At 42.8% G+C, this 144179-nt stretch overlaps 1 non-coding gene and 2 pseudogenes across 1 annotated transcript; all 3 read left to right on the top strand.

The window, feature by feature from the left end:
• Positions 1 to 44757: 44757 nt before the first annotated feature.
• On the top strand, positions 44758 to 45736 carry LOC128069671 (DNA repair protein RAD51 homolog 4-like; annotated as a pseudogene).
• A 14602-nt stretch (positions 45737 to 60338) lies between these two features.
• On the top strand, positions 60339 to 143898 carry LOC128069670 (aldose reductase-related protein 2-like; annotated as a pseudogene).
• Positions 92436 to 92543, top strand: LOC128070724 (U6 spliceosomal RNA). The gene has a single exon (XR_008201694.1). It is a non-coding gene; the product is annotated as a U6 spliceosomal RNA (small nuclear RNA).
• Positions 143899 to 144179: the final 281 nt, after the last annotated feature.

The following is a 144179-nucleotide window of genomic DNA, read 5'->3' as shown; positions in this document are numbered from 1 at the left end:
GAGACTGTGGCCCCTGAGCAGCCTGAGGGAGGTGAGGGAGTCAGGCACAATGACATCTGGGGAAGAGGGCTCCAGGTAGAGGGAAGAGGGGGTATGGAGGCCATCTTTGAAGTGTCTCAAAATCTGTCCTAGGATCACTGTGGCTGGGGTTGGGGGAGAGAGCCAAAGGCGGTGTGGTAGGAGGTGAGATGGGGGAGGGGAAGAGAGCTTCACCAAGAAGTGGAAGGACTTTGGCTCTTTCCCTGAATCTGAACGGGAGCCCTCCAAGGCTTTCAAAGGTAATAAGACCTACTAGCACCTTCCAGCCCAACCCATACATTTGCTGCAAATCCTGGTGCTTTTTCCCCCTATGTGTATTGATAGAAAGTCTTCAGTTCAATAAAATATTGTATTCGCCCATTTTACAAATAAACAGGTTAAGAGACCTGCTCAAGGTCACATAGTGAGAAGGGCTCGTGATGGAAACACAGGGACAAAATTCAAACCCAGGCCCTCTGATCCTACATCCAACATGTTTCACCTATACTATCTCATAATGTAATTACAACAAGATTAAACCTAGCACCTTATATATTTAGCATGATGTGGGTTAGGTTTAGTGAGAAGTACGTAAGGAAGAGACCGAAAAATGCCTAGTCTCTGGGTCCTGAGTCTGTGAGCTCACCCTCCACTGCATTACTCAGCACAGAGCTAGCTTTCTGTACGTTCAGTGATCATCCCTTTTCTGATCACAAAACTGAAGGGATTAGAAAGTTCGCAGGAGCCACACACTCGGTAGCTCTTTGGTTGTTAACTCTGAGCAGGGGTGCACTGCCCTTCTGTGGCTGCTCCCAGAATCCTCTGCCTTCTAGGGCAAGGAAACTGCTCTCCTTAGTAAACCATCCCACTCTGTATGTAATCAGTCCTCTGCAATGACTGAGAATTGAGTAGGGAAAATGAAATGAAAAAGGTGGAAAGAAAGTGAGGGATTTGGTTTTCAAATACATGATGGAAATTAGGCACATTCTGGAGACAGAGCACCTACAGGTTGAAAAAACTGTCATCTTTCAATTGTAAAGCTGTTTCAGCCACTTCTTACCGATAATGACCACCCCCCCCTCCTTTTTTTTTTTGCACCATCAGAAAATGCCAAAAAGGAAAAAGAGATTTTATTCAGTGGTAGGTTGAAGCTCAGTAAGGTGCTTATTACTACATAGGCCACCACCAAGAAAAGAGGAAATTAGTTTAACTAGATGAGGTATATACAAAAATAATTGCAACTCACAAATTTCAACTTTGCTTCCTGGGTAGCTCTTTGAAATCCTAATCTCTAACTTGGGGCTAACAACCAAAAAACACTTCTGGTCATCTAAGGAAGCAGGGTTTGGACTCCAGTTGCCTTGTATTCTAAAGCCAATATGAAATAGCAGAGCTGGTTTAAAACACACTCAGTCTTCCTTTCATCATGCCTTCTTTGATATGAGCTATTTTGTGGGTCGAGAAATGCAGCAAAATTCAGAAAAATTTTAGGTCTGTTGCTAAGGGAAAGGCAATTATCTAGACCCACTGGGAATTTGTTGATCTGGGAATCGTACTTTCTGTATGGTCACTTACATTGTGTCTAGGCTTGTGTGGTCACATAATACACTTGAAGCAAGAAAGAATGATTTTATCAACTTATCCAAATAATAAGGGGCCAAATACACCAGCGTTTGTTTGGAGCCAAGGTCCAATTTGTAGAACTTGGGAGACAGAGGGTGGCAGAGGGCAATGGAAGAACTGTCATTTATCTAACACTGAGCTCTAAGCCACATCATTTCATCAGCTCCCACAATAATCCCCCAAGTTAAACGCCATCATTCTTGTTTTACAGATGAGGATCTCCATCTGAAAAAGGTAACGTAATTTATCTAAGGCCATACTGATAATAAAAGGCAGGTCAGACTCAAAACCATTCTCTCATATGTAACTCATCATTTCTGTATCTCAGTTTTAAACATGTAAATACGTTTTTCAAAAATATCTACTCCTAATAATTTGGGGCCTGTATTTTATTACAATTCTGATTAATATCTCTAGTATCTCAGGAATTAGATTTCAGTGACATGAAAAATCCACCCAGGAGGTAATAGGGTCCGTTTTCTGCTATGGGGTCATATGACTATGGCGTTTTGCAGAACCTGCCCTGTTGGGGTTAACTGCACAAAGGCAGGCTTTGCCCATGGAGACCTGAATTTTCTTTTTTTCTTTTAGAAAGGTAGTACAGTGTATATCCTGTCTATTATTAAGTCCCTTCAGCAGTGTCAGGGGTTGTACCCTATAATCAAACACATTAACGTTTCTATAGTGAAACATAGGAATATTCACCCTCAAAGGAAAAAAAGAATATAATTAGTTCTCAGATAATTGAAGGCAAGTTTTGCTAATAAATCACTGATTTAAAAATTTTTTGAATTCTCTAAGTGTTTAGATCATGGAATTGTGCACAAGAAATTTGTAGATGTATATATTACCTACTTCTTTGCCATTTAGAAGGAGAATTCTGAGGAATCTCATCACTGGCTTCAGAAAATTCTCTCTTTCCCTGTAAATATTGATATATAGCACATTGGATTTCCACACCATGGGGCCCCTTCCCAGGTGTGTGTAATTCAGAAGGTGCTGCCCTCTGTAAGGTCACAAGAGCTTGAGATGGATGGACTGTGTGCAGTCTGCTTGTCATCTTTTTGAAGTCTGTCTCCCAGTGAAACCTGTTTTATATTTATATTGTTACCTTTTGGTACTAGTGGTGTGTGTGGCTGTGTCCTCTCCGCAAAAGACAATAGAACCACTCAATGAGGAGGAATCTTCAAGTTCATCTAGTCTCATTCCCTGTGATGGCAGCATCCAATGGTCCCTACCTTCTGGAATTAACACTAATTAGTCCCCTTCACAGAGAAGGCGATGGCAAGCCACTCCAGTACTCTTGCCTAGAAAATCCCATGGACGGAGGAGCCTGGTGGGCTGCAGTCCATGGGGTAGCTACGAGTTGGACATGACTGAGTGACTTCACTTTCACTTTTCACTTTCACCCATTGGAGAAGGCAATGGCAACCCACTCCAGTGTTGTTGCCTGGAGAATCCCAGGGACATGGGAGCCTGGTGGGCTGCCATCTCTGGGGTCGCACAGAGTCAGACACGACTGAAGCAACTTAGCAGCAGCAGCAACAGTCCCCTTCAGCACTGTATCAGTACAGGAAAAATCACTGTAATGTCACCTCAGAGGTTAGGTTATAAAAGATGCTATGGCTTTGCCCCCTTCCTCTACCTTTCCTTTCTCCCTCATCTCTGCTCTAGGGGGAGCCTAGTCACCATGACATGTCATGAGTTCTCATGGAAACAGCTATGTGGAGGTGCCATCTTGGAAGCATATCCTCCAGCCCCAGGCTAGCCTTCGGATGACTGGAGCCTTGGCTGGTGTCTTGACTGAACACTAATGAGAAACCCTAAGCCAGAACTGCTCAGTTCAGCTGCCCCCCAATTCCTAATCCACAGAAAATGTCAGATAATAAATGTTCATTGTTTTAAGTCACTAAATTCTGACAGCATTCCGTCCTACGACAATGCATAATGAATATAGTCCTCCATTTCCCAGGTGAGGAGATTGAGTGTGGAGACATGAGGAGATGCTCCAGGACCCGTCCAGTCCTTTGCCTCCAAGGGCCAGACCAGCTCATTCTGCTTATGTGGAATGAGCAGGATTGTCTTTAATTTTTTTTTATGATCTTAGGTGCCATTTCCCAGAATCTTAAACTAGAAGCCCCTGGAAAATCTGGCCAATAACTTAGCTGTCAAAAGAAAAGTTTGGCACAGATGTCCTGGTTCTAGAGAGAGTCTACCCACTTGGTAAATTTCTCAAAATAACCTTCTTTTGTGGGTTTGTTTTTCAGGAGATGATTTTTTTTTTCCTATAAGGTTGGAACTTTCTAGACTGCAGTTGTTAAGTCACAGAAAATTAAAAAACGCCTTTAGTGCCTTTCCTTTCCTTGGTGTTGTAGGGCATGTTCTTAGAAAACTGTCTACTCTCTCACAGGCTTTATCTCACTGTTGGCTCTGGCCTAGCCTATGAGGTTGCATCAGACAGTGAAGCTGCAGCTGTCATCCTGGTGATGTCACTGGATGAATGACTCCATTCCCTGCTCTAATGCTGAGTGCCTTCTCTCACCAGTTGCAGTTTACATACAAGATGCATTTCCTGTCTGAAGCCCCTGTCTACCTTTCATATCTCCCTCAGCCATATGCTTATGTGTTTTAAGTACAGATGGAGACATTAGTCATGTAACTCATCATAGGGGAAAATTCAGAGGCTGGCTTTTTTATTTCAATATAACTATTTGTTTCTAGCTTTGGTAATGGTAGAAAAATCCAATAGATATCCACAGGCATTGTAGGTAGAATATCTGCCCTGCTTAATTTTACTGCATTCTTCCTTTTAAGGTTAAAATGTGACATAGCACATCCAGAAATGTAGCAAGATACAGAAAGCTAGTGTGCTAGATTTATTGCAGTGCCTTGCTTTGGGCAATAGAATGTGGCAGACTGACTGTGAGGCAGTTCCTAGCCTTGGCCTCAAGAGATCTTGGAGCTTCTCTTCTGTCTCTCGGAACCTTACATCTACCATGAGAGGATGCTCAGGCTAACAAATGATCAACTAACAGCCAGCCAATCCCTAGACATAGAAAGCGCAGCCAAGATCAGCAGAGGTGCCAGCTTGACCTACATTTGACCATAAATGTGTGCTGAAACGCAGTAAAAAAATAGTCATCCTATAGCCTCGTGAGCCATAATAAATGGTTGGTTTTTAAGTTTGAGTTTTGGGATGTTTTGTTATGCAGTATTATTTGTGGCAGTAGATACACATAGGACAGTTGTTTGTTTGTTCATTATATTGTGTGGCATACTTAGACCCCAGACAGGGGCCACGCTATAAGAGGTTTTCAGAGAGAGAACTTTCCATGTCCTGCCTGGCACCTATAAGTCTGATTGACAGTCTGAGATCCCAGTATGAGGCAGGGATCTGCCTCTTTGGTGTTTCCCATCTGAGTGTAGACTGTGTTTCCAGAATAATACCCAGAGTCTAATCCCACTGATTCACCATTTCTGGAATAAAAGCCTTCTACCCTCTGCTGGGGGTCTGTTGCATCTTGTTGAGATATTTTTCACAATATCTTACATTTTGCTACACCAAAAAATAGTCATCCTATAGCCTCATGAGCCATAGTAAATGGTTGGTTTTTAAGTCTGAGTTTTGGAGTGTTATGCAGTATTATTTGTGGCAGCAGATACACGTGGGACAGTTGTTTGTTCATTGTATTGTGTGACATACTTAGTTCCATCTCCCAGTTCCAGACATACATGCTTCCACCATTCCTGAGCATTTGGTACGGTTCTGGTACTGACGAGTTGGTTTTCCACTTTCTCTCTTGCCAACTTGGAGGTCTCTGCTTAGAGGAGATAAAAGCGTGAAGACAGAGCAGACTCTTCGGCTTCCTCCCTGGAAAGGACTGGTCATGTGCATGAGACAGGGAAAGCCTGGGCTCTGGGGTTTCTCAAGGCCACTGGCAAGAATGATCCATGGGGCAAAAGAGGATTGACTAAAGCAATGTAAGGGGAAATACCCATGGAAGAGAGGTTTCTGGTTTTTACATTTAGCTTCTGCAGCATTTTCAGTAACTAATAGGGAAAAAATGCTGAATTGAAAGTTATAAACAAGGACCTGCTTTGATGAACTCTTTCAACCATTTACAACTCATATCTTCACAATTCCACCCCAGTGGCCTAAAGTTCACTTACACCCTAACACTATCCTTGTGTATTTTTGGTCCTGAGTTTTTCCAAAAGTCGATTTCTATCATTGGTCATAGTTAGATTTCGTGGGGAAATAGTACATGCTCAGTATTTTTATTAAGTATTATTCTTGCTTGTGCTTTTCTTCAACACTGTTTCCTGGGCGGTGTCCCCCAAAACAACCAAAGAAGCAAAAAATAAAGAGGAAATTGTTCATGGTCACTGCACAGTTCCGATAACTCCCTTCCCCTTCTCATTCTTCCCCCAGACTTCTTTCCCCACTGGATCTGGCTCCTCAAATATTCATTTAAAAATAAGTGATATGCAAAAATAAAAATAAGTGATATACAGAGAAGAAAACACATTCTAGACTACGATGATCAGGACCACCTCTTGCAAATCTCTACCAAGGGACAGACAAATTGTTTGAGATCAAGCACACAGTGCTTTTGCAGTAGATACACTGTCAAGGTCACCAGGTTTCTGTTTATTCATCCAGGGGCTGACACCAGGAGATCCATGCTGCAAAGTCTCATGGGACTTCTCTCCCAGCCGCTCCCTCTGTCTTTCATGCTCTGACCTCATCATGTTGTCTGTTTGCAGTATTTTCTTAAATAGTTAGAAATGTTGTTTTCCTGCTCATTTTGCTTTTTCACATTTGATAAGGGCCAGCTTGCCTTTCTCAGTGATCCTATATCTGGGTCTTCCATGAGCTTGTCACCAGAACCAACATTTTAATTGCTCTCTTGTAAACCCTAACCCATTTCAGACGAGACAGGGCACATTCAGGATAGTATGGCCATAGTCTAACTCCATTTCAGAATGTAAGCTGCTCCATAATTTATGTAGTACTTCTTTTTTTATTGAGGTATAACTGACTTACAACATTATATTAGTTTCAGGTGTACAACATTAATGACTTGTTGTTTGTATATATTGTAGAATGATCACCCCCAATAAGTCTGTTAATATCCATCACCAATACACAGTTAGAAAAGCTTTTTCTTGTGATGAGAACCTTTTTTTTCCTAATCAAACAAATTTAATATCTAGGGAAATGCAAATGTGTACATGTAAAAATTTATGGTTCAGAAATTTTTTTTCGGGGGGGGGTGTTGCTTAAAACAACAAATTTATTCTCATACTTCTGCAGGCTAGAATCTGAAATCCAGATGTCAGCAGGGCTGTGCTTGCTCTGAAACTTCTGGGAAGGGTGCTTCCTTGCCTCTTCCTAGCTCTGAGTAACTCTGCTTGCTCACTGGCTTGTTAGCATAACTCCAGTCTCTTGCCTTCGCACAGCTAATCACATGGTCATCTTCTCCCTGTATTTTGGTGTCTTTTTTTCACTGTAAAAAGATGATTTTATTTTATTGTTTTCTTTTTGTTTTAATTGAAGGATAACTGCTTTACAGTGTCATGTTGGTTTCTGCCATACAACAACAGGAATCAGCCATAAGTATACATATATCCCCTCTCTCTTGAACCGCTCTAGAACTGACTCAATTTTGTTCTTTTATATGGCCGAGTAATATTCCATTATATGTATATGTACCACAGCTTATTCATTCATCTGTCGATGGACATCTAGGTTGCCTCCATGTCCTAGCTATTGTAAATAGTGCTGCAATGAGCACTGAGATACATGTGTCTTTTTCAATTTTGGTTTTCTTCAGGTATATGCCCAGTAGTGGGGTGGCTGGATCATATGGTAAGTTTCTTCCTAGTTTTTAAAGAATCTCGTTATTGTTTTTCTTAGTGGCTGTGTGATGAGAACTTTTAAGATCTAGTCTCTTAGCAACTTTCAAGTACAATATTATTAACTATAGTCACCATGCTATACATCCCCAGAACTTATTTATTTTCTACCTTTTGACCCCCTTCACCCATTTTTCCCAATCACCAATTGGTTCTCTGTGTCTATGAGGCTATGAATTTTTTGTAGATTTCACATATAAGTAAGATCATACCATATTTGTCTTTTCTGACTTATTTCACTTAGTATAATGCCCTCGAGGTCCTTACATGTCAAAAATGGCAAGATTTAATTCTTTTCTATGATTAAGTAATATTCCATCGTGTGTGTGTGTATATACACACCACATTTTCCTATCCATTCCTCTGATAATGAACACTTAGGTTGTTTCCATATCTTGGTTACTGTAAGCAACACTGCAATGAACATGGGAGTGCATACATGATTTCAAGTTACTGTTTCTGTTTCCTTTGGATAGATACTCAGATACTTAGATAATCCCGAAGTGGGATTAGTGGATCATATGGTAGTTCTGTTTTTACTTTTTTAGGAACCTTCATATCCATACTGCTTTCCACGGTGGCTGCACCAATTTACATTCCCATCACCAGTGCACAAGGGTTCTCTTCTCTCCACATTCTCACCAACATTTATCTGTTTGATAATAGCCATTCAAATAGGTGTGAGGTGATATCTAATTATGGTTTTAATTTGCATTTCCTTGATTAATAATGTTGAGCATCTTTTCATGTACCTGTCATCTGTATGCCTTCTTTGGAAAAATGTCTACTGTTGACCCTTGGACAACATGGGAATTAAGGGCACTGATCACACAGGCATACTTTTGACTTCTCAAACTTAACCACTAATAGCCTACTGTTTACTGGAAGCCTTACTAATACAATCACCTACTTTGTATATTATGTATATTATGTACTATATTCTTAGAATGAAGTAAGCTAAAGAGAATGTTATTAAGAAAATCGTAAGGAAAAGAAAATACATTTTCAGTACTGTACTATGTTTATTGATACAATAAGTTTATCGTCTGTTTACAAGATGACTTGTCTGTCAGTACCTACATCATTATTATCTTATATGATACAAAAGACTGTTGATATTATACATATTACTAACACAAGACTTCAAAAATTAAAAGGTAATAGGAAATAGAAATTTTTATTTATTTACAGGTGTAATAATTCATGCATTGATAACAAAGAAACAGCAGTATGCTTGCTTTATGGTTGCCTCATTAATATATATAGTTGCTTCCTGGTAGCCTAACATATATTAATAAACGAGTCATATTCATAATACAATATTGGCAACATTTTTACTTTTTTAAAAAACAATGTGATACTAGGCTGATAAAATTTCTCCAATGGCAAGAGAGAGACATACTATATAGTAGTTAAGCCTTTGAAAGCAAAGTTATAAAACAGTAAGAAAAATAATACATTACTAATTTTATATTAAATATCTCTCACCTTATGCCTGTATAAGGATAGACTAGTAGCTGCATATATCTTAGGATTCATGACATAGCTAAATTTTGCTGAGTTTTTTTCCATATTTCTAGTCTATACAATTCATCTGCGAGTCTTCTTAAATTGTCACAAATCTTGACAATTTGAAAATCCAAAAAAATGTGCAATATGTTTATTGAAAAAAAAACCACAGATAAGTGGACCCATGTAGTTCAAACCCATGTTGTTCAAAGGTCACCTCTATTCAGATCTTCTGCCCATTTTTAATAGTGTTTTTGCTGTTGAGTTGTATATTTAGTACTTTTATTAAAGATGAGGGACAGATAGTTTGATACAGGTTTTCAGGATTAGGGATAATTATAATGCTTATGCTATATTTTATCTCTGTCTTGATATCTAAACGATGCCAGATGGCTCCCTAGACTTCCTAAGATGAAGTAGAGATAAAACTTGAAATGCAGGGCCTGTAAAAATGCAGATAGACAAAACCATGGGAGAGATAGGGAAGAAAAATTGTGCAAGCTCCTTTCCAAAGATGAGCCAAAAATTTGGCTCTAAGCTTTCTGATGGCCCACTCATAAAAGGAAAATATAGTCCAATGTGTGATTCATGTTGTCTAAGAAATAAAGCCTGCCAGTAATTCTAAGGAAGTCAAGATTCTCCTAGTACATAGAACTCAAAGAACATTCCCATGCCGGTCTTCACATGGGGTACATCATCTCTGTAATAAATGAGATTTCTGGTAAGCTAGAGGTGTTTATTATGAGATCTCTCTGTGTGAAGCTAGAAAGGGTGAACATCCCTGCATTTTCCAGCAAAAGCAACTGCTCCACAGTATGACTGAAGTGTTCAGCTCTCCAGTGGCCCACCAAGAATCAAACAGTCTCTAGAAATGAAAAGCAGGCTAATCCTTCAAATAAACTCCCATTTATATAATTTCTCTCAACAGAGTTTTGGCTTTTCCTCCTAGTGCTTTGAAGCAGGAAATCTCAGTAGACAGACCTGCAAAGACTAACTAAAATGAAATTAACTTAATTTGCAAGGTGAGATGTTCAGGTTTGTTAAAAAGAATGTCCTAACAGTAAGAACTAGCTTTTACAGCATATTCCTAGGAGGATAGATTCTTTTGAATATAGTTTTGTCTTGTTCGTCTTAAAAGCTGAAAAATTTACATGAGTCTTTTCCCAACCCTATGAGGTGGTGATGGTGACAATTTGTTGCCATCATTTTGGAAACATAAGACTGTTCCACTCCAATTCTTGACTCCAGAGCTGATCAAGAAGGGCAAGGAAAAAGAAACATTAGAAAAAGTGCCTCCTGGCCAACCTAGAGGTAAATTTCACTTGGGGTGTGGCTCAAGTTCCAGAAGCCCAGAATCAAACTTGCACCATCTGTGTGAGGTTTTGTGGGAACCCAGAATTCCAGGGAGATGAGAGATCATCCCAGGAAAAGACTCTTCACTGAATCTTGGTTCCAGTCCGTGATGGAGAACTCCCCGGGGCTTCCTTCCTTCATGATGTTAAGGCTGGGAGAGGCACTCAATAGGCACCTTTGGAGCTTAGACTTGGACTTCTCGTGGCCCTTTCCCACAGAAGAACTGACCCTGGGACCCAGATCTTCAGACATTCCATATGCGTCTCCTGAGACGAAATGACCCAAAACAGATGCAGTGGATCTCCCTAATGACTACATTGAATTCACTGTCTATTTCCAACCTCAAGAAAACCAGAATGCATAGCACACTTCTACCAGCAACTCTGACTCATTAAAAGGAGATCATCCATCAGCCAGTTTGTCTCACCTGGAATCAACCCAAATGAGATTGAATTGCCATGTAGTCAAGGAAAGCTTCAACATTTAAGGTGAAATATGACAACTGTGGACACAAGTCTCAAACCAATGTACATGAGTTGCCCAAATCTCAGTAGATATTCTTATTCACCCAGGTCCACATGTTCATCCACAAGAGGACTATCTTTGAAATGAACTTGCTCCCTTGGGTCACATTCCCCAGAAGCAGAGCCTCGAATGGGGGTCCTTGGGCATGGGACTTATCGGGGGCTGCTCACAGGAGAAATCTGCAATAGAATGAGAAAAACAGAACTGTGAAGAAAGCAAGATGTAATTTAAGGAGTAGCCTTTCCTTTCTCTTTGCTATTCTTTGGAACTCTGCATTCGAATGGGTATGTCTTTCCTTTTCTCCTTTGCCTTTAGCTTTTCTTCCTTTCTCAGCTGTTTGTAAGGCCTCCTCAGACAACCATTTTGCCTTTTTGCATTTCTTTTTCTTGGGGATGGTCTTGATCCCTGCCTCCTAAACAATGTCATGAACCTCTGTCCATAATTCTTCAGGCACTCTGTCTGTCAGATCTAATCCCTTGAATCTATTTCTCACTTCCACTGTATAATTGTAAGGGATTTGATTTAGATTATACCTGAATGATCTAGTGGTTTTCCCTACTTTCTTCAATTTCAGTCTGAATTTGGCAAAAACGAGTTCATGATCTGAGCCACAGTCAGCTCCTGGTCTGTATAGAAGCACTGTATAGAGCTTCTCCATCTTTAGGCTGCAAAGAATATAATCAATCTGATTTCACTATTGACCATCTGGTGAGGTCCATGTGTAGTCTCCTCTTGTGTTGTTGGAAGAGGGTGTTTGCTATGACTAGTGCATTCTCTTGGCAAAACTCTGTTAGCCTTTGCCCTGCTTCATTTTGTACTCCAAGGCCAAATTTGCCTGTTGCTCCAGGTATCTCTTGACTTCCTACTTTTGCACTCTAGTCCCTTATGATGAAAATGACATCTTTTTTGGGTGTTAGTTCTAGATGGTCTTGTAGGTCTTCATAGAACCATTCAACTTCAGCTTCTTCAGAATTACTGGTTGAGTCATAGACTTGGATTACTGTGATATTGAATGGTTTGCCTTGGCAACGAAAAGAGATTATTCTGTCATTTTTGAGATTGCATCCAAATACTGCATTTTGGACTGTTGTTGACTGTGATGGCTACTCCATTTCTTCTAAGGGATTCCTGCTCACAGTAGTAGACATAATGGTCATCTGAGTTAAATTCACCCATTCCATTCCATTTTAGCTCATTGATTCCTAAAATGTTGATGTTCACTCTTGTCATCTCCTGCAAAGATGCAGAGTTCCAAAGAACAGCAAGGAGAGATAAGAAAGACTTCCTCAGTGATCAGTGCAAAGAAATAGAGGAAAACAATAGAATGGGAAAGACTAGAGATCTCTTCAAAAAAAAAATAAGAGGTAGCAAGGGAACATTTCATGTAAAGATGGGCACAATAAAGGACAGAAATGGTACGGAGCTAACAGAAGCAGAAAATATTAAGAAGAGGTGGCAACAATACACAGAAGAGCTATATAAAAAAGATCTTCATGACCCAAATAACCACGATCACTCACCTAGAGCCAGATATACTGGAATGTGAAGTCAAATGGACCTTAGGAAGCATGACTACAAACAAAGCTAGTGGACGTGATGGAATTCCAGTTGAGCTATTTCAAATCCTGAAAGATGATGCTGTCAAAGTGCTGCACTCTGCCAGCAAATATGGAAAACTCAGCCACAGGACTGGAAAAGGTCAGTTTTCATTCCAATCCCAAAGAAAGGCAATGCCAAAGAATGCTCAAACTACCACACAATTGCACTCATCTCACAGGCTAGTAAAGTAATGCTCAAAATTCTCCAAGCCAGGCTTCAACAGTACATGAACTGTGAACTTCCAGATGTTCAAGTTGGATTTAGAAAAGGCAGAGGAACCAGAGATGAAATTGCCAACATCCGCTGGATCATCAAAAAAACAAGAGAGTTCCAGAAAAACATCTACTTCTGCTTTATTGACTATACCAAAGCCTTAGACTGTGTGGATCACAACAAACTGTGGAAAATTCTGAAAGAGATGGGAATACCAGACCACCTGACCTGACTCTTGAGAAACCTGTATGCAAGTCAAGAAGCAACAGTTAGAACTGGACATGGAACAACAGACTGGCTCCAAATAGGGAAAGGACTACATCAAGGCTGTATATTGTCACCCTACATATTAAACTTATATGCAGAGTACATCATGCGAAATGCTGGGTTGAATTAAGCACAACCTAGAATCAAGATTGCCAGGAAAAGTATCAATAAACTCAGATATGCAGATAAGACCACGCTTATGGCAGAAAGTGAAGAAGAACCAAAGAGCCTGTTTATGAAAGTGAAAAAGGAGACTGGAAAAAATGGCTTAAAACTCAACATTCAGAAAACTAAGATCATGGCATTCAGTCCCATCCCTTCATGGCAAATAGATGGGAAAACAATGGAAACAGTCAGAGACTTTATTTTGGGGGGCCCCAAAATCATTGCAGGTGGTGACTGCACCCATGAAATTAAAAGATGCTTGCTCCTTGGAAGAAAAGCTATGACCAACCTAGACAGAATATAAAAAGCAGAGACATGATTTGCTGAGAAAGGTTCATCTGGTCAAAGCTATGGTTTTTCCAGTCATCATGTATGAATGTAAGATTTGGACTGTAAGAAAAGCTGAGTGCTGAAGAATTGATGCTATTGAACTGTGGTGTTGGAGAAGACTCTTGAGAGTCCCTTGGACTGCAAGGAGATCCAACCAGTCCATCCTAAAGGAAATCATCCCTGAATATTCATTGTAAGGACTGATGCTGAAGATGAAACTCCAATTCTTTGGTCACCTGATGTGAAGAACTGACTCATTGGAAAGACCCTGATGCTGGGAAAGATCGAAGGCAGGAGGAGATGGGGACAACAGAGGATGAGGTGGTTGGATGGCATCACTGACTTGATGGACATGAGTTTGAATACGTTCCAGGAGTTGGTGATGGACAGGGAAGCCTAGCGTGCTGCAGTCCATGGGGTCACAAAGAGTCAGACATGACTGAGCGACTGAACTGAACTGAACTTCCCTCTCTCTGCTGAATCCCACGTGGAGTTCTGGGATGTAAACAACATAACGGAGTCTGTCCCATCTTAGGGCAAGGGGTCTTTGGTAACCTAGAGCAATCAGTCGTTGGCTACCCTGTGTGTGTGTCTGTGTGTGGTGTGCCTCTCTAGTGGAGGCAACACCAGTTGCCCAAGAGCATCCTTGGGAGAAGATGTCAGATGTGAGCCCTTAGCTGCAGCACTTAGTGAAATGGATCCCAAGGTATGAAGCAAGACTCCAATAGCAGCCGCTGAACCAGCACTTTTCCACCTTAAGCGTGCACCAGAATCTTCTGGAGCACAGCCCCAGAGTTTCAGATTCAGTAAGAGTTTCAGATTCAGTAAGTCTGGGATTTAGTAAGCATATTTCCCAGGTGCTCCTGCTGCCACTGGTTCAGAGACCATGCTTGAAAACCACTGTGCATCGCTAACATTTTACAAAAGCAATCGTTTACCTTTGGAAAACTAGGTTTAGGAAAGCCAGCTCCTTGGGCTGCAGGTCTTGGTGTCTCAGTCTGTGAAATGGGTATAGTGTACTCAGTTCTCTCCAGCACTTCCAGCTAGTTTCCTCTGAGCATTCTACCTGGAACATGTTGACGACCCCAAACACTACTGCCAGACTCTTTCTCCCCAACGGAAAAGGGTCAGAGAAAAGCTGTAAGACCTGAAAGTAGTCGTCTGAGTTTGCTTTGTGCTACCAAAAGAGGAAGCAAAAGGACTTGCTGTCTTGTTGGACGCTCTCTAACATTTGATAAGATCGCAGCTCCTGGAGTCTTGTGAATTGTGATCATTAATGTCCAAGCTAACTCAGGGGCCTGACAGATCACAAGGCTGGGTCGCTTCCCATAAGCTCTAAGACCTTGCTTTAATCCTCTGGGACTCTCCATGGAAATCCACATGGAGTCTTTGGAGTGGTGCAGCCTATTGTACGAATGTGTACTTGGGGATCCCCAGGGAGCAGATTAGGAGCACAATGGACCCCATCCCATGAATGGAGACACTCCTGCTTAAAAATTAATAAACTCGGTAACTCAGAGGAAGCACCACTGCAGTGTTGACCTTCAAGGTCCTTGTGAAGCAGAAACAACTATACCTTCAGTCCCCTTAGTTTTTATATTGATGCTGACAAGTCACACAAGTACATGGAATGCAAAATTTTTCTTCCTTCAGCTGTTCAGTTGGATCTCAATCTGTGCGTGTGTGTGTGTGTGTGTGTGTGTGTGTGTGTGTGTGTGTTAGAGGAAACAAATAATGGCAAACAATAAATATCTAGTACATGCTGTGTAAAAAGAGCTGTTTGTGAAGTGAGGCAAGGCCAAAGAAAGGAGAGTCGGTAGGTAGTGCTGGGCAGGCAGGGGAGCAGGCAGGAGGACTTGGGGGATGGGAAAAGTTACTCTCTCATTTAGGGGTGTCAAGCAGACTCTCAGATCCAGGGAACTTTGAGCATAGCCTCAAAGGCAGCGAGGGGTGAGCCCTCAGGCCATGTGGAGGGACAGTGCTCCAGGCAGAACAGAGCGGCACACAGCCAATGGAGGGCTCAGGAAACCACGCGAGGTCTGCGGGGCAAGAACAGGGCAAAATGGAAAAGGACCCGGAGCACAGGAACTAAGCGAGCTGACAAGAGTTCTTTTTGAAGGGATCCCTCTGGCTCTATGTGGAGACCACACTGAGGAGGGAACAGGGAGACGAATGAGGAGACTGTGGAGAACCTAGGCTAGTAAGGTGTAGCTTAGCTGGATGTTATGCCTGAAGGTGAGGTGTCCAACTCAAGATCGATCGATGCTTTGAATGAGCAGAATTTACTAATCATCTGATAGAGGCTGTAAGAGCAAGAGAATCAAGGATAAATCCAATATTTGTAGCATGAGCTGCTGGAAGAATGAAGCCACCATTTGCCAACATGTAGAAAACTGAGGGGACTAAGCATGGAAAGGGTGGGATAGAAAACAAGGGTTTGATCTGGAATATTCTAAATTTGCCTATTAGACACCCATGGAAAGATGTCATGTGGGCAGTTGTAGTCCATAAGGGAGGTCTGAGTGAAGACAGTACTGAAGTCTCCCAGTCGTGTCTGACTCTTTGCGACCCCATGGACCATAACCTACCAGGCTCCTCTGTCCATGGGATTTTCCAGACAAGACTACTGGAGTGGGTTGCCATTTCGTTCTCCAGGGGATCTTCCTGACCCAGTGATTGAACCTGGGTCTCCCACATTGCAGGCAGACGCTTTACCCTCTGAGCCAAAGACAGGGAAGCCCAAAGACAGTACTGGGTGGCGTCAACTCCATCTTTTCTTAAACAACCATGTATTCTATGCCCCAGTGGTAAATGACATATTCCAGTCCAGAAGCTCTAGATTTAAAATAGAGTTTCCTAACCTAAGATAGGTAAAACATAAAACCATGATGGTTTTAAAAAATTCATCTTCAAACAAAACCCATAGGTGCAGTTTTACAGATAGGACAAACATATTCCAACAGTATTCTGAGGGTCAAATAAGACAGCTAGTCAGCTAGACCCAGAAATAAGTAGCCCCTTTCCTCTATAGCTTCATGCCTTTGTGTAAGAAAAGACCAGTGAAATTAGACCTCATGAAAATTAAAAAACTTTTTTGCATCAAAGAACATAATCAAGAAATTGAAAAAAACACAGACAGTGATAAATTAGGAGTTTGGGATTAACATATACATATACTATGTATGAAATAGTTACATATACTATGGATGAAATAGGTGGCCAACAAGGACCTACTGTTTAGTACAGGGAATTATACTCAATATTTTGTAATACAAGGGAAAAGCATCTACAAAAGGAAAGAGACATAATAACTGAATCACTTTGTTGTACACCTGAAACCAGCACAACATTATGAGTCAACTGTATTTCAATTTTCAAAAAATGAAAGGACAACGTACAGAGAGGGATAAAATATTTGCAAATCACACATCTGATAAGGGGGCTAATGTCCAGAATGTATAAAGAACTCTTAAGATACAACAAAAAAGATAAGTCAGTTTTTAAATGGACAAAGGGCTTGAATAGACATTTTTCCTAAGAAGATATACAAATAGCCAGTAAATACCTAAAAAGATATTCAGCATCATTTGTCATTAGGGAAATGCAAATCAAAACCACAATGAGATGCCACTTCAAACATACAAGGATGGGTGTAATCAGAAGAGTGGCAGAGAACAAGTGGTGGTGAGGATATGAAGAAATTGGAACCATAGTGCATTACTGGCAGGAATATAAGATGGCACAGCCATTATGCAAAACAGCTTGGCAATTCCTGAAAAAGTGAAGCAAAGAATTACCATAAGACCCAGCAATTCTACTCCTAGGTAAATATTCAGGAAAATGGAAATGGAGACTTAAACAGATACTTGTACATCAGTGCTTACAGTGGGATTAGTCATAATATCCAAAAGGTAGAAACAACACAGATGTCCATCAACAGATGAATGGAGAAATAAAATATTGTGTATACATATGATAAATATTACTCAGTCATAAAAAGGAATGAAATACTGATATGTACCACAACATGGGTGAACCATTTCACTGAGTGAAGACAGACACACAAGATTATATAACATATGATTCTATTTATATGCAGTATCCAGAATAGGTAAATAGAGGACAAAAGCAGAATGGTGGTTGCTCAGGGCTGGGAGGAGAGAAAGGAATAGGGAATTAGAGCTTAATGGCCAAGAGTTTCTTTGTGGGTGGTGAAAGCATTTTGGAACTAGGCAGAGGTGGTGGTTGCCTGATATTGCAAACATACTATTATAATAAATTGTTCCCTTTATACTAAATTGTTCCCTTTATACCAAATTGTTCCCTTTAAAATGGTTGATTTCATGTTCTGTGAATTTCTTTTTTTTAAACTAAAAATCAGAAAGGATTGGCAACAGAAAAAGCCTTGAAAAGCAAATGTCAGGGGCAGACCGTGCCATTGAAGGAAGCTATTTTTCCATAAATCTTCAGAAATAAGCCCCAGTGTCTCCAATATCGTTTTTGCCTGAAGAGTCAACACTGTCTAAAAAAGCAAGCATCGCAAGTTGGTTGTTTCCCTAATTTACATCCATTGCATTTATATATTCCATTGCTTACCCTGGTCAGAGCATTTTGAAAATAACTTATAACACGTAAGCAGAATAGCCTGATTCCTTGTTTACCAAAAAGGAAAATAAAAGAAATGGAAAGGCAGGACTGAGAAAACAGTGCCTTTGAAAGCACAGACTGTTCGGGGAGGGACACGCTGCTATTTCCAGTCTTGTGTGGGTGTGAGGATAACAGGCCTCTGGAAACAGCTGTTGAACAGCAGAATGTGAGAAGTCTCCCAGGACTCAAAGACCCACCCTCCACAGGGAACCAAGGGAAAGTTCTGAGATCTGGGAGAGTTCAGTGCATTGAAACCATTTGAAATGGGGATTCAGCACCAGGGTTTGTTTGAGCTGTACTATTTAACTAGGCTTTGCTCCCTCTGCTCAAAAGAATGAGTCCAGGAAACTGAAAAGCCAAACCAGAAACAGACATGGTGTACTTTCCGGAAGAATAGCTATCCTCAAAGCCCCTCCTGCAGGGGTCCATCTCCCCTCCTGGGGTCTGACAGTCTGCCTGCTTCTGGAAGGAAACCAACTTGGGTGGGGGACAATTGACCCCTGCATAAACTTTTGTTTCGGGATCCAGCATTAAATACAAACTCTTTGTTATGATGAGGATAGAAGATGATTTGAAGACTAAACTTGCTTTCTTTTTTTGTTTTACTGAATCGTGATATCCTCTTTTCAAAGCTTGTCCCCATGCAAAAGTAAAACCAACTCATTTCCACCCAGCTACAGAGAACACTCTATAAATAGGACCCCCAAATGGTTGTTCCTTAAAAGATGGGGAACAAGTGGATCCATTTGTTTTTGTTTTTCCTTTAAAACCTTGAGAATGAGAATAATGAGAATGAGGAAGAAATCTTGTAACTTAAAATATAATTACTTTAGGATGGTATCTTTAGCCATACTCTGTCAACAGCTTTAGCTTTTATTCATTCTTTCACTCATTCATTCAGCAAGTATGTATTTATTGCTTATAGCAATAAATTGCTTATAGCGTGGAGATACAGTGATATAAGCAAAGCAGACATGGTCTCTGCCTCAGGGAGCAGGTGACAAAGAGGAATATAGAGAACTGCTTACCCAGATAGGGACTGAGACAGTTGGTGGGAGTATTTTCCATCACCCAAGTTCAAGGTCTCCTTCCCCAATCCTTATTTTCTGTTCTAAAATTAAACCCCACCCATGATGAAATACACTGCGACCATCCACTCCCTAGAAACGTGGGCCCTCAATATCATCAGAAGAAAATAGTCTAATTATAAATATCCCAAGTTGAGGGGCATTTAAGTCAGGATAGTGGTATCAAGTGGGGAGTGTGTGGGGTGCTTTCGTGTCCTCCACTAGAGCTGGTGTGTAAGGCAGTGATCCAAGCTGAGCTGGAACTCATGCCTGCAGGCTCTTCCCTCAGTTCTCAAGTTCTCAACCTTGGGTCTCCTATAAACAGCTACTAGACGGAGAACACACAAGACTCCTCCCAAACAAACACTAACTTACAGTTAAATTTACTGAGAAAACTCACAGCTCATTCCCCAGAAACTGTGAAGCCATCAGAGAACTAGCCTGGCTGAAAGATGCACACAGTTTATATAGCCAAAATGCATGCAGCGCACACAATCAAACAGGAGTCCTGGGATCTCCATGAAAATCTAGTTTCTGGATCATGTTCTAGCCTTCCCCGATAACAGTAGATGCCACTTGCTTAGAAGGCTCATGGTAATATTTAAAAGCAAAGGGACAATTTGTCTCAAGTGTAAGTCCACATGTCTACCTTTTAGGAAGCAAAAATCCAATCCCTAATGTTTAGTCATCTATTTTTCCAGAATCTGTTCTTCAAGTTTCTCCCAAAGCTGTAAATAAAATCCACTCCTAACCAGGATCACCGTGTTACACTGTTTTACAAAATTCGCACGTAGTACAATGCTGAGTATTGGCTGGGGGAAGGGCTGAAAGGCAGGGTTCATGTACCAATATTACCCAGATTACAAGTAACCTTGGACTAAGGTCCTCCATTTCAAGTAGAGAACATCAACCTCAAATGGATCAGATTGGGAGGCTGCCACTTAGACTTCAGGCTGAAATTGACCTGAAATTCTATATGATATAACAATTTAACAGGAGGACCACAACTTTGGGGATTACAAAATAAGAGTTTTCACCCTCTATTTAACCTTTCTCATATTGTTTCTTTAAATAATAGCGTAATGATCACCCCTTACTGCCCTTAACTTTTCTGAATTTAGTAATTTGGGGGTATTTTTACTCTCTTCAACACTTGGGAAATATGTTATCTCCTGTGCTGTAATACTAAATTATTTTGGTGAATATTTGAGTCATGTAGTATAAAGGCAGATGCCTTAATTTTAAATTATTTTAGTGAATATTTGAGTTGTAGTATAAGGGTTTACATTCAGAAAACTAAGATCATGGCATCTGGTCCCATCACTTCGTGGCAAATAGATGGGGAAACAGTGGATACAAGTGTCAGGGTTTATTTTGGGGGGCTCCAAAATCACTGCAGATGGTGATTGCAGCCATGAAATTAAAAGATGCTTACTCCTTGGAAGGAAAGTTATGACCAACCTAGATAGCTTATTCAAAAGCAGAGACATTACTTTGCCAACAAAGGTCTGTCTAGTCAAGGCTTTGGTTTTTCCAGTAGTCATGTAAGGATGTGAGAGTTGGACTGTGAAGAAAGCTGAGCACTGAAGAATTGATGCTTTTGAACTGTGGTATTGGAGAAGACTCTTGAGAGTCCCATGAACTGCAAAGAAATCCAATCAGTCCATTCTAAAGGAGATCAGTCCTAGGTGTTCATTGGAAGGACTGATGCTAAAGCTGAAACTCCAGTACTTTGGCCACCTGATGCGAAGAGCTGACTCATTGGAAAAGACCCTGATGCTGGGAGGGATTGGGGGCAGGAGGAGAAGGGGACGACAGAGGATGAGATGGCTGGAATGCATCACTGACTCGATGGACATGAATTTGAGTGAACTCTGGGAGTTGGTGATGGACAGGGAGGCCTGGTGTGCTGCAATTCAATTCATGGGGTCGCAAAGAGTCAGACATGACTGAGCGACTGAACTGAAAGGAACTGAACTGAACTGATAAGGGCTTAACCTTAAGTTTAGATGGTTCAAAGCCAACTGGGCAATAACTGAACAGTTTAACACAGTGAACAATTGGCCTTCCTAAATTTAGATGTCAGAATTGTTAGAGGCCCTAAAGGAAGTCAGGGACAGGGTTACATGGGCTACAGAGCTCTCCTTGAAAACAATTTGTGATGAAGGAAAGAAAAAAAGAAAGCAATTAGTATTAAAAAAAAAAAAAAAACAATATGGAGCAGGGGGCATATGGAAAATCCCTCTACCTTCCTTTTAATTTTGCCATGAAAGTAAAATTGCTCTAAAAAAAATTAAGCATTGGAAAAACAATCACTCCCATCAGTGGTCCACAGCCTGCAGGATGGCCTCCCTTGTGTAATCCCCTCTCCTTAATGGTGAGCTGGACATAAGGACTTCTAACTACATATCTTCTAGTGCAGAGGATACAGCAGAAATGAGGAAATGGCACTTGCAAGATTAGGTTGCAAATGAGACTGTGGCTTCCCGTCTTACTTCCCGCTCTTCCTCTTTCACTGGCTCACTGTTGGAAGCCAGTCACCATATTGTCAGCTGCTCTGTAGAGAGGATGACATGGCCAAGATCTAAAGGAGGACTCCAGCCAATAGCCAGTGAGGAACTGAGGCCCTCAGTCCAGCAACCTATGAGGAACTGAATCCCACCAGAGTCCCTTGAGTGAGCTTGGAAAAGAGTCAAAGAATTTGCTTATGTAAAGTTTCATTGGTAATTGATAAGACAGATCTAAAGCCAGAAATATACCCATATTCTCCTGTTCTTTGAAAAAGAACATGGACTATGCCAAGGTGCAGGCTTTTCTTCCTCCCTCTCATCTTCTTCCTTCTGATGAAATCGAGCCCAGAGAAAGAGCTCACATTTGTTGCAGAGTCAATGAGGGAATCTGAGAGTGGAGAACAGAATGGGACACTGGGGCATACCCAAGTGGACACCTCGCAGGAGAGCCAGACAGCCTGGAGCAATTCATCTTTTTAAGGCTGTACAGGAAGACAAGAATGATGACTGACCATTACACACTTGGCAGCCTTTCCATCTGAGTCAGCTGCTGGATTTATTCCCAGTTGTCAGAAACCCCATCTCCATCCAATTTGTTACGGACAACTGTTCAGATCACCCGGGCAGGCTTCTCAGTTTCTTCTTGGCTGGACACATGAGGAGGGTCAAAGCCTGAATGGATGTGCATGTGTCCTCTGTCCATCTGTCCATGATGTACATCTGCCATTGATAGCATGATCCTGAAAGTCAGGGTCAGGCCTTCAAGAGGTTGTAGGCCGCCTTAGGTAGATTCAGCTCTGGTGCCTAGACAACCCAAAGGTTCAGAGATGCTCAGTCAATTCATAGCACAAGGGCTAGTGCTATCAAACAAAAATGAGTGAAATGGCACTGCCACGTTAGCAGGAATGCAGTAGAATAGAGACAGGGAAACACACCCAGTTCTTAAAATTCTAGTGCCAGATCTGCGATGATCAGTTCTGTGCTTTTATTTCTTCACCAACTGTATAATCATAACATCTGTTTATTCCAAAGGAGCAATGTCAGGTTAACCTTGTAAACACATCTTATGTTAACACTTTTATGCTCATAACGACAAGATCTGTACTAGTCCAACCCAGGTCTGTTTAATTATTACACTATGAAACTGTCTTCTCCCTTATATGGCCTCCTGGACCTTAGACAACCTTATTACACTACCCATGATTTACTAAGCACTTTACTTTCAAAATAATTTTCATTTAATTTTCGCAAGAACCTTAAATGGAAGATCTTTCTATCACCAGTTGACAGATGAGGACACCAGGGTTTACACAAATAAGTAACATGTCCAGGCACGAGTAATAGAGCTGAGATCCAAACCCAACTAGACCCTAACGCTTCCAAGAAACCATAAAGTGAAAGTCACTCAGTCGTGTCTGATTCTTTATGACCCCATGGACTATACAGTCCATGGAATTCTCCAGTCCAGAATACTGGAGTGGGTAGCCATTCCCTTCTCCAGGGCATCTTCCCAACCCAGGGATCAAACCCAGGTCTTCTGCATTGCAGGAGGATTCTTTACCAGCTGAGCCACCAGGGAAGCCCAAGAAACCATAAGGCCCTTCCATTTTAATGGAGGGGGAGTCTCCTTACTACTCTTCCATGAATCAGGACCATAAATCAAAGGGACTCCATCACCCAGGAAAAGAGGTCATTAGTCCCCACAATGCTGAGTAAAGGAAAGATACTCAGACACTGTCTTCAGTATGCCTGTCATTCATTAGCAGCATCTGGGCACAGATATGGCCTGAGCCATCTACAGAATTGTTCCTTCACAGTCACTATCTCAATGTTACGGCCTGGGAAATTGCTGATTATCTCTTCTGGAAAAACCTGACTTTACAAGTTGGTATCTTAAAAGTTGCTTAGAAGGAATCAGAGTACTGCACAGAGCCTTCATCTCTTCCCCCCAGTGCTAAATCCCCTCAGGTCATGTCTCAGAAGGTTTGCTTTGAAGCCCTCAAATTTATTTTACACCGAGTCTTTTGGCTGCAAGAAACTTTTACATAGAGTCTTTTACATGATTCCTCAAATTCTTTTACATCGAGTCTTTTGGCTGCAAGAAGTTTTTTGCTCCTTCAGTCTACTAAAATAAGAGAGGTTGGATATGGGAACATACCTGGAACAGGTAGGGGAGATAGAGGGTCACAGATGCCAATACTTCTGTGTCTCAGAGCCTGTACATTGCTGTCCCAGCCCTGGGGTCTTCATTCAAGTCCTCCACCACTAACACAACCCAGCTAGTCTTCACAGATTGCCTCAGCTGTCTTTCTACACTTCAAACTAGCAGATTCTTGGGTTTTTTTTTCTTTTTTAATCTCTTCTTTTCTTTATGTAGTGTGTTGCATTGATTTGTGTATTGAACCATTCTTGTGAACTTGGGATGAATCGTACTTGGTTGTGGTATATGATCTTTTTAATGTATTGTTGGATTTCATTTGCTAATATTTTGTCAAGAATTTTTCATCTATTTTCCTCAAAGATATTGGCCTATAATTTTCTTTTTTGGTGGTTGTCTTTGTCTTGTTTGGGTACCAGGGTGAGGACAGGTTCTTTCTATATGACTGGTTCCAAATCTTGAAAAGTGAAATCTCAGTGGCTCAGTGCATCTGTTCCCAGCAGACCTATTCTAGACTTCTGGCCAGCCTCTGAATTGTCTCATTCCTAGGCCCATCTGTGAGCAGAGAATAGCCTAATTCAGCTTCCTGGATTGAAGAAGAGACATGAAAAGTGGTGCTTTCCAGGAGAAGAGGGCAGTGGGCATTGGCAGGTAACACATCTGGGGCAGATTTGTGACAGTGTAGAACCCAGAAATCAGAGGTCATTTTTGACTCACCTTATTTTTCCAAAAGAAGTCTTTCCTTTGGGATTTTTACTGGGTATAATGAACAGATTGTGATAGGATTGGGAGGAAGGGTAAGAGTGCTAGAAGAAGGGAAAGGGGGTACTATCGGCTCCTTAGGGCACCTGGGCAGGAGAAAAAACCCCAACATTTACTCAATTCCAGCTATGAACAGGCTCTGCATTAAGTATTGTGAGAACAAATAATAAGAGCAACTCTCATATAGAACATATTCTGTGTCAGGCAGTCTAGGACAGTGCTTGACATACAAGAACTCACCTCAGCATCTCAACACACCTATAAGGAAAATGCTATTACTATGGGCACTTCACAGAGAAGGGATGTGATGCAGAGAGGTTTAGCAACTTACCTTAAGTCACACAGCTTTCAAGTATCAAGGCTGGGATTTGAACTCCATCTGGCTCCCAAGTGTTTGCTTTAACTACTATGCTATGCTCCCTTTCCATTCTTTCAAACTATGTCATTTAATTCCCACAGACTCTGTCATGGATATAATTACTTAAATTTTGCATGTAAAGATGCCAAGGCTCAAAGAGGTCAAGTACTTTGCCCAAAGCCCACTAGCAGAAGCCATCCCTCTCACTTCATTTCCATCTGTCACACAAGTCAAAAAGCAGATTGTTACTGAATCAGGTCCAGCCACTCGCTACTCGGAAATTGATACTACAGGCAGAGAGACAAATGTTGGTAGGGAGGAAAGTTGCTTTTAAACAGAATGCCGGCAATCTGCAGAGATGGTAGACTCAGTATCCCCCCAAAACCACCCCCGAAGATTCTGCTTAGCCATGAAAGTTTTTAAAAGGAAAAAGAGACATCATCCCAGTTAATGATTGAGATGGGGAGTCAGAATCATCACCTCTCCCCACTGCATTCAGGCTCATTGACTTCTTGTGATTTTTCTCTAGAGGCTCTCTTGTTCATGCAGGTTGTTGTTCCCCCAGGTGACTGAAGGAAGGGAAGCTAAGAAAGAGATCTGGTCATTTGTTAATAACTTATCCTTCATTTCTGCTTCTTTGATCTAGAGAAAAGAACCAACTAGTTTGGCCAGGTGTTGGGTGATCAAGAGATTTGAAGGATGTGCTAGAGCGTGGAGGTGCCTGGTTTAAGGTTAGTGACAAGACAAAGGGCACTCCTGCAGAGAGCACTTTCCTGCAAAGAGCTTTTTCCTGCCGAAAGCTGCTTATAAATCCCCACTTGTGAGAACATCACTCCATTTCTGTATGATCATGGATGAAGATCTGTAACTTTGTGCTGACAGGGCCCTGACTTTACAGAGTGGAAGCTGTTGACGTTGGTCTATAGAATCTCTTTGCGGACAGTTGTACTTGCCCGTTTACAGAGATGGGCAAAACAAACTACAGTGATCTTGATACCCACAAAGATGTAATTGTTATAAGCAGTCATGTTAATCCCATTCTCTTTTAAGGCCAGTTCTTGGAAACTGCCATGAACTCAGTGCTGCTCTGGATGGAAGAGTTTATGGCGTGGCTGCAGTCTGCTCATCATGCAGTCAGCTTTCTCTCTCTGTTATGGTATCTGTAAGACAGTTTGGCAATGTGCATTGGACACCAGGTCTGTAACTCTGTTGTCCTAATTACCTGCTGGAGCCTGCTCCTCTGTGAGTCAGGGAAGCTGGGGAGACCTCAGCTTTTCTGCAAACAAGAGGCCGGAGACATAACGATCCCAGCTTCTCTCAACACTGTGCTTACAACCGTGGCTGAACTATATCACCTGAAATATATGAGTAAACAAAGGAAGTTGCAGCCATCAAGCCCTCAGCCACTGTAGCTGACCCCACGTGTCCACCGAGAAGGGATGCAGGGTGGAGAAAAACAGGATACTGGCCCTGAGGTGCACATCAAAGGAATGATTTCAGTGAGCCCAGACTCTTGCATCTTCCCAGACAGAAAAGCTGTAAATTCATTAACCTGAGATGTCTGGTTTTCTTTAATTAACAGTAATCTTTTAATATTCTGACTTGATCTTTGTAGCAAAATTCCTATGTATCCTGACTCCTCCCTTACCTCTTTTTCTTAAATATAAATATATTTATTTTAATGGAGGCTAATTACTTTACAATATTGTATTGGTTTTGCCATACATCAACATGAATCCACCACAGGTATACACGTGTTCCCCATCCTGAACCCCCCTCCCTCCTCCCTCCCCGTACCATCCCTCTTTAGAGCAGTCCCTCAGAGCTGGCTGAGACACTGTCTTCTGGGCTCTAGTCCTCAGTTTTGTTCACCAGATGAAGCATAACTCTCTACTTTTAAGTTGTGCATTGTTTTTTTAGTCGACAGAATAATATTTCAAACACAATGCCCAACACTGGGTATTGTAAGTCCTAACATTTTATGATTGGAAGCGTCACTGGAAAGTCACCAAGTCTCCTCATGTCAAAAGATTACTCAAGAGCCACCAACGTGCATCGTCACCTTCCATGTGGCAGGCACGGTGCCTGGCACTGGAGGTACAGTGGAAATTCAGAAAGAGATCATTCAAGTCACTCCTCAAGAGGAGGAGACAGAGAGGAAACATGAGGCCAACACAGTGTGTCCAAGAAGGCGCGGCAGCAGAGAGAAGGGGCCCTGAGCCTGATGAGAGGAAGAAAGGGTCTCAGGGAAGACTTCACAGTGGAGGGTATCCCTGTTTGGAAGAAAGACCTGTTGACCCCAAAAATAAGGAAGAAAAGAATTTCCAGCCAGAGGCAGCTAAAGCCAGACCCAGAGACATTTCAAACACTAACTGCACACATTTCAGAATAATGAGATGGAATGGGCGCTAGACCAGAGCTGATTTGGAAGGTGCATAGTAAATTTTGTTTTGACAAGTGGAGTTAGAGTGGCTTGCAAGACTTCATGGGGAGAGATCCAAAAATAACTTCAGCTCGTAACTGTAAGAATGTGGGAATACTCAGCATATTATAGATGAGGACCTGAGACTCACTGTAGTTATCAGCGCATGAGGCCTGGAGCCCAGGTCTCCTTCCAGCAGCCCAGGGACCCTGCCATTCCCTACAGGCTCCCACCAAGCCCGGCCTCCAGGCTGCAGAGCAGATGTGTCCTGTTCAAAGGCCTCACCACTTGCACCTCTCAGGTTCCTGACTGCCTTTCTGCAGAGCAGTGAGTTCCCCAGGATCATGAAGAAGCCAGTGCTGGACTACGGATTGGATTAAGATGCTATCATCACTAATGTGACTTCAAGATTCATTATAGTGGGTGACCACCCACACACTGATAGTTATCCAACCTGTTTAAAAATCTCACCCCACCCCACCCCCCACCAAGAGAACAGGCTCTGTTTCATTTTGAAGGATGTCAGATTTTAATGATATTGTAATTACATGAAAATATAATTACAAGTGGTAGGATAAATATAAGCATAGCACTGTTTATCTTCTCTAGTGCCTCTGACTTAGAATCTGCAAAGTGGCCCTTTTCATATAAGCCCTAATTTGTCATTGGCTTATGTGATGGACACCCAGATAACTGCCTTGTGAAAGCCTTGGGGGAGATGAGCACCATATTCCCTGGCAGACGAAGGTCAGATTACTGGTTGACATCCAATATCTGTTCTGCCTTTCTTCCGGAATAACAAAATGCCCAGTCTTTATTTGATTCATGGCTACCTAGAATAAAGACTAAAAATCCAGATTTCTTCAGAGCTAGATATGGCCAAGTGGCTAAATTCTGGCTAGTGGGATGAGAGAAGAAATGATGTACCTTAAAAGAGAAAGGCTGTACCCCACCCTTTCCCTTTTCCATGCAGGCACAGGTGACAAACTAATGTCACAGGGCCATGCGAGAAGGAGCCTGGATCCCTATGGTGCAGAGCTGCTGGGAGAGAGAGAAATCAAGCTTCTCAACCACTGCTAGACAAACCTAGACAGCATATTAAAAAGCAGAGACGTCACTTTGCCAACCGAGGTCCATCTACTCAAAGCTATGGTTTTTCCAATAGTCATGTACAGATGTGAGAGTTGGACCATAAAGAAGGCTGAGCACCAAAGAATTGATGCTTTTGACTTGTGGTGTTGGAGAAAACTCTTGAGAGTCCCTTGGACTGCAAGGAGTCCAACCAGTCCATCCTAAAGGAAATAAACCCTTAATACTCATTGGAAGAACTGATGCCGAAGCTCCAATCCTTTGACCATCTGATGTGAAGGGCCAGCTCATTGGAAAAGACCCTGATGCTGGGAAAGATTGAAGGCAGGAGGAGAAGGGGACAACAGAGGATGAGATGGTTGGATGGCATCACTGACTCAATGGAGATGAGTTTGAGCAAACTCTAGGAGATAGTGAAGGACAGGGAAGCCCGGCGTGCTGCAGTTTGTGGGGTCACAAAGAGTCTGACGCAACTGAGCAACTGGAGAACAACAACCACTGCAGTGTGGCTTCTTGTTACAAGCTGCTGAATCAATGCCTTATCTGTGGCAGGTACCAGTTTTTGTGTTTTTTTTGGGGGGTGGGGTGGGGGTTTCACCACACTGCACCTCTCATGGGATTTTAATTCCCATAGCAGGGATTGAGCCTAGGCCCTCATCAGTGAGAACATGGAGTCCTAACCACTGGATCTAGGAATTCCCAGACACCAGTTTAAGAAGAATTCACCAGATGATCTATGACACTGTGTCTATTAAAAAGAAAAGTTTTATCTCATTTCTTTAAAAAAAATGAAGTCATAACATTTACATAAATGCACAAAATCTTATGTGTACCATGGCTTGGTGGAATTTTTCTTAAGTATATGCAGTTGCCCCATGGTATCCCTAGGGGCCTGGTTCCAGGACCCCATGCTGATACAAAAGTCTGTGGTTGCTCAAGTCCTTTACATAAAATATTTGCACATAACTTCTGTACAGTCCCATATACTTTAAATCATCTCTAGAATACTTATACATAATACAATGTAAATGCTATGTAAATGATTATAAATACAAGGCAAATGTCATGTAAATGGTTGCCATCACTCAGCAAATTCAAGCTTTGCTTTTTGGAACTTTCTGGAACTTTCAAAAAATATTTTCATTTGGCAGTAGGTTGGATTCATGGATGTGGGCCCTGCAGATAGGAAGGACTGACTGCAATTATGAAACCATCATTCAGTTCAAGATGTATATAAGGGGTGGGCAACGTTAAGCAGACTAAATCCAGCCCACTACTTGTTTATGTAAGTAAAGTTTGATGGAACCTAGACATGCCGATTTGTTTATGTATTGTCTGTGTCTATGTTATATAGAGCTGAGTAGTTGGGAGGAAGACTGCATGCCCACAAAACCTCAAATACTTACTGAAAAAGTTTGCAACCCCTGTTCCAGAACTTTCGGAACAAACCAGAAGACTCCTTCATGGCCTAAAAATGGATCTTACCCATTAAATATTAGAATTGATGAGCAAGAAAATGATGATAGGAAGAGGAATATATGCCCAAAAGGTTGCTCTTGCCATGCAGGCTAGAAACTTCTGTCAGTTTTCTCCCCCTCATTGGAACAATCAGTGTCTAACAGTTTTAACTTGTCAACAAGTAGCCTGCCAGTGCCTTGCAGATCTCCTATTTTTAAAATTATCTCACAAGAGTGACTAAGAATTTTATTGAAATGAACAGGAGCAGGGAGGGAAACAGATTTCCTGGGCAGTTGGACTCCCTCATTTGGTCTGTAGCTCTGCGACTGAATTCAATTGCGGCGTGGTTTGTGCTTTCTTTTGTTGACATATTTGAACTTCCAGGACACTGCAAGTGAGAAGCAGGCTAAGCATTCATGAGTTTACTTTGGCCCCATTTCTTATATAATTGTCCTGTTCATTTGACTTTACAGCATCCGTCATGTAATTTGTGTGCTTTTTGTAGTTTCTTCACCTTCAGTCTGCCACTTGAAGTTAGTTCTCTACAGGGTCTACCCTCTTGGCAACACTAAGAAAGAGCCAAATAAATCAACCCAACAGTTCAGTCACACCTGTCCTTCTGCCTGGGCAAGAACACACACATCCACAGTACATCACCACTGCCCAGCAACAGCACGACCCAGGTTAATGAGAAACTTGGTCTTCTGTCCAGAACACCCCGAGAACATTAAACAGGTTGGGATGACAAGATCGCTCCCCTGAATCAGTGACAGGGAACAGGTGCTCTCCTCTGCCAGAAAATCTTGGAACCGATGCTTCAAATTCTAAAGCACCTTATTCTTCACTGCACCCCATTTATGCAAATGCAGACAACCAAAGGGCTACTGTAATAATAAAGAGGACATCCTGGACACATATATCCCAGAGCACAGGCCGAACCAAGGCCACAGCCAGCTCACAAAGAGACTGTGTTCCAAAACATTGTGTTAATATTTTAAGAATTCTAAAAGCACAGTTTCATCGGAACAGTGATTCATGGGTGATAGGCTCTGAGCCTACCTCTCCAATGTCTAGTCATCCTAGTGCCAAGCTCAGATGCTTAAGCTAAAAGAAAAGAATTCTTTTCCCAGTGTCTGGGAAACTTTAGGAAACAGCCTCCTTGGCTAGCCTGGGAAGCCCAAGACTATGTGCACTGTTGTTTCAACGGAACACTGGAGGATGGCAAGGTGGAGGCGCAGAACACAGACAGCTCCAGCTTCTTCTGGCCACAGCCTTAGGCTTGGGCTGAGAAGGTGGGGGAATGTGCAGGGTCCTGGTCACAGGGCTGAGGAAAACATAGGACGTGAAGCGTTTATATATATGTCACTTACTGCTTGCTTGCTAAGTTGCTCAGTTGTGTCCAACTCTATGGACTGTAACCCACCAGGCTCCTCTGTCCATTGGATTCTTCAGGCAAGAAGACTGGAGTGGGTTGCCATACCCTCCTTCAGGGGATCTTCCTGACCCAAGGATAGAACCCAGGTCTCTTATGTCTCCTGCATTGGCAGGTGGGTTCTTTACCACCAGCACCACCTGGGAAGCCCAGGAACACCTCAGTACCTAGGAAACAAAGCCGGTGATCACACCACTCCAAACAGCAATGCCATTTATCCTTCATTTTTACCTTTGGCTATACAAAGGCTTGGCTCAGGACTTGAATCACATACTTCTCTTTACTTGGGACTGGAACAAATTCTTAGGCAAGGCTCCCACCCCCTTCTAGTTTCTCTAAAGCAAAGGAAAAAATATAGAGATTCATTTTTCCCTTTGCCCAGAGCAAAGAGTAAGGAGTAGTTCTTCTAATTATGTTATTTCAACACTTGTCAATTGGGCACTCACAATCTATAGCTGCTGGACACTGAATGTAACCAAAGAAATATAAATCTGGTCTTCTCTTTAAACCAATTATAATCAGAAGGAAAAATTGCTGGAGAGAAAGAAGGCAAAAAGGATTGATGCCCTATGAGTAACTGGTCCTTGGAGCAAAGTTTAAAATAACGTTTTAGAAAGAGTTGAAGAAGTTTGGGTCATGCCTAGAATTCATTTAGCTGTTGTTTCCAAAAACCACCAAACATGTTACACGATTTTCCTTTATATGTTGCAGCAGTCTGCTTATACCTTATAAGATCTATAGTACATGCGTGCACCCTAGGTCAATTGTGAGTGAAAGTTGCTCAGTCATGTCCTACTCTTTGCAACCCCATGGACTATACAGTCCATGGAATTCTCCAGGCCAGAATACTGGAGTGGGAAGCCTTTCCCTTCTCCAGGGGATCTTCCCAACTCAGGGATCAAACCCAGGCCTCCTGCATTGCAGGCAGCTTCTTTACCAACTGAGCTACAAGGGAAACCCAGGTCAACTGTGCTGGCCCACTTCCACTGCCATCAGCATCTGAACAAGTTTAGGGCAAGAGTTTTAGGAAGGCCTAGTGTTTTTAGAAAGGGCTACTAGCATTTTTAGGAGAACATGTTGTAGTAGGAGATCACATAGATGATGACTCTCAGGACGTTTCCACTGCCCAGGCACATTCATCTTTGGTTAGCAGATGATGTCATGATAAGAAAGAGTACCAGGCAGTCCAATAGGAGAGAATGCTGACAGGAGACATTTCTCATGTGTTGTCTCCCCAGATTACAGGAAGCATGCTAAATGAATGGTGGTAAATACACACCCTGCTCTGATTGGCAACTTTCGCCGCTAAACCTGTAAGTTGAAAGACATGTAAGGTAAAATTCACCCTCCTCTCAACCTTGAGGGGATGAGTCACCGAAGCAGTCCTCACATTTCTGCATGCAGAAAGGCAGGAGGCCTTCCAAAAAAGGTTGTGGTTTTTCTGTTTCCCTGGTTCCCTGACACATAGCCCAGCCATGATCACATGCAGTGACAGGCAGGAACCTGTTGCCTTATTTGGGAATCCTATAGCCCTCTTTGTAGGGGGAAGAGGGCAGACTGAGAAGTCCAGATCAAATGACAATAACACAAAAATAAAAAGAATCCAATAAAGGAAGTGAGCATTTTATCTAGAATAAATATAGAAAGCTGCCTGACCCAAAGAACAAATATTTTCCTACCCATGTCTTTGCCTTGTGAAGGTCTGCTAGGAAAATATGTCAAATCTTCCATTTTCCATAGTGATTTCTCCCATTTTCCTTCTGGCCATAGTGCTCTCTGCATTTCCCAGCTGCTGCAGGGACAGCTTTTCTATTAGGGGAGAGTTTGTGAGGTACATGCACCCACGATTCTCAAGTTGCTTCTCAAGTGTCCCTTATGCTGACCCCGACATGTGCTGTGTGACATTTATTGTGGCATAGAGACAGCAGGAACAGATGGGGAGTGGAGGCTAAGGGCAGGAATGCTCCGGATTTTACAGCTTCCTGTCTGCGTTCCCTTAGGGTGATGGGGGGCACACCCAACACAGATCTCAACCACACAGTTTGGCCTCTGTAGAGAAGTAGGACTTCTAGCTCCTTCTGAGCACAGGAAGCTCTACAGAAAACATATCTTCCTCTGTTCAGGTATTCCTCCACCAAGGCTGCTGCCAGCCACCATGACTTTCTGATCTGTGTTTTTCCAAATATGAGATCATCCAGCTGAGAACAAAAGGGGCAGTAGAGAAAGGGAAGGAGACAACAAAACAGTAATGGGTGTGTTAGCTCAGGCTGGAATGTGTGCCCATTGTCAACCTCAGGAACCGAGAAAAACAAACACAAGTTCACAATTCCTTCCCAGAGGTGGTGAGTGGCATAATGTAGGAAAGAGTGCCCTCTGCTGTCACCTGTGATTTTTTTTTTCAAACTCCCTGTGAAACAGATTGAAGAAACAGTCTGCGTAGTAAAAAAGGAAGCCATCTTGGGGTTTCAGCTGTTTTAACCAGACTGTGTCCTGTGTTGGGCAAGACAGACTTGAGGGATAGCACAGGCAGCCATGAAAATTCCATGTCACCAGGTGCTGAGAGGAGATCATGCCTTGGGAGGAGGCCTGTGGGCTGTGTAGATGAAGGACAGATTGCCCGGAAGTAAAGCCACTTCTTGGAGCAGGGCTCTTCTTGGGTGGCAACACACTGGCCAGCATCTCTATTTTCCCATCCTTTCCCAGTAAACCAATTTAGACTTGTTGTTAGATTCCTCTGTTTGTTTCTCTAGGAAGGGGGCAAAAAATACCCACAGTTTTTACATAGGGAGATGAAACTCAATAGGTTGAAAAGTTACTCACTTGGTCATGTCTAACTCTTTTGTGACCACATGGACTGTGGCCTACCAGACTCTGTCCATGGGATTCTCCAGGCAATACTGGAGTAGGTTGCCATTTCCTTCTCCAGGGAATCTTCCCAACCTAGGGGTTGAAGCCAGGTCTCCTGTGTCTCCTGCACTGCAGGTGGATTCTTTACCATCTGAGCCCCCAGGGAAGCCAATGGCTTGCCTCACAAATATTGCATGAAGACAAGAATTTAAAATAATAAAATTGTCTAACTTAGATGAAAAATTAGTTATGTAACTCAATGTATTTCCTAGGAATAGTAACTGATATATAAAATAATTGACCCAGATATTCACCTTTGAATTAATTTATATGCAGTTTACAAGGGGAGCTTAATCATGGTTATAATTAATGTTTTACAGATGGAAATGTCTGCACATGAATGGCCATAAACAACATCAATGTTAACGCTTCAGTATTTGCTCTCTTCCTAGTTTTTACATTCGAAGTTGTTTTTTCCCCCTATATTTTAGAAGGCTTTGGGAAATGTAATATTTCCTGCCACGTGAATAAATAAACGATGTCACAGTCCTCAGTGTTTGTAGCTGTCACCTCCCTGGTGAGCTGCGGAGCCCTGAGGGAGCTCAGGAAAAAAAGAATACCTGCCATTCAGCATCCTTCAGACTGCAGCCACTCCCTATGGTGAGCCCTGAGGGAACTCAGGATATGAAAACACAAGATGCTGGCCAGATAGCTGAGATGCATATCAAAGGAAGGATTTCGGTGAGCCCAGACTCTTGCATCTTCCTATAAACAGAAAAGCACAAAATTCCTTGAGCTATCTGGTTTTCTTTAATTAGTTGCTGCTGCTAAGTCACTTCAGTCATGTCCGACTCTGTGTGACCCCATAGATGGCCTCCTACCAGGCTCCTCTGTCCCTGGGATTCTCCAGGCAAGAACACTGGAGTGGGTTGCCATATCCTTCTCCAATGCATGAAAGTGAAAAGTGAAAGGGAAGTTGCTCAGTCATGTCCAACTCCTAGCAACCCCATGGACTGCAGCCTACCAGGCTCCTCCGTCCATGGGATTTTCCAGGCAAGAGTACTGGAGTGGGGTGCCATTGCCTTCTTCGCTTTAATTAGCAATAACCTCTTAACATTCAGACTACCTGCCCTTTGTGGCAAAATTCCTGTATATCCTGACTCCTTCCTTCATCTCTTTGGAGTAGTTCTCTCAGGGTAACTTGAGATGCTGCCTCCCAAGCTTGAAGTCCTAAAAATTCCCACTGAATAAAACGTAACTCTCCACCTTTAGGTTGTGAAAATTTTTTAGTTGACAGCTTCAAGAAACTGTATATCACTATACAAGTTTCTTTCACTTCCTGGAGAAATGCAGTTCCACAAATGGTCTTCTAATGGGAGGGACAAAGGGAGAGAAAAGTGGGGAGTGGGTGGAGATCAGTCTTTCATCACCATCTTCCACAAATGTCACACCTTTCCTTGATAAGTTACCTTACTACACTAGCCTCTTTCTTAGCTGAATTAATCAACCTTTCAAAGGGTCATAGTTGGAGTGTCTACCTTAGATTTTTCTAAATATTTCTGATTGAAACATATGTATCTTTTGAACCCAAGAAATAGAATCCAACTTGGCAAAAGGAGAATTTATTGGCTCTTGTTAATCAGTGTTAAGATCTGAGGCATGGCTAGATCTCAGAGAGGACAGGAACCAAGGGTCTGAATTTCATAAAACTTTTCTCCCATCTTTTGTTGATATTGATTTCATTCTCTTTTTTCTTTAGAATGATTTTTTCCATGAGACAGAAGCCATGGTTTCTGGCCAGTCTTGGGTTCACACTTCCCCAGTCCCACCTTCCAAGGGAAAGAGATTGCCTTCTCTTAAGCCCTATTTGGAAAGCCCCATGGAAATTTTCTAATGGCCCTTTCCTTAGTTGAGTTCAACTATGAGGCCAGGGTGGATGGGGTATTAAGATTGTTGACTAAAAATATATTCACAACATAAATGTTTACAGTTTATGTTTTATTCAGTGGAAATTTTAGGACTTTAAGCCCAGGAGGCAGCATCTCATGTAACCTTGAGAGAACTGCTCCTCAAAGGTTGGGGGCAGGGGTGGAGCCAAGATATATATGAGTTTTGCAACAAATAGCAGATAGTTATGAACAAAATATTATTGTTAATAAAGGAAAACAAGATATTTCTTGTTAAGGAATGTAGTGCTTTTCTCTATATGGGAATATGTAAGAGTCTGGGTTTGCTGAAATCCTTCCTTTTATATGTACCTCACCTATATGGCTGTGTTTTCACAGCCTGAGTTCCCTCAGGGCTCACCATGAGGAGTGACTACAATCTGATGGCTGCTAGATAAGCAGGTGCTCTTTTCCTTCCTGAGTTCCTTCAGGGCTCGCCAGCTGAGGGTGGCTGGTGGCTGCATTCCCTGATGACTGTGACATCCTTTGTTTACTGATATGGCAGGTAGTATTCCATTTCTCAGTTCCTCCTTTTGGTCCCAAATTCAACCAATATTTGGGAGACATTTCATGATCAATTTTTGTCCCACAGCACTGGGAGGCTCATTCCAACTCATGTGAAAATTCTTATTGATAGGCCACTCCAATTGCTAATTTCTGGATTAGGCCCTGTTGATAATTAAGATTCTCTGGATCCTATGTCTTACTAGTCTATTATGATCCAGGAAATGTTTTCCCTTGTTGCTTCTTCACATACCTCAAATCATACTATTACAATTATTCTATAAAAGTCATACATGTGATTTATTTCCTCAAGATGTTTCAGTTCAGCTCAGTCACTCAGTTGTGTCCGACTCTTTGCGACCCCATGAATCGCAGCACGCCAGGCCTCCCTGTCCATCACAAACTCCTGGAGTTCACTCAGATTCATGTCCATCGAGTCCGTGATGCCATCCAGCCATCTCATCCTCTGTCGTCCCCTTCTCCTCCTGCCCCCAATCCCTCCCAGCATCAGGGTCTTTTCCAATGAGTCAACTCTTCACATGAGGTGGCCAAAGTACTGGAGTTTCAGCTTCAGCATCATTCCTTCCAAAGAAATCCCAGGGCTGATCTCCTTCAGAATGGACTGGTTGGATCTCCTTGCAGTCCAAGGGACTCTCAAGAGTCTTCTCCAACACCACAGTTCAAAAGCATCAATTCTTCGGCGCTCAGCCTTCTTCACAGTCCAACTCTCACATCCATACATGACTACTGGAAAAACCATAGCCTTGACTAGATGGACCTTTGTTGGCAAGATGTTTAGTCATCATCAATTTTCTTGGAGGCCTGGTTATACACTGGGTACTGTAAGAGACAAACAGTCTTATAATATAGGTTATAAGTAATGTAGCTAGTAATATTGACAGAGTCATAGTGTAGCAGGCAGATACAAATCAAACTATTTGGAAACAAAGAACAAATTAAAACTGATTAGTATAACTAGTTATGATCCAGTTATAATAAACCATCAAGTCCACAGGAGACCAACTGGAGAAGCCAAATTCTGGACAGATCAGATAGACAAAAAGATAAATGTTTCATCTTTATTTACAAAGGTATATTTTATCAACTTGTCATAGGTCATGGTATAAGAGGAAAGTTTTTCTGGAAAACAAAAATTAAAGCTACTATAATTTCCCCAAAATTCATAACATAAATCATATTCATCAGTTAATTTGGTCTCATGTAATTCCTGTTGATCTGGATTAAAAAACATATTTATTTTGTTTTTTTAAAAAAAGCCCATTTTATGAGTCTTCTTAAAAAAACATCAGTGCAAGAAAAAATGATTATTTTCTATAAAAGACAAAACTTAGCATGGTTGAAAATCTGAGTACAATGCAATTAGAAAGAAACTTGGGTATTTCTGTAATATAACATTTTAAGATAATAACTAGAATCATAACTGACAACATTAACTCAGGGCATATCAGATTTTAAGAATCCATATAAATTTTGGAATATCTGTGTTAATGATATTATCCATACACTATAACCTAAGATTCATCTCCAATCACTTGACAATATTTTTGAAGTAATTTAACATACCATGTAAACTTCGTTTAACATTCCTTGCTGAGATGTCTCAGAGACACTTCTTTGAAGCATCCTAGAGTCAGCTGGAGGCTAAGAGACTTTTAGTTAGATTTTAATATTTGGTAAGTTGGTTAAAAATATCAAAAAGGTTTCAAAACACAGCAGGATCATAGGTCACTGTGAAACAATACATATTCATTTAACTAAAATTAGAAAAAGATTTTTTTTAAAAAATACAGATTACTTAAGGACAAAAACACACAATCTGTTATCAAAAAGAAGCATTCTAAGAAACTTCATTCAGGGACTTTGCCAGTGGGCCAGTGGTTAAGAATTTGCCTGCCAATTCAGGGGACACAGGTTGCATTCCTGGTCCCGGGAGATCTCACATGCTTTGGAACAGATGGGCCTGCACGCCACAACTCCTGAACCCGTGCATCACAATTATTGAAGCCCACCGGCCCTAGAGCCCATGCTCCACAACAAGAAAAATCACTTCAATGAAGAGCCCGCACACTACAACTAGAGAGTAGTCCCCACTCATCACAACTAGAGCAAGTCTGCATGCAGCAACAAGAACCCAGCGCAGCCAAAAAGAAATAGATAAATAACTAAATAAAAAGATTAAGTTTCTGATATTCTAAGGAAAAAGAAATTTTGTTCAAATTTCAGTCTTGTACTCGCTCATGTAACAATGAATTTACTTAATTAACTTTAAACTTAATAAATACTGACCATGAATACATTTTTTTCTCAGTAAAATGTAATTTCATCCCTCATACCTTCTTTACTAGAAACACACATTCTACTTTCCTACTGTATACTGAGATGTTTCCATTTGCTCCTTTTAGCTTTAATTGCATGTTTAAATTAGAATACTCAACTCTTAAAAACACTAATTTCTAGTGAAAGCTAAGAAGTAAGCAATTAGGAACTGTTTTTTATATTAGCATTTTGTAGACTGGAGAACATAAACATCAGTGATAATTTCTAAAAACATTTGTTTTCTTATAGAGAACGTCTCAGGGTGGCACCTCTAGACATATTCATTAATAGTCCTAAATACCTTTAGTTTCTGTTTAGTAATTGCTCTATATCAGTATCTTTTTTTCTTAATGATCTAGCTATTCAGCAAATTTCCATAACTTAAATTAGCACAACTCTGGAAGTCTGAGTTACCGAATTATCTAGAGAGATCATTTCGGGTTCAGTTCAGTTCAGTCACTCAGTTGTGTCCGACTCTTTGCGACCCCATAAATCGCAGCACGCCAGGCCTCCCTGTCCATCACCAACTCCTGGAGTTTACCAAAACTCATGTCCATCAAGTCGGTGATGCCATCCAGCCATCTCATCCTCTGTAGTCCCCTTCTCCTCCTGCCCCCAATCCCTCCCAGCATCAGAGTCTTTTCCTATGAGTCAACTCTTTGCATGAGGGGGCCAAAGTACTGGAGTTTCAGCTTTAGCATCAGTCCTTCCAAAGAACACCCAGGACTGATCTCCTTTAGAAAGGACTGGTTGGATCTCCTTGCAGTCCAAGGGACTCTCAAGAGTCTTCTCCAACACCACAGTTCAAAAGCAGCAATTCTTCGGCACTCAGCTTTCTTCACAGTCCAACTCTCACATCCATACATGACCACTGGAAAAACCATAGCCTTAAATAGACGGGCCTTTGTTGGCAAAGTAATGTCTCTGCTTTTTAATATGTTATCTAGGATGGTCATAACTTTTCTTCCAAGGAGTAAGCATCTTTTAATCTCATGGCTGCAGTCATCATCTGCAGTGATTTTGGAGCCCAAAAAAATAAAGTCTGACACTGTTTCCACTGTTTCCCCATCTATTTCCCATGAAGTGATGGGACCAGATGCCATGATGTTAGTTTTCTGAATGTTGAGCTTTAAGCCAACTTTTTCAGTCTCCTCTTTCAGTTTCATCAAGAGGCTTTTTAGTTCCTCTTCACTTTCTGCCATACGGGTGGTGTCGTCTGCATATCTCAGGTTATTGATATTTCTCCCAGCAATCTTGATTCCAGCTTGTGTTTCTTCCAGTCCAGCGTTTCTCATGATGTACTCTGCATATAAGTTAAATAAGCAGGGTGACAATATACAGCCTTGACATACTCCTTTTCCTATATGGAACCAGTCTATTGTTCCATGTCCAGTTCTAACTGTTGCTTCCTGACCTGCATACAGATTTCTCAAGAGGCAGGTCAGGTGGTCTGGTATTCCCATCTCTTTCAGGATTTTCCACAGTTTCTTGTGATCCACACAGTCAAAGGCTTTGGTATAGTCAATAAAGCAGAAATAGATGTTTTTCTGGAACTCTCTTGCTTTTTCCATGATCCAGCGGATGTTGGCAATTTGATCTCTGGTTCCTCTGCTTTTTCTAAAACCAGCTTGAACATCTGGAAGTTCATGGTTCATGTATTGCTGAAGCTTGGCTTGGAGAATTTTGAGCATTACTTTACTAGCATGTGAGATGAGTGCAATGGTGCGGTAGTTTGAGCATTCTTTGGCATTGCCTTTCTTTGGGTAGACATTTCTAAAACATAGTTAATTTTAAAGAGTTTACCCAAAAACTCTTTTTTTTCCTTTGGTTTTGGACAAATTTTTAAAAGTCTTTATGGCATTTGTTACATATTTCTACAGTCTTATGTTTTGATTTTTTTTTTTAACCACAAGGCGTGTGGGATCTTAGCTTACTGAACAGGGATTGAACCTGCTCCCCCTGCATTACAAGGCAAAGTATCAGTTGCTGGACCACCAGGAAAGTCCCAACCCAAAAATACTTATCTCATTTTCATTTCCTTTAAAGTTTCATCATATCAATTTTTTTTCCTTGCAACAGATATAATAAGGCCTTATTTGACTTTTATTAGACCTAAGTACAATAAAGTATTATGCTTAATGTTGGTGACTAAACATATGTCTAGTTAATTAGATCAACAAACTGCAACACCAGATAACAACTTAATATTAAATATTCCCCACTTCATGTCAACCTGAAAGTCATTTTGGTCAGTTTTTTTTTTTATATATTTAATTTGTAAGCTATTACCTTTAACTTGCACTCTTTATAAATTCAATTTTGATAATATTTTTAAGATGTAGAAATATCTCACAGGTATAATGTGTACACAGACATATTCATTCAGCTTCATCTTTGGGGGCCATTGATTGGGGTTCTCCCCTTTTGGACTGATGGGGCATTGGTTGGGAATCTTCCTTTTTGGAACTAGGAAACTGTCACCCTGAGAGACTGATTTCAATTGTTTGCTTGATATTTGATAACACCAGCCATGAAGAATTAAGTATGGATGATCAGAGCTCTGTTCCATCTTATAGTCCCTTGAGGTATTTTTGCAAAACTAAGAGATGCTCCCATTAATGAAAGAAAATGCCTCCCATTAATGAAAGAAAAGGATTCCCTAAGATCTTAACAGCTAATGGCTCAGCTATTATATCATAGTGAAAGCGAAAGTCTTGTCTGACTCTGCGGCCCCATGGACTATACAGTTTGTGGAATTCTCCAGGCCAAAATACTGGAGTGGGTAACCTTTCCCTTCTCCAGGGGATCTTCCAAGCCAGAGATCAAACCCAGGTCTCATGCATTGCAGGCAGATTCTTTACCAGCTGAACCACAAGGGAAGCCCAAGAATACTGAAGTGGGGAGCCTATCCCTTCTCCAGTGGATCTTCCCGGACCAGGGTCTGCTGCATTGCAGGCGGATTCTTTACCAACTGAGCTATCAGGGAAGCCCATGTCATAGGGCCTTTTGCAATTACTTTTATCTTAGGGGAGTGTCTATGTACATATCTCATATTTGAGTCCAAATCCCTTTCTCTCTTCCTGGTTTTGCTGAAAGTGGGACATGCAAATGTGAGCAGATGATTACTGTTATTTGTTTGTTTAAATAGAAGCGGATATTTGGTAACTGGGAAAAAAGTTCCCTGAAAATAGCCCAAGATGACTGGGTGTTGTATAAGCAGTTAGAGGATGAATTTGCATTTCTCTTCTTGTGCCTTTGAGATGCAAATAATCTACCTGGGCTCTCTGGAGTTTATCTAATCAGTTTGTGTTATTTGAAACTAAAGGGGGAAAAAAGGATGCAGGAATAACATTTAAAACAACCTCATAACTACTGGGAATGCTCCCTCTGCCAAACTTTAATTCATAAGCTTCCTAAGAGTTCGTCAAGAATAAATGATGACTAAGGCTTTACTTAGATGGAAGCAACTTTAATGTATTCCTACTGTTCTTTGTAAGCTAGTAAGTTTATATTGGTCGGGCTTCCGCCTGCCAGTGCAGGAGAACTAAGAGACTTCAGTTCAATCCCTGGGTCGGGAAGATCCCCTGGAGGAGGAAATGGGAACCCACTCCAGTATTCTTGCCTGGAAAATCCCATGGACAGAGGAGCCTGGTGGGCTACAGTCCATAGGGTCACAAAGAGTCGGACACAACTACAGTGACTTAACACAGCACAAGTTTATACTGTAATATCCAATTCATAACAGTTTTTTAAAGAGAAGCTATGAGAGCTCTAGTATTGTTTGCATGCTTGTGTACGTATATACATATGAGATAGCTCTACCTCTGGAAAGTATTGTCAAAATTAAATTTATAAAGACCTCTATTTAATTGACTTAATAGTAGGTGCTTACAAATTATATATAAAAGAAGCTAGACAAAATGAATTTCAGGTTCCCATGAACAGGGAAATATTCTATTGTTAATACCTGACATTAAGGTTAGTTTGTTGATCTAATTAATATAGGCATATCTTTAGCATCATCAAGATAAATATAATACTTTTATTGCACCTGGGTTTATTAGAATTTCTATAAAGCCTTATTATATCTGTTGCAAATATGTCAACAAGAAAAATAACTTCATATGATGAAATTTTTGAGTGAATTAAATGCAACTGAGATAAGAGCTTTTCAGTTCAGTTCAGTTCAGTCCCTCAGTCGTGTCCGACTCTTTGCAACCCCATGAATTGCAGCACACCAGGCCTCCCTGTCCATCACCAACTCCCGGAGTTAACTCAGATTCACGTACATCGAGTCGGTGATGCCATCCAGCCGTCTCATCCTCTGCCATCCCCTTCTCCTCCTGCCCCCAATCCCTCCCAGCATCAGAGTCTTTTCCAATGAGTCAACTCTTTGCATGAGGGGGCCAAAGAATTGGAGTTTCAGCTTTAGCATCAGTCCTTCCAAAGAACACCCAGGACTGATCTCCTTCAGAATGGACTGGTTGGATCTCCTTGCAGTCCAAGGGACTCTCAAGAGTCTTCTCCAACACCACAGTTCAAAAGCATCATTTCTTCGGTGCTCAGCTTTCTTCACAGTCCAATTCTCACATCCATACATGACTACTGGAAAAACCATAGCCTTGAATAGACAGACAGACTTTGTTGGCAAAGTAATGTCTCTGCTTTTGAATATGCTGTCTAGGTTGGTCATAACTTTTCTTCCAAGGAGGAAGCATCTTTTAATTTCATGGCTGCAATCACCATTTCATCACTGCAGTCACAGTGATTTTGAAGCCAAAAAAAATAAAGTCTGACACTGTTTCCCCATCTATTTCCCATGAAGTGATGGAACCAGATGCCATAATCTTCGTTTTCTGAATGTTGAGCTTTATGCCAACTTTTTCAGTTTCCTCTTTCACTTTCATCAAGAGGCTTTTTAGTTCCTCTTCACTTTCTGCCATAAGCGTGGTGTCATCTGCATATCTGAGGTTATTGATATTTCTCCCAGCAATCTTGATTCCAGCTTGTGCTTCTTCCAGCCCAGCATTTCTCATGATGTACTCTGCATAGAAGTTAAATAAGCAGGGTGACAATATACAGCCTTGACATACTCCTTTTCCTATTTGGAACCAGTCTTAGGTAAACTCTATAGGAATACTTATGCTCTGAAAATTATCTGAAATAGTTGCTCCAGATTTTGGTAACAATTACTTGCCTCCTGATTTTCACTAGAAATTAACATTTTTAAGATTTGAGGATTCAAATTTAAATGTGTAATTAAAACTACTAAAAATAATAAAGGAAACATTTTACTACAGTGGGAAAGTGGGATAAATGTTTTGAGTAAAAAAAAAGGAGTTTTATGCATGGTTGGGCTGAGATTAGATTAAACTTAATTGAACTAATGGATTTTCTTATTAAAAGTTTGGAATTCCCTGGCAGTTGAGTGGTTAGGCACCTTCACTGCCAGGACCCAGGTTCCATCCCTGGTCTGGGAACTAAAATCCCACAAGGAACATGGCGCAACCAAAGGAAAAAAAAAAAAAGAAGTTGTCTGAGGAGCTGCCCTGGGGTCCACACCATGCATGCCACTACTGCCTCCTGCCCCCCACACCAGGTCCAGAAAGGGGCCAAGGGGTTGGGGTGGGAGTGGGGAAGTGTCTGGAGAGGGCCTAGCAGATGCGCCTCAGTGGAATAGCCCTGGACCCCCAGGGCACATGGGTGTGCTCCAGGCCAAACCGTGCCTGGGCCTCATCCAGGACATGCTCCAGCTCCAGAGTGGTGGGATCAAGACAGTGGTCAACCTGGTTTCTGCAGACCTGGGGAAGGTAGCCCAGAAAAGTGGCTTGTCTTAAAGGTCTTGGTCACCCTGAGGTGGGCACTGCTGGCTCAGTTCTCAGCTTTCCCCTTCAATGGTGCTGATCTGTTCAAGGAACTGAAGACCTCCACTGCCATCCTGTCCATCGGCATTGGAAGCCTGGACAAACTGCTTGATGCTTATCTCTATACTGGAGAAGTGACTGGAATCACAGGAGGCCCAGGTAGCAGTAAAACCCAGGTATGTCTTTGGGTGGGTGTAAATGTGGCCCATGGCCTGCAACAGAATATCCTATACATCGATTCCAGTGGCAGCCTCACAGCCTCCCACCTCCTCTACCTACTTCAGGCCAGAACCCTGGATCAGGAAGAGCAGGCAGGAGCTCTCCAGAGGATCCAGGTGGTGCCTGCATTTGATATCTTCCAAATGCCGAAGGTGCTGTAGGACCTTCCAGGTGCTGTGATTCAGCAGGCAAGCGTTTCTTCAGGGACTCTGAAGGTGGTGGTTGTGGACTCTGTCCCTGTGGTGCTCATCCCACTTCTGGGAGGTCCATAGAGGGAATGCTTGACCTTGACACTGCAGCTGACCCAAGAGCTGCAGACCGTGGCCCGGGACCTCAGCATGGCAGTGATGGTGACCAGCCACCTGACCTCAGAGACAGCAGGCAGCTCAAACCTGCCCTCAAATGCTCCTGGAGCTTTGTACCCAGCACCCAGCTTTTCCTAGACATTGGCCAAGGGGCAGGAGCCTCAGGCTGCTGGCACCCGGTGTGTCTGACCACATCTCCTCATCTGCCAACAGGTTTCCAAGAAACAGTGAAGACGGGGACCCACAGGGTACCAGAGCAGAGCCCAGCATTACAGGGAGATCACACATGACTGAGATATTGACTGGAAAAGAGAGAGGTATCAAGGCCTTCAAGTCCCCTGTGCAGTGCTGTTCATTGCCAGCGGCCCATGGGGCTGCAGAGAAGCTTTCAGGCTGGGCAGCCATCTCAGTCCTTAGGTCCTCTCTCCAGAAACAGTGTAATTGGCAAGAGAGGATGCTACATATCTATACGTCTATATCTATAGGTAAAACTAGGATTGGCTGGTATGTTAAACTACATGGAAAGCATTGTCAAATGAGTGATAAGCCTCTTCAGATTATACATCATGAATAAATGATATTAATATAGGCATTCTAGAAAGTATATAAAGTTTCTGAAATTTGGATATGTCCTACTATAATGTTACAATCTTCGTTGTTATCTTAAAATGTCAAATGTCACAACAGCGGGGATAAGTTTCTTTGTCAGGAAGCACTGTGATGAGATTTTTAACTTTGCCTTTCTAAGAACTTTATCATTCATAGACAGCTAAGCTGATGCTTTGCAGAGATGCCACATCTTCAAGAAGAGTCACAGAAAGGACATTTTGAGGACAGGTGTCTGATGACTTTTAAATCATACTGCTAAAGTAGGTTGGAGAAGGCAATGGCACCCCACTCCAGTACTCTTGCCTGGAAAATCCCATGGACGGAGGAGCCTGGTAGGCTGCAGTCCATGGGGTTGCTAAGAGTCAGACACGACTGAGCGACTTCACTTTCACGTATTGGAGAAGGAAATGGCAACCCACTCCAGTGCTCTTGCTGTTCAGCCCTGGTGGGCTGCCGTCTATGGGGTCACACAGAGTCGGACACAACTGAAGTGACTTAGCCGCAGCTAAAGTAGGTAAGATATTTTAAAAGTCTAATGGAAACTCCAATTTCATAAAACTGTTAGTAAAAAGGATTAATGGATAGGACTGAGTAAACTGATGAATATGGTTACAATTTTTTGGTTTTGCCTGAAATGTCACTAGCTTTTAATTCATATTTTCACAGATGTTAGAAGACCTTTCCCCTTAAGTACAGTTATGACACAGTCAGAAAGTTGAAATTAATAGATATGTATAAGAGCTGGTCTCAAAGAGTCAGACACGACTAAGTGACTGAGCACAACACAGCAGAATGGAAACTGGAGTCAAAAGCCTCAGTCCAGCTACAAATGACATAACACCAGGGCTAAGGGGTTCGTCAGGTTAACATAACTGTAGATAAAGAAGGAAGGAGAATTGTGCTATTTACAAAAGATTCTAAGGAATATTCCCTGCCCACAACTAATCAGTTCCTTTCCACAATCACCCCTCATCACCCCTGTTCAGTAAAACTATCATCACCCCTTTCCCACAAGACTGGATGGACATTGACAATGGGGAACTGTAGTAGGGAATAACAAATTAACTTTATATTAGATCTGTTTCTTTTACTTTAACCTTTGTATTTTGTTGCATTTGCTACAAGTTGATCACTAAAGGGATGCTGGCTATAGCTTAAAGTATACATAATGGTCCATCTCAGGGAACCTTGCCCCCATTCTTGAATGTTAAATTAAAATACCTTTGTTCAGCTCACAGGGAAGATCCTGACCCAGCCCACCTGTAAATGGCTGCAGGAAAGAAGAAATTAAAATTTCCCCTCCTGAGTCTGGTTGAAATTAGGAGATATTTGCAACAACTCATGACCTGTTTTACAAAATTGTTGTTTCTTGCATTAGCAAATATATAACTGAGCCTCTGATAAAATGGTGATATATAGTTCCATTTGAGATCGATGATTGTGACTGTAATTCTAGATATACAAAGAAGCAACAAGAGGGAATATTTTCCCGGACCAAAGGAAACTAGCAAGATAAGTGGTCCAGGGACTTTTGACTACTGTTAATAAGGCCTTGTCCAGTAATAGCACATTGAGTGGCCTATAAGTAAAATTTTTGCCAACCTGGGGATGAGCACTCCTAGCATTATGGGACAAAATGGTCGTGAAATGCCCTCCAAACCATGGTCAAATTTATGACCATGAAGAGGCCCTGCCAACTAAAAATCGGCACTTGCTATCTACCTCTGTGAGGATTAAATCTTGAGCCACTGCTGCTGCTAACCTTCAGTACCCCTTGAAAGGAGTTCAGAGTGGAGATTAGGAATGAGGCATCTGTGCTCTGGGAAAAAAGTGGCAGAACAGGCCTTCAGATAGATACTTTTAGATTTTATGAGCCCAAATCCTTACATTTTCTCCTATCTAGAAGAGCACTAAAATCATTCATTGCAACATCTGCTTTGGCCATTGAGGAGAGAAATGCATTTTGAAGTACAAATGGAGTGGCTGTTCTCAAAGCAGTGTCTGCTGGTGAAAGCGAACAGGACCCTGTGGGGACCTCTGCGAGGTTTATTAACCTCCTTCTCTGAACCTTTAGTCCCTTTCTTGTTCAAAACTTGTTCTCCTCAAGATTGAGGAGTAGCAAAGAAAAGGGGACAAGATGTACAATAGGAAGGAAGTGAAGCTGAGTCGACAAAATAATAGATGTCCACTGCAGCATTCTCTTAATAGTCCATTGTTGGATCACTGAAGGGCAGGGAGGGGAATGGAGCTTTCTTTAATTGGGCTTTTCTTATGTATCAGGCACAGTGCTAAGCATTTTTCATTTTTCATACATAATTTCCTTTAATTGCCACAATAACTCTATGAGGCAGGTGTTAATTTTAGATCCTGGAGTTGAGATTCAGAGAGGTTTAGTGATTTGCCCACATTTGCACAGCTAGTAAGTTGAAGAATGAAACCAGAGCATTTTGATTCCAGAGTCCATCATAGTGACTACTATCCTATATTTCTTCCCATTCAGCTAACAAGATGCGTTGGCTTATGCTTCAGAAAAAAATAATCTCCGGAGTTTTGGTCAAGAATACATGCAATCTATTAATACTCAAATTATGAATATAAAATTTCTCTTTGAATCAAGGACAAATAGGCTGATACATTCTTCAGTATAAGGACTGGATTTTGTTCAGTTTTATTTTCTTGTTAACATCTCATCTAGTGCCTCAGACATTGGATATAGTGAAAGGCTTTCCAACTACACCTCAAAATGCTGATGCAATAAAAGATGGATAAATTTGGCATAAAAATAAACATTTTTTTTTGCACAGCAGAAAACAATGTAGGTAAAGTCAAAGGACAAATGGCAAGCTGAAAAAAAGCATTTGCAACATATTTCAGATAAAGTGCTAAAACTTGTAATATGCAAAGAACTTTAATAATTGAGCTTAGAAAGACCAATAATCCTATGGGGGGAAAATATACAGAAGATATGGACAGCCAACTTACAAAGGAGATGTAAAAATGACTCTTAAACTTAGGACAAGATGCTCAGCTTCACTCATAATAAAAGAAATACAAACGAAAACTCCCTGAAACACCACTCCCACCCATCAGAGTGGCAACAGTTCAAAACACTGACACCACAATCTGTTAGTCTCTTGTGGACGCTCCAATTGCCGGAGGGAATGCAAAATTGTATGGTGTCTATGGAGGGGGATTTGGCAACATCTAACAAAACTGCATACGTGCTTACCCTTTGACGCACCAATGCCACTTGTCAGAATTTACCCTGAAATACACTTCTAACGATATGAAAATACATGTGCACAAGGTTCTTCATTGCCTCATTTGTCCAAGAATGGGAGACATGTCGAATAAACTATGGGCATGCACACAAAGGAATGCTATGCAGATAAACTTACATCACCAGTAAAGGACAGATGTACATTGTCTGCCTCCAGATGGGTTACGCTAAGAAGAACACAGCATCACTTATTTAATATTCTGACCTAAAAATGCTTTAACATTTTCAGATTTGCACGCCAATGAGTATGAGACCCTCCCTTCCCTGTGGATTCAAAAGCAGTTCCTGGAGGGCTTCGAGAGGGGCATCTTGTTTGTATTCATATGTGAAACAGAACTTATTTCTTCTGCAGTCGTCCCCCATCTCGATAAAAGGCAATTCCATGCTTCCAGTTGTTCAGACCCAAAGATTTTATGCCTCAAGTTTCAATAACCACTTCTTGATAAACCATAAGAAAAACCTGAAATTGGAGTTAATCTTTTTGCATCAACATGTGACTTGGAGACCCTCTGCTCAGACCTCAGGTTTGGGGGAAAGAGGACAAAGATCTGACGATAGGCAGATAACACCTACTTCAAACCAAATATTGGCACTTTCAATACAGTATAGCTGGTACCCCTTACAAAAATCATGATATCATAATAAGTTGAGTGTTAGTTTAAGGAAATCCCTCATTTATTTCCCAGTGATATCTATAGCACCAGAAGCTCATTGAGTGAGGCAGAGAACTTCAAAGAGCAGGTGACAGAGCAGTGATAGAGGCCACACTTCCCCTTACCTTCCACTGGCAGCAATCAGTTACATGGCCCCACCCAACTGCAAGGGAGGCTGGGAAATGTAGTCTAGCTGTGTGCCCAGGAGAAGGGAAGTGGTTTGGTGAACAACTAGCCAGTCTCTACCTCCTTGCTGATATTAGATTGCAGATAATGTCTATATATATGTCTATATAATATGATAATAGATTACAGATAATGTCTTCCCTCCACATACTGATTCACTAATATGAATCTACAATTATCAAATATTATGTATACTTTGCAAATTAGGATGAACTGGTTTATTTTTAATTTATTAAATGGATGACCTACACGAAACTCCTGACAATGTAGAAAACCCATTAAGGACACTAAGGACGCCAAATCTTAAGTAATGTGGCACTCAAGCCATATCAGGCCATTTCTCAGAAACTTTCCCTGGTGATGGCAATGGAGAGACTCCAAAAAGAAAGCTGGTGCCTACAGTGAGGAAAAAAATTAAGTGTTGCTGAAGCAATTCTCAAGTGGTAGCTGATAACTGCATACTCGCTGTTCCCATTACACTTTTCCATAAAGGCCCAGATTTCAGCTTTGTTATTTTTTTTTACCCTTTTCTCTCTATAATGGAATTTGTATATTTAACTTACATGGAGGCTCAAAAGTGATCAGAGTAAGAAGGGATTTCAGATTGGAAAACATAACTGTTTAAAAAAATGAAAAGAAAAAAAATAGTAACAGAACTGTAGCTAGGGTGGGCGTGATAGAAACAGCATGTGGTCACGTGATTTTGCCGTTGCCCATTTTCTCTCTTTGAGCTTCCACTCTGGTCTTTTTCGAATTATATTCATTTACTCAGCAGGTTCCTGACGTGCTGGAAAGTCTTAAATCAGAGATCCTGACTTAATTGCTCTGGGGGCTGGAGTCTTAGGCTTTGAAATTGTTCAAAAGCTTCCCTGGTAACTCTCCTGTATAGCAGAACTGAGAACTACTGATTTCCTCTGTGCATTGCCTTTTGTTTGGCTAATTTGGGTACTTGACCATACCTCTGATGGAAATGACTCAGATGAAATTGAAAATCCATACATTTAAAACTTGTAAAGAAAAATAAACCTACCCAGGACATGGTTAGAGTTATGACCTGTGCTAAAAATAACCTCTGGTCAGCCAAAAATAGTGATCACAAAGTTCCTGCCCTGAAGTTCAGCTGATCTCTTCTCATGGGAGGCTCTAAAGGCCAAGATATTTCTAAATTATCTGGTTTCCTCAGTTATGTCCTTCAACAACTTTGTACAAAGATGGCATGGAGCTTAATCACCAGTTTTAGTGACTTGGGTATCTTATCAAGTAGGCAACTTGGGTACCTCCTGACCTCGTCAGTGAAAATATAGCTGGTTGGTTCTTTGCAAGCACAAGCAGAACAGGTGATCACTGGCATTGGTATGACTATTCCCCTTTTTTTCTGTTTGACTGTGATGCCCAGTATGTGGGATCTTAGTTCCCCGACCAGGGGTTGAACCCACGCCCTTGACAGTGGAAGTGCAGAGTCCTAAACACAAGACCGTCAGGGAATTCCCAGGATGACTATTCCAAATGCCATTGTTTGTGAAGGCCATTCCACAAGTGTGGCGGGTTGTCCTAAGACTTTGTCAAGTCCAATTGAACAACATTCATATAAACCGGGTTGCTCCAGAATATCAATAGTGCTGAGGCTGAAAAGCCTCGATTGAAAGCAACCATGTCCAGAAAGTCCAAAAGGAAGAACCATTTGGGGGACCTTTAACTATATAGATCAATTGCTGTCCATCACTGGGCATGGTTTTGCCTTCCAGGGATATTTGGCATTATCTGGAAACATCATTTTTGTTTGTTACAATGTCACAGTGGGGTGGGGACTGCTCCTGGCATCTAATGGGTACAGGCCAGGCATGCTGCTAACCTCCTACAATGCACCAGACAGGCCCCTCTCAACAAAGAGTGATCCAGCTCCCAATGTTACGGTGCCAAGCAGGGAGAAGACCTGCCCTAAGATCACTTCTGTTGTGGCTATTGGAGCTGCTGGTTTTGCCACCATCACTTGGCTTTGTGCTTTTGCTCTTACCCTTCACGTCTGCCCTTGTATGGCCAACTCAGTTTGGACTGTCTAGACCTGATGCAGCTTTGGCATAGCAATAGGGTGGCTGTGAGGAGGGAACCTTGGCACAGAACCCAGCCCCCAGAATAGATCAACACTGGGGAACAGGCCAGTTAACATCAAAGGTTCAGCCAGGCTTGGGGGAGACAAGCCACAGTCACAATTCAAGCTGACAGTTAGCACAAATGACCCTGCAAAAGACATTTTGTTCTGCCAGGCATGGGAACAGAGTGACTGGGAATCTGGGGCAGTAGAGACTTTTACTGTAAAATCAGGCCGTTATCATAAAGTCAGGCAATAGGGAAGATGGCTCCAGCTAACCAGCTGGGGACTGGGCGAGATCCTGAGGCGAGGCACCTTGCCAGATTGAGCCAGAACCCCAGGGAGAGGAGGGAACCCGGGTACTTTGCAAGCCAGCTGAGGGAGGATTTGAGACCGAGACTACAGCACAACTGCGATGCAGGGCAGGTGGGAGGTTTGGGCTCAGTTCAGAGAGAGAATGATGGATGTTCAGTAACAGAGTGGGAACGCCATGAGGGGGGGCAGGTGGCGGTGTGGAAAGGGCTGCCAAGCCCAGTGGTAAGCAGCGGGACACTGTAGCCGAGGACTGAAAAATAGTACTGACCCCATAACAAAGAGCAAGTCTCCTTTCCCCAATGCCACACACGCATGTGCAGGCATGCCTGGACACACTCATGTTCACATACATGCACATGCACAGCACTGCCCATCTCCAACACCACGGTAGGGGGTGTTGACACAGTTCTTGCCTGCACAAGGGAGTGGTCTGCTTCATGCTGAAACAAAAATTGCTTAGTGAATAGAGCACAAATGATGGTGTGATTACTCACCTAGAGCCAGACATCCTGGAATGTGAAGTCAAGTGGGCCGTAGAAAGCATCACTACGAACAAAGCTAGTGGAGGTGATGGAATTTCAGTGGAACTATTTCAAATCCTGAAAGATGATGCTGTGAAAGTGCTGCACTCAATATACCAGCAAATTTGGAACACTCAGCAGTGGCCACAGGACTGGAAAAGGTCAGTTTTCATTCCAATCCCAAAGAAAAGCAATGCCAAAGAATGTTCAAACTACCACACAATTGCACGCATCTCACATGCTAGTAAAGTAATGCTCAAAATTCTCCAAGCCAAGCTTCAGCAATATGTGAACTGTGAACTTCCAGATGTTCAAGCTGGTTTTAGAAAAGGCAGAGGAACCAGAGATCAAATGCCAACATCCACTGGATCATGGAAAAAGCAAGAGAGTTCCAGAAAAACATCTATTTCTGCTTTATTGACTATGCCAAACCCTTTCACTTTGTGGATCTCAATCAACTGTGGAAAATTCTGAGAGAGATGGGAATACCAGACCACCTGACCTGCCCCTTGAGAAACCTATATGCAAGTCAGGAAGCAACAGTTAGAACTGGACATGGAACAACAGACTGGTTGCAAATAGGAAAAGGAGTACGTCAAGGCTGTATATTGTCACCCTGCTTATTTAACTTCTATGCAGAGTACATCATGAGAAACGCTGGGCTGGAAGAAGCACAAGCTGAAATCAAGATTGCCGGGAGAAATATCAATAACCTCAGCTATGCAGATGACAACACCCTTATGGCAGAAAGTGAAGAGGAACTAAAAAGCCTCTTGATGAAAGTGAAAGAGGAGAATGAAAAAGTTGGCTTAAAGTTCAGCATTCAGACAACTAACATCATGGCATCTGGTCCCATCACTTCATGGGAAATAGATGGGAAAACAGTGGAAACAGTGTCAGACTTTATTTTTTTGGGCTCCAAAATCACTGCAGATGGTGACTGCAGCCATGAAATTGAAAGATGCTTACTCCTTGGAAGGAAAGTTATGACCAACCTAGACAGTATATTCAAAAGCAGAGACATTACTTTGCCAACAAAGGTCCGTTTAGTCAAGGCTATTGTTTTTCCAGTGGTCATGTATGGATGTGAGAGTTGGACTGTGAAGAAAGCTGAGCGCCAAAGAATTGCTGCTTTTGAACTGTGGTGTTGGAGAAGACTCTTGAGAGTCCCTTGGACTGCAAGGAGATCCAACCAGTCCATCCTAAAGGAGACCAGTCTTGGGTGTTCATTGGAAGGAATGATGCTAAAGCTGAAAGTCCAATACTTTGGCCCCCTCATGCGAAGAGTTGACTCATTGGAAAAGACTCTGATGCTGGGAGGGATTGGGGGCAGGAGGAGAAGGGGACGGCAGAGGATGAGATGGCTGGATGGCATCATCGACTCAATGGACATGAGTTTGGGTGAACTCTGGGAGTTGGTGATGGACAGAGAGGCCTGGCATGAGGTGATTCATGGGGTTGCAAAGAGTCGGACACAACTGAGCAACTGAACTGAACTGAAACCAGTTGAGACCAACCATGTAATTAATTATTTATTTGTATTTTTCTGTTGTAAATAGCATTGAGTTCATTTCAAAATTATATTTCTCTGTAAAGAATCTGCCCACCAACGCAGGGGACAAACAGACATGGGTTGAATCCCTGGGTCAGGAAGATCCCCTGGAGGAGGGCATGGGAACTCACTCCAGTGTTCTTGCCTAGAGAATCCCCAGGGACAGTGGAGCCTGGCAGGCTACAATCCATGGGGGTCACAAAGAGTCAGACACAACTGAGCGACTGAACACACGTAACATTTTAAACATCACATGTTCCTTATAGAAGATCTGGAACCTACAAAAGAATAAAAAGACAAGGAAAATATCTGCATTTTCATGATACATCTAGTCATGTCTCTATTAATGCTTCTATTAAAATTCTTCTAGTCTGTTTTTTCATGTGAAGATTCTATTCCTTTTCAGAGAAAATACTTTTCTCTCTGTCGCTTTGTATCCTAACATTAGGACAAAATCATTTCCCTTGCTATTGCAAACTCTATATGATTATTTTTTGTGACACTTCTGGTTTTGTCTGATCATAAATTCAACCCATGCTCACTGTCAAAAATTTGGGAAATACAGAAAAATTGAAAAACATTTATATAATCTGGAATTCTACATTCCAGGGATAATCACTCTTGAGATGATGGTGGGTTTTTCCTGATCTTTTTTTTGCTTTAATGGCATCATTTATTCCAATGGTCATTAACTGATATTCACCTTAATAAGCTGTTTGACATTTACTAACATTTCAGACAAATGTCATCTCCTTGAATTTTTCCATGGCCAGACCCTTGTCTCATTTGAATCCATAAGAAAATGCCTGGCAATGCAGGAGTTGCAAGAGACACAGTTTTGATCCCTGGGTCAGGAAGATCCCCTGGAGGAGGAAATGGCAACCCACTCTGGTATTCTTGCCTGGGAACTCCCATGGACAGAGGAGTGTGGTGAGCTACAGTCCACAGGGTCTCAAAGATGCGGACATGACTGAGCAACTGAACAACCACAACAACATGCATTGTCAGCATGGAATTTTATGTCACTTTGGACTCCTCCAGGTGATGAGCCACCTACCCAAGAAGTAGTGAACAGGGAAGCCTGCCTTTCTTGTTCATCGCTGCTTTTGCAGATAATATTTTTTCTCACCCTTCTTAGTGGAAATATTTTGTGATATATTACATTTGGTGGCATGAATAAAGCTATTCAAAATACTGAGAATCCATAGCTCAAATCTCACTAGGGGTTTTGGTGATCCTTGTTTTGCATAATCCAAACCTTACTTTCTACATGCAAATCCATGTACAAACAAGAATTTTTGCTCCAGCAAATCTGAGGTTTTTGTATCTAAAACTGCTAGTAATGGAGATATTTAACTGTAACACAATGTGTTGGGAGGAAAAATCAACATAAAGTCAGAAGGCTAGAATTTGACTTGACTTTGGTTACAAAACCATGGAAACTTAGCTAATTGTTTATCTTCCCTGAGCCTCAGTTTTCTTCTCTGTAAGATGGGGTTACTAGCTACTGCACAGAGGATTAACTGAAACAACAAATACAAACAACAGTGTCTGGCAGAGGAACCCCTTTATTAGATGCTGGCAGTGAGTCAAGCAAACTGCTGCATCACAGGCTGGCAACGTATAGTTCAAGGACTGAGTCTGGCATGTTGCTAGTTTTTATAAATAAAGTTTTACTGAAACACAGCCAAACCCATTCACTCACGTATTGTCTATGTATGGCTTTTGTGCTGTGCTCCAAGAATTGAATAGTTGTCAATTCTTAGGACAATAGCTGCAGGACCCGAGATGTCTAAAATATTTACTATCTGGTTCTTTACAAAAAAATTCTTCCAGCCCCTGTGTTAAGTACATGTGTGTGCTCAGTTAATTCAGTCATATCCAACCCTGTGACCCTGTGGACTGTAGCCCACCAGGCTCCTCTGTCCATGCAATTCTTCAGGCAAGAATACTGGAGTGGGTAGCCATTTCCTTCTCCAGGGGATCTTCCCAACCCAGGGATTGAACCTATGTCTCTTACGTTTCCTGCAATGGCAGGCGGGTTCATTACCACTAGCACCACCTGGGAAGTCCCACCCTGTGTTAAGTGCCTCCCCCAAAGCCAGGAAGTGGATTCTGTTGTCTTACAGTTTCACAGGTGAGGAAACTAAAACATCAAGAGGTTAAGGACCATCCCAATGACAACAGCGCTTATGGAGTCAGATCTTGATCCCAAGTCTGTCTGAATTGGAAGCTTGTGAGCTGAGTAAGCTCGCTATAATGCCTCTTCAAAAGGAAACTGAGTTAGATCTGAACCCTTGTGATCTTGACTTCTACTTCTGTCAGAAAACCACCCTTTCAACCTCCAATAATGGTTGGGCATTGAAAACAGGCATCGATGTCTTTCACATTGATCCCAGCATGCTGTAGCCTGATGTTCAGTTACAAGAAGCAATAACAAAAACTGCTTCTCTGTGAGGGATCCTGTGGGTCAGGCTGAGGCATTTGAAGGGACTTAGGGAAATGGAGTGCTGAGGACTTTTGAAGAGCAGGGCTTGTGGTTTTATATCCCAGTCCCTCTTGATGGTTTCCGATATGTCAGCTAAAGGGGCAACACAGAGTAAACGTGCTGCTATGTGGAGAGAATACCGAAAACGTTCAGAGAATTGGGACATGATAGGTTCGCTAGCTACTAATTTGTGATGCTGTAAAGAGCAATATTGCATAGGAACCTGGAACGTTAGGTTGGAGAAGACTCTTGAGAGTCCCTTGGACTACAAGGAGATCCAACCGGTCCATCCTAAAGGAGATCAGTCCTGGCTGTTCATTGGTGGGACTGATGTTGAACTTGAAACTCCAATACTTTGGCCACCTGATGCGAAGAGCTGACTCATTTGAGAAGACCCTGATGCTGGGAAATATTGAGGGCAGGAGGAGAAGGGGACGACAGAGGATGAGATGGTTGGATGGCATCACCGACTCAATGGACATGGGTTTGGGTGAATTCCGGGAGTTGGTGATGGACAGGGAGCCCTGGCATGCTGCGATTCATGGGGTCGCAAAGAATCAGACACGACTGAGCAACTGAACTGAACTGAATTCGTGATGGCCTATGACTACTCTAGGCTTCAGGAGGTTACAAAGTAACTTGAAGCCCTATATACCTCTAAGGAACTGATAGACGAAACAAGACAGTGGGGAAAATGTATTTTATATAGGTAGGTATCATCAAATGGACAAATAACACATTGTAGGGAAAATTAACCAGCAATGTGAGAGTCCATAAAACATAGAAACTAAGTCCTAAACAATTGAAAAAAGTACATCAAATACAAGAATATCAAAACAGAGATGTCACCGGTGAACAAAATTGGCCTTTGCTGCTGAAACACACAAAACAGGTGGTGCTTGGGAATTCCTTGGTGTCCAGTGGCTAAGACTCCACACTCCCAATGCAGGGGACATGGGTTCAATCCCTGGTCGGGGACCTAAGATTCTTAATGCCAAGGCACAGCCAAAAAATAACATAGTACTTTTCTATATGCCATTTTATGTACACTTGAACGGTTCAGTGGCTAATTGAATGTAACTTTAAAGTGCAGGTTCTCAGTAATATTAGCCACATCCTAATGTTCAGTAGCCACATGTGGCTAGCAGCTACCATATTGACATATTAACAGCAAGGCATAGACCTTTTGTCATCACAGCAGGAAGTTCTGTTAGCACTGTCTGAGGGCTATGGTTATTAAGGTTGAGAGGTGGGCCTAGAAGATCATGAACCCTTTGAGAAACTAACAAAAGTCACTGGCCCTTTCCTAAGAAAATGTGAAAATACATATCCACATGCTATTTTATATGTAAATTCAGGGTTGGGGTTTATGACTTCCTAAAGCCTATTCCTAGGTCATTTAGGGATTCATGAATTCAAGTTAAGAAATCCCTGAAGCCTTTTAAATATTTTAGTTTCGGGTCATAATCTTATTCTTCATGCCAAATCCTATCAGATTCCCAGAAGTCTAACATTCAAGTGAATGTCACATAGAAAATCCTGCCTCTAATTTTCTTGTTCTCTTCACCAGGATGACTTTCTCTTCTATTCCACACTGGCCATATGGTCACTTCCTAGAGCTGACTTTTGTCTGGGAGGACATCTATCAACTCTGAAGTCTCAAACTCAAATATCTGGCACTTGAATTAAGGACTCCTTTCTTCCAACTCTCTCTCACTCACTTCCAATACTACTCGGTTCCTCAGTTTTATCAAGACTCTAGCCCATTGGCCCCTACACTTTCTCCCTACCAGCCCCCTCTTTGTTTGTTCACCTCCTTCCCTATTCAGCTCAGGTAACTTGGAGCAACATGTCAACCACTCTACTACCAAGGTCTTCATTCCCCCTGCTTGTTGACCAGCTCTCAACTCAGCCTCCCATAACCCCACCCTCACTGGGTCCACCTATCTGCCTTTCCCCAGCTTCTCCTGAGGCTCTGAGCAGCTTTAGAGAAAAAGCAGAGAATGTGTCAGATTCGCACCACAGCATATTTATGATGTCTCCAGTCAACTGGGTCTCAGTGTTGCTGCAACCCTATTGTGTTTCCCTTGTCAAATCTTTTCTCCATTTTCCACATCAATCACTTGAGACATTCTCCAGTTACCATATTATCATAAAGATGTATGTGCATAATGGCAAGAGAGTAGAAATAAGCCATGTCCGTTTTAAAGGAACTAATACTTAAATAACTTATGATGCCTCTACAAAATGGAACAATCCTGCTTAGCTTAGTTGCTCAGTTATGCCTGATTCTTTGCAATCCCATGGACTATAGCTCGCCAGGCTCCTCTGTCCACAGAATTTCCCAGGCAAGAATACTGGAATGAGTTGCCATTTCCTGCTCCAGTGGATCTTCCAAACCCAGGGATTGAACCTGTCTCCTGCATTGCAGGCAGATTCTTTACCCATTGAGCCATAAAATGGAATATTGTGTACCTATTAAGAAAATGGAAAGGTCTTCAGGATATATTGTTTTAAGTAAAATTAACTGAAGGTTCAGATTAATATTGTTCATGTCCTTTCTTCTCGTGGGCACACTATGTGCAGTAACAAACTACAGTAAGTCCCCTACATATGAACAAGTTCCATTCCGAGAGTGTGTTCATAAGTCCAACGAAGTAGCCTAGGTACCCAGCTAACACATAGTTACTATATGCCAACTATAATGGGCTTATAATACTTTTTGCACAAATAATACAAAAAAAAAAACAAAAAATTAAACATTTTAGTCATACATTACAGTACCTTGAAAAGCACAGTAGTACAGTAAAATAGCTTGCATCGTGTCAACAAGCAAGAAGAGTTACTGACTGGAGGAGGAAAAGGAGCTAGAAGATGGTTGAGTTAAAGGGTCATCAGCAATAGGAGATGGAGGGCAGGCTGCAATGTCACTCACACCTAATGTTGATGGCCCAGGTTCTCATTCCTTGCTGGAATGAGATACACGTTAGCATCTGTGAAAGTTCACAACTTGAAGGTTCATATGTAGGGAACTGACTGTATGACATCTCAGCAGCTTAACATAATCCATATTTCTTTCTTGCTCATGGCACAACTCAGTGTGAGTCAGGTGACTCAGAGATCTACATGCCACCATCTTAAATCTGTAGCCTTTGAAGTCATAGCCAAAGAGAGAGAGTGCAAACACCACTCAGGAGTCATGGCGGTGGGGGTGGGGATGGGAGGTTGGCGCAGAGATGGTGTAATCAACCTCTGCCCACCTCCTATTGGCCTCAACCTAGCAGCAAAGGAGGCTGGGAAATATAGTTTTCCTGTGTTCATCAGAGAGCAGAAAAAAGGGGGAACTTGGTGAGCACAGAATATTGTCTCTGCCACACTTACATTTAATTAAGAAAGGGGAAACAGAAGAGAACATTTAGTTAACTTTGCTTGTATTCACACTTAAATACTTAGTATAGAAAAATTATAATCATGGGGCAGGAGGAAAGAGATGGACAGGGCCAGGGGTAGAAGTTAGACATCTCAGTGTGTGTGTGTGTGTGTGTGTGTGTGTGTGTGTCTGTGTGGGTGTGTGTAAATTACTAAGCCAGATGATTGTGCTTAAATATTCAACACAATACCATTTTTCAAAGAATGAAACAACATGGCAGATGAGTAGAACATTCTCCACTCTTCTCAAACCTGCTACCATGGTGTTGGCTCTCTGCAGTTGGCTCTCCTCCAACTTCATAGAGAAAACTGAAACCATCACAGATCACATCCTCCTGGCTAAGTTGTTCTGTGGGCACTAAGGTCTGATTTTAAGCTTTGTGTCCCCAGAGAAGCCAGAACTCCCCAGGTTTGGTGACACACCCCTCCCACGATTCTAGAGCATGGTCCACCTCACCGTCCCTGTGCTGTGTATGCATGGTCGTACTTGTCAGTTTCTAGTCTGTCTCCTCTGTGATACTTTAAACTCCTGGAGGACAGCAGTCCTGCATACTCTGTGGATGCCTCTATCCCCGCAGAGCTGGCCGCAGTGTCCCCAGCCAATAAACATGTGTTTGAATCAATGAAACAATGAATTAACCCAGTAAAGGGTTAGGACATGGCTATTTTTCAACACGTGGAGTGTTTCCCTGCTGAAGAATAAGTCTAGTTTGTGACCACATGAAATACTGTTTCTATTTTCTTCGAAGTGTAAACTAGTGATTTTTGCATGAGTCACATCCCATGCTCAGAAATAATGACTGTTATGATCATAACAGATGACAAAATAAAGCCTACAGTTTCTTCTTTGAGGGTTGAAATGTTCTTGGGAAATCATAATGAACAATCTGATTTACAATAATTTTGTAAAAATATGCATGAAGCATACAGTTGATATAAATATTTTATTAGTTTCTGGTGTATATCAGTAATGCAAATATATATATGTGAAATATATCAGTAATCAGTAAGTCTTTGTTGATTATTTTATTTGCATTAGTGTGTGTATATATATATATATATGATAACCCCAATGCCCTAATTTATCCCTTCTACCCACCATCCCTCTTCAGTAACCATACCTTTCTCTTCTCAGTCTGTTTCTATTTAGCAAATTAGTTTACAACTATCAATTTTTACACTCCACCTAAATGTGAAATCATGATATTTGTCTTCACTCTCTGACTTCATTGAGCTTGCTCATCCCAGGTACATCCATGTTGCTGCAAATGCCATTATTTCATTCCTTATTACGGCTTTGTAAATATTCCACTGTGTATATATACCACATCTTCTTTTCCATTCATCTGTGGGTGTACATTTTGGTGGCTTCCATTTGGGCTATTGTGAATTCCACTGCAATGATTGTTGAGGTACATGAGTTTTACTGACTTATGGTTTCCTTGGAGTATATGAATAGGGTGAGACTTCCGAATATATGGTAGCTCCATATGTAGTTTTTTAAGTAACCTCCTAACACTTCTCCACGGTGTCTGTTACAAATTGCATTCCCAACAATGAAGTAGGAGGATTCCTTTTCCTCCCGCAGTAATTCTTTGTAGACTTTTCAATGGTGTCGAATCTACGGGTGCAAAGTGACACCTCAATGTAGCTTTGATATGCATATCTCTAAAAACTAGTGATGTTTTGCAATGTTTCATGGGTTTTTAAGAGGAAAGAAGAACATTGCAAATATATGCCTCTTAAACTTGGTCTTGAAAGACAGCCCTGTTTTGAATTCTTTTTCCACACCCTTCACCAGTGCATTTCTTGAGGGCAGGTGATTTTTAGAGCCCCATGTATGTGCCTGCTAAGCAGGGTGACAATATACAACCTTGATGTACTCCTTTCCCAATTTGGAACAAGTCTGTTGTTCTATGTCCAGTTCTAACTGTTACTTCCTGACCTGCATACAAATTTATCAGGAGGCAGGTAAGATGGTCTTGTGTTCCCATCTCTTTAAGAATTGTCTACAGTTTGTTGTGATCCACATAGTCAAAGGCTTTAACGTAGTCAATGATGCTGAAGTAGATGCTTTTCTGGAATTCTCTTGCTTTTTCTATGATCTAACAGGTGTTGACGATTTGATCTCTGGTCCCTCTGCCTTTTCTAAATCCAGCTTGAACATCTGGAAGTTCTTGGTTCACATACTGTTGAAGCCTAGCTTGGAGGATTTTGAGCATTAACTTGCTAGCATGTGAATCAAGACTGCCCAGAGATATATCAATAACCTCAGATATGCAGATTATACCATCCTTATGGCAGAAGTGAAGAGGAACTAAAAAGCCTCTTGATGAAGGTGAAAGAGAAGAGCGAAAAAGTTGGCTTAAAACTCAACATTCAAAAAAAGAAGATCATGGCATTTGGTCCCATCACTTCATGGCAAATAGATGGGGAAACAGTGGAAACAGTGTCAGACTTTATTTTCTTGGGCTCCAAAATCACTGCAGATGGTGACTGCAGCCGTGAAATTAAAAGATGCTTGCTCCTTGGAAGAAAAGCTATGACCAACCTAGACAGCATTATTAAAAAGCAGAGACATTACTTTGCCGACAAAGGTCCATCTAGTCAAAGCTATGGTTTTTCCAGTGGTCATGTATGGATGTGAGAGTTGGACCATAAAGAAGGCTGAGCACCGAAGAATTGATGCTTTTGAACTGTGGTGTTGGAGAAGACTCTTGAGAGTACCTTGGACTGCAAGGAGATTCAACCAGTCCATCCTAAAGGAGATCAGTCCTGAATATTCATTGAAAGGACTGATGCTGAAGCTCCAATACTTTGGCCACCTGATGTGAAGAACTGACTTGTTAGGAAAGTCCCTGATGCTGTGAAAGATTGAAGGTAGGAGGAGAAAGGGGTGACAAAAGATGAGATGGTTGGATGGCATTACCGACTCAATGGATGTGAGTTTGAGCAAACTCTCGAAGATAATGAAGGACAGGGAGGCCTGGTGTGCTGCAGTTCATGGAGTCAGAAAGAGTCAGACAGGACTAAGTGACTGAACAAGTCCAGAAGGGTCCCATTTTTTTAAGGATGTAGTTACAGGAAGTGTCCACAAGGCGACAGCATTTCACACTGCCCCACTGTGTCTAGATGAGAAACCAGAGGTTAGGGAAAGTCATGTTCCTGTTTTGTGAATTCTAGTGTACTATGCCAAGATAAACATCCAAGGGCTAGGGTCTCATTACTTGCATTTCAATATTTTATTGGCATATAGTGGGTTTAATATGATGAGTTTATTTTAGCCACACAGCATCTTGATTGAGGTATACAGAGGTATACTCCTTTGGTTTCTGTTTCCAGATCAGTTATTACAGAGCGTGAAGTGGGGTGGCCTTAGCTAAAGAGTAGGCTTTTTGGAATTCTCTATTTTCAGTATAATAGTGGATGCACCTTCATAAGGCCATCCTGATTTATGCCCCCGCCCCACAAAAAACATCCCCTTTGATCACCTACAGTTTGTTTTCTAAGGCGGTGAGTCCCCTTCTCTTTTGTAAACGAGCATTTTTGCTGTCATTTTAGACTCCAGCTATAAATGGTATCATATGATATCTGTCCTTCTCTGTCTGACTCACCTCACTGATTTTATCAGGTCTAGGCCCCTCCATGTCGCTGCAAATGGCATTATCTCATTCTTTTGTATGGCTGCATGACATTCCATTCTATAGATGCACCACATTCTATATTTTCCATTCTGCTATGGATTCTGCTATGGATGGGTACATTCATGGTTTTCATGTCCTTGCTGTTGTAAATAGCGCCACAATGAATATAGGAGGGCATGTGTCTTTACCAGTTATAGTTTTCTGGGAATATGTGCTTAGGAGTGGAATTGCAGGATGATAGGGTCTATGGGCTTCCCTGGTGGCTCAGACAGTAAAGAAACTGCCTGCAGTGCGGGAGAGCTAGGTTCAGTCCCTGGGTGGGGAAGATCCCCTGGAGGAGAGCATGGCAATCCACTCCAGTATTCTTGCCTGGAGAATCCCATGGACAGAGGAGCCTGGCGGGCTACAGTCTATGCGCTTGCAGAGAATTGGACACGACTGAGCAACTGAGCACCACAGCACAGGGTACTCTATATGTAGTATCTCAAGGTACCTCCGTTCTGTGCCCCGTAGTGCCTGCTACCAATTTCAGCACAGAGTGGAAGTGTTGCCTTTTATCTCCAATCCTTGTCCCACATTTATTCTTGTTATATTTTACATGATAGCCATTCTGTCTGGGGCTAGCTGACACTTGATGAAGTTTGATATGCATTTCGCTAATAATGAGAGATGAGAATCATCTTCTCATGAGCTTTTGTAAAAGAAAAGGAAAGAAAAGAAAAAAGAAAGACCACCCATACAATGTACATCTTTAATTGACTTCTGGAAGATTGGCCCTGCTTTGGATTTTTTATTGTCACCATTGCCCAGTATATTTCTTGAGGGCAGGTGATTTACAGAGCCCCATAAGCCCCCTATGTTCCTGCACATGGCATTATTTCATTCTTTTCTATGAGGGAGTGATATTATATTCTTTATACGAACTCTATCTAATTAAAAAATCAATTCGTCTCTGAATGGGAACATTCATGGCTTTCCTGTCATGAATCATCTTCTCATCAGCGTTTATTAAACAAACAAAAAAACGAAGAAAGAAAGAAGGATCGCCCATACAATTTCTCTCTTTAATTGACTTCTGAAAAACCCGCCCTATTTTGAATTCTTTCATGGCACCCTTCCGCAGTATATTTCTGGAGGGCAGGTGATTTTTAGAGCCAGACAGGCCTTTTGAATGCCCAGAAGTTCCCGTTTAAAAAATGAAATTACAGAAAGTGTCCACAAGACGGCAGCATTTCCTACTGCCCCACTCTGCATAGATGGGAAACCAGAGGTTACGGAAAGTTTGTTCCTGGGTTGTGGATTCTAGGGTATTGTGCTCCGATAAACACCCAAGGGCCAGGATCTCATTACTCTGCATTTCAATATTTTATTGGCATCTTGTGGGTTTAATATGATGTGTTTATTTTAGCGGTTCAGTTCAGTTCAATTCAGTCGTGTCCGACTCTGCGACCCCATGGACTGCAGCACGCTAGGCTTCCCTGTCCATCACCAACTCCTGGAGCTTACTCAAACTTATTTCCATTGAATTGGTGATGCCATCCAACCATCTCATCCTCTGTCGTCCCCTTCTCCTCCTGCCTTCAATCTTCCCCAGCATCAGGGTCTTTTCCAATGAGTCAGTTCTTCGCATCAGGTGGTCCCAAGTATTGGAGCTTGAGCTTGAGCTTCAGCATCCGTTCTTCCAATGAAAATTCAGGATTGATTTCCCTCAGGATGGCCTGGTTGGATCTCCTTGCCTTCCAAGGGACTCTCAAGAGTCTTCTCCAACACCACAGTTCAAGAGCATCAAGTGGCAGTACAAGCAGCTTGATGCATATATATATGTACACATGTGTACTCGGTTTGCTTCTGTTTCCAGATCAGTTATTAAAGAGTATGAAGTGGAGTAGCCTCAGCTAAACAGTAGGTTTTTTCTGATTCTCCATTTTGAATATTGTAGTAGATGTGCCTTCATACAGACTACCTTATTTATTCCCCTCCTCCCCCCCCCCCCCAACCGTGCCATTTGGTCACCTTCAGTTTCTTTTTGAAGGCTGTGATTTCTCTTCTCTTTTGTAAACGAGTGTATTTTATTTGTATCATTTTAGATTCCAACTATAAGTGGTATAATATGATAAAAGTTGTTCTGTGACTTACCACACTGAAGTTTATCGAGCCTAGGTCCCTCCGTGTTTCTGCAAATGGCATTATTTCATTCTTTTCTATGACGGAGTGATATTCCATTCTACATACGCACCAGACTCCTCTGGCCATGGGATTCCCAAGCAAGAATTCTGAAGTGAGTTGCCATTCCCTTCTTCAGGGGATCTTCCCAACCCAGAGATCTAACTGGTGTCTCCTGCATTACAGGCAGATTCTTTACCGTCTCAGCCACCAGGGAAGCCCCATTTCGTGAAGACAGGTGATTTTTACAGCCCCGCAGACCTTTTGAATAAGTAGTGTCCTTAAGGTCGTGTTTTAACGATGTAGTTATAGAAAATTTCCACAAGGTGGCAGCATTTCCTACTGCCCCACTTTGTCTATTTGAGAAAGCAGAGGTTAGGCTGGGTTTCCCTGGTGGCTCAGATGGTAAATATTCTGCCTGCAATGCTAGAGACCTGGGTTCGATACCTGGGTTTGATCCCTGGGTTGGAAGATCCCCTGGAGGTAGGGCAGCTGCAACCCTCTCCAGTATTCCTGCCTGGAGAATTGCAGTGGACAGAGGAGCCTGGAGGACTACAGTCCTTGGGGTCCGAAAGAGACGGATGCAACTGAGCACACACACAGAGGTTAGGGAAAGTCGTATTTCTGGGCTGTGGATTCCAGTTTATTGCTCCCTGACAAATATCCAAGGGCTAGGTTCTCATTATTTGCATTTCAATACTTTGTTGGCATCTAGTGGGTTTAATATGATGTGTTTATTTTAGCGGTACAGCAACTTGATGCAGAATTACATGTACACATGTGTCCTCCTTTCAGTTCTGTTTCTAGATCAGTTATTACAGACTGTGAAATGGAGTAGCCTCACCTCAAGAGTAGGCTTTTCAGAATTCTCTATTCTCAGTATTGTAGTGGGTGTACCTACATAAGGACATCCCTGTTTTCCCTCTTTCCCCTCACACCATCCCCTTTGATCACCTTAAGTTCATGTTCTAAGGCTTTAGTCCCCTTCTCTTTTGTAGATGGGTTTATTTGTACCATTTGAGACTCCAGCTATAAGGGGGATCATCTGATCTCTGTCTTTCTCTGCCTGACTTACTGCACTGACTTTTCTCATGTCTGTGTCCCGCCAGGTTGCTGCCAATGGCATTGCTTTATGCTTTTGTATGGCTGACAGATATTCCATTCTATAGATGTGCCACACCTTCTCTTTATACACATCTGTTGATGGGCGTTTCGGTTTCCTGAACTCTACCCGTCAGTGCAATAACACCCTCCCCTTTTCCAGGTTTCCTGACATTCCCAGATGCTTTGGGACATCAAAATCTTCATCCTCCTACTCTGAGTTCAGGACTAATCATTTTCCCTAATCTGAGGTTATTTTGAATATAAAACCGAGTCCTACTCGGTTTTGGTGTGTGGCCCACCAGACCCAGCAGACGTCTTCTTGCCAGGATAATTCCTCCCTGGGGTGGGGCCCGGTGGGCCTTCAGATCAGGTACAGCCAAGCCTGCCTTAGCCCTCAGTGGTTTTCTTTTGTCAATGCTCACTGAAATCCTGGTTTTTGTTAGATCTAAAGGAAACAGAAAACATAATATTGAAAAAAATGCCCTCTGAGTTGTCATGCAGAGGTAAATCTCAAGTTTACCTTTAAACATGTCATTTTGGGGGAAGTTTTTGTTGTTGTTGAAGTCATTTATTGCTGAGACAGTTCTACTCACTGTATCTCCCCCTTTAAGCCACTTTCCTCTCAGTCCCTCTTTAGTGGGCCTGAAACCCATTCGGTTGACACCCACTTGCCCTCTGTACTGAAGATGAGAGCTGGGCCCCTCTTGGCCCCCAGGCTTTGGGGACCCACCGTTACCAAAAAAGTGAGTGGCCTCTTGATCTGAGTTCAGTGAAAAACACAACCAAGCCAAAGATAAGGAGAAGGAAGACTTTATTATTACTTGTTTCAAGTAAGCAGAAAACTGGGCTTCTTTCCCAAAGCAATGTCTCCTGGAATAGCACATCTGGGAAGTTTTAAGTTAAGGGTACATGCATATTCATGAAGGTGCTTGAGCAAAAGCAGAATTCAGCATAGAATTGGGGCCAAGGTGGACAGAGTCCAGGCTTTAGTTGATTAAAGTCAGAAGGGTCAATATCATCATTCCATCCGCCACCTGGGTGGGAATGTTAGTCCCTGCAGAACTCAGAGACTGGATTAGATTGTGATATGTATCCCTTGAGGAGGAACTAGAAGTCTGGGAGATAGTGGAAAACAGAGGAGCCTGCCAGGCTACAGTCCATGGGGTCGAAAAGAGTAGAACAGAACTTACTGACAGAACAACTGTCTCTTGACTGCTTTCCCTTCGTTCCTGCATTCCCTCACTTCCCTTAAGATCATTCATTGCTTAAATGCTGGAGAGGGTGCAGAGAAAAGGGAACCCTCTTACCTTGTAGGTGGGAATGCAAACTAGTACAGCCACTATGGAGAACAGTGTGGAGATTCCTTAAAAAACTGGAAATAGAACTGCCATATGACCCAGCAATCCCACTGCTGGGCATACACACTGAGGAAACCAGAACTGAAAGAGACACGTGTACCCCAGTGTTCATTGCAGCACTGTTTACAATAGCCAGGACATGGAAGCAACCTAGATGTCGATCAGCAGATGAATGGATAAGAAAGCTGTGGTACATATACACAGTGGAGTATTACTCACCCATCAAAAAGAATGCGTTTGAATCAGTTCTTATGAGGTGGATGAAACTGGAGCCTATTGTACAGAGTGAAGTAAGTCAGAAAGAGAAAAACACCAATACAGTATACTAACGCATATATATGGAATTTAGAAAGATGGTAACAACGACCCTATATGTAAGACAGCAGAAGAGACACAGAGGTAAAGGAACAGTCTTTTGGACTCTGTGAGAGAAGGTGAGGGTGGGATGATTTGAGAGAATAGCATTGAAGCATGAATATTACCATATGTGAAACAGACCGCCAGTCCAGGTTTGATTCATGAGGCAGGGTGCTCAGGGCTGGTGCACTGGGATGACCCTGAGGGATGGGATGGGGAGGGAGGTGGGAGGGGGTTCAGGATGGGGAACACGTGTACACCCGTGGCTGATTCATGTCAATATATGGCAAAACCACTGTAATACTGTAAAGTAATTAGCCTCCAATTAAAATAAATTAATTATTTTTTTAAAAAAGAAAAAAAAATCATTCATTGCTGAGGACCTGTTCAAGGGCAAGCATTGTGGCCAGGCTTAGATCACAAAATGGCTTAGACCAAATATGGTTTCCCTTAGGTCAAGAAAGCCTTGTCTGCTTCTCCTTCTCCAGAAAGTGAAAGTCATTCAGTCGTGTCTGAATCTTTGTGACCCCATGAACTATACAGTCCATGAAGTTCTCCAGGCCAGAATACTGGAGTGAGAAGCCTTTCCCTTCTCCAGGGGATCTTCCCAACCCAGGGATTAACTGGGGTCTCCTGTGTTGCAGGCGGATTCTTTACCAGCTGAGCCACAAGGGAAGCCTGCCTTTCTCCAGGGAACCCCCTATTCTATCTGCTTGTACCACTTCAGAGCTTGTGACTGGTGCAGTCATGCAGTTGGCTATCTGCTCTGTGGTCACCATCTTGAAATTCTTAATTTGCGAACAAGCAGCCCCCACATTTTTATTTTATACTGAACCCTGCAAACTATGTCGCCAGGGCCACCTTCATCCTTTGTAGAAACGTGACTCTAACTTAAGCCTCCTACCCAAGACTTACTATATGTTATGAACTATATATGCAAAAGAACCAATTTTTAAAAATTTTTTAATGTATTTTACTTATTTGACTGCTCTGAGTTTTAGTTGAGGCACGCAGAATCTTTTAATTGAGACTTACAGGATCTAGTTCTGTGACCAGGGATCGAACCCGGGCCCTCTGCACTGCGAGTGAGGAATCTTAGTCTCTGGGCCACTAGAGAAGTCCCAGAAACAATTTTTAAAATAAAAAACAACAGCCACGACAACAACAAAGACCATTTTTAAAAAGGAAAACCTTCTGTGGCACTTTCCAAAGTAACAATGTCTAATGCTGGCCAGCAGATGTCACTGTTGCTGCGTGACAAGAGAGGATTTTTAACAGCCAACTCATCTGAAAGATTTTTGAGTCTTCAGGGAGGCAAATCTACAAAGAAGCTTGATGTAAAAACTCTTTATAACATATTGCTTTTTTCTGGTGAAAATACTACTACAAAGACAGGAAACTCACCATCCACCAAATCTAAGTGAAAGAACTGCACATAATAACAAGGTATTCACTGGGTTAAATAAAAAACACATAATGTAATTAAATGCCACTTCTTCAGCTAAGTGGACATATTACTTTAATACTGCCTTGTCGTTTCAGACTGGGGGTTAACACAGGGGATATACGATACTGTGCTTTAGATGAAATAAAAATTTGGTCTTGGTCCCCATTTCTAGTACAGAGATGTTAAAACCCGTGGAATTTCCTAAGTGAAAAGAGCCGTTAAGGTGTTTTTTGTTATGCTGATAAGTAACTTCTGGGAAAGATCTGAGAGGGGAGGGGCGGTGTTGCAGGGGAACCAAGCTGGGGACTGGAAGGTTGGAACTTTCAGCTCCCCATAACTTCCAGGGAGAGGAGAGGGGCTGGCGGTTGAATCAGTTGCCAATGGCCAATGGTTTAATCAACTGTGACTAATACAATGACGCTTCCATGAAACCCCAAAAGGATGGGGTTCGGAGAACTTCCAGTTGGTGAATATGGGGAGATTTGGGGAGAATGGGGCATTTGCAGAGGACTTGGAAGTTCTGTGCCCTTTCCCCATACCTGCCCTTGGTGTCTTTCACCTGGCTATTCCTGAGTTTGCCTGCGACCCTCCTTAGTCCCTCAGTTGTGTCCGACTCTGCGACCCCATGGACTGTAGCCCGCCAGGCTCCTCTGTCCATGGGATTCTCCAGGCAAGAATACTGGATTCTTGTATTGCCATTTCCTCATCCAGGCGGATTCTTTACCACTGAGCTACCTGGGAAGCCAGTTCCTGAGTTTACATCCTTTTATATCCAATAGGCCGTTTAGTAAGTAGAATATTTCTTGGAGTTCTGTGAGCCACTCCAGCAAATGAATTGAACCCAAGCAGAGAGACATGGAAACCACTGGTTTATAGCCCATTGGTCAGAAGTACAACCTGGACTTGCAGTTGGCATCTGAACTGGAGGTGGGGAACCACACAGCAGGAATTCTTAACCTGTGCCATCTGAGGCTGCCTCTAGCTCGATAGTGTCAGAATCGAGTTGAACTGTAGGACCCTCAGCTGATATCCGAACATTTGCTTGTTGGAAGTGTTGGGAGAGCACCCCGATCCTCACCCCGCCCCCCACCGCCCCCCCGCCCCCGCCCCCGGCCGGCGTGCCTTGAAACTGAGTATCAGAACACCCAAAGAGCTTAGTAAAGACATTTGCCCAGTGGGTTCACTTACTGTCTTGAAGGGTTGGATTTGTAGCCACAAAAAAGTGTCAAAGGTTAAAGTCCAGCAAAGAGTTGATGCCTTTCATTCCAGTGAAAGTGAAAGTGTTAGTTGCTCAGTTGGGTCCAACTCTTTTGCAATCCCATGGACTGTAGCCCACCAGGCTCCTCTGTCCATGAAATTCTCCAGGCAAGAATACTGGCATGGAGTGCCATTTCCTTTCATTCCAGAGCCCATAGCAAATATGGCAGAATAAATCCAGGGTTTCCCTTGGATGTGTTTCCTAATTTGCTGAAAGGTCCCAGCTGAACATATATACCCTGCTCAAAGTACGTCAGTTCAGTTCAGTTCAGTTGCTCAGTCGTGTCTGACTCTTTGTGACCCCATGGACTGCAGCACGCCAGGCCTCCCTGTCCATCACCAACTCCCGGAGTCGACTCAAATTCGTATCCATTGAGTCAGTGATGTCATCCAACCGTCTCATCCTCTGTCATCCCCTTCTCCTCCTGCCTTCAATCTTTTCCAGCTTCAGGGTCTTTTCCAATGAGTCAGTTCTTCCCATCAGGTGGCCAAAGTATTGGAGTTTCAGCTTCAGCATCAGTCCTTCCAATGAATATCCAGGACTGATTTCCTTTAGGATTGACAGGTTGGATCTGCCTGCAGTCCAAGGGACTCTCAAGAGTGTTCTCCAACACCACAGTTCAAAAGCATCAGTTCTTTGGTGCTCAGCTTTCTATATAGTCCAACTCTCACATCCATTCATGACCACTGGAAAAACCATAGCTTTGATTAGATGGACCTTTGTTGGCAAAGTAATGTCTCTGCTTTTCAATATGCTGTCTAGGTTGGTCATAACTTTTCTTCCAAGGAGCAAGCGTCTTTTAATTTCATGGCTGCAGTTACCATCTGCAGTGATTTTGGAGCCCAGAAAAATAAAGTCTGTCACTGTTTCCATTGTTTCCCCATCTATTTGCCATGAAGTGATGGGACCGGATGCCATGACCTTAGTTTTCTGAATGTGGAGTTTTAAGCAACGTCATCCCTGTGGAAATAGACAGCAATGAAGTGAGATGAGTCAGTTGCTAGAACAAAGATTTGTTGCTAAGTCCAAACTCCCATTTTTAGGTAATGGGACCAGTGTGCTCAATATTAAAATGTCACTACCACTCAGGTAATAATTCATCATAGGAAGACATTCAAATAGCCCTCACAGTCTCTCAGATCAGTTATTTTATGTGGAGAAAGATTAGAAAGCATTCTTTCTGTTGTTACCAGAATTCATTAGTGTGTACAACACTGCAAGATCAGCAAAACTGCAGTACGTAAAGCAAATGCACCCGCAAATAATAATGCAATAGCAAAATGGTAATGCTGCCTGGGTTTCATTAAAGCAAATGGTTAGTCTGTCATGATCCACCAGCCTGGGAAGCTAGCCCTCCAAGTTTCTGGGCTTGGACCCATTATCCATGATTTATGTGCAATGGACATGTAATTTACCATATGTTGTTTTAGCAAAGCCAAACAATTACACTTACAAGAGGATGCTGAGTACACAACTATATTACATCCACGAAAGGTGGAAGGCTAATTAAACTATGCATAACCCTACAAAATGGACTGTAGGCATCAGTATGTACACTCAGACTGGAGTGGTGGGGATAAGATCTCTTCAGAGATCTCCCATCAGTGGCCATTTCTGCTCTGTATCATTAGCCCCCTTCCACAGCCCTGCTGTGGATCACGTCTAACTCATCATCGCTCCTTCCAGCCCCTTAAATCTCAATATCTATCCAACCACAGTGTCCTTGACCTTGCCTCATGTCTAACACACCTTCTCCTCATGCCCATGAACATCCATCTGTCTTCCCCCCCCATCCAGCAGCCCAGTCCTGGCCTGGTTTCCCTACCCAGTACAGAATACATGGCTGGCCTTGAACATCTTCTCATCAACACACCCAGCTTCCTCGTGCCATTGCCCTGCCACCATATGCAATGGGCAAAACTCCAAACCAGGTTCCTTAGCCTGCCCTCACAGTTTACCCCTGCTGAAGCTCACCCACTACCTGCAGAGGGGCAGTGTGGAGCCCACACAAAATTGGGGTTGCTCTAGCTCCATGTCCCACAGACTGATGGAAGCCCTCTTCATGACTGTCTGAGATATTTAATACCCTGCTCAATCCTCTCACTTCACAATCTGCAATATTTAATATGTATGAAATAGTATTTAATATTTAATACTCTGCACTATCCAGTGAACACCTTTTGGCCAAAGAGATTGGCTCCAGAATATTATTCTCATGCCTGTTAGAATCACCTCCACTCTGATAGATGCTGGACACTTTCCAAACAAACGAGTCTGTGAACAATCAAGTTCCCTTTTTACAGAACCCTCTTGAGAAACCTGTATGCAGGTCAGGAAGCAACAGTTAGAACTGGACATGGAACAACAGACTAGTTGCAAATAGGAAAGGAGTACCTCAAGGCTATATATTGTCACCCTGCTTATTTCACTTATATGCAGAGAACATCATGAGAAATGCTGGACTGGATGAAGCACAAGCTGGAATCAAGATTGCTGGGAGAAATATCAATAGCCTCAGATATGCAGATGACACCACCCGTATGGCAGAAAGTGAAGAGGAACTAAAAAGCCTCTTGATGAAAGTGAATGTGGAGAGTGAAAAAGTTGGCTTAAAGCTCAACATTCAGAAAACGAAGATCATGGCCTCTGGTCCCATCACTTCATGGGAAATAGGTGGGGAAACAGTGGCAGACTTTATTTTGGGGGGCTCCAAAATCACTGCAGCTGGTGACTGCAGCCGTGAAATTAAAAGACGCTTACTCCTTGGAAGGAAAGTTATGAGCAACCTAGATAGCGTATTCAAAAGCAGAGACATTACTTTGCCAACAAAGTCCGTCTAGTCAAGGCTATGGTTTTTCCAGTAGTCATGTATGGATGTGAGAGTTGGACTATAAAGAAAGCTGAGCACCATAAAATTGATGGTTTTGAACTGTGGTGTTGGAGAAGACTCTTGAGAGTCCTTTGGACTGCAAGGAGATCCAACCAGTCCATTCTGAAGGAGATCAGCCCTGGGACTTTTTTGGAAGGAATGATGCTTAAGCTGAAACTCCAGTACTATGGCCACCTCATGCGAAGAGCTGACTCATTGGAAAAGACTCTGATGCTGGGAGGGATTTGGGGCAGGAGGAGAAGGGGACGACAGAGGATGAGATGGCTGGATGGCATCACGGACTCGGTGGACGTGAGTCTGAGTGAACTCCGGGAGTTGGTGATGGACAGGGAGGCCTGGTGCGCTACAGTTCATGGGTTCTCAAAGAGTCGGACACAACTGAGCGACTGAACTGAACTGAATGTGGTCTTGGAGATAATGAAAGCTCAGATAGGACCCAAGTCAAGGGTCTGCTAAAATAATTGCTTTTCTATTTGCTTTTTACATTTTTCTGTTTACTGATTTTTCTCCAGCAGATCTGCATTATTCTAGTCTAAAGCTACTATGTGAGAACTAGGTTCACATCTATCCATTAGTCCTTCCACTCTCGCGGGCCTTTCTTCCGTGTTGGTAACATGAGAGGTTTGGACTCTGTGATGCTTAAATTCATTTCAGCCCTGACAAACCAGAATTCAAGGACTCTAAGGAAATGGGAGTCAAGATTGAGGAGGAAACCACTTAAAATAACAGGAATAATGTGGCCATAAATCTCTATATGTTAACATGGAATGACCTCAAAATAAAATTTTTTTAAGGAGAATGCAGAATACTGCATAGTTTTGGTGTATGTACAAAGAAATTATCTTGAATGATCTGAAAGAAACTGGTTACAATAATTCCTCTGAGTTAGGGGTAGGTGTGGAACTGGGGGTCATTTTTTTTAAGTTTTTAAAAGAATATGTATTTATTTAGGCTGCTCAGGATCTTAGTTGCAGGCATGTGGGATCTTTAGTTGCAGCATGTAAGATCTAGTTTCCTGACCAGGGATCGAACCCGAGCCCTCTGCAGGGAAGCCCTCTAGGGGTAATTTTATACTCTTTGGTACACTTTGGATGTTTAGCAGCTGAACTATATTGCCTTCTCAAATCAAGAAAAAAAGAAGTAGGAACGTGTCACACCAACTTCCTGCCATTTAACTTTACAAACATCTAGAGCATTTAATATATGCCAGATATTTTCTTTGCATCCTCTCCCTTCAACGGCACCTCAGCTTGCAAATTAGGTATTATCTCTATTTTACAGATGATTCAGAGAAGTTTTATCACTTCCTAGGGTCATTCAGCTTATCAGCAGCAGAGCTAAGATTTGGGCCCCCACTCTGCTTGTCTCGCGAGAACATGTTTGTATTTCCAGGGTATTTCACAAAGCAAGATGGAGGCTACCAGTTCTAGATGATTCTGACCCAGAGCGATGAAGAGAGCATATGGTTGTGGAGTGTGTGCATAGCAGAGGGATTGTGGGTACCAGGTGTTGCAGGGAGCCCACACTTGATTTTTATTACTGGGTGTAGCCAAGGCGTTGCTACACCTGCCCTCTGCCTGCCTCTCCACATGCCAGAAGCTGCTTTCTGGCAGTGCCTGTGTTTCTCAGCCTGAAGGCTATTTTTCTTCTTGGGTGAGATGGTTTGACCCCAGCTGAGCACCAATGAATTGATGCTTTTGATCTGTGGTGTTGGAAGACTCTTGAGAGTCCCTTGGACTGCAAGGAGATCCAACCAGTCCATCCTAAAGGAAATCAATCCTGAATATTCATTGGAAGGAAGCTCCAATACTTTGGCCACCTGATGCGAAGAACTGACTCACTGGAAAAGACCCTGATGCTGGGAAAGATTGAGGGCAGGAGAAGGGGGATGACAGAGGGTGAGATGGTTGGATGGCATCACTGATCCAGTGAACATGAGTTTGAGCAAGCTCCAGGAGTTGGTGATAAACAGGGAAGCCTGGCGGGCTGCAGTTCATGGTGCTGCAGAGTCAGACATAACTTAGCAACTGAAAAACAACGGGCAAGCCAAAGTGTTGGAGAGGGAACATTCTAGGGAGAACCTTCAGGCACATGAGCTGGATAGGTGTTGCAGCTCCCTTGTCTCGTGGGTTAGGCTCACTGGCCAGCTCCCGAGGTCCCCGGCAGGATTGACCCCCGGCTGCCTGCTGCGATTGCTGGCTCACCACCACTCTTTATTGTCTTCCTTCTCTCCCAACAGCCTCTGCTCCTCTGTGGCCAAGTTTCCTGAGACCACCTCCCAGATCAGTCACTTGTGTTTGCTCCCTTGCTTCAGGGACTGCTTCTGCAAACCTAAAACTGTGGCGACAGGAAAAGCCCTGTAGAGGGATGACTCCAAGCAGAGAAGCCCACCCAGCATTTCCTATTAGACTGAAAACAACATATCACTCTTATTTCGTGTGCACAGCTGATTTCCTGTGCCAGACTCTGACACATCATTTTGAGTAAGTGCAGGACGCCTACACTTTGCATCGGCAGGCCCAAGGACATGGGGACACGTCTTGGACCTGTGTCCACATCACTTACAGCCAGGCCACCGGCCAGGAGATGGCATGGAGAAGCCTCTGTGTGGTGGAGGGCTGCCATCCATGGCCGGGTCCAGAGAGAGGAGAGGGGTCGAGCTCAGTCCATTTTGACTGCAGCCATCCACACAGAGATGGAGCGGGCACGCCACCTCTTCCTCTGGACCTGACCTCTCCTTGGGGGGCTCCCAGACCCATCCCTGCCTGCTGCTGGCTCTGCCAGAGCCTTCTGCCCCTTAGGGCTTTTGAAATAGATTCTTTCTGTTGTTTTTAGCAAAATATAACCCAACGTGACTGGGAATTGCATACCGGAGTAATGGAGCAAGTCAGAAAAAGATGAATGCCCAGCAATCTTGCTCTATTTGCACTGTTCCAGGCATCATGACCCCCATCTGTGCACGTGTGCAAAGGAAGGAAAGCCACATGGAGACTTGCACACATGCCAGGTAAGCAGGAGCGTGAGGGCTGCTGTCAATTAAGACAGATTGTTTTCACGTGGATGGCAAAGCTTATGGCGCTGAGTCGTGCTTATTTTTCACCCTCTGTTACTTTGAATTGGGCTCAAATTGAAGTGTGAAAATGAGATGGCAGATGGATTTAACAATTCCTTCCCTGTTCCCACTAACTGCTCTCTTGGGTCAATACCTCCAGACTAGAAATTAAGCCTGAAATTTTCTATCAGGCCCCTTCCACAGCTTGGTCTCATCTCGATTCAGACTAATTTGGTTGTTGAGTTTTAAGGAGGTCCCCTCTACTGACCCCACATTTCTTTTCAAGGTTGACCCGTCCAGATCTCAAAGGCTTGAAGACTTTTGGTATTGTTTTTCTTCTTGATCACTATCTCATCGAACTCTCCACTCCATCACTCTTCAGGGGTTTGTCCTTCACAGCACTTTTCCAAGTCACATTTCCCTTTCGTTTTCCACCGTCTGTGTCTCTTAATACGAGGACAGAAGATGGCTGGTTTATCTGAATTCTTGTACTAGTATTCTAGTGGATTTCCTTACTGGAGCTGAAGCACTTCCTATAGAGCAGGGTCCTATTAATCTTCAAAACTGCTCAGGACTTCCCTGGCAGTCCAATGGTTAGGGCTTTGGGCTTCTATTGAAGGGAACACAGGTGTGATCCCTGGTTGGGGATCCTCATACTCCCCCGTGTGGCCAAAAAAACCCTTCTCTGTTAGTAACTTTCAAATATACAATACAGTTTTATTAACTGAACTTACCATGCTGACATGACATCCCCGTGACATGTTTATTTTATAGCTGGAAATTTGTACCTTTTGAGTCCTTCACTCATTCTGCCCAACCCACTGCCTCTGGCAGCCAACATGGTGTTCTCCATGTCTGAGTTTGCTTTTATGGTTTGGATTTTTTTAAAAATATTCCATTTTTAATGTGGTCTTTGTCTTTTTCTAACATATGTCATTTAGCGTAATGCCCTCAAGGTTCGTTTATGTTGTTACAAGTGGCAAGATTTTCTTTTTATGGCTGAAAAGTGTTACATTACATATTGCATATTATATATATATATATATATATATATATATATATATATATATCTCACGTTTTCTTATCTTTTCATCAATCAGTGGACATGTAGGTTGCTTCCATGTCTTGGCTATTGTTAACATTAGTACATTGAACATTGGTGTACATATATCTTTTCAAGTTAGTGTTTTCATTTCCTCTGGGTAAATAACCCAGAAGTGGAATTGCTGGATTGTGTGGTAACTCAATTTTTAATTTGTTGAGGAACCACCATACTGTTTTCCATAGTGTCTGTGCTAATTTACATTTTCACGAAGAGTACACAAGGGTTCTCTTTTCTCTGACTTACCTTAGTTTGTATGATCATCTCTAGATCCATCTATGTTGCTGCAAGTGGCGTTATTTCATTCTTTTTTATAGCTGAGTAGTATTCCCTTGTATACATGTCTGACATCCTTTTTGTCCATTCACCTGTAAAAGGGCTTTTAGGTTGTTTCCATGCCTTGGCTATTGTGAATAGTGTTGCTGTGAACATAGGGGCGCTTGTATATTTTTCACTTACAGTTTTGTCTGGCTATTTATATACCCAGGAGTGGGATTGTAGGAGCATATGGCAGCTCTATTTTGAGTTTTTTTTAGGAACTTCCGTACTCTTCCCATAGTGGATGCACCTATTTACATTCTCACCAACAGTGTAGAAGGGTTCCCTTTTTTCTCCACACCCTCTCCAGCATTTATTGTTGGTAGCTTTTGGATGACGACCATTCTGACTGGTGTGAGGTGATACTTCATTGCAGTTTTGATTTGCATTTCTCTAATAATTAGCAATGTTGACCATCTTTTCATGTGCCTGTTGGCCATCTATATGTCTTTGGAGAAGTATCTATTTAGGTCTTCTGCACATTTTTTGACTGGGTTGTTTTTGTTGTTGTTATTAAGTTGTATAAGTTATTTGTATATTTTGAAAATTAAGCCTTTGTTGGTTGCATCATTTGCAAATATTTTTAAATAGTCTGTAGGTTGTCCTTTCATTTTGTTTATGGTTTCCTTTGCCATACAAATGCTTGTAAGTTTTATTAGGTCCAATTTGTTTATTTTTGCTTTTATTTCTAGTGCCTTGGGATACCGACCAAGGCAATAAAAATAAGCATTAAGTACAGTTTGTGTCAGAGAATATTTTGCCTATGTCCTCTTCTAGGAGTTTTATGGTCTCATCTCTTATATTTAAGTCTTTATGGCTTGATGTTCTTCACACATCAATGTAGAAAGAGATTCTTCATTTTTCAACCACACAGATGTAGAGCATTCCATTCCATTCCATTATTAGTTACTTATCAATCAACATTTAGAGTGTTTTAAATCTTTAGCTGTTTTAAATAAGTAGTATACATTCTGTCTAAATTCTAATATTCTATAACATGTATCTTTACATTTATCAATGTTGTGACTTCAGATTTTACTATATGTGCAATGAGAAAATATTGATAGATTTGCAGTGAAAGAGAGAAATGATCCCATTTATTTTTGCCAGCGAGGTTATCTAGATTGAAAGCAAAGAACCTGAACGCAGGCTAATGAGAAAGACGGAGTATGACTCAAAGAAGAACCAAAAAAGAGAAAAGTTACTTTTGTCAAGAAGTTTGGCTATGTGTCAGGACAGAAAAATAGTGTCTCTACTGCAGTTCTCAATAACTGAGTTTGTGTCGTGAAATCGAGCAGTTCCTCTGAGACGCTGAGCTTCTGGAATTTCGAGCACAGGCTGCTTGCTGCACGTCGCCTGGGCGGCCCTCCAGGGAGGAGCCAGTTGTGTGCTCTCATCATATGGTTTCCACACCACAGGCAGTCAGTCTGTTAGCCGACACAAGGGCCACTCACCATCTTGGCCTATCGATACCCCAGTTCTGAAAGTTTGAAGAGTTACAGGCTGGATTTTTCCCAGCTCTAAAAGCAGGGCCGTCAAAGGAGGGCTGACAGCAGTCCCCTGAAAACAATCTAAAGTCACCCAAAGAATGTTTAAATTCCTAAGCTCTTGCCAACGTCTGTTCAATTCATGCAAGGCTTGCTTAATATTTAGTTGAAGCTTTGAAGAGAATCACGTGGTGAAGGCTTTGTTAGGGGTGGAAGCTGGGGTCTGGCAACAGGGCAGGAGTTCTTCATTTCTTTTGCCACTACACTGTTTCATTTTAGAAAAATATTTTGTAACCCACTGACACATCTGTTGGCCACATGGAGGTCAAAGCCAGATGAGAATGAATTAGAATTATTTTGCCTCCATCTCAGGAAATTAGGTATTTAAAATAAAGGTGAACTTCAGGAAAGTTGTGTCCCTGTTCTTAGAGATATTAGTACTAGTGTCTGATTAATGAGCCTTGGGTCTGAGTCTGGGGGCCCTTGTGTGCTCTTGGCTCTTAAAGAATTCAGACCCTTTGTGGTTCCACATAAGCGCCCATGTGTTAAGGAACCAAAGCTCCCATTTCTAACTGCACAAGTGGAGACCACCCAGGCCTGGGAGAACTGCTGGGGTCCAGTCGCTCAGATGTGACATTGTAATTATTCAAAGGATATTTGCATTCGTTTACTCTTAGTTTTAGAAAGTGAGCTCAATATGTGATCTGAAATTGTTTCTCTGAGCTGTCAGGAGTGGCTGCAGGCCTGGCCTGGCTCAGGTGATGCTGTCTTTGGAACATGGAGGTGGGGTCCCCTTTTCCAGTCAGGAGTGTGTGTGTGAGAGGGACGGAGCGTGACTGAGTTCAGCACAGTCCCTTCTCACTCTTACAGGCCCTGGAAACACAAGGCATTGATTCCTGACTTCCCATATCCTGACCTTGACCCCAAACCCCAGTGGGACAGTAGTTCAGGATCCCAAGGATGACTCCTTGACTTGGTGTGCCTCCTGAGTTGAGAAAAGACACCAACAGCCATGCTTTCCTTTCAAATCACTTACAGCAAGACAGAGGGACTATTTTTGTGGATGATGATCTATATTAAATCACACTCCACAGACCTCCTACTTACTGAGCTGTTGTTCTAGAAATGATGAACTTGGGAAGAGAAGCAGGAAATATGCTTGTGCTGTAAGCAAACCAGATCCTAAAAATCTTTTGGTCTCATCCTAGGGCCTTAAACAGTGACTCTTAGTGCTGCCATAGCGGAGTTTGAAATGGTTGTTATATTCTGCTGAAATAATATTAGACCGTGTGATAGTGAGTCACAGCACTTAAACCAGTCCAGATTCCCCCATCTTCACATCAGCTCCTGTTCTGTAATGACAGATTGGTGCAGCTGGACAGAAAAGACCACTGTCTTTCTAGTGATGCCACAGGCTTCATGCTGAGGACAAACAGCTGATGGCAAGGAGCAGTGGAAGAAGAGGGAAAATACAGAGAACACTTGGAAAGAAGAAAGAGGGGCTGAGCATGCAGCACAGGGCTTAATGTCTCGGACACGGGAACAAAAAGCAGGGGGAAGAGGGGAAAGAGGCAGGAAGACAGCAAGGGGGAGGAAGCAGCACTTCACGGGCACTTGGACCTCATCCTTCATGCCCACTCTAAAGAGCTGGGTCATTTACATTTGTACATGAAGTGAAGACACATTTTACAGCAGGAAAAAGTGAGAGTTCTCTGTGACTAGGGTGTCCCTATAATTCATCTTCTAAACCAGGACTCTTGCGTGTAAAAGGGTGTGCCCAGTGAGATCCAGGGACACATGGTTACCCCTGCAGGCTTGTGAGAGACCAGGAAGGAGTGGCCATCTAAGGGACATGTCTACGTGTGGGTTCATTTTCAAGTTCATGATTTGGCGCTTCGGGTTAGCTTTGCCCTCGGTAAAGATTGTCTACTGAACCAACCAATAGACTTTACTCTTGTCATTCTTATCGAGATTGAAAATTTAGGGAATTCCCTGGTGGTTCAGTGGTTAGGACTCCACACTTTCACTGCAGAGGGCAGGGGTTCAGTCCCTGGTTGGGGAACTAAGATCCCATAAGCTGAGGGGTAAAATAAAAATGAATGAAATGGAAATTACTCTACCATCGCATCTTGAGTTTAAGGAAATTAATTCTCAAAAGCATCCCTTGTGGGAGGGTGAAAGGAGTCATGTTATATTTGAGTTCATATGAAGCCTTTCATATCACAAAATCCTCCCTAAATTATTTAACAACAAGATATTTTTAGTGGAAGACCTATTAGCCCGAAATGACCTCAGTCAGTCCTGATTTGGGATACCTATGAAAGTCACTAGTAAAACACATTTTAATACAGATCTGGCCATTCTTCCTGGGCATAAGATGATATCTAATATGTTTTGACTGCTTACTGGGGGCCAAGCACTGGCTAAACCTTTTACTCATATCAGCTCATCAATCCTCTGAAAACACCTATGAGATAGGAACTGTACCCTCCCTCCATTTTGCAGAGGGAAAAACTGAGGCACAGGAAGGCTCAGTGCCCTGCCCTGGGTCATGGACAGTGGAGTGGGAAAGCCAGAGAAGGGCTACAGCCGGCCGGCTCCAAAGCTCAGATTCTGGCCCCCGCACCACACTGCCTTTTGCAATCACTGTCAGTGCATGTCAATGTGAACAAGCCTTTCTAGAAGCACTGGAAAAGCAGTTACATCAAGTCTGAAGATCACAAATGTCTACACAGTGAATGAAGAAAAAAACATGACTGAGAATAAAGTGTTCAGTGGCCCCAAGATACAAGTGGCTGTATCGCAAAACAACTTAGAATGATGATGGAAACCTGGAAGCTTCCTTTAGGTGATTCCAAAAGTGCCTCCCAAAATGATAAAGACACCAGTATTGGAAGGTGCGTGTGGAGAATCTGCATGAAATATCTTCCACAAAATGTGAACAGGGAAAAATTCTGATAGTATTTTATATTACTTGTATATTTAAATATATATATATTATTTTTGTCTTTCCTTGGTCTTTGTTGCAGTGGCTTCTCTTGTTGAGGAGTGTGGGTTCTAGGGCACGTGGGCTACCGTGGTTGTGGCATATGGGCTCTAGAGCACAGGCTCAATCGTGGTGCATGGGATCCTCCTGGATCAGGGATCGAACCTTTGTCTCCTGCATTGGCAGGCAGATTCTTAACCACTGGGCCACTAGGGAAGTCCTATTTAAATATATTGAATGTTACTAAATAAGTAGTTCTCAGTGGGGGACAATGTTGTCCCCTAGAGGACATCCGACAATATCATTCATGACTGAATAACCCACAGTTGTTGCCATTGTTCAGTCGCTCAGTTGTGTCTGCCTCTTTGCAACCCCACAGACTGCAGCACGCCAGGCCTCCCTGTCCATCACCATCTCCTGGAGCTGGCTCAAACTCATGTCCATTGAGTCGGGGATGCCATCCAACCATCTCATCCTCTGTCATCCCCTTCTCCTCCTGCCTTCAATCTTCCCCAGCATCAGGGTCTTTTCAAGTTAGTCAGTTCTTCACATAAAGTGGCCAAAAAATTGGAGTTTCAGCTTCAGCATCAGTCCTTCCAAAGGAATCCCAGGGTTGATCTCCTTCAGAATGGACTGGTTGGATCTCCTTGCAGTCCAAGGGACTCTCAAGAGTCTTCTCCAACACCACAGTTCAGAAGCATCAAATCTTTGGTGCTCCGCTTTCTTCATAATCCAACTCTCACATCTATATGTGACCAATGGAAAAACTATAGCTTTGACTAAGAAAATGTTCCTCAAATTTGCCCTCAACACTGGTTGTATGAAATATTCCTGAAGAATAGTTTGCCTGGTCTTTGTGACTTGGGGAAAATCTGTATAGGAAATTCTCCCTTGTAACTTGGCAGTGGACACTTTGTGTAAGTCTCTGAGAAGTTTGGGAAAATTCTGGATTTTGGATTTAATCCAAAACTTTCCAAATTTGTTTGATCATGGAACCTTTAAAAATTTCTAATGGGCAGAAGGCAGTGATGCTTCTAGTGTTGTCACGCTTGACTGTTTACAAGTTGCTATGTATTTTATGAAAAATTACTTTCCTTTTATTAATTTCTACATGACTTTTAGAGCAGCGAACCATTTTGAAGGGGAGATAGATAAGGGTTATAGTGTCTGTGAATTTCATGTGAGGAAAGGAAAGTGGGCACTATAAACAGTTTGTCAGAAGTTACGGGTTCCATTGGGTGGGGAACACTTGCAGAGCAGCGAGCCTTGGCATGTGGGAGAGTGAGGTTTCAAGCTACCACTCCATCAGGGATAAGCCCCAAGGAAAGAGAATGTGGGCCACGGAATCCTGCTGGACGCCACCTACTTCCCTTAGCCCCACCTCCTCCCACTTTACAGACAAGGAAACAGATGGGGTCGCAGAGTTGGACACAACTTAGTGACTGAACAACAACAAAATAGATTCTGCAAGGTCACAGGCCTTGCCCAAGGGCCCGCTCAGTCACCACAATACGAAGGGTCTTCTTGTACAGCCTGGCCAGACCACACTCCTTGAGTGGGTGGACTGAAAGTTCTGGAAGCAAATATTGTATCATCGTATTGTTTCCATAGAATTTACTATGTCGGCTTATGTTCACAAATCCCTGAAGAGCAATAACATGTTAACCATAGTTCCCTGGGAATCCTCCATTCCCTCAAAGTATATTTACCCAACCTCACAGCACAAATTTTAAATCACTTCCCTGGAGACAGCTTGATAGTTTGGAAGGGAATTGGCCAAAGAGCCAGTAAACATCAACCCTCCTCCCACACCAAAATCAGCCTGATTCTCAAGGATAACAGCTTTTAGATGTCTTTAAACATAGGAAGTATTACATACCCCACTTGCCAGAATTTGTTGAAATAAAATGCAACTCTTTCAGACAAATCTGTCCTGAAAGGATCAAAGTCTGCCACAACTGAGCAGTTTTGAAAGTGAGAAGTCAAGTGACTCAGAGGCATGGCTTTTGCCCTAGTTGGTTCTGAATGCTTGAGTTTGTCACCTCAGCTTCTTGTCTTAACCATCTGTAGACTAGGGATGGAAATGTATTTTCAGGTTTTCTCGGGGTTATTTTGAAGGTAAAAAATATAAGGTATTTGAAAACTCCTTTAAGATTTATAAATTTGTTGTTCAATCACTCAGTCATGTCCAGCACTTTGCAGCCCCATGGACTGCAGCAGTCCAGGCCTCCCTGTCATTCTCCAAAGGACCATCTCTGGGAGTTTGCTCAAACTCAGGTCCATTGAGTCAGTGATGCCATTCCATCACAAATATGAGGGACTGTGCCTATGATCTGTGCAGGTAGCTCTTTCTACCCTGAAATGAACATGAATATTTCAGGTGACTTCTGTGTTGGGTCCCACACTAATTCTGATTCCTAAGTTTGTTCATTGCCAAGTGGCTTCAGATTGACTTACTGATTTGTCTAAAGCAGTCTGGCTTCCTCCCTGTGGGTGAAACCAGCAGAGAAGTCAGAGTTTTGGAACTTACATCCAGATGTTTTCAAAATGCTTTCCAATGTGCACTCAACTGCCATGGTGTTTCTCCATTTCCCCAAAGATTCAGGAAATAGAAATGTTTCCACACACAGCAGTGCATACTCTCAGTTACAGCCAATATGCACGTTGACTATTTTGCCTTGAAGAAGTTTCTGTATACTTGGAACATTCTAGACAGACAGTGACACTTAGCTTCTGAGCATTTTTCCCCCTTTCCTTTCTTTGTTTCTTTATCTTATCCAAAGACCTCCATCCAAGGGCCACCAGAAACAGCTGTAGTTGACATGAACTTGTTGTAGAACATGTTGGATTTATTGCTCTGTGCAGAGACTTCTCATCATGGGGAGCCAGTGGCATTTCATTAAGAGGTTTTAAAAAAGGATTTATTTTAGAATATGGGCTTGTGTTAGGTGACTTGGAGGAGAGTTTGAGGAAATAGGGTTTTGCTTTAGAGTGGATACTGAATAAGTGAGGGTCCTTCATTGAATATTTTAATCTTAGTTATAAGGCAGAAGAACTACATCAAAGCCAAAGCTATAGTTGGTAGAAGCCACAGTCATTTGAGCAAGATAGGACACATTTGGTCATTTTTTTGACCTTACAATGCTCATGTTTTGTCTCCTATATTCAGGACAGTCTCAATTTTGTCTTGATTACTCCTGGTCATGGAGTGGCCTTGTCTGACGCTGATGCTCTGTGAAATATTTCTGTTCAGAAGAACACCCAGAGCCAGCTTCTAGAAACATCATTGCCTAGTTGATAAGGGACTGCTTTTCTGTTTTTCAATCATTACTATGAAATCCAATGTACCTTAATGAATTTTTACAAGATAAGCACCCTTGTAACCACCATGCAGGTCAAGAGCTCAAGCTGCACCAGCCCCTCCCAGTGCCCATCTCAGGCCAAGTCCCAAAGGACCCACTGCTCTTTCACAGCAATCACTTCCTTTTGTTTCTTTATCATTTTATTACACAGGGTCTTCTCCCTAGTCGTTGTGATTTGGTCTGGCTCATTTTTAAAAACTTAATGTGTCTTTTGAGTCTTTGAATCCATAGACTCCCTTCTGTCCCTTTCTTATAATTTATCTGTTGAAATATTCTGGCCATTTGACCCACACCATTTTTCAGTGTCTGGGGTTTGCTGTTTCCTCTTCTTGGGTGATGCAACGTGGCCTTGTTTCCTTTATTCCCTTCTGCTGTCATGTGGATCCAGAGATCTGAATGGTCTCAAGTTCAATATCTTTGGCAAGTCTGTAGGGTATGGTGTGATCTTCCCTCGGGAGGCATATCCTGTCTCATTGTCCCTTAAGATATTTTTATTAGAAAAATGAACATTCTCTATTTTCAGGTGTAAAATACTGACCTACTACATCCCTGGAGAAGGCAATGGTACCCCACTGCAGTACTCTTGCCTGGAAAATCCCATATATGGAGGAGCCTGGTAGGCTGCCGTCCATGGGGTCGCTAAGAGTTGGACTGAACGACTTCACTTTCACTTTTCACTTTCATGCACTGGAGAAGGAAATGGCAACCCACTCCAGTGTTCTTGCCTGGAGAATCCCAGGGACGGGGGAGCCTGGTGGGCTGCCATCTATGGGGTCGCACAGAGTCAGACACAACAGAAGCGACTTAGCAGCAGCAGTAGCAGTATATCCCCAAGCCCCCGAGGAGGCCAGCTGTGCTTAGCAACTCCCACAGAGGAAACCCAGGAGACATGGCTGAGGATGGCTTCTTATAGCACAAATTCTTTCCATGTCTTGGCTATTGTAAGTGGTGTTGCTATGAACTAGCGTGCATCTTTCAGAATTATATTTTTGTCCAGGTACATGCCTGGGAGTGGCCCGGGAGTGGGGTTGCTGGATCATCTGGCAACTCTATTTTTAGTTTTTAGAGGAATAATTTGAAATTTCATGCGTGCGTTACCAAGGCCTTTTGTGCCCTGCCTCAGAGGTCTGATGGCTTCGGAGCACTTCCATACATGCTTGTTGGGGCCTGGAGCTTTTTCTGAAGATAAGCCCAGGACTCTGCCCATTTCCCTTCTGTGTCCTTGCCACCAACAGGCTGAAATGGGATTTCTGCTTTAAACCATGACCTTGGATCCCAATCTTGGCAGGACCTTTAAGAATATAAGGTGACTGAGGAATCTGAGCACTCTGGGTTCAGTTCAGTTCAGTCGCTCAGATGTGTCCAACTCTTTGCAACCCCATGAATCGCAGCACGCCAGGCCTCCCTGTCCATCACCAACTCCTGGATTTCACTCAGACTCATGTCCATCGAGTCCGTGATGCCATCCAGCCATCTCATCCTCGGTTGTCCCCTTCTCCTTCTGCCCCCAATCCCTCCCAGCATCAGAGTCTTGTCTCTTCGCATGAGGTGGCCAAAGTACTGGAGTTTCAGCTTTAGCATCATTCCTTCCAGAGAAATCCCAGGGCTGATCTCCTTCAGAATGGACTGGTTGGATCTCCTTGCAGTCCAAGGGACTCTCAAGAGTCTTCTCCAACACCACAGTTCAAAAGCATCAATTCTTTGGCACTCAGCCTTCTTCACAGTCCAACTCTCACATCCATACATGACTACTGGAAAAACCATAGCCTTGACTAGATGGACCTTAGTCGGCAAAGTAATGTCTCTGCTTTTGAATATGCTATCTAGATTGCTCATAACTTTTCTTCCAAGGAGTAAGCGTCTTTTAATTTCATGGCTGCAGTCACCATCTGCAGTGATTTTGGAGCCCCCCAAAATAAAGTCTGACACTGTTTCCACTGTTTCGCCATCTATTTCCCATGAAGTGATGGGACTGGATGCCATGATGTTAGTTGTCTGAATGCTGAACTTTAAGCCAAGTTTTTCACTCTCCACTTTCACTTTCATCAAGAGGCTTTTTAGTTCCTCTTCACTTTCTGCCATACGGGTGGTGTCATCTGCATATCTGAGATTATTGATATTTCTCCCAGCAATCTTGATTTCAGCTTGTGTTTCTTCCAGCCCAGCGTTTCTCATGATGTACTCTGCATATAAGTGAAATAAGTAGGGTGACAATATACAGCCTTGACGTACTCCTTTTCCTATTTGGAACCAGTCTGTTGTCCATGTCCAGCTCTAACTGTTGCTTCTTGACCTGCATACAGATTTCTCAAGAGGCAGGTCAGGTGGTCTGATATTCCCATCTCTTTCAGAATTTTCCACAGTTTATTGTGATCCACACAGTCAAAGGCTTTGGCATAGTCAATAAAGCAGAAATAGATGTTTTTCTGGAACTCTCTTGCTTTTTCCATGATCCAGCGAATGTTGGCAATTTCATCTCTGCTTCCTCTGCCTTTTCTAAAAACAGCTTGAACATCTGGAAGTTCACAGTTCACGTATTGCTAAAGCCTGGCTTGGAGAATTTTAAGCATTACTTTACTTGCATGTGAGATGAATGCAATTGTGCGGAAGTTTGAGCATTCTTTGGCATTGCCTTTCTTTGGGATTGGAATGAAAACTGACCTTTTCCAGTCCTGTGGCCACTGCTGAGTTTTCCAAATTTGCTGGCATATTGAGGGCAGCACTTTCACAGCATCATCTTTCAGGATTTGAAATAGCTCAACTGGAATGCCATCACCTCCACTAGCTTTGTTCGTAGTGATGCTTTCTAAGGCCCACTTGACTTCACATTCCAGGATGTCTGGCTCTAGATGAGTGATCACACCATCGTGATTATCTGGGTCATGAAGATCTTTTTTGTACAGTTCTTCTGTATATTTTTGCCACCTCTTCTTAATATCTTCTGCTTCTGTTAGGTCCATACCATTTCTGTCCTTTATCGAGACCATCTTTGCATGAAATGTTTCCTTGATATCTCTAATTTTCTTGAAGAGATCTCTAGTCTTTCCCATTCTGTTCTTTTCCTCTATTTCTTTGCATTGATCGCTGGAGAAGGCTTTCTTATCTCTTCTTGCTACTCTTTGGAACTCTGCATTCAGATGCTTATATCTTTCCTTTTCTCCTTTGCTTTTTGCTTCTCTTCTTTTCACAGCTATTTGTAAGGCCTCCCCAGACAGCCATTTTGCTATTTTTCATTTCTTTTCCATGGGGATGGTCTTGATTCCTGTCTCCTGTACAATGTCATGAACCTCTGTCCATAGTTCATCAGGCACTCTATCTATCAGATCTAGGCCCTTAAATCTATTTCTCACTTCCACTGTATAATCATAAGGGATTTGATTTAGGTCATACCTGAATGGTCTAGCAGTTTTCCCTACTTTCTTCAATTTAAGTCTGAATTTGGTAATAAGGAGTTCATGATCTGAGCCACGGTCAGCTCCTGGTCTTGTTTTTGTTGACTGTATAGAGCTTCTCCATCTTTGGCTGCAAAGATTATAATCAATCTGATTTCGGTGTTGATTTCAGTGTTGACCATCTGGTGATGTCCATGTGTAGAGTCTTCTCTTGTGTTGTTGGAAGAGGGTGTTTGCTATGACCAGTGCATTTTCTTGGCAAAACTCTATTAGTCTTTGCCCTGCTTCATTCCGCATTCCAAGGCCAAATTTGCCTGTTACTCCAGGTGTTTCCTGACTTCCTACTTTTGCATTCCAGTCCCCTATAATGAAAAGGACATCTTTTTTGGGTGTTAGTTCTAAAAGGTCTTGTAGGTCTTCATAGAACCATTCAACTTCAGCTTCTTCAGCGTTACTGGTTGGGGCATAGACTTGGATTACCGTGATATTGAATGGTTTGCCTTGGAAACGAACAGAGATCATTCTGTTGTTTTTGAGATCGCATCCAAGTACTGCATTTCGGACTCTTCTGTTGACCATGATGGCTACTCCATTTCTTCTGAGGGATTCCTGCCCGCAGTAGTAGATATAATGGTCATCTGAGTTAAATTCACCCATTCCAGTCCATTTTAGTTTGCTGATTCCTAGAATGTTGACGTTCACTCTTGCCATCTCCTGTTTGACCACTTCCAATTTGCCTTGATTCATGGACCTGACATTCCAGGTTCCTATGCAGTATTGGTCTTTACAGCATGGGACCTTGCTTCTATCACCAGTCACATCCACAGCTGGGTATTGTTTTTGCTTTGGCTCCATCCCTTCATTCTTTCTGGAGTTATTTCTCCACTGATCTGAGCACTCAGGGGGCTCCCCCATTATTAACCAGAGTGTGTGGGGTAATTCTTTGGAGAAAAGTTAATAAGTACATACTTGGACTTCTCCAGTGGCTTAGTGGTAAAGAATTTGCTTGTAACACAGGAGAGGCAGGATACCCGGATTTGATCCCTGGGTCGGGAAGATCCCCTGGAGGAGGATATGGAAACCCACTCCAGTATTCTTGCCTAGAGAATCCCATGGGCAGAGGAGCCTGGTGGGCTACAGTCCATGGAGTCGCAGAGTCAGACACAAGTGAGAGAGCATGTAGGAGTTGACAGCGCTACACAAATGCACTGATGTGCTCAGGGCAACAGAACGTTCTGGTGCTTTTTACTCTTCCTGTAGCATCCTCAGCTGACACTGACTTTATAGTTACAAGTGCCTCCAGTTGTCACCCATTGCCCATTCCCCTTTCCACAGGCCCAAATTAAGAGGATCCAAGTTCCCAGGGGGACAATGAATAATCCTGCTGAATCAGATATTTCTCACAGTCCATTTCAGAGTGTGCACTCTAGCAAGCACAGAGGCAAGGCTTTCTGAGAACCATGTTACATGTTCACGAGCTTTCTCTGAGGTTCTCAGGCAGCATCTAAGGGCTGGTGTGCCCACCCTGAAGGCTGTGAAGGCTGGATGGATGATGATGTGTTTATGCACATAAACCTAAATAACAAAAATCATTTAAAAGGTAAATAGAGCATCGAACCATACTAAGTCTTTAAGGCCTATTTTAGGTGCATGGAGTCAATATCACACAAGAATTAACAATATCCATCTATTTTGCGATTACAGCAGTTGATGGCAAGTAAGTCAAATCCTCAGCTGACCTTGCCAATCTCAGGAGGTTGTGTGCTGCTACCATGCACTTGTCACAGTGGCAGAATCTCCTATATGCAGAAGTGCCAACTTACACCAAGTGATCTGAAAATTTAAAAAGCTTATCTTTTAGGAGATAAAGCAGCTATTTGTACTCATTGTGCCTTCAGATGCCCCATTATAACCAAGATGGTTTTGCACAATCAAAGTAATGTTACAGTGCTAGAAGCTTCAATAGCACATATACTAAAACTCGAATGATACAGAGATTAGCACGGCCCCTGCGCAAGGATGACACACAAATTCAGAGAAGTGTTCCATATTTCTTATAGTTTTGAACATTAAAAAAAAATATTATGAATAGGATTCACAGAATATTTTTAAAGTTTACCAAAAGAAAACTTAAGATTACATACAACTTGCCATTTTTTATTTGCCTTCTTGACTGCTTTAGGTATTAAAAAATAGGACTCTGCATGTGCTTCTATAGTGTGAATTATTTGGTAGGTTGCTGTTTCTGGTAAATTTTCCCACCATTTTAAAGTAAAGATACACATCTTTCAACCCTGAAATTAGGTGCATTCAATTTTAACAAATTATTTTTGAGTTTTAAAAAACATGTGGTAGAAATTTTGATATAGTTAATACACTCAATTATTTTCATTAGGAGAAGACAGACTATTTTCATGAATGATTAATTCATGAAAGTATCTAACTATGTTGATAAGAAGAAAATAAAATGACAAAATGCATGTTACAGTGCCCCCAAAGACGCTTGGAAGACTAGTAAGTCATGGCAGATGACATGTATTCATGAAGCTTTAACTTCATGCAGTTATGCATTTCTCACAAATCACTTTGGTTGTGTGATCTTCACACTGAGGGATTTGTTCAGATAAAGCCATTTATGATTTCAGTTGTTAAACTACAATATTTTATAGCATTTATTCAGTGCATCCTGATTTCTTTAAGCTTTAAACGTTACCGTTTTTCCTGAAAACTAAAAAGTCTCTCCTGGTATAGAGGACCTCTCAGCTCCTATTGTTAGGACTGAAACTGCCCTGAGATAGTCTTGAGTTTTAAGAACACATTTTACTTGCATTGTCAGTTCAGTTCAGTTCAGTCGCTCAGTCGTGTCTGACTCTTTGCGACCCCATGAATCACCTCACAACAGGCCTCCCTGTCCATCACCAACTCCCGGAGTTCACTCAAACTCACATCCATGGAGTTGGTGATGCCATCCAGCCATCTCATCCTCTGTTGTCCCCTTCTCCTCCTGCCCCCAATCCCTCCCAGCATCAGAGTCTTTTCCAATGAGTCAACTCTTCGCATGAGGTGGCCAAAGTATTGGAGTTTCAGCTTCAGCACCAGTCCTCCCAATGAACACACAGGCCTGATCTCCTTTAGGAAGGACTGGTTGGATCTCCTTGCAGTCCAAGGGACTCTCAAGAGTCTTCTCCAACACCACACTTCAAAAGCATCAATTCTTTGGCACTCAGCTTTCTTCACAGTCCAACTCTAACATCCATACATGACCACTGGAAAAACCATAGCCTTGACTAGATGGACCACTGTAGACTTCTCAAATTCAGTAACCTGTCCTTCATTATAAAACATCACTGTAACCCAGTCACCATCTTTTTTTTGGTGGGAGTTGCTTCACTCAGCTTGTAGGATCTTAGTCCCCCAGCAGGGACTGAACCCGCTCTCTCGGCAATGAAAGCACGGAATCCTAACCACCAGAGAATTCGCTCCACACAGTCCTTTACTCTAAATCTGTTGTAGGATTTTCCCCTCCTTCTGTCGTGATGATATATATTGACCCATCTTGTTCTTTTCTGATAACCATGATGAGCAATGACTATATTTTTGCAGGCTAAAGCTAAAACTCAGCAAGACTAACCAGCCCCTCTAAGAATGAAGCCTGTTCTCAATAACGCTTTGCAGGGCAGGTTGTGGGGGGCGGGGAGGGGCTAATATAGTGCTTGCGGCTGTGCTCAGTCGTGTCCACTCTTTGCGACCCCATACAGACATTGGATCAATTCATAATAATGGAGGGTTTTGGTGACTATGACTCAAGTATCCACGTTATAATCACAATAATAATCATTAAGACCATAATATTCTCCGCCATTACTGTACTCCAGCAATGCAAAAATCCAGATACAGGAAAATGGGCACGTCACTGGACAGTTTTCACTCTGTCACGGCGACTTACTGCAGAGTATAAGTGTGATGTGGACTGAGCTAAATCCTGTGCCTCTGCCAAATGAGTGTGGCACGACAATACTATGTTAACGCCGCTGTGGGCTTCGTTACTCAGATTAACAGAAGACATGCTTATGAAATTAAAGCATGAAAATAGACACTATTCGGAATATAGACAACACACAAAAGTAACTGCATAACAAGAGCACGGGATGGATTACGGTCCAAATATTGCCATGCTGTTATAAACGGGCTAAACCAGTGAGCTGCTTAGCCGAGAACAGTGACTCTGCACTCCAGAACCACTTAAGAGCTTTAAAAATGCTGATGCCCAATCCCCATACACAGAGAGAAAAATTTAATTGGCCCAGGGTGGAATCCTGGGCATAAGATTTTTAGAAACTCCCTGACTCCTTTCGTGGACAGCCATGATTGTGAAGCGCTGGGCCCTGAGCAAAGAGGCCCCAGGGGAAATGAGGCCACAGACTGCTTTGGGCAAGATATTCCAGTAGGGGGCGCTCAGCTGATTCCATGTTTCTTAACATTGATCCGTGTCCCAAGTGTTAACCTATTTTCGGAGAGGCCTTTCTAACATAGATACTACTCTAATTATTTTCAAAGGTTTTTTTTTTTTTAATTTTCTAAAAGTAAGGGGAATTTCCTGACAGCCCAGTGGTTAGGACTCCACTTCAGGGGCAGAGGCTCAACCCTTGAATAGGGAACTAAGGTCTCCCAAACCCTATAGCACAACCAAATAATAATAATTATAATGATAATAAAATCTACAGTATCTTCAGATTTCAGGTTGAATATGGCAGATTAGATATATCCATTTATCTCTACTCTGTCTACAAAACCCCACTAAATGACAGTAAAGGAATAAAAAGAAAAGATATGTTCTTCTTGACAAAACAGGAGAGCAGGCAACAGCAGCCAAGTGGGGACAAGGACACTTTAATGCTTCAGAACCCTGGAAAGCTCAGGAATTCTAAGCTATCTCTGAACGTTGAGGAAAAATTGATATCAGAATGGGCATCTAGCCTGTCTGCTACAGTTTAAAACAAAGTGAAGAGAGTTGTATAAGCATACTATGTTATAGAAGCAAACAGGTGAAACTACTAAGGATTGAAAATGGTTGTTTCTGGGAAGTGGGAACTGGGATGCAAAAAAGAATTATAGGTTTTGCTCTTCTGAGAGCCCTGTGTCATTTGGCCTTTAAAATTAAATTCTGAAAGCAATTATCCTTCAATTAAAAAACAAATTTTAAAAAAGCAAAAAAAGAAAGAAAATATTAAGCATATACAAAACTTAGTTTGGTTTTTTTTAAGCTGCTTTTGAAATGCGTTTGGGACTAAAGGTGTGCAAATACTGTAGATATGAATGTAAAGTTTTAAAATCTTTCCAGATGACAGGTGGGTAATATGGGTCAAAAATTTCAATGTGTGGAACATTTAGTTCAGCAATTTCACTCTTCAAATTTGTCCTGAGGCAGTAATTGGACAACCACTGCTTCGAGCATAAAATAAAAAATTGGAAACTATCTTACACACCCTACACCAGAAATTTGATTTGAACAAGTGATGGCTCCTCCATACAGTGAAATTATATGTAAATACTTTAAATGATGGATTCCACACCTCCCAGACGGTCAAAAGTTCTAAAAGCCTGAAAACAAAAGTTGCTGGGCATTTGAAACAGTGAAATGTTGATATAGTGCTGTTGAGTGTGTACTGGTACATTGTCTTTGGAGGAAAAGCAAAAATTGGCATTACATAAATGAATAGTTAGATATACACTTTGATCAGCAATTCTCATAGGGAGTTTAAAATGACTCCCATGAACTATAGAGTGCATGGAATTCTCCAGCCCAGAATACTGGAGTGGGTAGTGTTATGCCCAGTGTCCGAGTCCCCAGAACTGAGAGAATAAGACATCCACAGCAATGAAAAAGCATAAAGGGGTTTATTGCTAGCTCGAGCCAGGGCTCCTGTCACATCCAACACAGTGGAGTAGAACAAGAGCCCCGAGCCCAGATTTACAGCAGTATTTATAAGTTTAGAACAAAGACAGGGAGTTGGCAAGGGTTGATTGGCTGCAGGGGTTTCCTGGTATTTACTGATTGGCCAGTTATCATCCCTCTGATTGGCCAGAGTTATCATCTCTCTGATTGGCCAGAGTTATCATCCCCAGAAGCCCTGGAAGCATGACTCAGGGGTTATTTTTGGCCTAGTGCACCTCTCTGAGCCTGTCATGGCTCTGGTGAGGTTGTAACAGGAGCTGTTCTCTTCTCTAGGGGATCTTCCCAACCCAGGAATCGAACCTTCCCTCTTGCATGGAAGGGGGATTCTTTACCAGCTGAGCTATGAGGGAAGCCTGAGACCATCTATGGATTTTTACCAATATTACATCCTGTAGTGGGAGGGGGGAGAAGAGAATGGACACACCTACCACATAAGTTTACGACCTACCTCAATAAGTTTATGAACAAAGAAAACGAACCTATATGAATAATGCAGCTATGAAAATTGACTACCACTTAATCCAGTAATAATAACTGTGGATTAGGGGAAAAAAAAAAAAAGGTGACTCATATGGTAAACAATTCACCTGCAATGCAGGAGACTCGGGTTTGATCTCCAGGTCCGGACAAGTCCCTGGAGAAACGAATGGAAACTCACTGCAGTATTCTGGCCTGGAGAATTGCACAGACAGAGGAACCTGGCAGGTTACAGTCCATAGGGTGACTAATAGTCCCACAGGACTGAGTGACTGACACTACAGAAAACAAAGCACAGCCCAAAAGACATTTACACGTGTGACAGAAAATGTGGGATCACGCAGAAAGAGTTCTCCTTTTCCCAGGTGGCTCTCTCTCTGAAAGTCGCTCAGTTGTGTCCGACCAGAAACTGTCTGGCTCCTCTCTCCATGGGATTCACCAGGCAAGAATACTGCAGTGGGTAACCATTCTCTTCTTAGGAGAATCTTCCCCAGGAACTGAGCCTGGGTCTACTGTATTGAAAGCAGGCTCTCTAAGCCATCAGAGAAACTCTAATCAGCAAAAGGGGCGGGGGGAAAAAGCCGACTGCCAATAAACAAGGCCTGGGTTCCAGTCGTGGGTAGCGAAAAATCTCTCTGGTTTCTTTGCTCAGTTGTGTCTGATTGGCCATCCTGTCTTCACTTGAAAATGCCCATTGTAGTTTTATGGATATTGGGTTTTTCCCTTATATCTCAGCTGGAAAAGAATTCGCCTATAGTGTGGGAGACCTGGATTCGATTCTTGGGTTAGGAAGATTCCTGCAAAAGGGGGAGACTACCCACTCCAGTATCGTGGCCTGGAGCATTCCATGGACTGCATAGTGCATGTGGTCACAAAAAGTCGGACACGACTAAGCGTCTTTCACTTTAAACTCACTGAAGATCAAACCCACAAACTGAAATGATAAAGAAAGCTTCAAAAACCTAAAAAAAAAACCGCCCGAACTCCTTTATTTTTCAACTTCTACTTTTCTACACAAGTATATTGGTCTTGTTTAGTCTCACAAGACCTCCAAAAATTGTCTGGTAATGGAAGTATTATTTCTTCTTGGCCTTACTTGACCTAGTCTCCACTGCAATGCAAGAGACTAAGTTCAAGCAAAACCAAGAATTGGAGTATGGGTACTGCAGTGTGCCTGGGCCATACCAATAAGAGGGAGCTCACTCCTAATTCACTGAGGATGAGAAGCAAAAAAAGAGTACATCTTCGTGAAGAGGTTGTAGCAGATCTTTCAATGTAAGGGGACGAAGGCTCATTCTACGAAATACATTTAAAAGAAATCTATGGTAAACTGAAATAATAAATTGAATGAATTGCACGCAGTGCATTCTGGTTATGCAAGTAAATGCTGAGTCCCCGCCCCCAAGATTTGCACTTTTCCTGCCCCACCACCCGCGAAGCTGGCTTCCAGTCCATTGTTCCCTGGCCCCTGACTCCATGTATTCTTTTCAATGGTCTGCATCGATTTCTTTCAAATAAAGTATTTTGTTGATGGCTTAAGAAACTGATATAGGAGCGCTGCATTTGACACCAAGAAGGTTCACTATAAGGTCAAATGAAACAGAGTGCCCTGAGTGCATAGGCCTGCCAAACTATTTGCGACCCCATGGACTGTAGCCCTCCAGGCTCCTCTGTCCATGGAATTCTCCAGGCAAGAATACTGCAGTGGGTAGCCATTCCCTTCTCCAGGAGATTCTTCCCCAGGACCAAACCTCTTTCTCCCACATTGTAAGCAGAGTCTTCACTGTCTAAGCCACCACGGTGACTCTAATCACTAATTTTAAATAAAGCTGTCTACCAATATAGGAGGAGCTGGTTCCATCCCTGGGTCATAAAAATTGTCTAGTTCCTTTGCTCAGTCATCTCCAAACAGTTCTTCCAGGGCTTGTTCAAACGCATGTCCACTGAGATGGTGGGTGCTATATAATGAGTCAATGTCGTCCCTTTCTCCTCCTGTCTTCAATCTTTCCCAGAATCAAAAAACCAAAAAAATCTCATTCAGGGTTATGAAAATCTTACTGACTAGAAATCAACAACACGATTTCACGTGATAAATACACATCAAACTCTTAACTGCTGCAGGCGTAGAAAGCCTGCCCAAAGCCCTCCACGTTTCAAATTCTATTCTTCCACACAACAATATTGGCCTTGTTTATCTCACAAGGCCTCCAAAAATTAACGGAAGGTCGCCTTATCCCTACTTGGGCCTACCTCACCAAATCCTCAGTGAGACAAGACTCAGTCAAGTAAAAGCAAGGACAAGAGTAAACATACTGTAAAGAGCCTGTGAACATACTGATGAGGTGATGCTCACTCCTAACACAGTGAGGCTGAGGAGCATCAAGGGTAAGCCTGGGTCAAGAGTTTGCAGCAGATCTTTGTGCCTAAGAGGATGAAGGCTCATTCTTCAAAATACTACATTAAAAAAATTATGATAAATTGAAATAATAAATAGAAACTATATTGTGTGCATTGCATTCTGGTTATGCAAATGAACACTGATCCCCACCTCTGAGATTTGCACCTTTCCCCCAGCTCCTGCGAAGCCCGCTTCCAGCCCCTTGTTCCCAGGCCCCTGACTCCATGTCTTCTCCTCTACGTTCTGAGCCTGATTTGTGTCGAATAAAGGATGTTGTCGACAGCTTAAGAAAATGATGTAGGAGTGCTGCATTTGACACAGAGAAGTTTCACTATAATGTCAAATGAAATAGAGTACCCCGTGTGCTCAGTCCTGCCCAATTTGGGATCCCATGGACTGTAGCCCTCCAGGCTCCTCTGTCCATGGAATTCTCCAGGCAAGCATACTGCAGTGGGTAGCCATTCCCTTCTCCAGGAGAAGCTTCCCCAGGATTGAATCTGGGTCTCCCGCTTTGTAAGTGGACTCTTTACTGCCTCAGCCATCAGGGTGACTCTAGTCACTATTTTTAAAAAACAAAAACAAAAAAAGTGCCAAAATAGGAAGGCCTGATTCCATCCCTAGGTCCAGAAAATTGTCCAGTTCATTTGCTCCATTCTGTCTGACCAACTTTCCTATCTGGCACTAACTCCCATGGCATGCTCAAACAAATGTCCACAGAGTTGGTGATGCTATCTAATGGTTTTCCCCAATGTAATCCCTTTCTCCTCCCAGCTCCAATCTTTCCCAGCACCAGAAAAATCTCCTGGAAAGCGCAGTCATGATTTTAAGAACCATACTGGCCAAAGGCCAAGCAATTTTACTGACCAAACAACCTTACCTGCCCCCTGAGAAACCTGTATGCAGGTCAAGAAGTAACAGAACCAGACATTGAAACCCAGATTGGTTCCAAATTAGGAAAGGAAATAGTCAAGGCTGCATATTGTCACCCTGCTTATTTAACTTATATGCAGAGTACATCATGTGAAAAGCCAGGCTGGATGAAGCACAAACTGGAATCAACACTGCAGGGAGAAGCATCGATAACCTGATATGCAGATGACACCACCCTTATGGCAGAAAGAGAGGAACTAAAGAGCCTCTTGATGAAACTGAAAGAGGAGAGTGAAAAAGTTGGCTTAAAATTCAAAATTCAGAAAAGGAAGATCATGGCATCTGGTCCCATCACTTCATGGCAAATAGATGGGGAAACGATGGAAATAGTGACTGCCTTTATTTTCTTGGGCTCTAAAATGACTGAGGACGGTGACTTCAGCCATGAAATTAAAAGACACTTGCTCCTTGGAAGAAAAGCTATGACCAACCAAGACAGCGTATTAAAAAGCAGGGACATTACTTGGCTGAAAGAGGTCCGTCCAGTCAAAGCTGTGGTTTTTCCAGTACTCATGAAACGATTGGAGAGTTGCACTTATGTAAAGAAAGCTGAAGGCCGAAGAACTGAGGCTCTTGGACTGTGGTCTTGGACAAAACGCTTGAGAATCCCTTGGACTGCAAGGAGATCCAACCAGTCCACCCTAAAGGAAATGAGTCCTGAATATTCATTGGAAGAACTGATGCTGACACGGGCCAAATCCCAATACTTTGGCCACCTGATGCAAAGAACTGACTTACTGGAAAACACCCTGATACTAAGAAGGACTAAAGTTCAGAGAAAAAACAAGACAGAAAATGAGATAGTTACACAGCACTATGGATTTGAAAAGCAAGAGTATGTGTAAGCTCCCAGAATGGGTGATACGAAAACCCGAAAGCCCGCAGTCCACGGGATTACAAAACAATCAGACACGACTGAGACGATTAACTGAGTAAACCAAAGCCTAACACAAAAAACACACACAAAAAAACCTGTTAATTATAAATAACAACCCCAGGAAAAAAAATAAGTCTCAAACATTTCGTTTCCTAAGGTCTGTTTTTGTATACAACCATATTGGCTTTGTTTAACTTACAAAACCTCCAAAAATTGTGGGAAACGCAGCCTATACGTCTGTCAAAGCCTAACCGTCAGACAACGCAAAAGACCCACCTTAAGAACGAGCACTCCTAAACCAGTTACGGTGAGCAGCGTCACGGATAAGTCTGGGTCAAGAGTTTGCCGCAGATCTTTTCATTTAAGTGCGTGAAGGTTCATTCATCGAAATACTATGTTTAAAAGAAATCTATGATGAATTAAAATAGTCAAGCTATATTGCGTGCAATGCATGCTGGTTATGCAAATGAACGCTGAGTCTCCGCCCCCGAGATTCACGACTTTCCCCACCCCAGCTCCCAGGAAACCAACTTCCTGTCCCTTATTCCCAGGCCCCTGACTCCATGTTTTCTCTCCCTCGACACTGATTTCTTCTCAATAAAAATTTTGTTGACGGCTTGAGATAGTGATATATGGGTGCTGGATTTGACACAGAGGAGGTTCACTATAATGTTGAATGAAATGGAGTGCTGAACCTCCTCAATCGTGCCCAGACTATTTGCGACCCCATGGACTATAGCCCTCCAGGCTCCTCTGTCCATGGAATTCTCCAGGCAAGAACATTGCAGTGGGTAGCCATTCCCTTCTTCAGAAGAAGGTTCCCAAAGATCGAAACTGGGTCTCCAGCTTTGTAAGCAGACTCTTTACTGTATAAGCCATCAGGGTGACTCTAATCACTATTTAAAAAAAAAAAAAAGGTGACTGCCAAAATAGGAGAACTGAATCATCAGAAAACACCTTGATACTGGGAAAGAAGGAAGCCATGAGGAGAAGGGGACAACAGAGAATGAGATGGTTGGATGGCATTACTGCCTTGATGTACATGAGTTTGAGCAAGTTCCAGGAGAGGGTGATGAACAGAGACCCTGGCATGCTGCAATCCATGGGTCGCAAACAGTCTGACATGACTCAGGGACTGAACTGAACTGAACAGGGCATGGCTCATAGTTTCATTGAATTAGACAAGGCTGTGACCAATGTGCTTATTTAACTTATATGCAGAGAACATCATGAGAAATGCTGGACTGGAAGAAACACAAGCTGGAATCAAGATTGCCAGGAGAAATATCAATAGCCTCAGATATGCAGATGACACCACCCTTATGGCAGAAAGTGAAGAGGAACTAAAAAGCCTCTTGATGAAAGTGAAAGTGGAGAGTGAAAAACTTGGCTTAAAGTTCAACATTCAGAAAACGAAGATCATGGCATCCGGTCCCATCACTTCATGGGAAATAGATGGGGAAACAGTGGAAACAGTGTCAGACTTTATTTTGGGGGGCTCCAAAATCACTGCAGATGGTGACTGCAGCCATGAAATTAAAAGACGCTTACTCCTTGGAAGAAAAGTTATGAGCAACCTAGATAGCATATTCAAAAGCAGAGACATTACTTTGCTGACTAAAGTCCGTCTAGTCAAGGCTTTGGTTTCTCCACTAGTCATGTATGGATGTGAGAGTTGGACTGTGAAGAAGGCTGAGCACCGAAGAATTGATGCGTTTGAACTGTGGTGTTGGAGAAGACTCTTGAGAGTCCCTTGGACTGCAAGGAGATCCAACCAGTCCATTCTGAAGGAGATCAGCCCTGGGATTTCTTTGGAAGGAATGATGCTAAAGCTGAAACTCCAGTACTTTGGCCACCTCATGCGAAGAGTTGACTCATTGGAAAAGACTCTGATGCTGGGAGGGATTGGGGGCAGGAGGAGAAGGGGACAACAGAGGATGAGATGGCTGGATGGCATCATGGACTCGATGGACATGAATCTGAGTGAACTCCGGGAGTTGGTGATGGACAGGGAGGCCTGGCGTGCTGCGATTCATGGGGTTGCAAAGAGTCTGAGCGACTGAACTGAACTGAACTGTGATCCATGTGATCAGTTTAAGTTTTCTTTGACACTGGTTTTCATTCTGTCTGCCCTCTGACAGATAAAAATAAGAGGCTTATGGAAGCTTCCTGTTGGGAGAGACTGACTGTGGGGAAACTGGGTCTTGTTCTGATGGGCGGGACCATGCTTAGTAAATGTTTAATCCAATTTTCTGTTGATGGGTGGGGCTGTCTTCCCTCCCTGTTGTTTGACCTGAGACCAAACTAAGGTGGAGGTAATGAAGATAATGGCCACCTCCTTCCAAAGGTCCCAGGCAGGCACTGCTGCACTCAGTGCCCCCAACCCTGCAGCAGTGTACTGCCGACACATGCCTCTGCCAGGGACTCCTGGACACCCGCAGGCAAGTCTGGGTCAGTCCCTTGTGGGGTCCCTGCTCCTTTCTCCCGGGTCCTGGTGCACACAAGGTTTTGTTTGTGCCCTCCAAGAGTCTGTTTCCCCAGTCCTGTGTAAGTTCTGTAAGTAAATCCCACTGGCCTCCACAGTCAAATTCCTTGGGGGTTCTCAGTTCCCTTGCCAGATCCCCAGGTTGGTAAATCTGTTGTGGGTCCTAGAACTTCCTTAACAGTGCGAGAATTTCTTTGGTATGATTGTTCTGCGGTTTGTGGGTCGTCTGCTCGGGGGCTCTATGGTTGGGGTTAATGGTGACCTCCTCCAAGAGGGCTTATGCCACAGGGTGCGTGACCAGGGCTCCTGCACACAGAGCCCCTGCCCCTGCGGCAGGCCACTGCTGACCCACCGTCCCTCCACAGGAGACACTCACACACAGTTCTGGCTCAGTCTCAGTGGGGTTTCTGAGTTCTGCTGTGCACAAGGCTTTCTTTGAGCCCTCCAAGTGTCACTGGCAGGTATGGGATTTGATTCTAAATGAAATTTCACCCCTCCTACTATCTTGTTTGGGCTTCTCCTTTGCCCTTGGACATGGGGTATCCTTTTTTGGTGGGATCCAACATTCTCCTGTTGATGGTTGTTCAGCACTGATTTGTAATTTTGGACTTCTCCCAGGAGAGGATGAGGGCACGACCTTCTACTCCTCCATCTTGTATGGGAATCTTTGGTCAGATTCCCGTAACACTGAAAGGGGATATCCAAGAGATTTTTTGGTGCTGGGAAAGATTGAAAGCAGGTGGAGAAAGGGACCACAGTGCAAAAAGCAATTAGATGGCATCACCAACTGAAGGGACATGAGTTTGAGCAAGCACGAGTGTTGGTGACAGACAGGAAGGCTGGTCGGATAAGACTCAGCAAATGAACTGCACAATTTTCACGACCAAGGGATGGAACCGGGCCCTCCTATATTGGCAGTCACCTTTTTTTTTTTTTTTTTAAATAGTGATTAGAGTCACTGAGAGCAAGGAGTCCATTCACAAAGCAGGAGACCCAGGTTCGATCCTGGGGAAGCTTCTCCTGGAGAAGGGAATGGTTACCCACTGCAGAATCCTTACCTGGAGAATTCCATGGACAGAGGAGCATGGAGGGCTATAGTCCGTGGGGTTCACAAATAATCTGGGCATGACTGAGGAGGTTCGGCACTCTCATTCGACATTATGGTGAACCTTCTCTGTGTCAAATGCAGCGCCCATATATCATTATTGTAAGCCGTCAGCAAAATCCTTATTCAAAAGAAATCAGACTCAGAGTGTCGAGGAGGAGAAAACATGGAGTCAGGGGCCTGGGAACAAGGGACTGGAAGCTGGCTTCCCGGGTGCTGGGGCGGGGAAAGGGGCGAATCTTGGGGGCGGGGACTCAATGAATATTTGCATAACCAGCATGCACTGCATGCAATATATTTTCAATTTATCATAATTTCTTTTAAACGTTGTGTTTTGAAGAATGAGCCTTCAGTTGCTTAAGAGAAAACATCTGTTGAAATCTCTTGACCCGGACTTACCCTTGACACTCTTCACCCTAACTGTGTTATGTGTGCTTGTGCCCAAGTGGGGTCTTTTGCCGTGCAGTTAGTATTCGATAGGTTAGGATTGGGGGAGAAACATCACTGCGTTACCCTCAATTTTTGGAGGCCTTGAGAGAAGCAAGGCCAACATCATTGTGTGCAAAAACAGACTTTGCAAAGTGAAAGCTTTGAGTCAAGCTTTGTTTCTGGGTTTCTTATATTTAAGAGCTTTCTGTGTGATTATCAGTGTAAAATTCTGAGATTAGGCTTCGGCGTGCTCAGTTGACTCTGTCAGTCGTGTCCGACTATTTTGTAATCCCATGGACTGTGACACTTCAGGATGCCTTGTTTATCACACATTCTTGAAACGCACTCATACTCATTTCGTTCGAATCAATGGTGCTATCTAACCATTTCATTTTCTGTCGTCTCTTCTCCTTCCACCTTTAGTCCTTCCCAGCATCAGGGTCGTTTCCAGTAAGTCAGTTCTTTGCATCAGGTCAGCTAAGTATTGGAGTTTCAGTGTCTGCATCAGTTCTTTCAAGGAATATTCAGGACTGATTTTGGTCAGTAAGGTTCTCATAACCATGAATGGGCTTTCTAGGAGATTTTTCTGGTGCCAGGAAAGATTGAAGATGGGAATAGGAAGGGACAACATTGGGGAAAACTATTAGATAGCATCATCGACTTGGTGGACATGAGTTTGTGCATGCGCTGGGTATTAGTGATGGATAGGAAATCCAGTCGGACAGAACTGAGGAAATGAACTGCTCAGTTTTCGTGACCCACGGATGAAACCGGGCCCTCCTATTTTGGCAGTCAATTTTTTTTTTTAAATAGTGATTAGAGTCCCCCTGATTGCTGAGACAGTGGAGAGTCTGTTCATGAAGCAGGAGACCCAGGTTCGATCCTGGGGAGCTTCTCCTGGTGAAGGGAATGGCTACCCACTGCAGTGTTCTTGCCTGGCGGTCCAAGGACAGAGGAGCCTGGAGGGCTGTATTCCATGGGGTCGCAAATAGTCTGGGCACAACTGAGATTTTGCACTCTATTTCATTTGACATTATAGTGGACCTTCTCTGTGTTAAATGTAGCACCCATATATCATCTCAAGCTGTCAAAAACATCCTTATTGAAAAGAAATCAGACTCAGAGTGTCGAGGAGGAGAAAACATGGAGTCAGGGGCCTGGGAACGAGGGACTGGAAGCTGGCTTCCCGGGTGCTGGGGCGGGGAAAGGGGCGAATCTTGGGGGCGGGGACTCAATGAATATTTGCATAACCAGCATGCACTGCATGCAATAGATTTTCAATTTATCATAATTTCTTTTAATTGTTGTGTTTTGAAGAATAAGCCTTTAGTCGCTTAAGAGAAAACATCTGTTGCAAACTCTTGACCCGGACTTACCCTTGACGCTCTTCACCCTAACTGTGTTATGTGTGCTTGTGCCCAAGTGGGGTCTTTTGCCATGTGTTTAGTACTTGATAGGTTAGGATTGGGGGAGAAACATCACTGCGTTACTCTCAATTTTTGGAGGCCTTGAGAGAAACAAGGCCAACATCACTGTATGCAAAAACAGACTTTGCAAAGTGAAAGCCTTGAGTCAGGCTTTGTTTCTGGGCTTCTTATACTTAAATGATTTCTGTGTGATTATCGGGGAGGTTAGGCTTCGGCGTGCTCAGTTGACTCTGTCAGTCGTGTCCGACTATTTTGTAATCCCATGGACTGTGACACTTCAGGATGCCCTGTCTATCACACATTCTTGAAACTTACTCATACTCATGCCGTTCGAATCAATGGTGCTATCTAACCATTTCATTTTCTGTCGTCTCTTTTCTCTTTCCACCTTTAGTACTTCCCAGCATCAGGGTCGTTTCCAGTAAGTCAGTTCTTTGCATCCGGTCGGCTAAGTATTGGAGTTTCAGTGTCTGCATCAGTTCTTTCAAGGAATATTCAGGACTGATTTTGGTCAGTAAGGTTCTCATAACCGTGAATGGGCTTTCTAGGAGATTTTTCTGGTGCCAGGAAAGACTGAAGATGGGAATAGGAAGGGACAACATTGGGGAAAACTATTAGATAGCATCATCGACTTGGTGGACATGAGTTTGTGCATGCGCTGGGTATTAGTGATGGATAGGAAATCCAGTCGGACAGAACTGAGGAAATGAACTCAATTTTCATGACCCATGGATGAAACCAGGCCCTCCTGTTTTGGCAGTCAATTAAAAAAAAAAAAAAGTGATTAGAGTCCCCCTGATTGCTGAGACAGTAGAGAGTCTGTTCATGAAGCGGGAGACCCAGATTCGATCCTGGGGAGCTTCTCCTGGAGAAGGGAATGGTTACCCACTGCAGTGTTCTTGCCTGGAGAATTCCATGGACAGAGGAGCCTGGAGGGCTATATTCCATGGGGTTGCAAATAGTCTGGGCACAACTGGGGAGATTTTGCACTCTATTTCATTTGACATTATAGTGAACCTTTCTGTGTTAAATGTAGCACCCATATATCATTATCTTAAGCTGTCAAAAACATCCTTATTGAAAAGAAATCAGACTCAGGGTGTCGAGGAGGAGAAAACATGGAGTCAGGGGCCTGGGAACGAGGGACTGGAAGCTGGCTTCCCGGGTGCTGGGGAGGGGAAAGGGGCAAATCTCAGGGGCGGGGACTCGGTGAATATTTGCATAAGCAGCATGCACTGCATGCAATATAGTTTCAATTCATCATAATTTCTTTTAAACGTTGTGTTTTGAAGAATGAGCCTTCAGTCACTTAAGAGAAAACATCTGTTGCAAACTCTTGACCCAGACTTACCCTTGACACTCCTCACCCTAACTGTGTTATGTGCGTTTGTGCTCAAGTTGAGTCTTTTGCGTTGTCCTTAGTATTCGGTTGGTTAGCTCTGGGGGAGGAGCATCACTGTGTTACTCTCAGTTTTTGGAGGCCTTGTGAGAGAAACAAGGCCAACATCGCTGTATGCAAAAACAGACCTTGCAAAGGGAAAGCTTTGAAGCAGGCTATTTTTCTGGGCTCGTTATATTTAAGAGTTTTCTGTGTGGTTATCAGATGAAATTCCAAGGTTAGGTTTTGTTCTGCTCAGTTAATTCCATCAGTCCTGTCTGACTATTTTGTAACCCCATGGACTGTGATACTTCAGGATGCCCTGTCTATCACACATTCTTGAAACTTACTCATACTCACGCCATTCGAATCAATGGTGCTATCTAACCATCTCATTTTCTGTCGTCTCTTTTCTCCTCCCACCTTTAGTCCTACCTAGCATCAGGGTTGTTTCCAGTAAGTCAGTTCTTTGCATCAGGTGGGCAAAGTATTGGAGTTTCAGTGTCTGCATCAGTTCTTCCAAGAAATATTCAGGACTAATTTTGGTCAGTAAGGTTCTCATAATCGTGAATGGGCTTTCTAGGAGATTTTTCTGGTGCCAGGAAAGATCGCAGACGGGAGTAGGAAGGGACGACATTGGGGAAAACCATTAGATAGTATCATCGACTCGGTGGACATGAGTTTGTGCATGCCCCGGGTATTAGTGACGGATAGGAAATCCAGTCAGACAGAACTGAACAAATGAATTGCACAGGTTTTGCCACCCACAGATGAAACCAGGCCCTCCTATTTTGGCAGTCAATTTTTTTTTTAAATAGTGATTAGAGTCCCCCTGATTGCTGAGACAGTAGAGAGTCTGTTCACAAAGCGGGAGACCCAGGTTCAATCCTGGGGAGCTTCTACTGGAGAAGGGAATGGCTGCCCACTGCAGTATTCTTGCCTGGCGGTCCAAGGACAGAGGAGCCTGGAGGGCTGTATTCCATGGGGTCGCAAATAGTCTGGGCATGACTGAGGAGATTTTGCACTCTATTTCATTTGACATTATAGTGAACCTTCTCTGTGTTAAATGCAGCGCCCATATATCATTATCGTAAGCCGTCAGCAAAATCCTTATTGAAAAGAAATCAGACTCAGAGTGTCAAGGAGGAGAAAACATGGAGTCAGGGGCCTGGGAACAAGGGACTGGAAGGTGGCTTCCTGGGTGCTGGGGCAGGGAAAGGCGTGAATCTCGGGGGCGGGGACTCAATGAATATTTGCATAACCAGAATTCACTGCTTGCGATATAATTTCAATTTACTATTTCAATTTATCGTAGATTTCTTTTAAACATAGTATTTCAATGAATGAGCCTTAACCCACTGAAGAGAAAAGATCTGCTGCAAACTCTTGACCTGGACTTCCACTTGACGCCCCTCAGCCTCACTGTGTTATATCTCTCTGTAGTGTACAATATATTCTTGTTGATTCTTTAGTTCATGTGTAGTAGTTTGTATCTCTCAATTCCATACTCTTATCTAGTGGTGTTTTTTTAAATTGAAGTATAGTTGATATACAACGTTGTGTTAGTTTCAGGTGTACAACACAGTGACTCAGTTACACAAACATTAGGCCACTCAGTTTTGACAATTAATTTGGTCTCAAAGACACTGAAGGAGGCCCTTGGTTATTAGGAGACCCTAAAATGGCAACCCACTCCAGTACTCTTGCCTGGAGAATCCCATGGAGGGAGGAGCCTGGTAGGCTTCAGTACATGGGGTCACAAAGAGTCGGACACGACTGAGCGACTTCACTTCACTTCACCAAACCATTATTTCAGCACATGCTCAAGATTGCCATCTTGGTGAGATTAAAATCAAGAGTGCTTTGAAACAGAAACAACTGAGTTAAGAAAAAATTCTTCCATCTATCACTAAACACTTCAAAGCACTGAGAGAAGGCAAGCATTAAGCATCATCTAAATAGATGGTAAAGAGTTCCCCTGCAGTGCGGGAGACCCAGGTTCTGTCCCTGAGTCGGGAAGATCCCCTGGGGAAGGAAATGGCAACCCACTCCAGTATTCTTGCCTGGAGAATCCCATGGACAGAGGAGACTGTCAGGCTACAGTCCATGGGGTCACGAAAGAGTCGGACATGACTGAGCAACTAACACTTTCAAACATCTGCTGGGTTAAATGAAGGATGTGCCATGGGGTCCCACAGAAGGCTTAAAGCTACTTATCTTATCAAATGCTGTGATGAGCTATGAAATGAGTTCTGGCACATATTCTTTGCCATTAGCAAGCCATGCTCTTTTTAAAGAAATGTCTTATTTCTTATGCACTGTAGAATTATGCACAAGAATAGAAAAAGGGTTTGGCAGCCAAGTCCCTTGACAAATCACATCAAGGTGAAGAAGAACAAAACAGCTTCTACAGACACATTTGCAGTCTCCAAGCAACAGTTACAGTTTTTTTTTACAACAGAGGGACAATATAATGAGATCTGACCATCAGAATTTTCCCCAGGTCTTTCCAAATTCATAACAGGTTCAGCTGTATCTACTTGGCACACCTCCAAAGGGGAATAGGATTAAGATAGCCTTGTGTATCAGACACATTACAACTCTCTATGGACACAGTGCTATCTTTCCAGGAAAGCCCAGCATTTTCCAGTAGTTTTAAACTCAAAATCCAGCCCCAATAATGAGAAAGAGATGTTGTTATACAGTTGTGCAAACCCATAGAAGATATCACACCAAGAGTGAATGCTCATGTAATCTATGGACTTTGGGTGATTATGATGTATCAATATAGGTTCATCAATTGTAGCAGATGTCCCACTCTGGTGGGGGTGTTGATAATGGGGAGGACACACATGTGTGAAGCTAGGGAGTGTATGGAGCCCTCTATACCTTCCTCTGTGAACCTACAACTGCTGTTTAAAAAACTGCCTTTAAAAAATCCAGCCCCACATGGAAGAGGGGCTAGATTAAGTGAGCAATGATTTGGCCAACTCTGAATTAAAGATTCAAAGAGAAGGCAAATCAGCTTGCTACCTCTTTTCCGGTCCTCATCTTATTGGTCCAGTAAGCTCATAACAATGATTATCGTAGCCCCAGGGTGCAGGAAGGTCACACTATACCACATTAACTGGCATCAGAGACATGTCTCCAGTGCCTGCCCCTCCCCTGCATATCCCAAATCACCCTGCATTCACTGTGTGCATTTTGCAAATTAAGGGTGAGGATCAAGAGGCAAAAAAGGCAAGCTAGAAGGGCTGGAGTGAGCCACAGCAATGTCACTGAGCCCCAGAGGAAGCCTTTTTGATGCTCCTGATGGAGTGAGGCAGTGTGAATGTTTAACAGTTCTATTGAGGTATAATTTCAGAAATACCATCAGCTTCTCCCATTTGGAATGTACCATGTAACGACCTTTGGGAACCATCCTGAGTTGGGCTACCATCCCCACAGTCCTGTTTAGGGACACTTCCGTCACCCTGCAGAGACCCCTGATACCCATTTACGGTCACCTCACCCCCAGCCCTGTCTCTGTAGATTTGCCTTTCTGAATATTTCACACAAACAGAATCATATACTATGTGCTCTTTGTATCTGGCTTCTTTCAGTGAGCATAATGATTTTAAGGTTCATCTATGGCAAAGTAACATTTTGCTACAAGGAATTTTATGTCCAATCCTTAGGATTCTTAACAAAATTCATAAACCACAGACCATGCAGCTCATGAGAAGCAGAGTTTGGGTTATTCTCCTTTCCTTTTGTTTCCTATTCCATAACATTCCTTAATAGCTCAGAAACCATGGGGACATCATCACAAACTAAAGTTCAAGGATCTTATTACAGATTTGGTGCCATCACATACGAGGGCCAAAGAGGGTGTGTCAGAGCAAGTGATGTAGTGATCTATGTCTTCCTGATACAGAAGGGCCTTTGTCCCCGAAGATACCTTGGTGAGAATGGGTTTTGAGTGATCATCTCCTAGATACCACTATCCTCTGATTCCATTTTAGTTAAGTGATTGGATTCTTTCTTCAGGATCAATAGCAGTATAAATCCTACTGGATTTCACAATCATTTGCATGGACAAAAAAATGCTTTCCCCTTACACTCACATACAGCCTTTTGCCCTATGGATTGTTTCACTTCTTTGCAGTCGTAGCCATGCCACCCCCCTTCCCTAACCCCGACCCGCCCACACTCCCACATTGCATTCTTCTCTCATCATCTTGGTTAAGCTGGGCACTAAGAGTCTCAGTGACTTACTTATGGTAGGCTAACAGATTACATGTATGTACATTGTATCTTATTTTTAAAGAGCATTCCTTCTAAAACTGAAATCTGTCTTATGTATTTATACATTTTATACAGCAACCAAGTGGCAGATCTGCACAATTCTTACTGTATCTGGATCCAGCTTTTTGTCTCCTCTTCCTACTTCGATAAATAGAACACCAAGGAAGAGAGCATCACCCTGCCTTCATGGGGACCCTTGATTCTCAGAGAGAGTAGCTATCAAGGAACCTATAATAGTCAGCTGAGGTCTAAGGAATCCCAAGAAAACAATTTGTTACCCTTGTGTTGTCCTGTAGGTAGGGCCAACAGCCAGCCAGTCTATAAAAATAACAACCAGAGCCCTTGCGAAAAGATGGCGGAGGAATAGGACGGGAAGACCACTTTCTCCCTCACAAATTCCTCAAAAGAACATTTCAACTCCGAGCAAACTCCACAAAACAACTTCGGTAGGCTGGCAGAGGTCATCAGGCATCCAGAAAAGCAGACCATTGTCTTCAAAAACAGGTAGGAAAAAATATAAAAGACGAAAAAGGAGACAAAGGAGGTGGGGAGGGAGCTCCGTCCCGGGAAGGGAAGCCCGTCCCGGGAAGGGAATTTTAAGAAGAGAGGTTTCCAAACACCAGGAAACACTCTCCCTGCCGAGTCAGTGGCGAATCTTGGAAACACAGAGGGCAACATATCAGGAAGGAAAAATAAAGAAATAATTAAGACCAAGAGATTACAAGCCCAACAGTAACTCCCCCAGCGGAAAAGCGGCACAGACGCCTGCGTCCGCCATTGGGAAGTGGGGGCAGGGCAGGGACGCGCGGGAGGCGCGGGCTGCAGTGCTTTGTAAGAATCGGGCAGGAACGCCCCACACGCAACCAGAACGATCTAACTTGCGCTAGCAAACCAGACTGTGGGATAGCTACCACGCGAAAAGCTCGAACATAAGACACCGCCAGGACCGAGCACAGAACAAAGGACGGAACGGAAAAAGCCGGCTGCAGACCATCCCCCGCCGGGGACAGGCAGCCAGAGCCGTAAGGACTGGAAAGGGGCAATTGCAGACCCGGAGAGACTTTACTTACCTAACTGCAAGCAGGCCTCTTTGCTAAGACTTCTGGGGGTGCTGGACACTCACAATCTGCCTCACGGGGGACGCCAGCGGTCCACCCAGAAAGCTGAGCAGCAGCGGCAGAAAAGGTGACACGCCGCGGCGATCGCGCTCGCCAAACTCCTGAGCTACTCGGACCTGGGAAGGGCACAAAACGCAGTCCCAGCCGAATCTGTGCCTCTGAGGGCGGCCTGAGCGGCTTGGACCGGGGAAGTGCACGCAGCCTAGGGCCGGCCCCAGACGGTTCCCGGCTGAGCATCGTAGAGCCGGAGCGGTTTGTACGCCGCAAGAAGGGACAAGTCAGGCGGGGCTGAGACACTGTGCACACGACAGTGCTATTTGTTTGCAGCATCCCCCCTCCCCACAGCGCGACTGAACTAGTGAGCCTAAAAAACCAGCAAACAGAAGAAGTTAAACAGAGGGAACCACCTTGGAAGTGATCCCACACGGCCCAAAACATCAGAGAACGGCCAGATATATTTTTAATAATTTTAAAATCATTCCTTTTTTTTTTTCCTTTTTTTCTTCTTTTTTTTCTAACTATTTTTTTAATTGTTAAGTCTTCTATTTATCCTCTAATTTTTATTTCTATAACCTACTATTAATATTTTAAAAAAAAAAAGACTTTTTTTTTTTTTTTTTAAGGCAAACACCATATATAGCCTTTGGATGGTTGTTGGTGGTTTTTTGTTTTTTTTTTGGTTTGTTTTGTTTTTTTGTTTGTTTGTTTTTTAAATAATTCTTGTGTGTTTTTTTTCTTTCTTCCTTTTTCCTTCTGCTTCTTTTCTTTAATATTGTATTTTTTAAAATCCAACCTCTACTCTAGATTTTTAATCTTTGCTCTTAGGTTTCTGTTGTCAATTTTGTACATCTAAAAACCCAAACTTCACTACCCAAATTTACCTGAGAGCGAGATTACTGGCTTGACCACTCTCTCCTCCTTTGGACTCTCCTTTTTCTCCACCAGGTGGCCTCTGCCTCTTTTCTCCCCCATCTCTTCTCTATCCAACTCTGTGAATCTCTGTGTGTTCCAGCCAGTGGAGAACACCTAAGGAACTGGTTACAGGCAGGATTTGTCTCTCTCCTTCTCATTCCTCTCTCTTATCCCCCTGGTCACCTCTGTCTACTTCCTCCCTCTCCTCTTCCCCGTATAACTCCGTAAATACCTCTGAGCGGTCCAGACTATAGAACACACATAAGGAAGTGACTACTGGCTAGCTTGCTCTCTCCTCTTTTGATCTCACCACATCTAATTCCAGTTACCTCTAACTACCCCCTCCATCTTCTCTTCTCCTTGTAACTCAGTGAACCTCTCTGAGTGTCCCTCAATGTGGAGAAACTTTTCATCTTTAACCTAGATGTTTTATCATCGGTGCTGTATAGTTGGAGAAGTCTAGAGGCTACTGTAAAAATAAAACTGAAAACCAGAAGCAGGAGGCTTATGTCCAAAGCCTGAAAACATTAGAGAACTCTTGAATTCAGGGAACATTAAGCAATAGGAGCTCATCAAATGCCTTCATACCTACACTGAAACCAAGCTCCACCCAAGGGCCAACAAGTTCCAAAACAAGACATACCACTCAAATTCTCCAGCAACACAGGAACACTCCCCTGAGCTTCAATATACAGGCAGCTCAAAATTATTCCAAAACCCTTGATGTCTCATAACCCATTACTGGTCACTCCACTGCACTCCAGAGAGAAGAAACCCAGCTCCACCCACCAGAACTCCAACACAAGCCTCCCTAACCAGGAAACCTTGACAAGCCACTGATAGAACCCCACCCACAGTGAGGAAGCTCCATAATAAAGAAAACTCCACAAACTACCAGAATACAAAAAGGCCACCCCAAACCCAGCAATATAACCAAGATGAAGAGACAGAGGAATACTCAGCAGGTAAAGGAACAGGAGAGTTGCCCACCAAACCAAACAAAAGAGGAAGAAGTAGGGAATCTACCTGAGAAGGAATTCCGAATATTGATAGTGAAAATGATCCAAAATCTTGAAATCAAAATAGAATCACAGATAAATAGTCTAGAGACAAGGATTGAGAAGATGCAAGAAAGGTTTAACAAGGACCTAGATGAAATAAAAAAGAGTCAAAATATAATGAATAACGCAATAAATGAGATCAGAAACACTCTGGAGGCAACAAATAGCAGAATAACGGAGGCAGAAGATAGGATTAGTGAAATAGAAGATAGAATGGTAGAAATAAATGAATCAGAGAGGAAACAAGAAAAACGAATTAAAAGAAATGAGGACAATCTCAGAGACCTCCAGGACAATATGAAACGCTCCAACATTCGAATTATAGGAGTCCCAGAAGAAGAAGACAGAAAGAAAGACCATGAGAAAATCCTTGAGGAGATAATAGTTGAAAACTTCCCTAAAATGGGGAAGGAAATAATCACCCAAGTCCAAGAAACACAGAGAGTTCCAAATAGGATAAACCCAAGGCGAAACACCCCAAGACACATATTAATCAAATTAACAAAGATCAAAACACAAAGAACAAATATTAAAAGCAGCAAGGGAAAAACAACAAATAACACACAAGGGGATTCCCATAAGGATAACAGCTGATCTTTCAATAGAAACTCTTCAGGCCAGGAGGGAATGGCAAGACATACTTAAAGTGATGAAAGACAATAACCTACATCCCAGATTACTGTACCCAGCAAGGATCTCATTCAAATACGAAGGAGAAATCAAAAGCTTTACAGAGAAGCAAAAGCTGAGAGAATTCAGCACCACCAAACCAGCTCTCCAACAAATTCTAAAGGATATTCTCTAGACAGGAAACACGAAAAGGGTGTATAAACCCGAACCCAAAACAATAAAGTAAATGATAACGGGATCATACTTATCAATAATTACCTTAAACGTAAATGGGTTGAACGCCCCAACCAAAAGGCAAAGACTGGCCGAATGGATACAAAAACAAGACCCCTCTATATGCCGCTTACAAGAGACCCACTTCAAAACAAGGGACACATACAGACTGAAAGTGAAGGGCTGGAAAAAGATATACCACGCAAATAGAGACCAAAAGAAAGCAGGAGTGGCAATACTCATATCCGATAAAATAGACTTTAAAACAAAGGCTGTGAAAAGAGACAAAGAAGGCCACTACATAATGATCAAAGGATCAATCCAAGAAGAAGATATAACAATTATAAATATATATGCACCCAACATAGGAGCACCGCAATATGTAAGACAAATGCTAACAAGTATGAAAGGGGAAATCAACAATAACACAATAATAGTGGGAGACTTTAATACCCCACTCACACCTATGGACAGATCAACTAAACAGAAAATTAACAAAGAAACGCAAACTTTAAATGATACATTAGATCAATTAGACCTAATTGATATCTATAGGACATTTCACCCCAAAACAATGAATTTCACCTTTTTCTCAAGTGCTCATGGAACCTTCTCCAGGATAGATCACATCCTGGGCCATAAATCTAAACTTGATAAATTCAAAAAAATCGAAATCATTCCAAGCATCTTTTCTGACCATAATGCATTAAGATTAGATCTCAATTACAGGAGAAAAACTACTAAAAATTCCAACATATGGAGGTTGAACAACACACTTCTGAATAACCAACAAATCATAGAAGAAATCAAAAAAGAAATCAAAATATGCATAGAAACTAATGAAAATGAAAACACAACAACCCAAAACCTGTGGGACACTATAAAAGCAGTGCTAAGAGGAAAGTTCATAGCAATACAGGCATACCTCAAGAAACAAGAAAAAAGTCAAATAAATAACCTAACTCTACAACTAAAGCAACTAGAAAAGGAAGAATTGGAGAACCCCAGAGTTAGTAGAAGGAAAGAAATCTTAAAAATTAGGGCAGAAATAAATGCAAAAGAAACAAAAGAGACCATAGCAAAAATCAACAAAGCCAAAAGCTGGTTCTTTGAAAGGATAAATAAAATTGACAAACCATTAGCCAGACTCATCAAGAAGCAAAGAGAGAAAAATCAAATCAATAAAATTAGAAATGAAAATGGAGAGATCACAACAGACAACACAGAAATACAAAGGATCATAAGAGACTACTATCAGCAGTTGTATGCCAATAAAATGGACAACATGGAAGAAATGGACAAATTCTTAGAAAAGTACAATTTTCCAAAACTGAACCAGGAAGAAATAGAAAATCTTAACAGACCCATCACAAGCACGGAAATTGAAACTGTAATCAGAAATCTTCCAGGAAACAAAAGCCCAGGTCCAGACGGCTTCACAGCTGAATTCTACCAAAAATTTCGAGAAGAGCTAACACCTATCCTACTCAAACTCTTCCAGAAAATTGCAGAGGAAGGTAAACTTCCAAACTCATTCTATGAGGCCACCATCACTCTAATACCAAAACCTGACAAAGATGTCACAAAAAAAGAAAACTACAGGCCAATATCACTGATGAACATCGATGCAAAAATCCTCAACAAAATTCTAGCAATCAGAATCCAACAACACATTAAAAAGATCATACACCATGACCAAGTGGGCTTTATCCCAGGGATGCAAGGATTCTTCAATATCCGCAAATCAATCAATGTAATTCACCACATTAACAAACTGAAAAATAAAAACCATATGATTATCTCAATAGATGCAGAGAAGGCCTTTGACAAAATTCAACATCCATTTATGATAAAAACTCTCCAGAAAGCAAGAATAGAAGGAACATACCTCAACATAATAAAAGCTATATATGACAAACCCACAGCAAACATTATCCTCAATGGTGAAAAATTGAAAGCATTTCCCCTAAAGTCAGGAACAAGACAAGGGTGTCCACTTTCACCGCTACTATTCAACATAGTTCTGGAAGTTTTGGCCACAGCAATCAGAGCAGAAAAAGAAATAAAAGGAATCCAAATTGGAAAAGAAGAAGTAAAACTCTCACTGTTTGCAGATGACATGATCCTCTACCTAGAAAACCCTAAAGACTCCACCAGAAAATTACTAGAGCTCATCAATGAATATAGTAAAGTTGCAGGATATAAAATCAACACACAGAAATCCCTTGCATTCCTATACACCAATAATGAGAAAGTAGAAAAAGCAATTAAGGAAACAATTCCATTCACCATTGCAACGAAAAGAATAAAATACTTAGGAATATATCTACCCAAAGAAACTAAAGACCTATATACAGAAAACTATAAAACACTGATGAAAGAAATCAAAGAGGACACTAATAGATGGAGAAATATACCATGTTCATGGATCGGAAGAATCAATATAGTGAAAATGAGTATACTACCCAAAGCAATTTACAAATTCAATGCAATCCCTATCAAGCTACCAGCCATATTTTTCACAGAACTAAAACAAATAATTTCAAGATTTGTATGGAAATACAAAAAACCTCGAATTGCCAAAGCAATCTTGAGAAAGAAGAATGGAACTGGAGGAATCAACTTGCCTGACTTCAGGCTCTACTACAAAGCCACAGTCATCAAAACAGTATGGTACTGGCACAAAGACAGACATATAGATCAATGGAACAAAATAGAAAGCCCAGAGATAAATCCACACACATATGGACACCTTATCTTTGACAAAGGAGGCAAGAATATACAATGGAGTAAAGACAATCTCTTTAACAAGTGGTGCTGGGAAAACTGGTCAACCACTTGTAAAAGAATGAAACTAGATCACTTTCTAACACCACACACAAAAATAAACTCAAAATGGATTAAAGATCTAAATGTAAGACCAGAAACTATAAAACTCCTAGAGGAGAACATAGGCAAAACACTCTCAGACATAAATCACAGCAGGATCCTCTATGATCCACCCCCCAGAATTCTGGAAATAAAAGCAAAAATAAACAAATGGGATCTAATTAAAATTAAAAGCTTCTGCACAACAAAGGAAAATATCAGCAAGGTGAAAAGACAGCCTTCTGAATGGGAGAAAATAATAGCAAATGAAGCAACTGACAAACAACTAATCTCAAAAATATACAAGCAACTTATGCAGCTCAATTCCAGAAAAATAAACGACCCAATCAAAAAATGGGCCAAAGAACTAAATAGACACATCTCCAAAGAAGACATACGGATGGCTAACAAACACATGAAAAGATGCTCAACATCACTCATTATCAGAGAAATGCAAATCAAAACCACAATGAGGTACCACTTCACACCAGTCAGAATGGCTGCGATCCAAAAATCTGCAAGCAATAAATGCTGGAGAGGGTGTGGAGAAAAGGGAACCCTCCTACACTGTTGGTGGGAATGCAAACTAGTACAGCCACTATGGAGAACAGTGTGGAGATTCCTTAAAAAATTGCAAATAGAACTCCCTTATGACCCAGCAATCCCACTGCTGGGCATACACACCGAGGAAACCAGAATTGAAAGAGACACATGTACCCCAATGTTCATCGCAGCACTGTTTATAATAGCCAGGACATGGAAACAACCTAGATGTCCATCAGCAGATGAATGGATAAGAAAGCTGTGGTACATATACACAATGGAGTATTACTCAGCCGTTAAAAAGAATTCATTTGAATCAGTTCTGATGAGATGGACGAAACTGGAGCCGATTATACAGAGTGAAGTAAGCCAGAAAGAAAAACACCAATACAGTATACTAACACATATATATGGAATTTAGAAAGATGGCAATGACGACCCTGTATGCAAGACAGGAAAAAGACGCAGCTGTCTATAACGGACTTTTGGACTCAGAGGGAGAGGGAGAGGGTGGGATGATATGGGAGAATGGCATTCTATCATGTATACTATCATGTAAGAATTGAATCGCTAGTCTATGTCTGACGCAGGATACAGCATGCTTGGGGCTGGTGCATGGGGATGACCCACAGAGATGTTATGGGGAGGGAGGTGGGAGGGGGGTTCATGTTTCGGAACACATGTAAGAATTAAAGATTTTAAAATTAAAAAAAATAAAAAAAATAAAAAAAAAAATAACCAGGAAGACAATAAATCAGTCCGTTCTGGATTGATTTATTGTCTGGAATTTATTGTCTGGAATGTTTCTCTGTCACATTGGCCTGAGTTAGCCTTAGAAGATGGTAGATGTGGCCATCTTGGAACAACGACATGAGGTGTGATTTAGATGCCACTGTGGGTAATTGTCTATGCGAGCAAATTCAGGAGCTGGCAAGAGGCACAGAGAGGTGGCATAACTTGCCCAAGGCCACACAACTGGTTGGGATTCAAACCCATGACAGGGAAGAGCCACAGGCCTTTCATTCAAAGACCGTCTTGTCTCTCTGCATTGCTAAAGGAGTGACACAGAGGCCAGAAGGGCAGAAGCCACCAAGATGGACCAGCAGAAGCTCAAAGCTCAGAGCAGCAATTCCAAGGAGAACTCAGGATGTTGGGAGGGTCAGGAAGAGAGTGAAGAAGGGCTCCTAGCTAAAGCAAGAAGAAAATGCTACAATGACCCTCCAGAAATTGACTGATTTCTCTTGAGGGAAACTTCAAACGCCAGGGCAAGTGAGGGAGAGGAGAAAGGGCTGGCCAAGCTGTGGTCCAGGCCAGCACTTGGGTGTCTCCTTGGAACAGGGATGTTGACCAGGCCAGAGCTTCTCAATCTGTGACATGCACCAGAATCACTGGGGGCTCTCTAGTGCAGACTCCAGTCCAGTGGGGCCCAAGACTGTGCACTTGTGACACGCCCAAGGTGGTGCTGGTCCATGCACTGCACTGAGTAGCAAAGGACTAGGCTGATAGAAACATGTTGTCCAGTCGCTCAGTCACTTCCAACTCTGATCCCAGGGACTGTAGCACACCAGGCTTGCCTGCCCTCCCCTATCTCCCAGAATTTGCTCAAACTCATGTCCAGCGAGTCGGTGATGCCATCCAACCATCTCATCCTCTGTGGTCCCCTTCTTCTCCTGCCCTCAATCTTTCCCAGCATCAGGGGCTTTTCCAATGAGTCAGCTCTTTGCATCAGGTGGCCAAAGGATTGGAGTTTCAGCTTCAACATCAGTCCTTCCAATGAACACCCAGGGTTGATCTCCTTCAGAATGGACTGGTTGGACCTCCTTGCAGTCCAAGGGACTCTCAAGAGTCTTCTCCAACACCACAGTTCAAAAGCATCAATTCTCTGGTGCTCAGCTTTCTTCACAGTCCAACTGTCACATCCATACATGACCGTTGGAAAAACCGTAGCTTTAACTGTACAGACCTTGGTCAGCCAAGTGACTGCATAGGTTTAAAATGGTGGCTTAGGGCTTCTAATGGAGGCCTCCTAGGGGCAGTCCCTCCAGGATTCAAAAGGGCCTAGCCTTCAACAAGATGAGATTCTTGAGTGGGAGTTTCTAAAATCAACCTCCCAGCAAAAACACCCAGGGGCCTCAAAGCTCTAAGTCTGAGACGGTTTCACAATCAAGACCCAAATCGGCTGAAAAGGCTCCCTCTGGAGGTTTCCAGGTTTAAGAGAGAAAGATGTTCTGGAGCACGTGGGGAGATACACGTTTGTGGGAGAAAGGGGGAGCCTGCGTCTGGACTTTGTGGCCGTTCCATGCATCTGTGTCCATGCGGGCACAGCGTTTATTGAACTAACCTTATTTATTATCCGTTGAGCTCTGCGCTGAGCGCTGTTTGTCACCACTATAAATACAGTCCGTAAGGATACAACACATAGTTAGCAGTGGCCGTCTACAGAGCATGGAATTTGGAGCAAAATATTTCATGTGCCTTTCTACTTTAGGCAGTTCTGTGTGGCCTGAGTTGTTGAATAAACTGACTTTACACCCTGAGGATCAGGATATGCCACCTGACCTACTCCAGACACACCAAGTGTTTCTTACTTCTGTGCCTTTGGGCAGATGCCCCTGTCCCGAACGCCCTTGCCCACTTGGTAAACTCCTACTTTGCTGTCAGGGCTCCCCCTTGTGGCTCAGATGGTAAGGAATCTGCATGCAAAGTGGGAGACCTGGGTTTGATCCCTGGGTCAGGAAGATCCCCTGAAAAAGGCAACGGCAATCCACTCCAGTACTCTTGCCTGGAGAATCCCATGGACAGAGGAGCCTGGCGGGCTGCAGTTCCATGGGGTCACAGGGAGTCAGACACGACTGAAGCGGCTAAGGAGCAGCACCCCGCTCCCATGCCGCTGCCTCCAGGAAGCCCCCTTGGTGAAACCCCAGGCTGAATCCAGGCTCTTTGATGTGTTCTCACAGCATTTCATCTGCTCTTTCTTGAGAGTCCTTACCACAGTCTATGACAATATTGGGGTTTTTCTGCAATTTCTTTTACTAGACAGTGAGCAGCTTGAAGGCAGAGGTTGGTTTCCTTTCTATCTGTATTTCCAGCTCCCAGCTTGGGGCCCGGCATGTAGGAACCACTAATCCCTGTTCTTCAGTCATTCTGTTTCTAGATACACTCGCCTGTTTTTCAAGCATTTTGGGTTGGGTTTTCACGTGCTACCGTCAGATGTGGGGCTTTGCTGGCCCTGCTGTGATCCAGATCAGCACTGTAAAATGTGGTCAGGCGGGTTCACCACAGCTTGTGTTTTGGGTCAAGTTCCTTAACTGGGCTTAAGACCACCAGAGTTCCCGCTTGCGAGGCATTAAAGTGACTTAGTGAGCAAGCCCAATTGAGGGTCCTGTCTTGATTTTCAGCCGTCACACAGCCTGGCTTAAGTGCAATTAGAAGTAACAGTTGTCAAGCTCGCAGTCTGTTCAGGCTCTCGCCCTTGTCACCGACCTACATTCCTCATCTGGAAGTGATTTAAATTCACCTGACGTTTGTTTGGAGGAGGTAGCCAAGTTGTGTCAAGGCAGATGGCTCCAGCCCTGTGCCAGAGAACTCTCTCTCAGCCGATCCGCCCTGAGGGACTCGTTCTCAACCTTTTGAATTAAGCCTTGAGGTTGAGTGCTAGCAGACAGCCTTGTCCTCTGGCATTGTGTGGAAGAAGCTGCCTGGGAAGGAAGAAATCAAGTTTATTTGCAAAGGAGGAAGCAATAGCAAGAATGACAGAGATGGACAAGCTGGAGCGCAGACACGGTCATTGTGACTGATACCAATCCTCAGGGACCACACCTTAGAGATGGAAAGTACCTAAGAATTACAGACTGAACAGGCCGAGCGTTTTGCACGTCTGTGAGCCAAATCATACTCCATTATCCTCACCAAACTGTCTAATCAAGAAGCCACTACCCACATGTGGCAATGTAAATTTCAGTGAATTAAAGTGAAGTAAGGTTAACTGGTTCTCATGTCGCACTAGCAACGTTTCAAGGGTTTCATAGCCACAGGTGGCTGGTGGCGTCCATGTTGGACGGCATGGACCTAGAATGTCTGCTTCATTGCAGAGACTTCTGTTATCCAGCACACATCTAAGCATGCAGCAAAGTGGTGTCTGTGCTCTCTTCTCTAAATATGCCCCTGGAGCCTTCTTTCTGGTCATTTTCCAAACACTCTGGGGGCACCTTGCCTATTAAGCTCAGCTCTCTGAATGGAATGGAAGGGAGCTAGAAACAGCTAAGCCGACAATCACCGTCAAGTACAAGCTCATTATTTTCCATGTCTTTTATTTCCAGCCAACCCCTCGCTGCCTTGCCACCTGCTCACAGGGTCTCAGTAGCCCCCGAGCAGCTCGCATGCTGTTTCCACCAGGACCCTTCACATACTTGAAAGCAGGACTTCCAGACTGAAGGAGAACCGAACACTTCTGTGATGAGGTTTTAACAGCTTCTCCATATGTGAGGCTCAGGCCATTCCTCTGGGGACTGGCCTCTGATGTTATGGTTTCCAGCATTTTGAAGGCAGCTTTGAATACTTCTGGATATTTTATAGGCTGAGGAAATTGGGGCCTCATTTTATGGTGTATTATAAAGGATCTCACCAGAGCAAAGGAGAAAATGTGCCCAGATTCAAAGCAGTTATTTATAGAATGGCCATTCTCTTATTTTTAAAGAAAATACATGTGCCATACGAAATACATACCACCATGGTCAGGTAATAGGAATAAGAAGAAGGAATAGAAGAACTGATAAAGAAGAATTGCTCCTTTTTAAAGGTTATTTTTCTTAAAATATACTTTATATAACATATAACATGCATATGTGTATATATATGTATGTATGTGTGTTTGGTGTATGCAAAAAATTGTTTGTGTCTGGGTTCGCCATTAATATCAAGAAGACACTAGAGACAATCACGAATCAGACATCCACGAGAACCCTGGAAATCTAGAAAGGATCATCAGTTTGGATGTAGCTGAGAAAACAGCCCTGTTATTCCAGTTTCCCCAAGTGATTCCATTTTGGAAGGCCCTAGATGAGAACCATATGGAAAAGACACTGACTAAAGTAAACTGTAGTCTGCTTATGGACTCTACTTCCCCCACTCATAGTCAGCCATACTCCTATTAAATTACCAAATATTTCATCAGTATATCTAGGAAACAGTGGTGTCTGTCTGTTGTTTTGTTTGTTTATAGCAGGCTATCCTTCAAGAGAACTTCCCTGGTGGCTCAGACGGTAAAACGTCTGTCTACAATGCAGGAGACCCGGGTTCGATCCCTGGGTTGGGAAGATCCCCTATGGATCTAAGAGAAATACAAAACATGACATACTCTTGAAACTCATCAACTGCTACAAATATATCAATCATTACAAATATACTGTTCACTAGTATACTTGTTATACATTGTGTTAAATGTATTGATTGTTATATCTCAGAAGTATCCATTGAACAGTGTTTAAACAGAAGAGGCAAAGTCAACTTTAAAAATAAGTGGAGGGACTTCCTGGTGGTCTGGCAGAGAGACTTCACCTTCCAATGAGGGCGATGTCAACAACAACAACAACAACAAATGCACAATGTGAGTGTTGCGAGTTAAGTTTTATTTGGGGCAAAATGAGAACTGTAGCCCAGGAGACAGCATCTCAGATAGCTCTGAGAAACTGCTCCAAAGGAGCAGGGTGAAAGGTCAGTATATATGTGATTTTGGTGAAGGTGGAATACGTGCAATTGAGCACATATTTTTCCAGAAGCTTTCTGCTAGTCATGAGAAACAGTCATCACCATGAAGGTTTTCAGACTTTTCTAGATATGAGGATGTCAACTTAGAAGAAAAAATGCACTACATGAGAGTTGCAAGTGAAGTTTTATTTGGGGCAAAATGAGAACTGTTGCCCAGGAGACAGCATCTCAGATAGCTCTGAGAAACTGCTCCAAAGAGGCAGGGGAGAAGGTCAGTGTATATGTGATTTTGGTGAAGGGGAAATCCATGCCATGAAGCACTTTTTCCAGAAGGCTTCTACTAGTCTTGTGAAATCTTCACTAGTCACGAGGAACAGTGTCACTGTGAAGGATTTTAGTGGTTTTCTAGATATGAGGAGATGCAAGAATTGGGCTCATAAAATCAGCTCCTGAGAATAACTAACTATCTGAAGACCTGCCCAGCCACTTTTCCCAGAAGCAGAGGGACTCATTTCTGCTCTCCACCCTGAACTCTTTTGGGGGTGTTAGAGGTCAGCAGCTGCAGCAGCACGATCTAATCCTTGTAGAGATAGATGGCAAGCACCCATGGCAAGTGCCAATTTGTAGTTGACAGGGATGTGGGTTTGATCTCTGGTCAGGGCTGGGATCCCCTGTGCCTTGCAGCCAAAAAAACCAGAACAGAAACAACAGAAGCAATCTTGTAACAAATTCAATAAAGACTTTGGAAATGGTCCACATTAAAAAAAAATCTTAAAAAAGAAGTAAGTGAAGAAATTGGGCAAAAGCAAATAGAGTGAACTGCTCAACAGAATTAGTTCTAAACTTCCAAACAGCCAAGACAAGAAGAGAAACATAGGCAGTTACATGATCCAGCATTCAAAAAGCATGAACTAATTCTTAAGGTGTTCTCTTCTCCCCAGTGCTAGCAGAGAGAACAGCATAAAGTGAAGAAGGACCTCATCAATGACCCCATGAAAAAATTTATTTGGTATGTTTGTTCTTCTACTAGGCCAATGGAAATAAAAAAGCAGTTCTGAAGCAAAGAGCTTAGGGATCAAAACAATTTTGTCTGGATGAGAATCTTTCTGATGGATCTTTTCGTCCAAGGATAAATGGTAGAGGTGTGGTTCTTAGAATGATTGGGAAAATGATCCAGCTGTTGGAATCAGCTGGGGATCTTTTCAAACTCCATAAGCACCTCCCCATTGCCATCTTCTGTGAGATTTACTAAGACTCTCGGATTTTTTTAATTGAAATAATATCAATTGACAATGTTGTATTAGTTTCAGGTGTACAGAAGAGTGATTCAGATATACATTCTCTTTACATACTCTTCCAGTATAGAACTCTAGGATGTTTGTCCTGAAATTTGCTAACAATGGGCCTGAAGTGCATCTCTCCTGTGTGTTGGGGCAGGAACCTCATGGAGAATGGAGGTTGTGGTGAGAGGGTCATCCGGAGCAGACACAAAACCACCTAGGGAGCGTTCTCCATGAACTGCCTTGATGTCACCCTAGACCTGGGAATCTGTGTCCCAGATGGAGCCATGCCCATGTATTCTTAACTCCCTTACCACGTGGTTCTGATGCAAAACTCCCTTGAGAAATGCCAACTAGAGCAATGGATGGAACATGTAGTGTTTGAACAAGCTCCCCTAAATATTTTTTTCCAAGAAAAATTTTCAGAAAGACTGAATTCCAAGCTATACTCCCTAGTAAACATAGCCAGCGTGCCACTCTGTCATTTCAGTTGATCAGTCCTGTGATGGATTTACCAGGTAGCTCATCCCAACATGGAGGAGGCGTCTGCTGATTAAAGCAGAGGATAGCAACAGAGGGGCATTCCTAACAGGCAATCTTCCTCCTCTACCTACTCACGTGTCTCGGAACACAAGTAAGATAGTCTGTGGGTCAGAATCCAGATTCCACCTGTTTCTTTGGATCCTTGACCTTTGGAGGTGCCCCATGGTGTGTGAATCTACTCCTGTACCTCCAGGCCTTGCTCAAAATGCCACTGATGGAAAGAGATCATATTGATATTGTACATTTGATGCCTGGAAAGAAAAAATCTGATATCTAAAATATTTTCAGCATTCACCGAATTGATTTAAATTAAATTTATATATAACAGTGATGTGAATGACATTCACTGTTCTCAGACAACACAGATAGAGGAACTACCCACCTGGCCCAGATAATTGGACATGCCTTGAGATTCCTGAACCAACATGTTTGAGAAGAGTCAATGTCATTCACAGCACCATCATTATATATAAACATTATTACAAAAATATTACATATATCATTATATATGTTTTATATTACATATATTATTTAAAAATTGTATATAATTATATAAATATGTATTAAATTTTACTAAAGTTTAATTACTATACTATAAAAAGAGGAGCATGAGGAGAAAAACGGTGCCGGAGCGGCGGCTGTGACGGCGCAGGTGTGGCCGAGAGGAGCTACCCCACGTCCAAGGTAAGGAGCAGTGGCTGCAATTTGCTGGAGCAGCGGTGAAGAGATACCCCATGTCCGAGATAAGAGAAACCCAAGTAAGTTATGACCAACCTAGACAGCTTATTAAAAAGCACAGACATTACTTTGTCAACAAAGGTCCGTCTAGTCAAGGCTATGGTTTTTCCAGTGGTCATGTATGGATGTGAGAGTTGGACTATAAAGAAAGCTGAGCACCAAAGAATTGATGCTTTTGAACCGTGGTGTTGCAGAAGACTCTTGAGAGTCCCTTGGACTGCAAGGAGATCCAACCAGTCCATCCTAGAGGAGATCAGTCCTGGGTGTTCATTGGAAGAACTGGACTGATGCTGAAGCTGAAACTCCAATACTTTGGCCACCTGATGCGAAAAGCTGACTCATTTGGAAAGACCCTGATGCTGGGAAAGATTGAGGGCAGGAGGCGAAGGGGACGACAGAGGATGAGATGGTTGGATGGCATCACCGACTCAACGGGCATGGGTTTGGGTGGACTCCAGGAGTTGGTGATGGACAGGGAGGCCTGGCTTGCTGCGGTTCATGGGGTCACAAAGTGTCAGACACGACTGAGTGACTGAACTGAACTGAACTGAGGAGAAAAAGAGTAAAAGGAAAGAAAAAAGGACAGAAAAGCCCTCAGTTTGCTGTGGAGGCAATGAAGGCTTGGCCCACTCCTGACAGACACATGAAAAAGCTCCAGAAACTTCTTCTACTCTGGCCCAGTCTGTTAGCGTCCCAGAGAGACTTTCATTAGGGCTCTTCTTCCCTTTTTCGTACCCAGTTTATAAAAACATTCCTGAAAATGAGGGTAGGGCATACATAACAGGGAGGTAAGCACACAGGAAATTCAGCTCACTGTGACTGGTTGAAGGGACATTGATCAGAAACTGGTTTCTTGCCACCAATAATGAGCGGCCCTGAACTTGTAACAGCCTTTAGAAAACTAAAAGATACCCTGTGGAAACAGTTCACTCAGCCACTCACCAGTAAAATTTACCTGGTTTTCACCGCAAAATCATTTTCACCTAAGAAAAAAGATGGATCGGATTGGATTTGCCTTTCTATTTTAGTTCCAATAGCTAAGTAATATCCTGAGATTAGAGTAGTATGTTTTCTTTTTTCTTTTTCTCAGGCTTTATAAGGAACTATGAGAATCTACATCTTTAGTTGGGAGGTTATTTCTTTTAATATTTTCATTGCAGGCAGATTATTTACTGTCTGAGCCACCAGGGAAGCCCCCAATATTTTTGATGCCTGCCAAGTCACTCAGTTGTGTCCAGCTCTTTGCAATCCCATGGGTTGTAGCCTGCCAGGCTCCTCTGTCCATGGGTTTCTCCAGGCAAGAATACTGGAGTGGGTAGCCATGCCCTCCTCAAGGGGATCTTCCTGACCCAGGGATCGAACCCACATCTCTTGCACCTCCTGCATTGGGAAGTGGGTTCTTTACCACTAGGGCTACCTGGTAAGCCCAGCTTATTGACAGAGGAGGTAGGGGGAGATGGATTTCATTCTTTTCTTCAAAAGGCAGGCCTGGGATACTGGTGCTACTTGCATTGAGTATTCCTGTCCTGAAAAGTGGGTGGAAGGACATTCCATCACATTTGATTTCATATTTCCATTTCAAATACAGTGATCTGGTTTTGAGGAAAGAGAATAATTGTGCTTATACAGTGTGTTAGGAGTTATCTGAAATTTCTTATTTTTACTACTGAAAAAAATTTCTTATTTTTACTACTTGAAAATTGGTGGAAGGGAAACAAAACTGTAGGAATGTCGTAAATATGTCGGCACGCTTGCATTTCCTTTTGTACTTTTGAAAATTTTCATTAACAAAAAAAAAGACGTGTGGGGACTTCCACGGCGGTCCGGTGACTAAAGACTCCACACTCCCGATGCAGAGGGCCAGGGTTCGATCCCTGGTCAGGGAGCTAGATGCCACATGCCACAACTAAGAGTTTGCATGCTGCAAGTAAAGATTTCATGTGCCTCAACTAAGATTTAGTGCAGCCGAATAGGTAAATGGGTAGATAGATAGCCAGACTTCTGTTCTGGCCTCCTACTTTCTAACGTTGAAAGGAACTGTGACTTTTGCACAAAGTTCAACAAATATCTTTAGGAAGATTTAACAGTATACCTCCAGGGCTAGGATTTCTATTTCTTAAAATTTTTATTGTCAGATAAAGCATAAACACAAGAAATCACATAAAGCAAACATATGTCTTAGTGAAGTAGTCTAAGTCAAGCACCCTTGTGCTTGTAACCATTACCACATCCAGAAAGATTTTTGCGAGCCAACCCAAAAGCCCCTTCTTTGTACCCAGTCCTCATCTCTTCCCACCCATTCCCCATAAGAAACCATTTTGGCTTTTCTAGTAATCACTTCCTTGCAATTTTTCATAGTTTCGTTATCCAGATAGATGTACCTAGATATTATATACTTTTGCTGACATTTTAAAATTTGACGGCTTTCATATCTCTTTCAATCTATAAGTTCCCTGCTCATTCCTTTCTTTTGCTTATAACTCATCTGATGAAGTTCATAGACTATTTGAACAGTAGTGTTTCGACAGCATGGCATTTGCTGATGGCATGCTCGTGGTTTCCAGCTCTCAAGATGGGTGCCAATGACCCGCACTTCCTGTCATTCATACACATGTATAGTCCCATCCTACACGGTATCAGGGTTGGTCTGTGTCACCAACAGATACAGCCAAAGTGATAGTGTGGGGCTTCTAAGGTTTTGCCATCGATGACATTGTGCTGTGTCTCTTTTCCTTCCTTAGATTACTCAGCAGGAAATCAGCTACCACGTCGTGAGGACATCTCAGCAGCCTGGGAGTGGCCCATGTGAGGAGGAGCTGAGGCATCCCACCTACAGCCAGAATTAGCTTAGCTGCCATGTGAATGACCCACCTTGGAAGCAGGTATTCCAGCCCTGGTCAGGCCTTCAGATGACATCTGCCTCAGCTAACATCTTGCCTGTGACCTCATGTGTGACCCTGAGCCAGAAGCACCCTGCCGAAACACTCTAGAATTCCTGACCCAAGAAGACTGTGAGTATAACTGTGAACTGTTGTCCTAAGCCACTGTGTTTTTCGGTCATTTGTTATGCCGCAGTAAATAACTGACAGCAGTAAATAACGAACACAGCACTCTTGACTCACACAGCTCAATATATTCCTCTGTCTTCCATATTTCTGCAATTCAACATCTGGATCCTGAGATTTGTCAGACTCAAGTCACTTCTCTTTGGCCCAAACCATAGGATGGCGAGGTGTTTTCCTGTCAGGAGGCTCACAGTGTCTGTCTGTCTCTGTTTCAGTGACATCACCAGCCATTGATGTCTAACACCTATACATTATCTGTGTATTCATCAGGGGTTGCAAAATGGTTATTTTTTTTTAACTTTATCTGTTCTTTTTCATTATTAGTTGGAATTCTTTTATAGAGAAAGACTCTCCTCATTTACGCTCTGTTACCTACTGGTATAGTTCATAGATGCTTTCTCCTTGGAAGAAAAGTTATGACCAACCTAGACAACATATTAAAAAGCAGAGACGTTACTTTGCCAACAAAAGTCTGTTTAATCAAGGCTATGGTTTTTCCAGTAGTCATGTATGGATGTGAGAGTTGGACTATAAAGAAAGATGAGGGCTGAAGAATTGATGCTTTTGAACTGTGGTGTTGGAGAAGACTCTTGAGAGTTCGTTGGACTGCAAGGAGATCCAACCAGTCCATCCTAAAGGAAATCAGTCCTGAATATTCATTGGAAAGACTAATGTTGAAGCTGAAACTCCAACCCTTTGGCCACCTGATCTGAAGAGCTGACTCATTTGAAAAGACCCTGATGCTGGGAAAGATTGAGGGTGAGAGGAGAAGGGGATGACAGAGGATGAGATGGTTGGATGGCATCAGTGACTCAATGGACATGAGTTTGAGTAAACTTTGGGAGCTGGTGATGGACAGGGAGGCCTGGCGTGCTGCTGTCCATGGTGTGGCAAAGAGTTGGACACGACTGAGCGACTGAACTGAACTGAACTTTATAGTTCATAGAGGAAAGGTCGGATTAATCTCTGATTCACTTCATTTATCATTTTTTAAGACTACAAATTAGTGTCCTATCCTCCTATAAAGTTGGAAATCATCATCATTCTGAATATTATTATGAACTGATGTATTTAAATATTTATGGGTTTCAGTCCATGGCAATTAGTATTATTCTTAGAGCTTATATTTGGCCAGTGGGAGCCTCATCAAGTTGATTTCTAAGTCGTCTGATGTGATCCTGGATGCTTTTGAGAGTGTCCTTGCTATCTGGTGTCAGAAGATGTTCCAGACTCTGTTGTGTCATGTCAGCCCTTTGATAGTGATGCTATTGTCCAGAAATGCCTGAAGCGCTCACCTGGGCCCCCAGTACCTGTGGCAGCCCCCATAGACACTTCCCAAACCAGAGCCAATATTGTGGCTGGACCAGCCTTTGTGGTTCTTATGATTATGAAATGTACCTTAGCACCAAGCCTCCGGGAACTTTGAAGAATGTGATTTATTATTCACAAATCTGGGAAGGTACCTGACATGTCCAAGGACCATACAGCCAGATCACCAGTAGAGAGAGGAGGGGGAGGGGGTGCAGACCTGGGGCTCTCCCTTTATTAGGGTCTGAAGGTAGGGACCTAGGGCTTCAAGGATTCACTCTTCAGTGGCAGATGGAAAGCATAAGAGTGGCAGTGAGGGAGTGTGAAGGGAGAAACGGGGTCACTCAAGGGGTCAGTTGTCTAGGCCACACAGGGCCTTTCTAAAAGGTGAACTGCATGGGTCGGGGTGGCCTGACTCCTTGTCTACTTGGTTTATCTACTTGTGTCATTCAATTGGCACTGTGTTTATTCGAGATGGCTGCCTTTTTTTTTTTTTTTTTTGGATTGGAGGATAATTGCTTTACAATGTTGTGTTGGTTTCTGCCATGAAAGTGAAAAGTGAAAGTGAAAGTCACTCAGTTGTGTCCAACTCTTTGTGACCCTATGGACTATACAGTCCATGGAATTCTCCAGGAATACTGGAGTGGGTAGCCGGTCCGTTCTCCAGAGGATTTTCCTAACCCAGGGATCAACCCGAGGGATCAGGTCTCCTGCCTGGGAGGCAGATTCTTTACCACTGAGCCACCTGGGAAGCCCCGGTTTCTGCCATAGATCAACATGAATCAGCCATAGATATACATACATGTGTCCCCTCCTTCTTGAACCTCCATCCCAGCCCTCTAGGTTGTCACAGAACACCAGGTTTGAGCCTCCCGTGCCATGCAGCAAATTCCCACTGTCTATCAATTTTACGTATGGTAATATATATGTTTCAGTGCTACTCTCTCATTTCTTCCCACGCTCTCCTTCCCCCATCATGCCCGTAAGTCCATTCTCTATGTCTGTGTCTCTATTCTTACCCTGCATATAGGTTTATCAATACCATTTTCTAGATACCATATATGTGGGTTAATATATGATGTTTGTTTTCCTCTTTCTGATTTACTTCACTCTGTATAACAGGCTCTGGATTCATCCCCCTCACTAGAACTGACTCAAATTTGTTCTTTTTTATGGCTGAGTAATATTCTGTTGTGTATATGTACCATGACTTCTTTATCCATTGAGATAGCTGTCTTTGAAATGGGTACCCTGACAATCAAGAGCCTTACATCAGGCAGTTATCGGACAGGTTCATCTTGTTTATTTCCTGGGCCAGACTTGGAGTCAGTAGTTTCTCCAGGAAGTCCTGGGGTTTTTTAATGAGAAATAATTGATCAGTCGAGTCTGGTCACTGGGGATATTCATTGCTACTGAGTCAGTCACTGTTTCTAGTCCATTTCAATGACTCAAGCCTGGGAGTAGGATGGGGTAATCCAAACATGTGCACACACACATAAAATCTCATGAGCTCATAATGATACTTCCAATTCAGATATACAAATACAGAACTTTGACTTTAGCATTTCTCCATTACATTTATAACTCCTTTGTTCCACACCAAGCATCCTGGTTTTCCAAGACATAGGACATAATGTAATTAGAACACCCCAAATGCAAGTTATAATCGTTTGCTTCATCTCATATTTTACATCAAATGACCTCAGAATAACAGTCCTCACATGCCCACCAATATGATTATTGAAACATTAAAAAAATCCCACAAATGCTGTCTCTATTTTCTCCCAGTTTAAAAAATAGCTGTGCTGTACCTTGTCAGAGCATGCAGGCTTTACATACGATACACTGTCACTCCGTCACATTAGGCCTCATTTGGTCGGCTTTGTCTAACATAGGAATCAGCAACTATGTGGCTGTTAGACACTAAAAATGTGGGACTAAAGAATGGAATTTCATTTTACTTTATTTTATTTTAATTAATTTTATTTTATTTTTTTTTTTCGTTAGCTTAAGTGGTTCTTTTTATTTTTATTTATTTATTTATTTATTTTTTTTTTTAAATTATTTTTTTTATTTTTTTTAATTTTAAAATCTTTAATTTTTAACTTGACCTTTTGCCTTTGAGCATGTGAAATATCACTAGTGAACCTGATGAACTAAATTTCTTCTTTTATTTTCATTTAAATTATAATTGTATGTGTAGCTAGTAGCTACCATATTGGACAGCACAGATCTAGAGAGAGAAAGAGATGAACGCATCTACAAGGGTATCAAAATAAAATAAAAACTATAAAGATAAATCAGTCCATCCCAAAGAACTCACAAGTGAGTTTGAGCTGGAGGGTAAGAAGGCTTGAATGAAGTGGTGCTCAATTCTCTGAAATAGTTGATGACCTGAGATGGCCAGAGCCTGCCCCCAAGTAGTCTGATTCAATTGGTCCAGTGGGAGTCAAGGGACTCTTCCAAACTTGGTGGAAACTTTTTAAAGGTCATTGAGATATTAAGTGCAGAAATATTGACAGGAGTGAAACAGAGAAAACAGAAAGGGAAAAACCACAGGACTCATTTCAGCAAAATGGAAATCTTTAGACGGTTGCTAAAAACTGGGGTGAATAGAAGAGACGGAGATGTGGTTAAAATAAAAGTTTTCCTACAGCACTCCCAAAGGTCGTGCAGGCCAAAGGCACACCCTCTTAGTCCGCCAACGTTAAATTACCTGACTCCAGTCTCTGGCTGGATGAGAACCACTGCTCTGGGGGCAGTTTCTCGAGCCTGAAGGAGCAGGCAGATCACCTGGGGCTTTGGCAAAATGCAAAGCCTGATTCAGTAAATCTGAGCCGAGACCTGAGATTCTGCTTTTCTTTTCTTTTTTCTTTTTTGGTCAGTGGAATGTAAATCGACACTTTGGGCTTACTAGAATATTCCAGCACAAGCCACCAAAATTAAAAATATCTATTTGCCTGACCCAGAATTCCCCCAAAGGTATTATTGCCTGAAAACTAGGTTCCCCTCTCGGTGGGTATCAAAAGGCACAACCGAGCCAAAGATCATGAGAAGGATTTACTAACTGCAGCAAGTAAGGAGAACACCAGGGACCTTTCCCAAAGCAGTGTCTCCCCAACAGCAAAACTGGGGCAATTTTAAGCCAAGGCTTCCTGTGTATTCATGAAGGGGCTTTGGGCAGTCAACAGAGTTCAAGCTTGATTGAAGTCATGAGGGTCACACAGGTCAACATTATCATACCTTAGATTCCAGTTGATCTGGTGGTTGAGTGCTTCAGGCTACTCTTTACTATTGAAGCAGAACTGGGGATCTTTGCAACTGATTTTTTAAAATTCTTTTTTAATTGAAGTACAGTTGAGAGTCCCTTGGACTACAAGGAGATCAAACCAGTCAATCATAAAGGAAATTAACCCTGAATATTCATTGGAAGGACTGATGTTGAAGCTGAATCTCCAATCCTTTGGCCACCTGATGCAAAGAGTTGACTCACTGGAGAAGACCCTGACGCTGGGAAGGATTGAGGCCGGGAGGAGAAGGGGGCAACAGAGGTTGAGGTGGTTGGATGACATCACTGACTCAATGGACTTGAGTTGGAACAAGCTCTGGGAGATGGTGAAGGACAGGGGAGCCTGGCGTCCTGCAGTCCATGGGGTTGCAAAGAGTCGGACACAACTGAGTGGCTGAACAACAATAGCAGTCGATCTACAGTGTGGCGTTAGTTTCAGGTGTGCGGAACAGTGATTCATGTATATTCTTTTTCACATTCTTCTCACTGACCAGTTAGTACACAGCGTTGAGTATAGTTTCCCAAGCTATACAGTAGGTTCTTGTTGGTTATCTATTTTATATATGTATACAAAATACATATATATATATATATATAAAATATATATATAGTAGTGTGCATATGTTAATACTAAACTTCTATTTTATCCCTTCTCCCCCCACCTCTTCCCTTTTGGTAATCATAAGTTTGTTTTCTATGTTTACTGGTCTATTTCTTCACCTGATCTTTGCTGTTGTTCCTTCTCTTGCCTTATGGCAGGCATTGTTTCTGCATTCTTTTTTTCCCTTAAAATCATTAACTGTTGAGACCTGTTCAAGGGCAAGCATTGTGGTCAGGCTTAGATCACAAAATGGCTTAGGCCAAATATGGCCCCTGTTATGTCAAGAAAGCCTTGCCTGCTTCATTCTCCAGGGAACCATTACAGTCTTTCTCTTGTGGGTATACACAGGTTTAAAAATGACAAACATATGCATAAGTCATTGCATTAGAGTTTGTACAACAACCTAAATGTCCATCAATAGGGAACTGTAAGTAAATGATGGTGCACCCATAGAATGCCATAGAAAACTATAGACTTCAAACGCAATAAGGCCATTCATGTGTACTAACAGGGAATAATTTGTAAATGATCTTGTTACATGGAAATAAGGAAGTAGAAACTATGTAAATTTTGACATTTTTATTGATACAGACCAGGCAAGAATTTGTAAGAATCTGGGAATAGTGGTTGCCTCCAAGGGGAGAATTGGGAGATGGGTATCAAATGAAAACCAGATCCAATAATTCAAGGCTTTATTCAGAAAGATTGTAGTGATGGGGTGCAAGAGGTGATTATAACAGGAAGAACACCTCAGCACAGATCTGCCAGCTCTCAAGGGTTAAACAGGAAGGGATCTTGCTCCATAGGGAAGGACCAGGTAAGGCAGGACTCGGGACAGTCCTCCAAGAATGCCTGCACCGGAAGCCTCGCCTGTCCTCAGGAGGGTTATCTATTGGTTCAAGCTGATGGGATTCCAGGGTCTCGGGAAAAGAGAGGAATTTCACCAAAGTCTGGCTGTCAAGCATTTTGTTCTGATGGATCATTGGGAACAACAGTTCAGCAAATCATTTTTAAGGCAAAAAAGCATTTCGAGCCTGTATCTGGCCTTGTAGTACATCACAAGGGTTTTATGCACGAATCTTATCTAAGTCCTGTGGGGAAAGGTGGTTCTTTGCTGTAAGCCTTTTCCTGGAACACAAAAGCATAGGGATATTTCTTAACTTTCTACCATTTTCCATGCACACAGGGCTCCAGTAGAGATCAATGCCCTTGTTGCAGAGAGAAGAAACAGGGTGTGTTTTTCATGGCATATGTACTTCGTACTTGTGAATTTTATCTGTCCAGAAATTAGAAGTTTATGGACTTCCCAATGGCACCCCACTCCAGGACTCTTGCTTGGAAAATCTCATGGACGGAGTAGCCTGGTAGGCTGCAGTCCATGGAGTCGCTAAGAGTCGGACACGATTGTGCGACTTCACTTTCACTTTTCACTTTCATGCATTGCAGAAGGAAATGGCAACCCACTCCAGTGTTCTTGCCTGGAGAATCCCAGGGGCGGGAGAGCCTGGTGGGCTGCCGTCTCTGGGGTCACACAGAGTCGGACACGACTGAAGTGATTTAGCAGCAGCAGCAGCAGCAGCATGGACTTCCCTGGTAGTCCAGTGGTCAGGACTGTTTGCTTCCACTGCAGTGGGCACAGGTTTGATTCCTGATCAGGGAAGTTCTACATGCCACGTGGTGTGGCAAAAAAAAAAAAAAAAAAAAAGAGAGAGAGAGAGAGAAGAATAAACAAATACAAAATTTAAAAATAATCTTTAAATAAGAGAAGACCAAAAATTCCAGCAACTTTTCTTGGGCAATGTTTCTTTTCTTTTTAAAAACTTTTTATTTTATACTGAAGTATAGCAGATGAACCGCGTGGTAGTTTCGGGTGAACAGTGAAGGCACTCAGCCATGTATATATACATGTGTTCATTCTCCTCTAAAATCCTGTCCCACCCAGGCTGCCACATGACTTTGAGCAGAGTTCCCTGTGCTCTACAGTAGGCCCTTCTTGGTTATCCATTTTAAATACAGCAGTGTATATGTGTCCATCCCAAACTCCCAGACTATCCCGTTTCCTCACTTTTCCCCCCTGGTTACCATAAGTTCATTCTCTAAGTCTGTGAGTCTGTTCCTATTTTGTAAATAACTTCATTTGTATAATTTCTTTTTAGATTCCACACATATGGGATATCATGCGATATTACTCCTTCTCTATCTGACTTAATTCACTCAGTATGACAATATCTAGGTGCATCCATGTTGCTACAAATGGCATTCTTTCATTCTTTGTTATGACTGGGAAATATTTCATTGTGTGTGTGTGTGTATCCACCTCGTCTTCTTTATCCATTCACCTGTCAGTGGACGTTTAGGTTGTTTCCATGTCCTGGCTATTGTAAACAGTGCTACAGTGAATACCAGGGTGCATGTATCTGTGGCCAGTGTTTGTTAGAACTTTGATGAAAGCACTGAGGTTAGAAACTTTCCATTATTTTGAGGGCTCGGCTCTGAGTTTTCCTGCTACACAGGGGAGGGGTGCTGTGTGGGTGAAGGTGGCACACTGCTGGGTGCAGAATCCACCCCCTCTCTCTGCGTTTGATTGGACAGATAGGCATTCTACTCCCCGCGAATGTGCCGAGTTTGCTTTTCTTATCTCCACTTCAACACAAGAACAAATCATGAAAGAGGAGACGAACTGCAGCCCAAGTATATGAGAATAGAGCATTCCTGGCCCTCTGTTGAAAGGGATTTGCTGAAGCCCTGTGGTTGTCACATGGAGCCCTTGTGAAGCTGACTGAAGACAATTTGGCAGAGTTGGAGGATTTTCTCTCCCCACTGGGGACTAATCTTTTGAACTCTTCGTTTTTGACCTCAGCCAGAAGTCTGGCCATGCCCTCACCAGTGTGTCAGTGTTCCAGCCGACAGGCGCATAGGCAGCATTTGCACTCCTAAAGATGCTGGTCTCGCCAGGACCCAGGTCGTGTAGAGCGTTTGTTCACTTGATCTACCTCTTCTGAGCACCAGAAACTCGATATCAGTCACCAGTTAAAGCTCACCAGCCCAGTTGTCTTAACAGTACTTTAAAAGTTTCTTTTACTAAAGATATCATAATAGCTGAATAAATAAACCTACTCAATCCTTCCGTAAAGTTTAAATCATCTCTGCTGCTGCTAAGTTGCTTCAGTCATGTCCGACTCTGTGCGACCCCAGAGACGGCAGCCCACCAGGCTCCCCCATGCCTGGGATTTTCCAGGCAAGAGTACTGGAGTCGGGTGCCATTGCCTTCTCCTAAATCATCTCTAGATTACTTACAATACTAACACAATGGAAAATGCTGTGGAAATAGTTGCCGGACTGGCAAATTCAAGTTTTGCTTCTTGGAACTTTCAGGAATTTTTTTGTCTGAGTGTTTTTGACCCATTATTGGTTGAATCCATGGATTTGGACCCTGTGGATGCAGAGGGCTGATTGTAGTGGGCTTGAGCAGATAGGGATTGATCAGAACAAGGCTGGAGACGGACTAGTACGTATGCGTGCTCACTTGCTTCAGTTGTGTCCGACTCATGTGACTCCATGGACCATAGCCCTCCAGGCTCCTCTGTCCATGGGATTTCCCAGGCAGGAATACTGGAGTGGGTTGCCATGCCCTCCTCCAGGGGATCCTCTCCACCCAGGGGTCCAACCTGCAGGAGATGGACTAGTTGTGACATCAACTCCCGAGTCAGCTTTTGATGGGAATGTTGATTCTGACACAGAAGGGCCTGAGAATGTCATAAGCACGGGCCTTGCTGACCTCTACCTGCAGGAGCCTAGTTAACTAAGGCCCCAGCGGCTGTGCTCTGAACACCATCTCAGCATCTGTGTTGAGGCCATGCCTCCTGGGCGGGGCTCCCTGCCAGTGGCCAAGTGTGACAGGACCCTGAGGCAGCCTGTTAAGGGAGACACACTTTCCTCTGTCGGTGGACTTGGGCTCCAAGACACCCGAGCAGCTTGGGTGACCCTTTCTTAGTCTGCACGGGAGTCTAGGCTGCTTCCACCAGCCTGCCCTCCTGATCCCCTTCATCCTCCATCAAGGACCGAAGTGGCTCCAGTCTTCCCCAGCGTCCTTCTCAATTTCTCCCACAGGCGTTTGCCCTCATAAAATCCTCACATGTTTAAGCCCATCACGAATGCTTCCACAGAGGACCTACACTAACACAGGGCCCCACCCAGATTCTTGGGTCTGTTTGTGGGCCTTGGGCCCCATGTTCCCACCCTGGGGGTTGTTTTGTGCCAGCCTCACCTGTATGCTTTCTTTTATTTAAATGCTCTGTCTCAATTATAAGGGCCCCTGGTGGCCCAGACAGCGGTAAACAATCCACCTGCCATGCAGGAAACCTGGGTTTGATCCCTGGGTTGGGAAGATCCCCTGGAGAAGGGCATGGCAACCCCCTCCAGTATTCTTGCCTGGAGAATCCCCATGGACAGAGCAGCCTGGTGGGCTTCAGTCCACGGGGTCACAAAGAATCAGACACGACTGATAACAAGTCTTAGTCTGTGATTTCTTTTCAGAGAGCGTACATCCTTTATTGGTTGTGTGTTTAAGATTTAGATTCTGCTGTCCCTAACTGTTAGGGCGCAGATTTGAGAAATTCTAGCACATTACGTCTCAACTTTGATACAGGCTGGAAAACACTGGCTGCCATTGCCCAGTGACTTAGCAGGTCTTTTGTTTGTCTCAGGACATTCTGGGCTTTGCCTTTCTAAGTTGGACTGAAGCTGTTGAAGTGGGTTAAAATGGTAGGAATTTTTGGTGCACGTGAGAGCAAATTACAGATTGAAAATGACCCCCAAAGTATGTACAGGCATGAAAGTACCTCAGAGAGAATGTAACTATCCGTAACATGACAATGTTCTTCCCACTGAAAAGGTGAAATATCCCTATGCCTTTAAAAGCTGTTGGCATTTGAGAGGGGGAGAGGCTGCTGACAGAGAGGTACAGCATTTCTAAACTAACATATGGAAAGCATTATTGACCAAGAAGTGAAAGAGTCCTGAATTACATCCAGGAGATCTCCCTGGTTATAATTATAAACACAAAATCATCGATGTATAAATGAAGCAATACAAAGCCCTCAGCTCTTGGCCAGAGGTCAGCAAAGATTTTTTTTTCCATTCCAAAGCCAATGATTTATATTTATAACATTTCCAAGTTGAAACTAGCATTCTCATTACATTTATTTATAAAAATGATAAATCGGCCATTTCCTGATGAATGAGCAGATTTCCTAGTTTCATGGAAAATAAAGTACAAAAGAGGGAAAATGTCACTGAGCAAAGACCTATGTTCCTTTTCTTTCTGGACTGATAACTCAAAGGGACATGAACAATGGGCATGGGGCACACATTTCTGGGCTCCTCAGGGTAGAGTTTCAAGTGTGGCAAAGTGCACTAAACCGCTGCGTTTAACTTTCTGAATGGAGGCCGAGCCAGCCCTGTGAGGAGAGGAGCAGCGACACGGTCTGGAATAATAATACCAGACCTTGGAACACGTGAGGCAGTGCCTAGGAGGTTGCCAGCCTGTGACACCGTGATAGGAACTGCCGCTGTCAGACATGAAGGGATAGCAGAGGTCAATCAGCCACTTTCTGGGTTGCTAGCTCAGTTTAGGGTTGGTCCTTGTAAAGTGAGTTGCCTTTCCAAATCTATAGCTTTTCATCGTTATCAGTGCTCCTTTTGTACTTCTCCAGCTTCCACAATCCCTTCTCTCTCTCAGTTCTTCATTCTCTTCTGGAATTCTCCATTCCCTCTGCCAATTTCCTATAGATCCTACGATTCTTGATCTCTCCATGATTCTTTTTGCTCTTTAATAATTCTCTTTTCCCCCATTTCCTACTCACTCCCGCATCACTACTTCTCCGGTAATTCCTCGTTCTCTGGCCCAGTTCCAGGCAGCCCCTACGATTCCCTATTTTTCCTCAATTCCACAAAGCCCTCTCTCTCACTCATCACTGTTCCCCTACAATCCCCAGTGGCCCCATAATCCCCATCACTCCCACAATTCTGTGTACCCTCCACTAATCCCCACGGCCCCCACAATCCCCCACTTGCTCCCACAACTCCATGCAACCTCTCCACATAAGTTTCTCCCACAATGCCATCTAGCCACCACAATCCCTTACTCGTGCCCTCAAATCCTCATTGTCTCCACAAGTCACTGTTTCTCCCCAAATTTCTCATTCTCTCCCACAATTCCATCTTTTCTCTCCCATTTTTTCCTGCCAGGCAGTTCTCCATTCTCTTTCCCAGTTATCTATTCTCTAGCAATTCTTCATTCTTTCTCACAATTCCCAGCTCTCACAAGTCCCTATTTTTTCCACAGTTCCATACAGCTCCTTCAGTCTCCATTCACTTCCACAGTTCCACATCTCATCTATAACCCTCTATCCCACAATCCTCCCTGTTCTCTTGGGATTTTCCCATTCTCCCACACAGTTCTCCATTTTTCTCTCAGAATTCTGTTTCCTCTTAATATTCTCCATTTACTCTCACACTTCTGTTTCTCTGTGTTGGTTCTCCATCCTCGTTTAAAATTCTGTTTTCTCCCACGGCTCTCACAATTTTCCATTCTTTCCCACAATTCCTTATTACTCCCACAATTCCGTGTTTTCTCCCACAACTGTTTATTATACAACTTGACACAGAATTTGGTAATTGTGTCTTAAACTGTGTATTTCTCCTACCTATGAGTTTTCTGAAGTGAGAAAATGTATGTTATTAGTTGTGTAACCCCTGTGTCTGTGCTGGTCACAGTGCATCCTGGACACAGGCACCAGTGCACACACTGCTTTATGAGATGAGCCTGTGCTAGAATGGAGCACAATTTCTTTCATCAATGAAATCTTACTATGGAAAAAAGTCATCCTGATAATCAGTGTGCTGAGTGGCATATCAGATGTACATTTTGGTATAAGCTTTGTGTCTCAGCTTAGACCAGTAACTCACACTTCTTGCACTGGCAATCGGCTAGCACTGCCCTCTACCACTTATAGTCTAGATCCTGTGGTGTGAAGGAGCAGTCACTGAAGCAGTAAGGGGCAGTAAAGGGATAAAGGAATTGCTCTTGAAAAGCCTCATTCATTCACCTGTACTTATGGAGCATCTGTGACCTGCCAAGTTCTGTGTTAAGTGCTAGGAATACAGAAGTGAACACGCTGAACAGAGTCCCCGCATGAGGGCCAGTCCTCTTTACCAGGGCCCAGGGTCCCTATCTCGTTGCTGAAAACTGTGTCTGCACTGACCACGGCCACCTTCTGGTGCTCAATACCGAAGCCGGGGCGTCCACTGTGGGCCTGGACACATGAAAGTCTCCCGCTGGCAAAGTCAAGGAGCCTGTGAAGGAGGCCATTGGTGCAGGAAACCACCACATTGACTGTGCCTGTGTCTTATCAGAAGAATAAGATGGCAGAAGCCATCTGAGAGAAGGTTGTGAAGCACGGGGACCTCTTTATCATGAATAAGTTATAGTCCATCTTCTTTGAGAGAAGCTGGTAAAGGAAACCTGTCAGAAGATCCTTAAGAACTGAAAACTGGACCATCTGGACATTTATCTTAATGGCTGGGATTCCAGCCTGGGGAAGACTTTTCCCCAAACACAAGAAAGGTGATGTCCTCACCAGTAAAATAGCATTCTTGGAAGCCTGAGAGACCATGGTGGGGCTGGTGGGTGAGGGGGTTGGTGAAAGCCATTGGAATCTCTAACTTTAGCAACTTCCAGATCAAAGGACTCTTTGCTGCTGCTGCTGCTAAGTCGCTTCAGTAGTGTCCAAGTCTGTGCGCCCTCAGAGACAGCAGCCTACCAGGCTCCTCTGTCCATGGGATTCTCCAGGCAAGAACACTGGACTGGGTTGCCATTTCCTTCTCCAATGCATGAAAGTGAAAAGTGAAAGTGAAAGTGAAGTCGTGTCCAACTCTTAGCGACCCCATGGACTGCAGCCTACCAGGCTCCTCCGTCCATGGGATTTTCCAGGCAAGAGTACTGGAGTGGGTTGCCATTGCCTTCTCTGGAAAGGACTCTTTATTTAACTTAAAAAAAAAAATCTT

Source organism: Budorcas taxicolor, chromosome X, assembly GCF_023091745.1.
Source record: "Budorcas taxicolor isolate Tak-1 chromosome X, Takin1.1, whole genome shotgun sequence".
Taxonomy (NCBI): Eukaryota; Metazoa; Chordata; class Mammalia; order Artiodactyla; family Bovidae; genus Budorcas; species Budorcas taxicolor.
This window is presented reverse-complemented; position numbering and strand designations above follow the sequence as displayed.